Source organism: Canis lupus, chromosome 13 (genome assembly GCF_003254725.2).
Source record: "Canis lupus dingo isolate Sandy chromosome 13, ASM325472v2, whole genome shotgun sequence".
Classification (NCBI taxonomy): Eukaryota; Metazoa; Chordata; class Mammalia; order Carnivora; family Canidae; genus Canis; species Canis lupus.
The window spans coordinates 38,659,636-38,778,574 of record NC_064255.1 but is presented as its reverse complement, the minus strand read 5'-3'; the positions used below and the strand labels follow the sequence as shown (position 1 = coordinate 38,778,574).

At 54.1% G+C, this 118,939-nt stretch overlaps 5 protein-coding genes and 1 long non-coding RNA gene across 19 annotated transcripts; 3 read left to right on the top strand and 3 right to left on the bottom strand.

Annotated features, from left to right (window-relative positions):
* The first annotated feature begins 1,949 nt into the window (after positions 1-1,949).
* Positions 1,950-18,239, top strand: HYKK (hydroxylysine kinase). 6 transcript variants are annotated; one of them, XM_049092853.1, is made up of 6 exons: positions 1,966-2,058; positions 4,258-4,799; positions 5,145-5,497; positions 6,570-6,709; positions 9,179-9,362; positions 16,844-18,239. In XM_049092853.1, the coding sequence occupies exons 3-6, from the start codon at positions 5,152-5,154 to the stop codon at positions 17,302-17,304; spliced, it is 1,131 nt and encodes a 376-aa protein (XP_048948810.1). In that variant the 5' UTR covers positions 1,966-2,058; positions 4,258-4,799; positions 5,145-5,151; the 3' UTR covers positions 17,305-18,239. The 6 variants fall into 6 exon arrangements, with proteins under 6 accessions (XP_025306564.3, XP_025306569.3, XP_025306568.3 ...); XM_025450779.3 differs by lacking the exon at positions 4,258-4,799 and having other exon boundaries at positions 1,950-2,058; XM_025450784.3 differs by lacking the exon at positions 4,258-4,799 and having other exon boundaries at positions 1,950-2,058; positions 11,549-18,239.
* Positions 16,670-19,872, bottom strand: LOC112662228 (uncharacterized). The gene is made up of 2 exons (XR_003138270.3): positions 19,566-19,872; positions 16,670-17,577 (listed from the first exon to the last, which is right to left on the bottom strand). It is a non-coding gene; the product is annotated as an uncharacterized LOC112662228 (long non-coding RNA).
* A 1,616-nt stretch (positions 19,873-21,488) lies between these two features.
* PSMA4 (proteasome 20S subunit alpha 4) lies at positions 21,489-28,208 on the top strand. Of its 2 annotated transcripts, XM_025450802.3 has the most exons (9): positions 21,489-21,626; positions 23,286-23,311; positions 23,548-23,590; positions 23,964-24,126; positions 25,149-25,226; positions 25,520-25,608; positions 26,072-26,202; positions 26,707-26,830; positions 27,865-28,208. In XM_025450802.3, the coding sequence occupies exons 2-9, from the start codon at positions 23,309-23,311 to the stop codon at positions 28,017-28,019; spliced, it is 786 nt and encodes a 261-aa protein (XP_025306587.1). In that variant the 5' UTR covers positions 21,489-21,626; positions 23,286-23,308; the 3' UTR covers positions 28,020-28,208. The 2 variants fall into 2 exon arrangements, with proteins under 2 accessions (XP_025306587.1, XP_048948811.1); XM_049092854.1 differs by lacking the exon at positions 23,286-23,311 and having other exon boundaries at positions 21,500-21,626; positions 23,520-23,590.
* Positions 28,209-36,131: 7,923 nt separating this feature from the next.
* Positions 36,132-70,530, top strand: CHRNA5 (cholinergic receptor nicotinic alpha 5 subunit). 4 transcript variants are annotated; one of them, XM_035713935.2, is made up of 6 exons: positions 36,132-36,270; positions 60,885-61,036; positions 64,175-64,219; positions 65,436-65,545; positions 67,030-67,858; positions 70,089-70,530. In XM_035713935.2, the coding sequence occupies exons 3-6, from the start codon at positions 64,193-64,195 to the stop codon at positions 70,248-70,250; spliced, it is 1,128 nt and encodes a 375-aa protein (XP_035569828.1). In that variant the 5' UTR covers positions 36,132-36,270; positions 60,885-61,036; positions 64,175-64,192; the 3' UTR covers positions 70,251-70,530. The 4 variants fall into 4 exon arrangements, with proteins under 4 accessions (XP_035569828.1, XP_035569824.1, XP_025306554.1 ...); XM_035713931.2 differs by lacking the exon at positions 36,132-36,270 and adding an exon at positions 37,733-38,028 and having other exon boundaries at positions 67,030-67,731; XM_025450769.3 differs by lacking the exon at positions 36,132-36,270 and adding an exon at positions 37,735-38,028.
* CHRNA3 (cholinergic receptor nicotinic alpha 3 subunit) lies at positions 69,774-86,944 on the bottom strand. The gene is made up of 6 exons (XM_025450827.3): positions 86,808-86,944; positions 85,548-85,687; positions 85,405-85,449; positions 84,464-84,573; positions 79,528-80,539; positions 69,774-73,660 (listed from the first exon to the last, which is right to left on the bottom strand). The coding sequence occupies exons 1-6, from the start codon at positions 86,881-86,883 to the stop codon at positions 73,532-73,534; spliced, it is 1,512 nt and encodes a 503-aa protein (XP_025306612.1). The 5' UTR covers positions 86,884-86,944; the 3' UTR covers positions 69,774-73,531.
* Positions 86,945-88,041: 1,097 nt separating this feature from the next.
* Positions 88,042-103,132, bottom strand: CHRNB4 (cholinergic receptor nicotinic beta 4 subunit). 5 transcript variants are annotated; one of them, XR_004814102.2, is made up of 8 exons: positions 102,969-103,132; positions 98,552-98,700; positions 93,746-93,790; positions 93,537-93,646; positions 91,803-92,766; positions 89,858-89,874; positions 89,127-89,393; positions 88,042-88,480 (listed from the first exon to the last, which is right to left on the bottom strand). XR_004814102.2 is itself a non-coding variant. In XM_025450757.3 (7 exons), exons 1-7 carry the CDS (start codon positions 103,021-103,023, stop codon positions 89,214-89,216), a joined length of 1,569 nt encoding a protein of 522 aa, XP_025306542.1. In that variant the 5' UTR covers positions 103,024-103,132; the 3' UTR covers positions 89,097-89,213. The 5 variants fall into 5 exon arrangements, 3 of the variants coding, with proteins under 3 accessions (XP_025306542.1, XP_025306543.1, XP_025306544.1); XR_004814096.2 differs by having other exon boundaries at positions 88,043-88,480; positions 89,809-89,874; XM_025450757.3 differs by lacking the exon at positions 88,042-88,480 and having other exon boundaries at positions 89,097-89,393; positions 89,809-89,874.
* Between the last annotated feature and the right edge of the window lie 15,807 nt (positions 103,133-118,939).

Sequence of the window (118,939 nt, the reverse complement as noted above, 5' to 3'; positions counted from 1 at the left end):
TCGTGGGAACAGGGGAGTCCGCTCCATGCAAGTGTTGTTCCAGCGGGTTCTCGGGTCCGTGGAATCCCATTGCGACAGTTGAAAAGACTGTCCTGTCCCCAGGGCGGGACCCCTTGCACGGGGCAGAGCCAGCAGGCAGCATTCCATGAACAGCGGTGAGGTGGGTAGTGTCTGCTGTCTGAGCAGCCCCGTCCCCTCGGCTGAGGTCTGATGGTCTGACAGACTTCACACCACGCTGAAAATACTAACTACAATCGCCTCCCTGCAACAGCCCCGGTTCCGGTCTCCCCGGCATCCTCAAGCACCTGGCGCGCTGGCACACCTTGCAGATTCAGGAGGAGCTGGACCGGCCGCATGACCTGCTGCAGACCCCGTCGTGGAGGGTTTGTGATCCGGATGACAGCTCGGACGGAACTGGTCTGGCGCGCTCGGCTGTGTTACACGGGGGTGACTCTTTCCTGAGGAGGCAGGCTGGAGATGTGGGGTTTTCACATCTGCGTCCCGGTTCCGCGGGCTCACGGGGACTCCCTCCCCGAAGCACAGCTGCCAGGGCCTGGGCCTCCACCCTGAGCAGTGTGTAATCTAAAAATACCTGCCCTTTGTACCACTTTTCATGGCAGCCAAAATAAGCAATGAGAGTTTATTAAAATTTGGTAGATGTAGGGGTGGGGGGCCCTCAGGGGGTGGGGCCTGGTGCTCTTGATCTCAGGGTCCTGAGTTTACGCCCCGTTGGGTGTAGAGATGATTTAAAAAGAACATGAAAGGGCAGGTTACCAAATAGTCTTTCTAAAGGCGGCGGCGTGGGTGGAAAGGGGCCTCTCTGTCCCCATGTCCTGACCCCAGAAGAGCAGAAAGTGGAGAAGCAGACCCACCGCTGAGGCCAGGCCGGTGAGGAGCTGGGCGGGGACCAGCAAGCTGAGCACCCTGGGCCGGGAGTCAGATTTGGGTTGTGGGTCCCCTGAACTGCGCCGGTCAAGGCCCGCCTGACACCCTGAAGGGATTTCCAGAGAAGAGGGTCTCCCGTGGCCGCGAAAACCGGGCCCCGCTCCTTGGAGGTGAGAGCAGAGAGGAGACACTAATGGGGGAAGGAGCCCGGAAGGCAGAGGCTCGGGAACCTCCCAGGGACCAGGGCCGGGCCGTAGTGACCCCCGGGGGACGGGTGCTGCACCTGCAAGGGTGGGTGCGATACCTGCGGGGGGGTGGTGGTACCCACTGAGGGCAGGGTGCTGTACCTGCAGGGGGGTGTGCAGTACCTGCGGGGGGGGTGGATGCGGTACCCTGGGGGGTGGTACCCACTGAGGAGGGATGCTGTACCTGCAGGAGGGGTTGGCACCTGCGGGGGGGGGGGCAGCATCCTGGGGTGTGTGTGCGGCACCTGCAGGGGGTACCCTGCGGGGGGTGGTACCCACTGAGAAGGGGTGCTGCACCTGCAGGGGTGTGCGGTACTTGCGGGGGCGGAGGGTGGTACCTGCAGGTGTGTGCTGCACCTGCTGGGGGGGGGCACCCTCAGGGGGCGGGACGGGGGGCGCTGCGGCTTCCAGGGGGAGGGGCTCGGGCTCCGGCCCCGCCTCCCGCTCCCCCGTGCGCTGTGCCCGCGGGTCGGAGGAGCGCGTGGGCCCGCGGCGCTGGGAGGGCCGCTCCGGGAACCGCAGGCCCCGCGCATTCCCCGGACACCAGGCGGCCGGGTTGGGGGGGTGCGAAGGACCGACCCGCCGCAGGTGCCACTCAGAGCGGGGCGCCTGCCGAGTGGCTGCCCGTAGCGGGGCGGGGCCTCGGGGAGCCAATCAGAAGCAAGAGGTCCGATTACGTGCGAGGTACCCGGATTCCGAGTGGGGAGGCGGGGCCGGGCTGCGGAAAGCCAATCAGAGGCCGGAGCCCGCCGTCAGGGGCGGGTCGTCCGCGGGCCAGCCTCGCCCCTCAGCACTGAGCGCTGATTGGCGGCGGGGGACCGCGAGCGGCCAATCAGGAGTCGGGGCTCGCGGGGTCGGGCTGCGGGGGGCCGCGGCAGGATCGCGGGCGGCTGACAGCCGTGTCCTCGGAGGGCGCGACTCCCTGCGGGTGAGCGGGCGGGGAGCGGGGTGCGCGACAGCGCTGGGGGTGCCCGGGGGGGAGGGGTCCCGGGCTGCAGGCCCCCTGCACCCCGCCTCCCACTCTCCCCGGGGACCCTGGAGGGGGAGGGGTCCCGGGCTGCAGCCACCCCGCCCCGTGCACCCGCCTCCCACTCCCTGGGGACCCCGGGGGGGAGGGAAGGGTCCCGGGCTGCAGCCTCCGCCCCCGTGCACCCCGCCTCCCACTCTCCCCGGGGACCCCGGGGGGGGCCGTGGGTGGGGAGGGGTCCCGGGCTGCAGCCCCCCCGTGCACCCCGCCTCCCACTCTCCCTGGGGACCTTGGAGGGGGAGGAGTCCCGGGCTGCAACCCCCCCCTGCACCCTGCCTCCCACTCTCCTTGGGGACCCCAGCGGGGAGGGAAGGGTCCCGGGCTGCTGCACTCTCCTCCTTTTCCTGCCTCCTGGGTCTCCAGCCCCTCCACAGCCCTGTGCACCCCACCAGCCCCTTGCCCCAGCGGGAGGACCCTGAGCCCCCCGCCGCACCCTGTGGGGCCCAGGGCATGGCCCAGGGCAGGGGGCCGTGAGCAGGACGCCCCGAGGTGGAGGCCGCCCAGCCCCTGGAACATCTGGCAGGGAGGGGAAGCCACGGGTTGCCCGGAGTCCGCCCGGGACACCTGGCACGGAGCGGAGCGCAGTGTAAGGTCCAGGCCACCCGGGGTTGGGACAAAGGTTGTGGGATTCAGGCCCGGCTGTGGGCAGAACCCACTGCTCCCTGGGGGTCTCGGAGCAGCTCAGGAAGGCGCTGTTGGCTGCAAGTGTAGACCAGCTACGGCAGGATTTGAATCCTCCTCCCAGGCGTTTGGCTGATGGGAACCTCACAGACAAACGTATCTTTCTTTTATTTATTTACCTTCAGGAGCTGACTTGATCTGTGCCATTGTTTCATGATTTGAGGCCTTGTAGTCAAAGAAAAAAGGCAATTTTAAGCTCAGAAAGAGGAACTGTGGAAGCCCAGAAAGTTTTGGAGCTGATCTAGTCCGAGCGCAGGCCACCCGGGTTCCCACCACGTAAGGGAGCCGGGACCGAAAGGCGCTTCGGTTCTGCCAGCGCAGCTACTTTTTGGCATTCTGATTTTTTTTTCCTTATTGCAGCAAAATCCGCTTAACCAGCACCACTAGTTTTTATCGTACGAGCCTGTCTTGATGGCTCGACCTGCCACTTCTTCCGAGGCTCCGCAAGCCCCGTTCAAGGAGGGCCTGGGAGCGTTGTCTAGCCTGGAAGGGAGACTGGCTTCACACTGGCCTAAGGTTCCCTCTGTCTTTAAGGATTTTTATTTTTTTTATCTTTTTTTTATTTTTATTTTTATTTTTTAATTTTTAATTTTTTTTATTTTTATTTTTGTTTTTCTTTAAGGATTTATAACTGATACCAGACTCACAATTATCCTGACATCCTTAACACGTTAGGATTTGAAAAACTGCAAGTGCACTTCATCTTGGATTTAAAGCTCTCAAGTATTTTGAATTTAAAGTATTCTGAATCCTGGCCTCAGATCAGCTTGTAAATCTCCAGAAGGAATGTTAAATTTTTGTGCTAAGTCTTAAGGCCGAGTACAGTGTGATAGGATACTCTGGTTCCCAGAAGTGTCAGGTGCAGGGGTGACACCATTCAGCTTTGTCATGTCCTTAGTGAACAAAACTGGAAAGCAAATACTCTGCACGGCAAGTGAATGTGAGACGTGAGTGGCAGGAAGGCAGCACCTGCCACAGGTGCCAGAGCCACGGGGTGGGGGGGGGGGCTGCAGGCAGGCTGGGGGGCAAGTGGGGGAGGGGAGGGGCACTTTAGTCTGAGTTTCTTCTCCGGTCTGGAGGCCCCAGGCCACGGTCTTGGGGCTGGGGCAGGAAGGGCGTCCTTTGGGGGAGCCCCAGTGCGCCCCCCTGAACTGTATCCCCCTCTCCTTACTGGAGGGAGGCGAGCTTTGGCTTTCATAGATACGAGGTGATGAGGCATTAACGGGCACAGGTGATTAGGGGAGCTCCGAGACGGCCCTAAGACCCCACCCGCAACCCCTTGTCCTTGCCAGTGTCTCACAGCGGACTTTTTTTTTTAAGGTAAAATTTACGTGCAGTGAGATTCACAGATCCTAGGCTTAAGTTTTAAGGTTTCTTTGTTTTTGTTTTTTTTTAAGATTTTATGTATTTATGTGACAGAGAGCGAGAGAGAGCAGCAGCAGGGGGAGCAGGAGAGGGAGAAGCGGACCTCCTTGCTGAGCAGGAGCCCAGGACCCTGAGATCATGGCCTGAGCCCAAGGCAGGTGCCCAAAGGGCCAAGCCACCCAGGTGTCCCAGGTTTTAAGTTCTGACCCATGTATACATCCGTGTGAGCAAAGCGTAGTCAAGTCACAGACGTTTTCCTCCGGGAAGTTCCATCCTGCCACCTCCCTGCCCGAAGCAGTGGCGGCCCTGCTCACGGAGGAGCTGACCGTCGTTGAGATTCTGTGTCCCGCTGCGTCCCTTGAGCAGCTGTCCGCGTCGTGCCCTAAGTGCAACCTGCAGTCTGCGCGCCAGCCACACTTTTACCCTGGAAGCGTGCCCCATGAGCTGGCTGGTGAGGTTTTCAGCAGGACTCGTGGCTGGGGGAGGACGGCCACCGCGTCTGAATTTCTATTTTAGCCCCAAACCGAGGGTCTCGCGGTCCGAGGGTCGTGACCTCCCGTTCGGAGCCTCGAGAGCCGCGTCCTTCCTGTAACTTGGTGTGTCCCTGCGGGCGAGCGCTTCCCGTCTCCTGTGACGCGTCGGGGGGGGGGGGGGGGGGGGGCGTGGGCGAGGCGGTGCCCAGTGCTGGATCGCGTCGTCTGTGCGAGGCCCCTGGAATCAGCCCTTCGGCCTCGAGGCGAGCGTAGAGATGGCTCCTGCTATGAGGGGCTCACCTGCCCAGACCCCCACTTCTTTATCTCCTTTGCTGATTCAACTTGTTCAACTTTATGAGTGAAAATCAGTAAGAAGCAAGGGATCCGTGTGGAGCAACATTGTTGGTCTTAAGCAAGCGCACCTAGGGGAAACGGTGACATCCGCGCCCCTTCGGGTCTGTTCCGCAGAGACAGCATGTCGCGCGGGGACGCTCAGCCAGCCCGGGCCCTTGCCAAGCCCGCCTTCAGCGACCCGCAAGCCTCCGCGCTCGTGGAGTCGGTGTTTGGCCTCAAGGTTTCCCAGATCCGGCCGCTCCCTAGCTATGACGACCAGAACTTCCACGTGCGCGTGGCGGGAGCTGAGGGCGGCCCGGGCGGCCCCTGCGAGTATGTCCTCAAGATCAGCAACGCGGAGGCCAGCCGGACGCCGGAGCTGCTGCAGGTGCAGACGCACGCCCTGCTGTTCCTGAGAGCCGCGGGCCTCCCCACGGCCTCCGTGTGCCGCTCGAAGGGGGGCGGCCTCACCTCCCTCGTGTCCGCAGGTAAGACACCCCCCCGCCTTGCACCGCCAGCCTCGCTCCCCGCTGCATTCGGGGTCCCCCGAGAAAAGCACCTGGAACAGGTAGGGAACCGCAGGTGCGACCTAGGCCCTGCTCCTCTGGCGGGGGCAGCCAGACCACCAACCCGGACAGCGGGCTCCCATCCCCAAGTGCCTGGAGCCCGATCTCGTGTCGCTTCCCCGAGGACGGCCTTGGGGCGTCGCCTGGGGCCCAGGCCGGGTCCCGGGTCCTGAGATGGAGCTGCGAGTGGGTGCACGCCCGGTAGGGCGTCTGCGCCTCCCCCTCTGCCCCTCCGGCTTCTGGGGTCTGTCGCTTCCTCTCTCTAGTAAATCAATGTCAAAAAAAAAAAAAAAGGACTTGAATAATCACTAAAAGCACATGGGCTTAGGGAAACTCGTTTTCAAATATAAAATTAAGTCCTTTCTTTCGCGGGGCCGGCTGTGTATTTGGGGCCGCAGGGTAGAAGAAAGCCAGAGTCAGGAAGCAGGGGGTCGGACGGGGCTCTGTCCTTCCTGCGCGGGGGACGTGGGGCACAGCACCTGATGTCCTCACCGCTGCGAGTCCTCGTCTGCGCGACGTGGGCCTTTCACGTAAGTGCTGAGACTCCGAGATGAACTCGGCGGGCCGGGGAGCAATGCGGGGGCGTCCTGGAGCAGCTCGAGGCCTCGCTGTCCCGGGGTCCGCGCTCCCCGCCAGTGGCTGAGGGTCCTGAGGATGCTGTGTGGGCGCCTCCCCGGGCCCCGGGGGAGCCTCCAGGCCCGCGGCCCTCACCTCACAGTCCTTGAGGCTGAGCCTACGGGGGGCGGTCATGCCCCCTCCCAGGGCAGGCGGTAGGCATGCGAGCCGTGGGTGTCGGGCGTGCAGGTGTGCAGGTGTGCGGGCACTGGGTGTGCCTGTGCGTGTGGCCAGCCCCTGCCCTGCTCAGCCCTGCCACCTTCCTGCGGGGGCGCCCCCGGTCTGCGGCCCCCGCTGCGCTCGGCGGGCACAAGGACTAAGGCCGAGCGGCCTGTCGCCGTCCCGACCGCGGTTGACAGCATGTCCTTGCACCACCCAGATGGCGGCTCCCGTGTCACCAGCTATGTGGTGAGGCTGCTGACCTACCTCCCGGGGATCCCAGTGGCTGAGGTCCCCGTCGGCCCCCCGCTCCTGTACGAGATCGGAAGGCTGGCTGCCAACCTGGATGAGACGCTGGAGGTAGGACGGGGTCTTGGCTCCTGTACTAGGGCGTGGCTGTGCTTGGGGTGCATCCATCCCCCGTGACCGGTAAACCCGGGCTCAGACCAGGCCCTCCCGCGGGGTGTCGGGCAGGGGCTCGGGCCCGTGCGCGGACGTCAGGACAGAGGGGCTGCCGCCACACCTGTCGCAGCTGACCCGGTGTCTGTGCGGTCCTGGGGTTCCCGGGCCCCTGGGTGGCTGCCGACGGCCTGCCTCGACTGTCCCGTGTCCACCGCACCCCCGCGCCCCGCGTCCGCTCCCCATGGGGTCCACAGACAACCGCGGAACCTGCCGGTGCTCCTGGCTGCCCACCGGCCCTTACCCCGCCCGTCCCCATCCCCACCCCAATGGGCCGCCCTGTCTCCGGCGTCCGCACACCTGCCACTGCCCGAGGCCCCGGTACCCTCCGCGCTCACCGTGCGGCCCGTGGCTCGGGCGTCACCTGGCCTATGACCCGCCCCGATCCCTTCTCTCCCCCGCTGTGCATGGACCATCGCATGCTCCTCTTGCTACTTCTGGGCGCCCTGCGGGTTCCTGCGGGTGACGGGCTGCGCCCCTCGTTGGGGACGTCTGTCCCGGGAGCGGCGAGGAAGCTGCGGGGCTGAGGGCAGGGGCCCGGGCCTTCCATCCTGCGCCCTCCCCGGGCTCCCCGGGGCCACAGGCCTCTGCTCCTCCCACATCCTAGTTCATGGTGGGCCTGGGGGCTGCTGCGGCCCCGTGTGCGGCCGCTGGGGAAGCCGAGCTTGCAGGTGTGCAGGTGTGCGGCACCTGAGCTGCCCCGGTAGTGCCCAGAGCCTGGGCCTGCAATCTGCACCGAGCCCAGCTCCCTGCTGCGGGCACGGGCCCAGAACTTCCCTGGGGGCCGCGGCTCCATCGGGAGCCGGACGCGGGTGTTAGATTCTACTTTCTCTGCAAACGGAAGTAAGAGACACGCGTGGCAAAGCCTTCAGAGGCCCCGCCAGGGCCCAGTGACCACTTCATGCCCGTCCTACCCCGAAGGCCGGCGTCCGGCGTGTGCGCTGCTCTCGCGCCCTCCCCAGCCTTGACCTGAGCGGCCACGCGGGGCCGTGACAGGTGTGGAGGCCCGGCCCGGAGGCGCCTCTGCAGGGGGACGCGGGGGCCGGCGGGCCGCTGAGGGGAACGCCCTGCTGCTGCCCAGGCCCCCCAGGTCCCCGCTTGGGCCACGAGCCCCCTGCCGAGGTCCTCGGAGCAAGGCCGTGGGGGGGAGGGGGGGTCAGACTCCAGGGCTGCTCACTGATGTCAAAGTCAACGAGAGGAACACGTTTAAGGAAAGGGAACAAAATACAAAGCTCCAGAATCCGGCACACACGGCCGCCCACGAGCCCCACCGCCCGTCCCTGCGTTGCCACCGAGTGGGCCCTTCTCCCCTGAGCTCACCGGGTGCCTGCCGCGCTGGAGCCTCCTCCCGGGGCCACCCAGCGCCTCCGCGTCCGCGTCTGCACCCGTCCTGCCCTGACCTCGTCTCCCTTTCAAGCCATTTCGGCCTCCACAAACTGCGAGCGGTCAAAGTCTCCAGGACCTCGATGTTCTAGGCTTTTCCCAGAACTCTCATTTATTCAGCAAATATTGCTTGAGCAGCGTGTTTTGTGTACCGGGCACTGGCGGGGGCGCGGGGATACGGTAGTGCACGGAGAGCGGACACACCCCGGCCTCGCCGACCTTGCTGCTAGTGGTAGACGGGAGGGTGAGCTCCGGGGTGTACTGTGCGGGACGGAGGCCTCCCCTGGACCTCCGGGAGCCCACCCACAGCACAGCTGGCAGAAACCAAGGCCTGGCCTGCGGTGTAGGCAGGAGCATCCCAGGACGGGGAGCAGCAGGTGCAGGGGCCGTGAGATGGGGGGGCGGCAGGTGCAGAGGCGGTGAGGTGGGGAGGCAGCAGGGGAGCAGCAGGTGCAGGGGCCGTGAGGTTGGGGGAGCGGGAGGTGCAGAGGGCATGAGGTGGGGGGGGCAGTGGCGGGTGCAGGGGCTGTGAGGTGGGTGGGTGGGGGAGCAGCAGGTGCAGGGTTGGAGAGGTGGGGGCAGAGGAGTGGCAGGTGCAGGGGCCGTGAGATTGGAGGGCCTGCAAGTGCAGGGGCTGTGAGATCGGGGAGGGCGGCAGGTGGAGGGGCCATGAGGTGGGGGGAGCAGTGGCAGGTGCAGGGGCCGTGAGCAGCAGGTGCAGGGACAGAGAGGTGGGGGCGTGCTGGCACGTGCTCCTTCCGCGGGGAGGCCCAGGTGGCTGGAGGCGGCAAAGCAGGAGTAGGGGAGGCTGAGTCGGAGAGGGGCTGAGGGCCCGCGTGGGTCACGTGGGGAGAACGCGGCTCTTGCTGACCAGCCAGCCCCTGCCTTGGGGGCCAGGTGACACGGGGCTGTGCCCAGGGACTCCATGGGCTCTCCATGTGGTCGCTCCAACCGGCAGAGGCTAAGCATTCCTTGTCTTTGATTTAGAAATTCCATCACCCAAAGTTAAGTTGCCTTCATCGGGAGAACTTTATCTGGAATCTGAGAAATGTTCCTCTTCTGGAGAAACATGTGGACATCTTGGGCCAGGGCCAAAACCGCGAGCTTGTCGTCCGGGTCATTCAGCTCTTCAAGGATGAAGTCCTGACCAAACTGAAGCATTTTCGAGAATGTGAGTCTTCTCCCGATCGAGTGTTTTTCTTGACAAATTAAATTGTCAACTGTCAGAACATCAGAAAAGTGTGGAAGTACAAGGTAGCTTTACCACACCTTAAGATTTTGCCATGTTGCTCCTCCTGCTTTTTAAAGAACAGTATTTGTACTTTCCTTACAATTGCTGCACTCGAAGTCCTCTCTGACCTTTACTCGGTCACCTCCTCCCTCCCTACTGAATTTGCACATGTTCTAATATCGCTGTGATTTATGCTCATAGGTTATGTGCGTGCATGTTTTCCAGATTGATCCATTTAATATATGGTAGTTCCAGTTCACTTAGCTTATTTTTTTTTAAGATTTTAAGTATCTATTTGAGAGAGCAGGGGGAGGGGCAGAGGAGGAGGGAGACTCCCCGCCAAGCAGGGAGCCTGATGCGGGCCTCGATCCCAGGACCCCGGCAGACGCCCATAACTGCTGAATACTAACCACTGCAGAGCGCATGTGCACCACACCTGACTTGAACATACTGGACCTTCTTGGTCACTTATGTTAATAGAATTTAGGTTGGTCCTCGCTTCCCGGTGCTCCGTAGGGACCCAGCGCTCTCCGGGTGTAGGCGGCCTTTGGCAGGCAGCAGGCCCGTCCAAGGACACGAGGGCCGGTACCCAGCAGGCCGTGTGGGCTGCATGCTCCTCGGCTGCACACGGCCCGCGGGGCTCACGCAGCACGCGTCCGTCTCACGCTTCTGGAGGCTGCACACGGGAGGTCGAGGTGCCGGGGGTGGCCTTCCTTCCCTGGCTGCAGCCACCTTGTCCCTCCGGAGTCTCTTCTTGGGCCCCACGCTCGGGCTGGCCCTGACCCATTCCCTCCGGTAGGCCCAGCTCCCAGTGCGGGCGCTCAGGGGCGGGGGTCAGTGCACAGTGCCCCGGGGTGTAAGCATGCTGCAAGGCCACGGCACCCTGCCCACGAGCACCTCCGTCCCTGTGCTGTCGGCCGCCTGCACGTGGACCCGGCCAGCCCGGGAGGTCACGGCCCCGGGGTCCTCAGGGGCTCAGATGCTTCCAGCTCTCCTTTCAGGTGCGCCCTGCCTTTAACTTGTGATCCACACCGTTACCACCCGGTGCCCTCTCTGGGCTGCTGGCCCTGGACAGCACGAGGCCTGTGGCAGGACCGCGGGGCCCAGGACACGCTGCGCGCAGCTCCACCCGAGGACATCAGGCAGCTCCCAGAGAGCGGGGAGCCTCAGGCTAGCGCCCCGGAGGGTGCGGGAACTCCCGTCAACCTGACAGAGCTATCTCTCGCGGCGGCTCTACCACGATGTCCCTATCTGGGAAATGTCACTTGCATAGACTTAGGCAAAGGGGCCATTCGAGTCCTTTGTCACTTTTTCTACTGACAAAAGTAGATTTTTTTTTCTCATTGATTTTATTTTATTTTTTAAAGATTTTATTTATTTATTCATAGAGATGCAGAGAGAGAGTGAGAGGCAGAGACACAGGCAGAAGGAGAAGCAGGCTCCATGCAGAGAGCCTGACGTGGGACTCGATCCAGGGTCTCCAGGATCACGCCCCGGGCTGCAGGCGGCACTAAACCGCTGCGCCACCAGGGCTGCCCTGATTTTAGAAGTTCAGAGTATTTTCCGGATACAAATCCTTCTTTGGTTCGGTGCGTTGCAGATACTTTCCCCCATTCTGTGGCTTGCCTTCTCGCTCTCTTTATGATGCATTTTGACGAACAAGCCTCCATTTCTTGGCTTCAAATATATCAATTTTCTGTTCCATGGTTCGTGTTTCATGGCTTGTGTAGGAAATTTTCCCTACCTCGGGGTCACGAAAACATTCTCCTGTGTTATCTCACTACAGCGTTATCGTTTCTGCCTTTCATTATAGGTCTATAAACCATCTGGAATTTACGTATGGTGGGAATTTTTCCAGTGGCCAGTAACTTTTTCCCCGATGCGTATTAAAAGGCTCTCTTGGGATCCCTGGGTGGCGCAGCGGTTTGGCGCCTGCCTTTGGCCCAGGGCGCGATCCTGGAGACCCGGGATCGAATCCCACGTCGGGCTCCCGGTGCATGGAGCCTGCTTCTCCCTCTGCCTATGTCTCTGCCTCTCTCTCTCTCTCTCTCTCTCTCTGTGTGACTATCATAAATAAATAAAAAATAAATAAATAAAAGGCTCTCTTTTCTCCCTTTGCTTTGCAGAACCACCTCTGCTATCAATCAAATGCCCTGGGGCTCTCTATTCCATCCCCCTGTTCTGTTTGCCTCTCTCTGCTCCCGTACCGCGCTGCAGATCCCCTCGGCCAAGTGATGCTGCGGTAACAAGTAGCTCCCGGGACTGCAGTGGCAGAGACTTAGTTCTAGCTCAAGCTGCACGTCTACCGTGGACTGGCCAGGGTTCTGTTCTGTGCATTCTCTCACTTTGGGATCCACACGGATGGAACTTTCACCAACTAGAGTATTGCTGTCGTATGGAGAAAGAGAACGTGCGCACTGTATGCTGGCTCTTAAATCTCTGCCCTGAAGTGATGTCACTCCTGTTCATACGTCGAGGGCCAAAAAAAAGTCACATGGCCATATGCAGCTTTTTCAGGAACAGGGAAGTGCAACCCAGCATGTTCCTGGAAGGAGCACAACCGGAATGTTTGTGATTACCTCCAAAGATTACCGTGCTGTCTTAATTTTTTGACTTTTACGGTTTCATAGCTGATAGAATATGTCCTCCCACCTTTTTATTCTCTTCTAAGAGGGTCTTGACTGGTTTTTGTCCTTTACATTTTGATTACATATCAATTTTGGAGTCAGCATGTCACATTTTTAAAGAATTTTGTTGAGATTTTGGTTAGATTTGGATTCAATCTGATATATAAATTTGGAACATGGGTAGTATAGTATATTTATGTTATACTTAAAGATTTAGTACTCTAATCCACGAACATTCGTCTAGTTATACAGATCTGTGGATGTTGGTGATGGCATTTTTAGTCACCTTTTCTTTTTAAGTCTTTTTTTTTAATATTTATTTATCCATGAAAGACACAGAAAGAGAGAGACAGAGGGAGAGAGAGAGGCAGAGACACAGGCAGAGGGAGAAGCAGGCTCCAGGCAAGGAGCCCAACATGGGACTCAATCCCGGGTCTCCAGGATCTCGCCCTGGGCTGAAGGCGGCGCTAAACTGCTGCCTCCCCCCCCCCCCCCCCGGGGGGCTGCCCTAGTCGCCTTTTTATTGTTGATCTCTGTGGTAATGGGAGAGACGTCTTATCAGTGCTGCCCCGCAGAATGGTCCAGTATGGGCTTCTCTTCGACTACTGAGCACTTAAAGTGCGACTAGTGCAACTAAGGATCCGGATTTTCAATCTTATTTAATCTTAATGAATTTAAGTGGCAACATATGGTTAGTGGTTACAATATCGGACCAAGCCGCTTTTTTTTTTTTTAAAGATTTTATTTATTTGTTTATTCATGAGAGACAGAGAGGCAGAGACACAGGCAGAGGGAGAAGCAGGCTCCCTGCAGGGAGCCTGAGGCGGGACTCGATCCCGGGACCCTGGGGTCACGGCCTGAGCCGAAGGCCAACGTCCAACCACTGAGCCCCCCAGGTGTCCCCTGAGCTGCTTTATATGATTTCAGTACCTCCAAATTTGTTGAGATTTACTTGATAATTCAGCATTTGGTAAATTTAAAAAGCAGTCCGTGTTTGATGAAAAAGAAAGTTTACCCTGGGATTGTTGGGTGCCAAGTTATTTATAGGTCAGTAGGTGGGGTTTGTTATCATGTTGCTTAAATTCCGTAAACCACTGACATTTTTTTGCCTGCTTATTCTTTTTTTTTTTTTTTTTTTTAAATTTATTTATGATAGTCACACAGAGAGAGAGAGAGAGAGGCAGAGACATAGGCAGAGGGAGAAGCAGGCTCCATGCACTGGGAGCCCGACGTGGGATTCGATCCCGGGTCTCCAGGATCGCGCCCTGGGCCAAAGGCAGGCGCCAAACCGCTGCGCCACCCAGGGATCCCTTGCCTGCTTATTCTAACAATTATCGAGGAAAGTGTATTTTAAATCTCTCACTATGATTGTGGATTGTCTATACATGTATTTGTGTCAAATTGGGCTTTGTATACTTTCAGGCAATGTGCACGTAACATTAGATGGGTTACCTTACTAGCACACTGAAGCTCTGTTGATACAGTATTGCTCTGTATTTCTTCTAAATTTTTTGCCTTAAATATCTACTCCATCTGATGCTATATAGCTACACCATCTTATTTTGTACTCTTCATTTCTTTCTGTCTGTTCCAATTCTTTCTTTTGTTTTCCCCTCTTCTTTTGCCTTGTTTTTGAGGTAACTTTTTCCATTATAGTATTTTTTTTTCGGTCCAGAAGTTTGGAAACTATATGCTGTATTTCTACTCTGAGGGTGGTTACCCTAGAGATTCTCATGTGTGGCCCTAACTTATCAAAGTGTAATGTTACCCAAGACAACACAAGGACCTAAAGATACTTTAAGTACATTTATCGCTGTTCTGGCTTAGAAGCTGTTGTTTTAGTAAACTTTAAATCTGTATTTTTATTCTCCAAAAGACATTATTATTTTTGTTTCACAGCCACGTTTAGATTTACTCGTATATTGGTTGCATATATTCCAGCACCTCGGACTTTCAGCCCAGCATCATTTTTTTCCTGCCTGAAATATATCACTCAGAATCTCCGTAACGCAGTTCTCTGATGGTGAACGCTCTCTGATTTTGTCTGAAAATGTTTTTACTTTTCCCCTCATTCTTGAAGGGTATTTTCACACCCTATAGGACTTCGGGTTTCCGGGTTTTCAGACTGTCTCCTAGCTTCTCCATCCCTGCTAAGAGGTCAGCTGAGGTCTGCGGCTCCTCTCCAGACCACCTGCATTTTTCCCTTTGCGTTCTCGCATAGGATGTTCTCTTCTTCTTAATTGATTTTTTTTTTCTTAATATGCTTTCTCAAGTCTGTGTGAGGAATTGTCTTTCATCAGTTATGGGAAATTCTTGCCTAGCCCCATTCCCTTTCCTCCTTTTGGGCTCCAGTTAAGCTCATGTTTGGTCTTCTCACTGAATCTTCTGGGTCTTCCCATCTGTGTGTGCAGATTTTATTCTGTGCCCATGCTCCATTTTAGGTAATTTTCTCATGCGACCTCTAGTTTATTATTTTTTTATGTCTAATCTGTTATACCCACCCACTGCATTCTTAATTTCTTTCGTTATGTTTTCCAGCTTTAGAAGTACTTTTCTAATTAAAAATTTTTTTAATTATTTTTTTGTTTTAACTTCAGTATAGTTAACATGCAGTGTTATATTCGTTTCAGGTCCACACTCTAGGGACCCGCCCTTCCATGTAGTACTCTGTGCTCATCTCCGTAAATGCACCCTTTACTCCCTGTCACCTGATGCATAGTTCTTCCGGTAATTCTTCCAGAGTCATTGCCCTGTGTCCAGAGAACTTACCGTATGATCAGGTACCATGAGCAAGAGCCAAAAGAAACTAACTTGCGGGGCTCCAGGCTGGCTCAGTTGGTAGAGCCTGCAACTCTTGGGGTTGTCAGTTCAAGCCCCATGTTGGGCGTAGAGATTACTTTAAAATTTTTTTCTTAAAAAAAAAAAAAACTAACTCAAAACTGAATCAAAAACTTTGGTAACTACAGTGACTTGACATAAACGTATCGCACAGCCGCCTGGGGTTGCAGTTAGGTTCAAGACTCTGCTTTGGTCCTTCTGCCTCTGTGGGTTGGTAGTAGATTGGTCATCCTTTTACGAGTTTGGAAGGTCTGCCCACCACCGCTCCGCTTCAGGTGGTGAGGCCTCTCCCGCACCCAGCACCCAGCACCCAGCGGCAGGCAGCACGTCCAGCACCCGTCCTCCCAGGGGGAGGTGAAGCACCGCGGCTCTGGAGCGCAGGAAGGCAGGCCCGAGGCTGCATTCTTGCTCACTGCTTGGCTTTTCTATTGTTTCTTAGTATATGGATCTGGCTTTTGAGGCTGTCTGTACCTTTACTTTCGCTTTTTATTTCCATCTCTACTATGTTGTACACAGAAGGGTTATCAATGAATGAATTCACTCGGCCCTCTTGATCCGAATGCCTTCGCTTTCTTTCTCAAATCCAACGTTTGCCATGTTTTTCCCAGGCCTTAAATCACACTGTCATTTCTTGATGGGCCACTGGGCGTGTGAATAGAACCAATAAGATGCATGCATATATACAGATTACATTCACGAAGTAACGTATTTCATGGATTCTAAAATCCCAAGCAATTGCACAAGATGAACCATTACTTTATCTCTAAGGAAGGAAAAACATTGCCAGGGAAACGGTGACACGGCATCCGTCGTATAACGCATCCCAATTTCACAAATGTGTAGTTTAGGATCTGTGGTTTACAATAATGTTCGTTTCTACATGTGCTAAATCACGTAAGCACGCTTTACGCAATCCCAAGTCACACAGAAGAAATTGGCATTACACTCAGGTGAGTGTTTTGCACTATCACACACTAATCATAAAGCACATGCTCCATGCTCTCGGACACCCTTGTCTCTTCCTAATCCTTAATTAGGGTTTTAAATCAGAATGTCTCAGACTGTACCCGATGGAGGACAAGTATGGTTTTTTCCCCAACCCACGACAGTCTGCTGCGTGAGCCTACTGTTCATGACCAGTTCACAACTTCCTGTGTGAATTCGGTAACACCAAACTGGCCTGTACTCTGTTAATGAGATGTGTCCACTGATCACACTCTTAGATGACAACTTGCTGTAAAATTTTCTAAAACCCTCAATTTGTTTTTATCTCATATAGACTAGTAAGCATTTATGGAGCAGCACTGACCACAGACCCCCACTTTGTGTAGTACTCACTTGAGATTCCAGCATCTATTCTAGCAATCAAGAGACTGGAAAAATTCAGAATTACTTTATCATCAGAATTTTTTTTGACATCCCAGATTAAAATAAAGACATATCTGGCTCATTCTAGGACTCTTGGCTCTTTTTTTTAATTTTATTTTTAAATTTTTATTTTATTTTATGTAATCTCTACATCCAGCACAGGGCTCGAACTCACAACCCCAAGATCAAGAGTCGCATGCTTCACTGACTGAGCCAGCCGGGTGCCCCTTAGGACTCTTTGTTTCTTATAACAATATGAACATATGTATATTCTTTTTAAACATTTCTGGATCAGGGCAGTTCTGCCTCGCCCTTCACTCTGTTAGCAGTCAGAACCAGGTGTTTGCAACAACTACAACCTCCGTTGAATGGCCTTGTACCGATTAGAAACAAAAGCAAATACAACCACTGGAATTAACTTCTTTTTTCCCTTTCGGAGAAAATTATTTTATTGCAGGACAAATAGGGTTTGGCTCTACCTCGGACTGCTCATCACATCGGAGTGGCTGTGCCCAAGAAACAGGAAATGGGAAGACAATGAAGTGGGGAATTCAATGCTTTCACATGGCTTGGTTTTTCTTCTTTTAGGTCTCAATCATGGGGATCTTAATGACCATAACATCCTAGTGGAGTCCAGTAAGTCAGCCTGTGGAGATGCTGCATATCAAGTGTCTGGGATTTTAGACTTCGATGACATGAGCTACGGCTACTACGTGTTTGAAGCGGCCATTACCATCATGTACATGATGATTGAGAGCAAGAGTCCCATGCACGTGGGAGGTCACGTCCTGGCGGGGTTTGAGAGTGTCATCCCGCTGACGCCTGTGGAGAGGGGAGCTTTGTTTCTACTCGTGTGCAGTCGCTTTTGCCAGTCCCTGGTCATGGCGGCGTACTCTTGCCAGCTACACCCAGAGAATGAAGAGTATCTCATGATTACTGCAAAAACTGGGTGGAAGCACTTGCAGCAGTTGTTTGACCTGGGCCAGAGAGCTGTAGAGGAAATCTGGTTTGAAACTGCCAGGTCCTACACCTCCGGGCTCTCCATGTGACTGGAATTGCACAGCAGTGACCAGATCTGGTCCTACGAAGCACTTCCCTGCACGGTAAAGACGACCTGATGGAGGTGACCGGTGCACAGGAAACCACCAAGGACGTCAAGCACTCTCATGACCACTCTTCAGATTTAACAAAGGACCGCCTGAGCAAGCCTGTCTTTCTGGGGGTCCTGCTGGCCTTGTGGATAAAACACGCAGAGTGAGGTTTGCACTCAGATAAGCTCTCAAGGTCTATTCCAGCCCTGGAATCAATGACTGTTTTAAGCTCTGAAAGGAATACATATGTTTAGATAAATTCGCATATTTTAAATAATTGGGCGTAACACAGACACCCGTTAACACATCTCCACTTGTGGAGCCTTCTCCCATTGCTCCGTTTTCTAGGACCCCACAGTACTCTGTCTTCATGGATTATGATTGTAGCCTAAGGCTATTTGAGGGCAGAGACTAGTTCTGTCTCTCCTCTCTTTTTTGTTTTTTTAACACCCGATATACTGCTTTCCTCGTGGTTTCAAAAAGATATTTTGCATGCATAATTGCAAATTAATGTACGCTAAAAGAAAGGCATGTGAACACAAGGCACAGACTAAGATGTCTTAAGAGGAAGCAGACACAGTGCTGCTAAGAAAAAGTTCTAACTTGCTTGAGGCTGGAACGCTAGGGATGGAGGCTGGAAAATTCTGGGCCTGCTGGGGAGCCACGGAAGACATTCGGCACGGCCACCAGCTCCTGAGGTTTTCATAGTGATACTAAGAAAGTGCCTAAGCAGATCACTTAAAATTTGCTCTCATTTATGGCTCTTTTCATATGAATATGTGATGACCTGTAGCTCACCGTATACCAGACGTGAATCATACCACAGTTACCTTCACGGAGTTCTCGTCATGCCTCCCTTACTGTGATTTATTAAAGGGCTGTTTACTCACTCATGTGGGTTTATCTGTTCTCTAAGACGTCTCAAGTCTACAACCCTGGCCATTGTCTCTGGGTCTCTGCCTCTCTCTCTCTCATGAACAAATAAAATATTTTTTAAAAAAGATTTTATTTGTTCATGAGAGACACCGACACCTAGGCAGAGGGAGAAGCAGGCTCCCTGTGGGGAGCCCACCGCAGGACTTGATCCCAGGACCCCGGGGTCACGCCCTGGGCCAAAGGCAGGCGCTAAACCGCTGAGCCATCCCTGAAAGCAGGGATCCCCTCGCTTTCACCATTTATGAATAGCCATTGCTTCTCTGTCTCTGGAGTCGCCTCAGAAGAAATTCAGGTGTAGTTGATAGGGGTTTATTGTGAAAAACAAAAGACACTCCTCTCTCCCCCACCATTTGGGAAATTACAGGAGTTTTAGAGGCTTTGTGCCAGGACCAGGATGAAGACCAAATCTGTATTTCTTATTATATTATAATATCTTACTAAAGAATAGTATCTTATATGTTTATAGTGTTTTACGTGCATTATTTTTTTTAAGATTTATTTATTTATTTATTCATGAGAGATACAGAGAGAGAGGCAGAGACACAGGAGGAGGGAGAAGCAGGCTCCATGCCGGGAGCCCGACGCGGGACTCGATCCCAGATCCTGGGATCGCGCCTTGGGCCGAAGGCCGAAGGCAGGTGCTGAACCGCTGAGCCCCCCAGGGATCCCCTTTTACATGCGTTATGAGCACATCTGTGTTAGGATCAAATGAGATCACTTATGCTTCTGAAATTTAAGGTGTGGTATATATTTTTAAGATTTCATCATTTTTAAAAAAGTAATCTCTTAAACATGACGTTTAAACTTTACCCCAAGATCAAACTGAGCCAGCCAGGCACCCCACATTGTTTTTTTTTTAATCTAGTTTGACCATTCAGGAAATTGGGGACCAGAAAAATGACCCGAATCTTGGATTCCACTCCTAGACCATCATTCTTTCTCTTACACCGTGAAACTCGACAGATTCCCTTCTCACTTGCTCCCACTAACATGGGCTCTCCCTCCCTGAATTCCTAACGCAGACATTGGGGGCCACTATCTTGATGTTTAAACACCCACGGCCATGTGTTGATATTTAACCCCGTGTTTGTCCCTATCTCCAGGCTGTTGGTTCACGTAGTTTTAGACTCTGGGGGCACAGGGGCACCTGGCCATCTTAGTGGTAGGACCTGGGATTCCTGATCTTGGGGTTGTGAGCTGGAGCCCCACGTTGGGTGTAGAGATTACTAAAAACAAATTAGAAAAAAATACCTCTTTGGCGTCATCAATTGACTACTACGTACCTCCCGCTGTCTTCAGGACTTGTTTGCATGCCGGCTGCTTATACACCCTCAGGACACTGCTGGATTGAATGGGTTTGCACAAGTGCCCAGCACTGTCCTTCCCACCGTCGAGGAGAAAACCCACTTCCAGATTTGGGGATCGGTACCGAGCGCCCAGCACCCTCTGCTCTTGCAAGGATCCCTTTCTGCGCAGGTGCCCCTCCCTCCACACTGCAGAGCATCCCTTCCTGCTGCTCTTACTCTTAGGGGCAGGTACGCACTCGAGCTAGGGGGATCACGGGGGGGGGGGGGGGGGGGGCAAATTAACATGAACCTTGGTGGCCGAAGCCTCAATCATTACGGTCTCCGGGATCCTGCAGGTTGGCAGGCAGCACTGGGCCCGCTGGTCGCCCCCCACGAGGGCCCGGGCCTCTGCTGGGAAGACACACGAAGGGACAGTGGGTGGCTGGGGGATGCGCTGACTGCGACTGGACTGCCCGGCACCAAGTCACGCCCAGGCCTGGCAGGTGATGCTGGGGCCTCGTTGGGCAGGTGGCAGGACACCTGTCCCTGTTCTAGGAACCACCGTCCCAAGGGGACAAGACAGAAATCTGTCCTCTGCGACCGACCGCTGGAAGCCTTAGGAGGTCACTTCTGCGGTCACAGGTGCAGCCAGACTCGAGGTGGGGCCTCCGGCCGGGAGGGGGACCCTGAGATGAGAGAGGATCAGCCTCTGGTGCCTTCACACCCCGGAATCTGCAGGAAAAAGAACACTTGGCAGAGGAGCCCCCACATGCTTCCCTCCGTCCTTCCTTCCCGCTTTTCACTCTCTGCTGCGCTGGCCTCTGCTCCCCTGTCCCTCCCTGTCCCTCCCATCCCCTCCCCTCCGGCTTAGCTGGCCCTGGTCTCCCTCAGCTTGCACGGGGACTCAGGGGGGGGGATGCTCGAGACTCCCGAAGTCAGGCTTGGGCCTGAGGACGCCCTTGGAGCGACCCGCAAGGGTGGGGGCCTGGGGGGGGGTGTGACCCGCGGAGCTGGGGGCCTGGGGCAGTGTGACCCGCGGGCTGGGGGCCTGGGGGGGGGGGTGTGACCCGCGGGGCCGGGGGGGCCTGGAGGGCGTGACCCGCGGGGCTGGGGGCCTGGAGGGCGTGACCCGCGGGGCTGGGGGCCTGGGGGGGCGTGACCCGCGGGGCTGGGGGCCTGGGGGGGCGTGACCCGCGGGGCTGGGGGCCTGGGGGCGTGACCCGCGGGGCTGGGGGTCTGGGGGGGCGTGACCCGCGGGGCTGGGGGCGGGGTCGGGTGACCCGCGGGGCTGGGGGCCTGGGGGGGCGTGACCCGCGGGGCTGGGGTCCTGAGGGGGCGTGACCCGCGGGGCTGGGGGCGGGGGGCGGGTGACCCGTGGGGCTGGGGGCCTGGGGGGGTGACCCGCGGGCTGGGGGCCTGGGGGGGTGACCCGCGGGGCTGAGGACCTGGGGGGGTGACCCGCGGGGCTGAGGGCCCTCACGCCATGACCCGGGGCGGGTCCTGGGCCGTGTTCGGGGCTCACCCCGAGCGCGCGGGAGGCGGGAGGCGGGAGGCGGGAGGCCGGGGGCCGGGGGCGGGGGGCAGGCAGGGCGTCCGCACCGCCTCCGAGGTCCCCCAGGAGGGAGGACGCTCAGCGCCTGCGCAGAGCTCCTGCCTCGCCGCCCAGGACCACAGACCGCGCTGCCGCCCAGGGATCCGCGAGGCAGGAGCGGCGGGCGGCTCGCGGAGTGGGCGGAGGGGGCGGCGCGGGCGGCGGGGCGGGCGGGGGCGCCGGGCCGCTGGGACCCCCACGGCACGCGGACGGCTGCCCAGCACAGCGACTGCGGCACAGGCGGAGGCCCGGGTCCGCGTGCTGGGGGAGCTCCGCCCCGCCCCCGGCCCCGCCCCCGGCCCCGCCCCCGCCGCCCGACTTCCGGGTCCGCGCTGGCCCCGCCCCCGTGCCCTGCGCACGCGCGGGCGCCATATTTGCAGCGGCTGCTCGGCGTCGGAAGTATCGGCGAGGTTTCTTCCGCGAGGAGCGTGTCGGCGTCGGTCTGTCCTCTTACGTGTGTCCCGCAGGTGAGCCTCTGCCCCCGGGCGCCCGCGGAAGCTTGGCCACCCTCCCTCTGGGCAGGTCGTGAGCGTCGTGGCAGCCGGCTCGGCCTGCAGCCGCCGCCAGGGCGCCCGGGGTGCGTGACTCTGCACCGGCAGGCGGGCCGCCCTGGGGTCGGCGGAGGGGGCAGGGCTTGTGGGCGGGGCTTGGGGCCGGTGCGCGCGTCGGGTCGGGGGAGCCGGGGGCGGGGCCGGGCTGGGGTCAGGGGGCGGGGCCGGGCCGGGGGCCCGGGTCGTGGTCGGCAGGTGGGCTGGGGTTCACGTGGGAGGACCCGCACCCTGCAGGTGCCCGGCGCCCTGACCTTCCCCCTGCCTGTTGCAACAGCTCCCTAACCGCTTACCTGCAGTCTCTGCGGCCGCAGGTGATGTCAGTGCCCACCTGCCCCTGTAGCTCTCGGGCCCACGGTCTTCCTGTGGAGCCCCAGTGCACGAGACAGAAGATTCGCGGTGTTGACCTGCGCCGGCCGGTCCCTCCGGGTTGGGTCTGGGCTTGGGTCTGCCGGCCGGCCCCTCCGGGTTGGATCGCCAGCTGATCTCTCCAGTCTTCATTTCTGACATTGTGGGATTTTTAGGAAAATGAGCTTTGCAGTCCGCAGTTGGCATCTCTGCTAAATCACGCTGAGCCCAGCCGCAGCGTTTCTTTAGCGGGAGCAGTAATGACCCTAACACAGCCGATCTTACCTCTAGGTTGGGACCCCGTCACTCTGGGAAAGCCTCAGCCCATTAACGTGGCATTCAGGGCTCTGGGGGCATCTGTACCCTTGCCTAGCTCCCCAGCTTCTTCGGATTTTTTTTAGCTTTAGCATTTTGTCTCTGGCCTGCTGAGCTGTCCTGTCTCGGTACCCTGTGAGCAGGCTTTCTCCCCTACCCGGGCTGCGCCCCGCTTCTCCCTTCCCTGCTCTTCCTCTTAAGGCCTGATGGTTCTCAGCCTCACCCATCTCTAATTTGAACTCATTTTCTATTTCTCAAAATACACTTTCTTGACTTTTTTTTTTAAAAGATTTTACTTATTCATGAGAGACACAGTGAGAGGGAGAAGCAGGCTCCCTGTGGAGAACCCAACACAGAACTCGATCCCAGGACCCCAGGATCACAACCTGAGCCAAAGGCAGACACTCAACCACGGAACCACCCAGGCGCCCCCTTAGTTTTTTGTTTTTTGTTTTTTTTTAAGATTTATTTATTTATTAGGGAGAGCATGCATGCACGAGTGGGGAGGAGGGGCAGAGGAAGAGAGAGAGTTCCAAGCGGACTCCACGCCCAGTTGGAGCCTGACGGGGGGCTGGATCCCGGGACCCTGCAATCATGACCTGAATCCAAGTCAGACGCCCAACCCACTGTGCCGCCGAGGCGCCTCCGCCTTCTTGATTTTTCCCCATCCCTCTTTCACTGTACCCCTAGCACCTCTGTTTCCACATTGCTTTATAATTGTCTGTCTGGCTCCCTCACCTGAATACCAGAGGGTGTTCAGCAGGAAGCTCTGCGGGAACGGGATCCGGGTTCCCCGTGTTGGTGTGAAGGCAGTGAACAAAATGTTTTTTTTTTTTTTTTTTTTTTTTTTTAAGTCAGAAAATGCTCCTTAATTGTAAGTTTCATTTTAATAATGATCTTATTCTCTTTTTACAGGAATCCTGTAAAGCTCAGAAAACATGGTGAGTGATACACATGCCAGTAAGCTGTTGCCTGATAAATCTTATTGTTTGTATCTGTAGATGTGCATGAGAAAATTGGAATGGAAGGGAAAGGGGCTGGGATGGTGTCCTCTTCCTTATGCGTTTCCTCCCACACACTGAGCTTTGCCTGCCAGGTTGTTTTATGAGGTGGTTAGTGGACTTGCAGGAGCCTACTTCTGGTGGATAGGAATCACTTCCATATTTTTCCTTTGCAGTCTCGAAGATATGACTCCAGGACCACCATATTTTCTCCAGAAGGTAAAATGGAAATTGTTTAAGATATTTCAAATAAAAAGATTTCTTTAGAATTTGACCGGGGTGGGGGGGGTAATCTATAGACTTTATCAAAAATTTTATTAAGTAATCTCTACAGTCCGCATAAGGCCGCGACCCTGAGATCAGGAATCACATGCTTCACTGAGCCAGCCAAGCGCCCCTGCCTACAAACTTTCCTTTTAAATCCTTGCTAAGTTGTTCGTTCTTCTTGTACTTTGGACTAATTGCGATCACCTGGTTGGTCGCATGCTTCCTAGAAGGGTGAAAGCGGGACTCCTGTCCGTGGCCTGCCGGTGTTGGCACTGCTTCCCTTAGGAGCGCTGCTGCTTGGTGACTCACTGCTTGTGTCTTGTAGGTCGCTTGTACCAAGTTGAGTATGCCATGGAAGCCATTGGACATGCAGGCACCTGCTTGGGAATCCTAGCAAACGATGGTGTTCTGCTTGCAGCAGAAAGACGCAACATCCACAAGCTTCTTGATGAAGTCTTTTTTTCTGAAAAAATTTATAAACTGAATGAGTAAGTGAGATCTTAGGGAAGGGAGTATAAAATGTCTCACTTACATAAGTGCCATTGTACGTATTTCGGGAGGGCTATTCCATGACATGGTACAATTGAACAGTTTGTGTTTATCTCTGGGGATTTTGCTTTTAATTTATTGTTAAAACCTCTTTGGGGCCCAGGAACCACATGTTTCTCTTTTTAAGTACAGAACGAAGCACTCAGTGGAGGCCCCACATCGTGAAGTGACAGGAGCCCAGGCTGGTCGTCACTCAGATCTGGGTTGATTTAGAAGCTGTGTGATTCTACGCTGCTTGTTTAACTTCTCTGGGTCTCAGCTAGAGTAGTCATGGCAGTTTGAACCATAATGAATATAAACTCGCACAGTGGCCTGTGGCAGGCTTCAGAGCCTTGTTCAGAATGGCTACTCAGGAATTCTGTGGAGTTCTGCTGACTCTTCCCAAACGCCAGGCCTCCCCGAGGTCGGGGAACAGTGTAGCCAACCCTGTACACCCGGGGACGTTTGTTCCAGTCAGCGGTGCAGGACCTTGCAGCTGGCACGGGCCCTTCCTGGGAGGCTCATTCCAAGGGGTGCTGTCTGTGCACAGTGCCACTGTCTCCTGGCTCGCTGGGGTGACCCCTTGGGATCCCTGGTCCCGGCCTCGTCCTGGCTGCCAGGCAGACTCATAGAACACCCTTCCTGCAGGTCCCTCCCCTTCACCCCCATCACGCTGGGCTCAGATACTGGAGGACGTGGAGCAGCCTGTCTTCCCATCTGTTGACAAGTCTTGGGCTCACTTTAGCTGCTTTAGTGCTTGTCTCTTGCCTGTGCCCAGGGTGGTAATGAGAAATACATCTGTTGAAGAATTTGTGGGAGCCTTTATTTTTCATGTGGAATGACATCAAGTTGAAAGTCTGTCATCGTGAAGCTCCTGTGGAGCATCGTGGTGCATTTGTGACAATGCACTTGTACCTTAGTGCTTGTGAACACCTGTGGCAGACCTCTCCCTGCTTACAGATACGTCTGTCCTCTCCTCCAGGGACATGGCTTGCAGCGTGGCGGGCATAACTTCTGATGCTAACGTTCTCACGAATGAACTGAGGCTCATTGCTCAAAGGTACGGTCGTAAATAGCAAGATACATAAATGAGTGAGTTTCCATGTTTCTGAGGAGAACTGTGAAGATCTAAATCATTTAAAAAGTCTATTCATTGAAAATTAAAGTTTTTTTAAACCAAAGCTATAAAACCTTAAGGGTATTAGGCTGTGGCTACACTCTCCCCGCCTTTTCAAATTACAGGTGACAGTGGAGTTGTCCCTGTGGCATAGATCTCTTTCAGAGGGTATTTTGCTTAGGGGGTGTCTGTGTTTTAGAGAAAAGTCTATTAAAATGCCAATTTCTTTATTATAGGTATTTATTACAGTATCAGGAACCAATCCCTTGTGAGCAGTTGGTCACAGCACTGTGTGATATCAAACAAGCCTATACACAGTTTGGAGGTACTGAATTTTTTGAACATTGTATTCCAAAAAGTTAAACCACCTTATGAATCATAACCTTTTTGAGATAATAAAAAGAAATTGAAAATGAAATGAGAAAATACTTCACATAAATCCCTGCTTCACCAATTTACTGGCTTCCACTATGTAGATTGTCCTATGTTTTATTAATAGATGCTGGAAGGCCATAATGCCATTTTCAAATCTGGAAACAAATTGCATTTTACATAATAATGAAATTCAGCACTGGTCCTCTGTGTCTTTATTCTCTTTCTTGGCTGCGTCCAAATCCTAGAGACAAAAGTGGAATTTTGGCTGGAGCTTAGCTGTGGCGTTCAGAAAACGAAGCAGTTTATGAATGCTTAACTTCACAGAGGACGCTTTGGTCCTGCTCGTGGGCTCAGGTAACCATAGTGATACGGGATTCAGATGGCTGATACGTTGTTTGTCGTTGCTGTTAAAGGAAAACGTCCCTTTGGTGTTTCATTGCTTTACATCGGCTGGGACAAGCACTATGGCTTTCAGCTCTATCAGAGTGACCCTAGTGGGAATTATGGAGGATGGAAAGCCACGTGCATCGGAAACAATAGTGCTGTGAGTATTTTGGGGGTTGCTATAAAATCTGCCAAAAGATCTAGTAACCCCCATAATTTTGAAGTAGCCATGAGTATAAACTGTTCTAGAATAGCTGCCGCACCCTTACTGTGATGTGAAAACATTGGATTTCTGTTGGTAACGAAGTCACAGGCACTGCTAATACTACTGGGACTTACTGTCTACGTTTATAAAGGAACTTTAATAAAGGAAGTGCTGATTTTCAGTGGGAAGTTTTGGAAATGGGATGTAATTATTTTTTACATCCTAGTTCTCAGACCCTTTGACTTATGTGATGGGCCCCTTGCAGGCCTGGGGAGGTCAGGTTACAGATCCCGTTCATAGAGCGACAACCCCCTTGTCATCCCATCTGCCCTCCCTGCCCTTAGAAGTGTGGGTATTGGTTACAGTGCCCACGGTGGTTCAGCCATTATTATTCTGACCCATCCATGTTCTAGAAATTTAAAGGAAACTCTTTTTTTTATTCTCCTTTATGTTTCATAGGCAGCGGTGTCGATGTTAAAACAAGACTACAAAGAAGGAGAAATGACTCTGAAGTCCGCACTTGCTTTAGCTATCAAAGTCCTAAACAAGACCATGGATGTGAGTAAACTCTCGGCTGAAAAAGGTAATTGGTGTCCACTCCTCCCTTTGGCTCACTTGAGTGAGAGAGCGATTGAGTGGCCTTAACCTATTCCTGAGGGAGGATGCGCGGGCTCGTGGGGTCCTGGGCCTGACCGTAAGCCCATACTACCCTCTGAGCGCAAGGACTTAGGCCAGAGTCTTCTCGGTGCTCACTGACCTGTTTGAAGCAGATACTTTTAGTATGTAACTGACCAGCTCCTCGGCCGCCTGGTGTGTGTGTGTGTGTGTTTGCATACGATGGTGATGGTGTACTTCATCCAGAGACGACCTTTGCAGGAGTCGTGATGTTCTCTGTTCTTTTGAATCCACTGGTCTCTTATGTTATCCCATGTTTGCAGTTTTAAATACTTTATTTAGCGTAAGTCATGTGATCGTATAAAACAGTATTTCTAAATAAGGATTTTTCAAAAATTGTGGTAAATTAATAGATTGATTCAGTTTAGCATAATTAAGCTCCTGGTGTCCTTAGAAAATGCAGTCTACTTGCGGACTGCCCTCTGTGGTTTCTCCTGCTCAAAAATCCCTCCTTTGGTATCAGTTTACTTTTCTTGCCTTTGGTCCTGGAAAGATCTTTTTATACCTATGTTTTGAAGAGTTTTCAATGGTCCGTGAACAATGAATGTGATTACGGGTTAGCGACTCTGACTGTACCTCCAGGGGCTCCAACAGGGACGTGGAGGTGCCTTCTGGTCATCGCAGCTAATGGCCGGCCAGCTAGAGCCAGTGGTTGGTGACAGTGGCAAAGGGCGAGTGGGAAGGTTGCGGGGGGTGAGGAGGACACTTAGGAGAGTCGACAGGAACGTCACAGGATGGAAGGTGCTCTGTCGCTGTCAGGACACGTGAGAGCTCCCACAGGAGTACTTGTGCGAGAGTATGCGTGAGCGTACGTGTGCGAGCCTCCCCCCCCCACCCCCCCGCGTGTCCCCGGGAGCAGCGGCACAGCTGGCAGCGGGCGCCTGGGCTGGGGAGCCGTTGGCAAGGTGCCCGCCCATAACGTAGGCTTGCACTCACTTGCAGTGGAGATTGCCACCCTGACAAGAGAGAACGGGAAGACGGTCATCAGGGTCCTGAAGCAGAAGGAAGTGGAGCAGCTGATCAAGAACCACGAGGAGGAAGAAGCGAAAGCGGAGCGAGAGAAGAAAGAAAAAGAGCAGAAAGAGAAGGAGAAATAGGAGGAGAACCCTGGGCTCTGGCGGCTCCGGGGCCGTGTGCCCGCTGCCCGGCCTCCCTCGCCCGGTGGGCAGACTGGGGCGGGCACCAGCGCAGGCCTGCCGTCTCTGTCCGGTTGAGTCTTGTAGTGACGCTCGGTCGTAGTGGACGCGCTCGTCCCTCCCTGTGTTGGTAATAAAACTTGGAAAGAACGGCCATGGTGAAGGGGGGCGTCTGGGGCAGGAGCCATGACTGTCGTGAGGGGGCCCTGCTTACGGGGGGTCCCACAGGGTCAAGTGCAGGGACGCAGGATCCTCCCCGTCCTGGTGCTGCCGGCCGGTGGCGGCCACGGGGTTCATACCAGACATGAGCACGTCTGTGAGTTGTTGGCAGAGTGTGAGGCGACTCGGGAAACCCCGTGTGGCCACCAGCCGGCGTCCGAGGCTGTGCCCTGACCCCATATGTCCCTGTCACATCTGTGTGCACGGCCTGCCCCCTGGGTTCTGCCCCTCTGCTCAGGTGGGCTCATGGGGCGGTCAGGCCGAGACCCCCACTCCGAGCTCAGGGGCCCTTCCTCAGGCTGCAGGGGCCCCGGGCAGCTCTGTCTGCAGGGACTGGTCTGAGCAGGGGGGGTGGGGGGGCGAGGGCCAGGCCGGAGGAAGAGTGGAACCAGGGAGGACAGCAGAGGAGCTATGACGAGAGGGCGCTCACTGCTCACATGCCGTCCACCACCACCGGGTGCCCTGACCCCGTGCCGGGGAGCCCCCTGCCCCCCGCAGCCCGGCCATGGGTGCTGTGCAGCCCCCCGGGTGCTTGTCAGCCCTGCGGACACACGAGGACCACGCGGAGCTCGTGAGACATCCGGGGCGGCTCCCCCACGGCTGCCGGTCCTGCCTCGGTGTTCTCTGGCCCGTCTGATGTATGCCTTCTAAATCCAAGGACCCCATCACTGTGGGCAGCTGGCCGTGGCCGCCCCGGGGACCGTGTCATCCCCAGGAACGGGCAGGTGCTGCACAGCTCTCGGTGGGAGGGCCAGGTTGGCCTCGGTAGTGCCCATGAGCGGGCTCGGATCACCCAGTCCGTACATGACCTGTTCTGTGTTCTGTGTGTGATGGATGTTGATCCGTTAATCTCATGGCCGACCCTGGACGCGCCAGCTTCTCCAGTGCCCAGCGTCCCCCCTCTCCTGTTGGGTAGCACGGCCTTGCCCTCATGGACTGTGACGGCAGGGTCAGCAAAGCACAGTGATGTGACAAATTGGCACAAACAGGCCGAGAAAAGGAGCTGAAGCAGGCAGATCCCCAGGTGGCTCAGGTGTCACAGCTGCGTCTACACATCCACCGTGACCACGAGGGCGCTGTCCGCGGGTGTGGACATGGGTGGCCAGCCAGCCTGCAGGTGCAGGAGGGAGACGGAGAAGGGAGCTAGTACGTCCACGGGCCTCGCTGGCCCCACCATCGGCCAGCGCGGTCTCACGCCTGGTCTCCCCCCAGTCCGCCCACAGCACAGCAGCCAGAGGGAGCACCCCAGGGGAGGCCGGCCCTGCTGTCGCCCTGCTCCGTGGATGCCACTCCCCCCACACTGGCCTCCCAGGCCCGGCCCTGGCCGCCTGCATGCTGAGGGAGGGAGGACGGCTTGTTCCTTCTCACAGCCCACCTCCCATCCCCCTGCCTTGACAGCCCTTCCCTGGTCTCTACCCTGTGGCTCCTCCTCCAAGCCGCCCTCCCCACCGCACGCTTACCCTCCGTCTGCACCACTGGGCGCAGACTTCCAGGGCAGGGACTGGAGCCCCGACCCAGCATCAGCAACGGAAACGGGCCTGCCCCAGGCTTCACGTATTGAGGAGTGAGTAAATGGCCCTGGTCTGCTGGAGCCACGACCTCAGGTACCCCCTTTCCTCCCAGGTCAGTACCACTGGTGGGTTTCCTATATTCCGACCCCCCCGCCAGCCCCCGTCAGCATTTTCCTGAAGTTACAACAACCGCAGGGGCTGTGGGGGATGAGAGCCTCGTGCATTTTAACCACATCTGGAGCAAGTATTCAGATTCCCCCTAATGATGGAAAAATCTCAACATATCTTTATCCTAGATTTATTAATTTTTAAAAAAAGATTTTTAATGTATTTATTTGAGAGAGCACACGGGGGGAAGCCGCAGAGGGAGAGGGAGAAGCAGACTCACTGCCGAGCAGGGAGCCCGACACGGGACTCGATCCCGGGACCCTGAGATCGTGGCCTGAGCTGAAGGCAGACACTTAACCCCCTGAGCCACCCAGATGGCTTAAGACATTATTTTTAAGTCAGCTCTCCACCCCACGGGGGCCTTGAATTCCCCCCCAGATAAGCATCATGCAGTCCACTAAGCCAGTGGGTCCCGCTCACCCTTTTACTAAAATGACTTCACGCTGTGGGAAAAGTGAGGGGTGGGGCCCCTCTACCTGGTTCCTCCTGGCGGCGAGGGCCCAGGTGAGCTCCGACCAACGGCCGCGATCTCCGCCCAGGGCCACCTGCTCACCTGCTCAGCGGCCTGGATGTAGAACACGGCCCTTCCTCTAGCGCCGGGTGCGGCAGGAGCATGGGGGTGGGGAGGCGCACTGCTTTAAACCTTGAGTTGATGTCATTTGGGGGGGAGTTTTAAAAACTGAACCATGGGGGAGAAATCCTGTGTTCCGGTGTATGATTTACTCCAGACTTTTTTCATCAGAAAATAAGCAAGACTCGAGTTTCTCCAGTCTAGCACTTTGAAAGGTCAGTGGAAGCACTTGTGTTAACTGCAAAAATATTCCACGTTCTGAAAAAATATCAAAGTAGATTGATTTCTGTTCCTTTTTACCACGTTCCTGGTAATTTTAGGTGTAAGATCTGTCCTCAGGTTAACGTGCAGCTGTGCAGGCGGGAGGGCTGTAGTCAGCTCCTTGCTGACGTGCAAGCGCTGCGCCCGCCGTGGCCAGCTGCCTGAGCCTGGGCCGGGGCAAGGGCCGAGGGCCAGTGCTGTGAGCGCGGGAGTGTACACCGGGCGGCCCAGCCGCTTTGCAGGTCTGTGGTCTCTGCCCCGTGCAGTGCAGAAGACACGGAGGGTTTTTTTTTTTTTCTTTTAATGATTTTGTTTGAGAGCCAGCACGAGCAGGGGAAGGGATGGAGGGAGAAGCAGACTCCCCGCTGAGCATGGAGCCCCACGCGGGACTCGATCCCACAGCCCTGAGGCCATGACCTGAGCCAAGGTCAAGAGACCCCCAGGCACCCCAGGTCTGAGTGAATGAGAGAAACAAGTCCAGGAGCTGGAGCAGGTGGGAAGAGCCAGGTGGGGGCTGCAGCGATGGGAGGAAGGGGAAGGAGCAGGAGAGCAGGACCAGGGCCTCCACCCAGGTCGGCATGACGTCTGCTATCCTCCGTTCTGTGCTGGTGGGAAGAGCCCCGTAGAGTGCACGGCCCCCAGGAGGGGACCCACGTCAGACTGCGTGTTCCCCTTTTCCTTCCAGATGGTCTTCATCTGCATCCGTTCTCCGTCTGCCCATCTCCTTGCCCACCTTCCTGCAACCGCGCTTAGAGCAGCCACGTAGGAGGCCTTGGCACCCGTGTCCAAGCCTCCTCGTGTCAGCATCACACGTACCGAGATACTCCCCACGCCAAAGTACATAAACATCCTATACAGAGACCCTAGCTTGAAAGGATCCGTGCACCGTGATATTTATAGCAGCATTTTCAACAATAGCCAAACTGGAAGCAGCCCAATAAAGCTGTGATTTGTATACACCATGGGGTGTTACTCAGCCGTCAAAAATAAGGACATCTTTCCCTTGAAATGTCAGGGAAGGAGCTGGGGAGTATTATGCCGAGTGAAGTAAGTCGGAAAAAGACAGATGCCACATGGTTTCACTCGTATGTGGAATTCAAGATACAAAATAAGCAAAACTGAGAACCCGAGAAACAGACTGAACGCAGAGAACACCATCCTGGTCACCAGGGAGGAGGTGACGTGGGGGGAACAGGTGACGGGGAGGAAGGAGGGCACCTGCCCTACCGAGCACCGGGCGGCGTAGGGACGTGCATCACACTGAATGTAATGTCACTGGAAAAAATATAAAAATAATATGCCTGGCATGTATTTTTTTAAAGTATTTAAATTAATGCGACTTTAATTCTGTCTTTCAGACTAGTTTTCTTGAATGAATTCAGAATTAGATAAAATGAAGTCGTTACTTCCTTATTTTAGTGACCGCTTTGCCGATACATGATTACGTACCATGCAGTGCGCCTGTTCAGAGCACACGGTTCGGCGGTTATGGTTTGCTCACGCGGCTGCGCAGCCAACACCCCGGCTTCAGAGCGTTGCCATCACCCAAACCAACCCTGCGCCCCTTCGCCCACGCCAAGCCTCCCAGCCTCCAGGGCTCCCTTTCCTGCAGGTTTGCCCCTGGGGACACGTGGGGAGCTGCAGTGCCTGCACCTGCAGCCTGGCGTTGCCCGTCACCCTAGTGCGTGCCGGCAGCCCACGGCCTCCTGGACCAGAAAGCGCCAGGAAGCCTTTGGTTGCAGAGTAACGCCGCGTTGTGATCTGAGAGCACCGGTCGCTCACGGGTTGGTGGCACGAGGGTGGTTTCCGTTGGGGGCTGTTGTGAGCGGCGCTGCTACGTGTCCCGTACTGCGTGGACTCAGGCTCTCACTTCCCTTGGGTGTGTGCCCGTGGAATCGCTGGGTCCTAACTTGGTTTATTTCTAATCCACCTTTGTGCCAGACGTCCATATCAGTGATTCAGATTTTAAAGAGTCTACTCTCCCGTGTTCTCCTAAGAGCCCAGCATAAGTGGAACCCGGACTGACTCCTGAGGGCACGTGGACTTGTGTGTTACCGCTGAAGCAGGTCTCATGGTTGGAAGGGACTTTTGATTCCCTTCGTGTCTTCGGGAAGACTGTCGGGAGCCTTGCTGCTAACCCTGGGAGGCCAGGCTGCGCCTTTGATTCTGCATCCAGAGCCTTATGTAAGAACATTCTCTGAAAACTCTGAATCCTACAGAGTGGGAGACTCCTGGGTAAATTGTCTCCTGAATCCTGAGCAATCCAGTAACTTCCTTTTTCTGATGATGAAGCAGCGTGTGCTCACTTTGGAAAACACACAACAGGTTAAATAAACATCGCCCGCGATCTTGCTCCGAGTCCGCCGGGGACCCCCCCCCCCCAATGGCTGAGGAGGGCTCCGCGCGGATTGGGTGCGTCACGGGCCATCTGTTTAAAAAGTTTTAAAGAAGAAACTAATGTTACATTTTCTCCTCGTTTTCCAAAAATATCCTGAAGCCGTAGAAAGCCCTCTCTCTCCAGGACAGAGCGGAAACCATCACCCTTGGAGCAGACGGCGTGGGCTTCTCCCTTGCGGCCTCTCGCGGGCGGTGACCTTACAGAGTATGGGTTGCAGCCCCTCTGCCTTCCTCACCAGGCTCTCTCTGCCTCCTAGCTCAGCCCCCCATCACTTCCGACTTCCCTCCCCAAGAATTCCTAGCGAATTCTGAAACTACCTTGTTTATTTTGTGCCTTCCTCCCTCGCAGTGAGTTCCCTGAAAGCAGGGACATTTCTGTCTTGTCACCTTCCCCCTCCGAGAACTGGGCCTGTGGCCGGAAGGGACAGTGAGAATCGAACTCCTGTTTATTTGACATCCAAGACCAAAGGCTAGGAGCTTCCCGCTGTGCCGCCATTGCTGTGCACGGGAGGGGGGTGCTGGGGGGGCGGGGGGGTTCAGTTGTGCATCCCACGCCAGCAGGCAAGTTCAGCTCTGGTTCACGGATGGCAAGAAGGTCACATGGAATCAAGGACCAAGATCTCCTTTGGCACGCAGGTGGCTTCGTGCATTCTTTAGCTTTCAAAAACCTGAAAACACCTGCAATTCTTCAGGCGCGTTCTAGAAGAGCAAGGAAAGAGTGCATCTCAGGTGAGACAGATGTAGAACTGGACGTTACCAAATGATTTCCAATTTTCAGAGACTTGGATCAGGTGGCCTAGATTAGGTTCAAGATAATCAATTTTCTGGACAATCAATGCCATATATTACTCTAACCCTCAGAGGGAACTTTTTTGTATTGCTGGAAGATCTCCTCTGGTTTTGCTTCTTGTCCATATAAAACACTCAACATCAATTAGTATTGCACAGGAACTGAAGCTGGATGAGAACCCTTGCTAAGTCAATTAGACTGGATAATTAGAGCAGATTCCCAAACGTATGAAAGAAACAGCTCCAGTTTGGTTCCATTTAGCCCTCCCTTCCTTAGAAGCTTTATACGCCAGTGTACAAATTACAAATGGAAGTGAAATATACTTAATTTTGAATTTTTTGTATGCGTTTGAGTTTCAGAATTTCATCATATCCCTTGATTGGAGTGGGAATAATCTGGAACAATTAAATTGGCAATCATTTAATCAAATTCTAAGATGGCAGTTCTGCTTGGTGTGCAGCCACGTATTTCTGGAGCATCTGTGGTCTGTACCTGCAGGATAATCTGTCCTTTGAACTTACTTTTGATGTATGTAGCAGTATCTATAAATATCTCTCAGTTCCAGAATAGAAAGTGAGTGACGTGCTGGTTTTATGTTTGATAAGAATACTTAAATTATACCTTTTGCACAGAACATTTACAATTTAATGTCTTGCAGATATTAAAACACAGGCATAAATTTCTTTTGTAAATTTATACTAGTGTGCCATCTATGAAGAAGAGGTCACTTAATGCAATAAATATTTATATATAAATATTGTTGTGTTCACTTAGTACAAATGTTGAGCTTTTACATATTAAGTAATTGCAAATCTGAAAAAATCCATGTCTTTTTTTACTGTAGAAATTCCTGTTTTAGCAGCTTTACTGAGATAGCACTGACATAAAAATAGTGTCTAAGATGCACAACTTGATGTTTAATACATGTGCACGTTGTGACATCACTACACTCAAGATAATTAACATACATAGAACTTCCGTGTAACTACCACTGTGTGCATTAAGATTTAAATAAGATCTCTCCTTTTGAATTATTTGTTTTAACAGAAAAACTCTTTCACAAGGATTCATCACTCCCAGGTGTAAAATCTTTGGACATTTAGGGGCATGGGTCATTGCACTGCACTTTTAAGTGGAAAAACGGTATCTTTATTTGTAACCAGAGCTGATATTTGTCCAGGATACGTGATAACTTGCTCTGTAGCGAATTGCCATTTCCTTGTTCACTTGTGTTTTTCTCTTGGTAATTGGGTCTGTGACCTTGCGGTATATATATGCTATTATTAAAGTCCAGTGAGACAGCTCACTTATATATATGGTTTATATTTTTGTGATATGATTTTATGCACTACTACTTAGCTATTACAATCTAGTAAAAATATGGCCAATTAATTTTCTTTCTTAAAGCTTTGTACATTAAAATATGTCTGCCCTTTTACATTTTGATTACAGTCATTGAAAAATAGCCCTTAAAAAGGACCTTTTATTCTTATACTATTTCTTTTGAAGGACTGAATTTTAATACCCTATCAATACTTGCTTTTTTTTTTTTTTTTTTTGCTTTAATCTGTGAAAACGCATGTAATTTCAGCAGTGAAGTTGACAGCATCCATTTTTATCTTTAATTAACTTTTCAGTTTGGCTTTCCTCTTAAAGGCTCACAGCAGAATTTATCACCAAACTACAATGGAAATGCTGAATGGGAGATTCGAGAATCCGCCTGGCTCTGCATTTAGCTCAGTTGACCCCATTATGAGAAAGGAAGTGAACAACGTGGGTATGCGAGAGGATTCATTCGGCCAGTAGGCGCGGAGGACAGGCACCAGCTGCCCTCGCTGGAGGGTCCCGCGAGGGAGCAGGTGGGAGAACAATCGCCCCCTAAAGGGGAAGGCTGCCACCTACCCCCCCGCCCTGTGGCTGAGCCTCCGCGGGCTTCCTCCTCTGCCTTCGGGTTTTAAGGCCGCACTTAAATAAGACGAATCAGAGGGGGAGACTCTTAACTCTGGGGAAGGAACAGGGGGCCGCAGGGGGGTGGGACGGCGAGTGGGGTGGGCTTGGAGGAGGGCCGTGATGGGAGGGGCGCGGGGTGTCCTGTGCAGCTGACCAATCATTCAATTAACAATACACTAGATGTTAATTATATGATTTTAAGTTAGGAAAGGACAAGAAGAGTGGTGGGCCCGGCCCCCTGCCCGCTCGCCAGCTCGGGACGTCGGCGGCCCGGGCCTGCCCGGCGCTCGCTTCCTCCTCCCGGGAGCCCTCCGAGCATCTGCCGTGACCGCGCAGCGCGCCCAGGTGAGGAGCGCAGGCGAGGCCGCCCCCTCGGGAGCCGGGAGCCGGGAGCCCGGAGCCTGCGCTGGGGGAGGCTGTGGGCCGCTGGGGTGGTTACAGACGCGCCGCGCTGGGGGCAGGGCCAGGTGCCCGCGCGGACACGGGCTGCGGACACGGGCTGCTCGGTCCCAGGAAGCAGTGACGGGGCGGGGGGAGCGGGGACCCGGGGCGGGGGGCGGGCCCGGAGGTGTCGGGAAGCCCGGGAGGCCCCTGGGGGGGGACGGGGTGGCCACGGCTGGGGCCCGGGGGCGCGGCCGCCCTGCGCTTCGGGGCACCTGCTGGCGGTGCCGCCGCGGGTCCCGCGAGTGTCCACCGCCCGCGGGCCGCACTGAGGTCCCTGGGGTGTTGGCCTGGATTGTAGGTGCCCCCGCAAGCGGCCCCGGCGGCCCTGCCCCCGCTGCGCCGCTGTCCTCGGGGGGCGCCCGGGGCGCGGGTGCAGGAGCCGCCGTCCTGCTGGCGGGGGCGGAGGCCAGAGGCTCGAGGCCCGGGAGCCGCGCACGTCAAGCAGCCGCCAGCCCGCGCCCCTCCAGCCCCCGTCCCTGCCCGGATGCACGCGGACCGCCGCGCCTCGGGTCTGCACCCGGCTTCGGAGCGGGGAGGCGGGGCTGCGCGCTCTGCGGGGCGGGGGGGGCGGGGCGGGCTGCGGACGAGCCTGCCGCTCTGCCCCGCGCTCCCAGCTAACCCGCTGTGCTCCTTCGGGCCCACGGAGCTTCCTCCTAACGAGGAACAGAGGCCGTGACGCCGTCGGCCCGTGGCGGGGGGGCCGCTCCTTACGGAGGTCACGGGGGGCACACGGGGTGGCGGGGGCGGCTGTGGGTCGGTGCTGAGGCCGCTGCATGTCCTCCGTCGGGCTCCGGAAGGAGGGTCCGGGCTGCACCCCCAGCTCCCACGTGTGGCTTCAGGGACGGGGAGCGGGCGGGAGGCGAGCTCCCTGCCACGTTCTTGGGGGCCAGTTCTCGTGCGGACGCGGAAAAAACCTCCTCCCGTCCGTCCGCACCCCCGGCGCTGAGCGCGGCGCGGATGTTCATAGGGACCGTGGTGGTCAGGGCGGACGGGGACCCGCCCAGGCAGCCGGAGGCCAGCAAGGCGGGCGGCCGGGCGCCCGGGGCCTGGTGCTGCCGGGATTGGCCGTCGGGCCGCGGGCTTGGGGCCGGGGGCGGGGCCACTCGGGGGCGGGGCCACTCGGGGGGCGGGGCCACTCGGGGGCGGGGCCACTCGGGGGCGGGGCCACTCGGGGGCGGGGCCACTCGGGGGCGGGGCCACTCGGGGGGCGGGGCAAAGGGGCTTTAGCGCTAAGGTCGCTTCTAAACAGCGAGGCCCAAGGCGGGCGGGAAGGTGGGGGCGTGGCTACGCGCCGGCGGGGCGGGGCCGGGGCGGGGCCTGGGGCGGGGGCGGGGCCAGGCGCGAGCCTCCCCGCCCGCTGGGAGCCGGCGGGAACCTGTGGGCCGAGGTGGCAGCGCCCGCAGCAGCCCGCAGCAGCCCGCGGCAGCGTCCGTCCCGCGTGGGCTTCCCCGTCCCGGCCCCGTCCGTCTGGAGCCACCTTCCTTCCCGCGCGGCCGCCGTGAGCCCCCGCCTGTTTTCCCGCGCGGGGCCGGGCGATGTCGGCGCGGGGGTACGGGCCGGGGGTCCTCGGCCTCGGGCCCAGCCCGCTGCGCCTCCTCCTCCTCCTCCAGCTGGTCGCGGGGCGCTGGGGCCCGGCCGGCGCGGGGGTCGCGCCTGGAGGTGAGGCTGGGCGGCGGGGCAGCCCCTGCGTTCGCCCTCGGAGTACCGGGCGGGGTGCGGGGCGGCGGGGGGCGCATACAGGGCAGGGGAGGGGGGCACGGGCGGCCGGGGGCGCGGGCGGGTCAGGGAGCGGGGTCACGGGGGAGGCGCAGAGAGGTCAGGGGGCGCGGGGCAGCCGGGGTCGCCGGCGGGTCAGGGAGCGGGTGGGGGTGGGGCGCAGCGGGCGCAGAGAGGTCACGGGGTGCGGGGCAGCCAGGGTCGCGGGCGGGTCAGGGAGCGGGGCGGGGGAGGGCGGGGGGGGGTGCAACCAGGTCAGGGGCCGGTGTGGGGGGCGTCGGGGGCGCGGGGCAGCCGGGGTCGCGGGCGGGTCAGGGAGCGGGATCACGGGGGTGGGGAGGGTGCAGACAGGTCAGGGGGTGCGGAGCGGCCGGGCGGCCCCGGAGGCTGGTGTTGGGCCCCAGCTCGGGTTCGCAGGGAACGCGGGGCGCAGAGGCAGCCGTTCAGTACGGGGTCCGGGGCGGAGCGAGGTTGCGGCGGTGAGTTCGGCGGCCACGGGGGTCGCTACTGCGGCCCCGCCGCCCTGGGACCCGCGGGGAGGCCGCGTGGACCCCGCCGCAGCTCCGAGGTCCCGGGCGTAGGCACCCAGCGGGGCGGCCCCGTGTGGGCGCAGGACCTACGGGGCTGAGACTGCGCGTGGGGACCTTGGGGAGCCTCCGGGCCGGGTGGGGAGCGCCCTGCATCCCCAGCTCCCGGCTCCGCAGCCGGCCTTTCAGCCTCCAGGCGGGCGCCGAGGTGTTTTGCGCAGGAATAGAAAGAACAGAAGAAAATGCTCAGTGGGCCTCACTTCCCAGGGCTTTAGGAAATATCATAGTTGCTCCCCTCAGCGTCTTGGGGAGAAATGCTACCATTTCTGGAGCAGCTGTGACAGGTGAAGGTGAGAGCCGAAGTTTCCAGCAGAACTTCAGCCTCCGTGGGTGAAGTTTCCTAGAGAGGAGACATGTTCAGGTGTGGGAAGAATCTCCCCCGCCTCCCCTTAAGCTTTGTCAACAACGATTTCTGACTCCAGAAGCGATGATCTTGACACTAGAGTTGTTTATTGCCGGGCGCACTGCGGAAGGAGCCCCGAGGGAAATCACCGGAAGGTGACTTCGACATTTAGAGAAAGTCCTGTGCTGAGCATGTCCCGGTCATAACCAGAGGAAAGGACTGATGCTCGGGACCCCACGAACCTGGGTTCGGGGGACTCCGGGGCGTCATCTTCACCTGGACAAGTGTGTTGGTCGGCTTCCGTTGCAGCACTGGGGTTACCTGAGTCCTCTCCAGAATTAGGTAGTGAAATGCCAGGTGCCGAGCCAGACAGTCTAGAGAGCCATCGTTTCCTGCACCTTTTGCTGAAAGTGGAGCTTTTCTCCTGTTTTAATACAGAACATTGTACTCAAGCTGTGAATGGGGTCCGCAACCTACGACCCCGCGTGGTGCTGGGCGCTGTCCAGGCCGATCCATCTCCTTTCTGACCCACGCTACTTAGCAAGTACCTCTCAATAACATCACGTTCTATTACGTTTATGTTTTCTCTTTGTCCCACGTGAGCTCCTTAAGAACTGGGATTTTTTTTTTTTTCAGTTTTAATTTCAGTATAGCGAGGAGCCCCATAGATGTTGCAGAGGGATGGACCGGGCAGTAAGCTCTCTCTGTACGTTACTTTGCTCATCCGTAGAATGAGGGTTCGTTAATGGCTCCCCACTCCAGCTCTAAAACTTCCAAGAGTCTGTGTGCTCTTAGTGATTGTTTGGAGAACAAAGTGATGTTAAATGGATGATGGAATGCACACTTGCTCCTAAATGGTGATGGGATTTGTGGGGTGGCTTACAGTACTGTCTGGAGACCTGCCACTAATTGCCGTTTCCTTGGGCATTAGCTTGACCTCGCTTTATTTCTCCCTCTTTAAAATGAGAGGGTGGCGGTAGATGTTTAGGTCCCATCAGCCAAAATCTACATTTTGCTATTTTCATATTTACCTTAGAATTTCAATAATCACTGTTTCTTTTTTTTAATTTTTAAAAATATTTTATTTATTCATTCATGAGAGACACATACAGAGAGAGAGAGGCAGAGACCCAGAACCTGACGTGGGACTTGATCCCAGGTCCCCAGGACCACACCCTGGACTAAAGGCGGCACCAAACCGCTGAGCCACCCGGGCTGCCCCGTAATCACTGTTTCTTACGGTTTTCTGTGAACCAATCCTCAGGAAACCAAAAGTCTAGTCTGCCAACAGCCGTACGTTCATGGGTGATGGAAAATTGCAGAATTTGAAAAGTGGCTCAAGAGGCAATTTTGTCTGTATTGTATTAGTGGGGCACTGGGCTGGCTCAGCCGGGAGAGCATGTGATTCTTGATCTCAAGGTCATGAATTCGAGCCCCACCGTTGGCGTGTAGAGATTACTAAAAATAAAGTAAGAATTAAAAAAAAAAAGAATAATTAGTACATTAAGATAATACAAGCCTTTTTAACCAATCTGACCATGACTGGGACAGTGATTTATGTCATCACTCAGTTATATTTCTTAGCTATGTGACATTTTAAGTGGTTGAAACTTTATTTTTAGTATATATAGTAATAGATCTATCATTAAAAGGGAACTAAAATAACTATTTATGGAAAGTGAGAGCTGTGAAAGATTTTTTTCTCTTCACCTTTAATTATTTTCATTTTCATTCACATTTGCAGAAGCTAACAGGAATACCCCCATGGTGGCTGTCATCTCTGCTTTTGTGATGACATTGAGAAGAATCTCTAGGTGCCTCAGTTCCTCAGGCAAACCTCTCACATTATTTGAAATGGAACATTATTTTGGTTTCCTTGCAAATACTAAATATGCTCTATGAGCTAGGCTGTGAGCACCTGGCAGGTAGGGTTCTTGGGTGCATTTCCTGATGCACCTGACTTAATGTAGACTATCAATGGCACTTTGAAAGGTTCCCAGTCATTTATTTGTCAGAATAAGGTTTTTTTTTCAACCTATAATCTACAAATTAGATCTAGCAAGTAATTTTTTGTAATTAGGATATGAATTTTTAGTACAGTAATTTCAGTACAGAACATTTTTCTTCTAATACTATTATTCTTCTCCCTTAAGAATTGGAATTAATTTTTTCAGATGTAATTTTAAGTTTAATATTAAATAAGCATGTCTTGACAGTATGAGTTGGCAAATATTGGGATAGTTTTTGATAAAAGTTTATGACTTGTTTGTTTAGAAGTCTAAACAGACTCTCCAGAACACCAGAGGTATAGTTTTATAATGACAGGAGGATAGAAGAGATTATTTCAATGATCCCTTTCTGCTAAAATTTTAATCTAAATGGTCTGTTTCCATTTTGGGGAAGCGGGATATTGTTTCTACTAACTGAGTTTAATTCAGAAACCTTATGCTTTCTTCTTAAGTAGATTTATAAAGTAAAGCCTTTTACTAGTAAAGAGAGCAATTAAATATGAATATTTGAATCTGACAAAAAGGACAGCATGACACTCTTTTTTTTTTTTTTGAGGCGTGTAATGTAATATGCTTTGACAGTCACATAAATATCTGCACCGAAGTGTGATAGGGCCTTTAATTAGAAACCTGCCAGGCATAACAGTCACAGAGGAAAGTGTGCTCAGTTTTCTACCAAACATTCCCTCCACCTGTGGGCCTGAGAGCCGTGGTTCTCGCTCACGGAGACGGGGTGCCCTGTAGTCCTGCCGGGGCTGCTTATGTGCCCACTTTCACGGACCGTGGAGCCTGGAGCGTGGGTACGCACACTCTGCGTTGCTACTTCCATACTATTACCTCTCGTTTTTCCCTTTTGAAAAGGATATTCTTCTGCTAGCAGGAATTTACGTGTTTAATGCAAAGAGGAATGCACACACTCCTATAGCAGTACGAGTGAGTGCCGGCTGCCACGCTAACCATGGGATGTTACTGCGTCCAGAGTTTTCTGTCTGCGTGTCTGCTTCTTTGCTACGTGCGGGCTTTCTAGTAGTGTCAGATTCAGAAAATTATGGCCAAGACCCGTGTCAGGGAGCTTACCACCAATGTTTCTTCCAAGAGTTACATGGTTTTGGATCTTATGTTCAAGTCTTTAAACCATTTTGAGTTTATTTTGTGCGTGGTGTGAGAAAGTGGCGTGGTTTCATTCTTCTGCCTGTGGCTGTCCGTTTTCCTGACACCATTTATTATTTCCTGACACCGTTTACCTGATGCCTGTCCTTTCCTCCTTGGGTATTCTTGGCTCCTTTGTCATCAATTCGCTGACCGTAGAAGCGTGGGTTTATTTCTGAGCTCTCTACTCTGGTCCCGGATCCATGGGTCTGGTTTCGTGCCAGGACTGTACTGTTTTAGTGACTATAGATTTGCGACATGGTTTGGAACCAGGGAACAGGATAACCTCCAGCTTAGTTCTTCTTTCTCAAGGTTGTGTTGGCTCTTCTGAGTTTTTATGGTTCTGAACAAAGTTTAGGATTATTTGTTCTGTTTTCTTGAAAAATAACATTGGGATATTGATAGGGATTGCATTGAATCTGCAGATTATTTGGGGGTAGTATGGACATTTTAACAATATTTTTTAAATCCTGAGCATCTTTCTATTTATATCTCTTATTTTCAATTTCTTTTTTTTTTAAACTTTTTAAAAAAATTTATTCATGAGAGAGAGAGGCAGAGACACAGGCAGAGGGAGAAGCAGGCTCCATGCAGGGAGCCCAATGTGGGACTCGATCCTGGGACCCCAGGATCACACCCTGGGCTGAAGGGAGATGCTCAACCACTGAGCCACCCGGGCGTCCCAATTTCTTTAATGTCTTGGAGTTCTCGATATACAGGTGTCTCATCCCCTTGGTCAAATTCATTCTTAGGTATTTATTTCAATGCAATTGTAAATGCGGCTTTTAAAAAACCTTCTTGATGGGATCCCTGGGTGGCGCAGCGGTTTGGCGCCTGCCTTTGGCCCAGGGCGCGATCCTGGAGACCCGGGATCGAATCCCACGTCGGGCTCCCGGTGCATGGAGCCTGCTTCTCCCTCTGCCTGTGTCTCTGCCTCTCTCTCTCTCTGTGAGACTATCATAAATAAATAAAAAAAAAATTAAAAACAAAAAAAAACCTTCTTGGGATCCCTGGGTGGCACAGCGGTTTAGCGCCTGCCTTTGGCCCAGGGCACGATCCTGGAGACCCAGGATCGAATCCCACGTCAGGCTCCCGGTGCATGGAGCCTGCTTCTCCCTCTGCCTCTCTCTCTCTCTCTCTCTCTCTCTCTCCCCCTCACTGTGTGCCTATCATAAGTAAATTAAAAAAAAAAACACCTTCTCTTCCCGATGGTTTACTATTAGTATATAGAAATGCAGCAGGTTTTTTGTGTGTTGATTTGGTATCCTGCAGCTTTACTGATTTTGTTTATTCTTACAATATTTTTGGTGGAGTGTTTCAAGTTTCTTTTTTTGTTTAAGATTTTATTTATTTATTCATGATAGACACAGAGAGAGAGAGGCAGAGACACAGGCAGAGAGAGAAGCAGGCTCCATACACCGGGAGCCCGACGTGGGATTCGATCCCGGGTCTCCAGGATCGCGCCCTGGGTCAAAGGCAGGCGCTAAACCGCTGCGCCACCCAGGGATCCCTGTTTCAAGTTTCTATATGTAACATTATGTCATCTGGAAGTAGTGACATTTTTACTTCTTTACCGATATAGATACCTTTTATTTCTTATTCCTGCTTCACTGCTCTGGCTAGGACTCCGGTCTGTGTTGGATAAAAGTGGTAAGAGTGGGCATCCCTGTCTGTCCCTGGCCTGAGGAACGGCTCTCAGCTTCTCACCGTTGATTGTGCTCTTAGCCGTGGGCCGTACGGCCTTTACTATGCTGAGGCAGATTTCCTCGGTGTCCACTTTGTTACGAGGCTTTATCGTGAGTGGATATTAAAGTTGGTCAAGTGCTTTTCTGCATCTATTGCGAGGATCCTATGATTTTTATCCTTCATTTTGTTAATTGGTGTATCACACAGACTGGTTTGTGGATTTTAAAGCATCCTTGTGTCCCTGGGAGAAATCCCCCCTCGATCGCGTTGAATGACCCTTTTGGTGTGTTGATTTGGTTTGCTAATATATAGTTGAGGATTATTGCATCTGTGTTGATCAGGGATAGTAGCCCGTAATTCTCTTTTCTGTGGCATCCTTGTGTGGTTTTGGTTTCAGGGTAATGCTGGCTTCGTAGAATGAGTTTGAACATGTTTCTTCCTCTTCTATTTTTTTTGTCAGAACTTGAGAGTTTGAGATGAATTGATAATAATTCTTTGAATGTTCAGTAGAATTCACCAGTGAATCCATCTGGATTTTTCTTTTCTGTGAAATTTTTAATTACTGATTCAATCTCCTTACTAGTTATCAGTCTGTTCAGCTTTTCTGTTTCACCATGATTCAGTCTTGGTAGATTGTATGTTCCTGGGAATTTATGTGTTCTAGGTTGTCCAATTTGTTGGGATATAACTATTTGCAGGAGTCATTTATGGTCCTTTCTCTTTCTGTGGTATCATTTGTAACATTTCCTGTTTCATTTCTGATTTTCTTTATTTGGGTCCTCTCTTTTTTTTTTTTTTTTTGATGACTCTAGCTAAAGAGTGTCAATTTTATTTATCTTTTAGAAAATCAGCTCTTAGTTTCATTGATCTTTACTTCATTTTTCAGTCTCTATTTCATTTATTTCTTTAATCTTCATTATCTCCTACCCTCTAACTTTAGGATTTGTTCATCTTTTCCTGGTTCCTTGAGATTGTTTATTTGAGACTTGTTTCTTGAGGTAGACATTTATAGCTATGAACTTCCCTCTTAAAGCTGTTTTTGCTGCATCCCACAAATTTTAGTATTTATATTTCCATTTTCATTTCTCTCAGGGCATTTTTAAAATTTCTCTTTTGATTGCTTCTTCAATCCATTAGCTGTTTGATAGTATGCTGTTTATTTATTTTTTTTTTTAATTTTTTTTTTTAATTTTATTTATTTATGATAGTCACATAGAGAGAGAGAGAGAGAGAGGCAGAGACATAGGCAGAGGGAGAAGCAGGCTCCATGCCCCGGAAGCCCGACGTGGGATTCGATCCCGGGTCTCCAGGATCGCGCCCTGGGCCAAAGGCAGGCGCTAAACCGCTGCGCCACCCAGGGATCCCTATAGTATGCTGTTTAAACTCCACATATTTGTGAATTTTTCAGTTTTACTCATTGATTAATTTCTAGTTTCATGCTGTTGTGATCAGAAAATATACTTGACATGATTTTAATCCTCTTAAATTTATTAAAACTTCATTTGTGGCCTACCATATGATCTATCCTGGAAACTATTCCATGTGCATTTGAAAAAATATATATATATTCTGTTGCTTTGGATGGCATGTTCTATACATACGTAGGTCTATCTGGTTTAATGTGTCCTTTAATACTGACATTTCCTTGTTGATTTTCTGTCTAGATGATCTATCCATTTATGTAAATGAGGTATTAAAATCCCTTACTCTCATTGCATTGCTATCTATTTCTCTTTTTAGATCTGTTAATATTTGCTTTATATATGTAGGTCCTCCCAAGTTGGATGAATAAATATTAACAAATATTGCATCCCTTTTTTAGATTGTCCCCTTTATCATTATATAACAGCCATATTTGTGTTTTTAAAAATTTTCATTTACTTTTTAAAGTATATTGTATGCCCAGTGTGGGGCTCGAACTCAAAACCCCAAGATCAATAGCTGCGTGCTCCACCCACAGAGACAGCCAGGCACCCCTACAGTCTTTGTTTCAGGCTGATAAAAGTATAGGGGCTCCAAGATGGGTTTTTTTTTTAAGATTTTATTTATTCATTCATGAGAGACACAGAGAGAGAGAGGCAGAGACACAGGCAGAGGGAGAAGCAGGCTCCATGCAGGGAGCCCAATGCGGGACTCGATTCCGGGTCTCTGGGATCACGTCCTGGACCAAAGGTGGCGCTAAACCACTGAGCCACCCGGGCTGCCCTGCTCCAAGTTTTCTTGGCTTCCATTTCCATGGGGTCTTTTCCATCCCTTCACTTTCAGTCTGTATGTCCTTACATCTAAAGGGAGTCTCTCATAGGCAATATATAGATTGGTCTTTTTTTTTTTTATTTTTTATGATAGTCACACAGAGAGAGAGAGAGAGAGGCAGAGACATAGGCAGAGGGAGAAGCAGGCTCCATGCACCGGGAGCCCGATGTGGGATTCGATCCCGGGTCTCCAGATCGCGCCCTGGGCCAAAGGCAGGCGCTAAACCGCTATGCCACCCAGGGATCCCGGTCTTTTTTTTTTTTATAATCCATTCAGCCACTCAGTGTTTTGATTAGAGAATTTAATCCATTTATATTTAAAGTAGTCATTGATAGGTATATGCTAATTGCCATGTTGTTAATTGCTTACTAATTGTTTTTGTCGTTCCTCTCCTTTCTTGTTCTCTTCTTTTTGTGGTTTGGTGATTTTCTTTAGTGGTATATTTATATTCCTTTCTCTTTATCTTTTTTGTATTTATAAAAGGTTATTGCTTTGTGGTTACCATGAGGCTTACATATAGCAATTTATGTCTTTAACAGTCTATTTTAAATTGATAACAACTTAAATTTGATCCCATTAAAAAATTCAACAGTTTTATTCTTTCTCTGGCCCATGTTTTATGTGTTTGATGTCACATTCTGCATTTTAAAAATCTTTGGTATTCCTTAACTAATTACTATAAACATAGTTATTTTTTTTACTACTTTGGTCTTTTAGCTTTCATACTAGCTTTGTAAGGAGTTATATATATTTTCCTTTCTAATGAGATTTATTCTTTCATATATTTTCTTGTTATTAATTAGTGCTCTTTCTTTTCAGCTTGAAGAAATCCCTTTAGTATTTTTTTGTAAGGCTGGTATTGTGGTCATGAACTCTTTTGCTTCTCAGGAAAACCATTTATTTCTCTTTCAGTTCTGAATGATAACTCTCCTGGGTGGAGTATTCTTGGTTGGAAATTTTTCCCTTTCAGCACTTTGTGGTTTTTTTTGTTTTGTTTTGTTTTTGTGATAGTCATACAGAGAGAGAGAGAGGCCGAGACATAGGCAGAGGGAGAATCAGGCTCCATGCACCGGGAGCCCGACGTGGGATTCGATCCCGGGTCTCCAGGATCTCGCCCTGGGCCAAAGGCAGGCGCCAAACCGCTGCGCCACCCAGGGATCCCTCTTTCAGCACTTTGAATATATCATACCACTGCCTTCTGACCTGTAAAAATTTCTGCTGAAAAATCTGCTGATAGCCTTATGGGGTTCACTTGTATATAGGTTGTTTTCTCTTGCTGCTTTCAATATTTTATCCTTATTTTTAACTTCTGACATTTGAATTATAATGTATCTTGGTGTGGATCTCTTTGAGTCCTATTTGGGACTCTCTGGGATTCCTAGGTCAGGATATATGCTTCCTTCCCCAGGTTAGGGAAATGTTCCACCTTATTTATTTATTTAAAGATCTTTTTATTTATTCGAGAGAGAGATCCCAGGACCCAAGATGGTGACTTGAGCTGAAGTCAGATGCTTAACTGACTGAGCCACCCAGGCACCCCTCTCTCTCTCTTTCTCTGTTCTTCCTGAGATCCCTGTGATGTGAGTGTTAGTCCATCCGATGTTGTCCCGTAGGCCTCTTACGTATCTTCACTTTTAAAAATTCTTTTTTCTTTCTGCTGCTCTGTTTGGGTGAGTTCCACTGTCTTGTCTTCAAGTTGACTGATCCTCCCTTCTCCTTCCTCTAATCAGTGTTGAACTTCTAACTGTATCTTTCAGTTCAGTTATTGTATTCTTCACTCTGTGACTTCTGTTTGGTACCTTCATGTATTTTCTAAATCTTTGTTGAAGTTCTTGCCGTGTTCATTCATTCTTCTCCCCAGTCTAGTGAGCATCTTTACAACCATGACTTTGAACTCTTTATCAAGTAAATTATCTTCATTTCATGAAGGTTTTTTTCTAGGCTTTTATCTTGTTCTTTCAGTTGGAACACACTTCTCTCTTTCTTCATTTAGTTTGAGTCTCTTTTTTATAGATCATTCATTCATTCATTCATTCGAGGCACAGAGACAGGGGTAGAAACACAGGCAGAGGGAGAAGCAGGCTCCATGCAGGGAGCCCTAGCTTGACTCTCCGTGTTGGTGTCTGTAGTTGAACAAACACCTGTCCTAGTCTTGAAGGAGGGGCCTGTGTAGAAGGTGAACCTTGTCATTCAACCCTGCCCAGTTCTTTGTTGGCTCTCAAACCTTTGTGCATGTCCAAGCAGCCTGTTATTTATATATATATATATATATTTTTTTTTTAGAATTTTTCTTTTTAAGATTTTTTATTTATTTATTCATGAGAGACACACAGAGAGAGGCAGAGACACAGGCGGAGGGAAAAGCAGGCTCCACGCAGGGAGCCGGATGCGGGTCTCGATCCCGGGACCCCGGGGTCACATCCTGGGCCCAAGGCGGGCGCTCAACCTCTGAGCCACCCAGACGTCCCAGCCTGTTATATTTTTAATAGCTTCCAGTAGGTGAAGATGTTCCAAGACCTGTCAGTCTACCTAAGGGAGGATATTAGTACCTGGATTCAGGGTGTTTGGTAGCTAGACCCTCAGGTAGCAGCTTTATTCATTCACTCATTCATTTAAAGTAGGCTCTATGCCCAGCATGGGGCTGGAACTCACAAGCACAGGTCAGGAGTCACACAGTCTACTGATTGAGCCAGCCAGGTGCCCCCAGGTGGCAGCTTTTAAAAGTCTGCTAACATAGGGGCCCCTGGGTGGTGTAGTCCGTTGAGCATCTTTCTGACTCTTGCTTTCAACTCAGGTCGTGATCTTGGCATCATGAGATTGGGCCCTGCATTGGGCTCTAGGCTGGGCAGGGAATCTGCTTGAGAGTCTCTCTTCCTCTTCCTCTGCCCCTCCCTCACTCCTGCTCACTCTCTAAAATAAATAAATCTTAAAATAAATAAATAAATAAATAAAAGCATGCTAATATGTAGAGTTGTGTGGGACCGCAAGAGCGAACCCTAGTGGCCAGGTGACCTGGCAGTTATCCACTGGGGGGCAGCTGCAAAGCCTAAGCTCCCAACAAGTATATAAAGGCTTTCCTGAGCGATGCTGGCAGTTGGAGCAAGGCAGGAGGAGAGCACCAACGTGGTGTCCACAGCTTGTGTTGGCTGGGATCCCCCACAGTCCACTGGATTTATGCTAACCCTGAAGCCTGCCCTTGAGGGCAAAGATCCAGAGGAGTTAGAGAGCGCCTTCACAGAAAGACCAGCTGGGGGTGTGTGTCTGTCTGTCTCAGTCTGCTGTCTGGGCCATGCCCGGGGGTGGTGCCCTCCAGGAACTGGTTCTTCAATTGCCAGTCCCAGGGGACCCAGGAGAGCGGCACCCTCCACCCCTCCCCCAGCCATCTCCTGAGCCATATGGTCAAGGGGCATTCTCTGGGCAGCAGCTGCAGACACGGGCACCAGATGTAAAAAACAGGACACTAGTCATTTGTAAAGCCTCCTTCCAGGAGACCCTGGTCCTCCAGAGCGTGACAGGGAGAGAGCAAGCAGTGTCTACTCTCTGGGGGTCCAGAAAAGTTCACAGTCAGCCCCTGGATGAGAGTTTAATTAGAAATGTGCCCATCAGGCCAGAGCCACGATGGTTAGCTAGTAGGCCTCCTCCACAGAGACTGAGCTCCTGGTGCCTTGCCCCTTGCTGTGCCCTGGGGACGGAGGCTGTTTGTGAGCTCTTTCTCCAGTGCACACGGTCCTGTGGGACCCACCAGCACAAGCCCCACTGGCCGCCAGTGACCAGTGGTGAAGAGACGTCCCTTGTCAGCAGCTGCGAAAGTCAGGGCGACAGACAGGGGTGCAAGCCCCTTTTTGGGTGGCACCAGTTGTTGCAGTCCCATGGGACCAGGAGTCAGGTAGTCAAGGAGCATCCCCTGCCGGGCGCCACAGAAGTCAGGGGACCAGACGCATGTGCAGGCATGAGTACTGGTGCTCTGATGGCCACAGAGGTGACCTGAGTGGTGCCCGTCCCGGGGCTGTGGCCATGGCCTCCAGGTGTGGGGGACTCAGGCCAAAGTCTGCGTCTGGAGACGCCCCTTCACTTTGGCCGGCTGGTGAGTTGCGGGCCTGAGAGCCATCTTCCAGCTTCTCATGGCCTCTCGGGCCCGGGACGTGAGCCCTCTTGGTCCTCAAAGTTGGATGTTAGGGCTCATTTCTCACTTGCAGGTCTTAAACGTTAAGGTGCCCGGCGGTGTGGGTTTTGAATCCCTGGCTCCTTGGGGGGCGGGCCTGGGTTTTGAGTTTTCTCTTAGTTATGGGTTGCCCTGCAGGGTGCGGCTTATGGCGTCCTGCCTGCTTTAAGGTGGTGGTCTCCCCAGTGTCTGATGTGTAGTCACACTCAGCAGCCATCTGGGTTACTTAGGAGGAGCTTGTCCCGTGTGTGGTTATAGACCCAGTATGTCTGCGGGAGGAGGTGAGTCAGGAGCCCCTACGTACATCACTGTCTTGAACCTGAACCTCACAGTATGGACTTTGGATATTTTATTTTATTTTTTTTACTTTATGATCAACAGCATATATGTAGAATCAGGCAAAGCTTTTTTTTCTCTAAGTCAGGGTCTCTCAACCCCTGATATTGGAGCTGGAAAATTCCTTGTTACATGAAGCTTCCTGCGTGTTGTAAATTGTTTGGCAGCATGTCTGGCCTCTAGCCACGATGCCCGTGGCACCCACCAAAAAATGTCTCCAGATACAGTCTGATGGGCCTTAAGGGACAGAATTGGTCTCACCCCTGCCCCTGGAGAGTCATTGCGGTAAGTCTTGCGGACTATGGCTTCCAGGTGGTGTGGGCTGCAATCTGCAGGGGGTGGCGAGGCCCCAGATGCTGGTTCCACAGGCTGGAGGCAGGGCCGAGCACCCCTAAGGTGCTCAGGGGACGCGGGTGCCGCTGGCTGGAGCTCCACATGACCAGCACACCTGTAGACGTCTTCCCATTCCTATCAATTGGGCGGATTTTCGGGAGAATCCAATGGCAATGATTATGGAAATGGTGAATTTGAGTGAACTGTAGCCCATCAATGTAAGACCAGTAGAAACTAAGAAAACGAGCTCTGTCCTCCCTCCTCACACTCCGCTGCCGTCCTTCGAGCCCTCCGTGCTCACTCGGACAACTCTAAGGGGGGGCGTGTGCAACAGCCTCACCACGGTCACCCAGACCATAGCAAAGGGCGGCAATGGCACGTGCCACCGCGCGTCCTGACCTAGGGTGCTATCGACGTACCAGCTGCCGCGGGCTGTGCGGCCGACTCAGACGGCGGGCCCTGGGCATACCTGGGCTGATTCTCACCCTGTCTCCTCTGTGTCCGATGTCTCCTCTCCTTGAGGACTATTGACCGGACCTAAATTTAACACTGTCTAAGGTCATTGTCTTACTGCAGGTGTTCCAAGAGTCCAGGAAATATGTTAAGTCAGGTTTACTAAAGCGTATCAGTTACAGAGAAGCTTTATCCCATAATGCTGTTGTAAGAATCAATAGAAGGTGTGATGAAAATCCCGAAGTGAAAAAAATCCTCCACATTTCATCCTTAATTCTTAAAATAATGACTGGTACGCATACTTATCTGTTGTGTTGTGGCAGTTGGATACAGAACACATTTCTCCTCATTTGCAAAAGAATTATGTTCAGTGCTTGATCTTGCTATTGCTTAAACCAACCAACCTAGAATTCCTGCAAAGAAGATTGTTTTTTTTTTTTAAAAAAAAAAGGAATAGAAGTCATTTTTTTAAAAAATAAAACAAGGAGACTTAGAAAAGTGAATTAACTGCCCCAATAATGCCTTGAACCGTGCACTGGGGGCATAGTATTATATAATACATTGTATGTACTCGTACAAGCCTCTTTAGGGGCATTCCCTTATTTCCTTCTTGTGGCAGCCAGTGAAGGAGGAGGGGGGCTATTGGCAGTACCCAGCAAAATTTAAAACGTGTATACCTTTGACTCAGCAGTTCTAAGAAGTCGGTGCCACGGGAATCCTTATATAAGTGTGGGAAAATAGATGTATAAGGATGCTAACACGGCATTTTCCTCATTGTAGCATGGTTAGAAATAACCCAGAATTGAAGACTGTGTGAATGCCCATTGATGGGGAAAAGCTTAAATCACGATAGACTCAGAACACAGCCCTCTCTGCAGCTCGTGGAGGAGTGGGGACAGAGAGGCTCGGACTGACGTGTACTCCGGGATGAAAACAGAGGCCCCAGAGCTTGAGAAGAGCAAAACGTTTGCTCCTTGTGCATGTGTGTGTAAAAGTGTCTGCACATCACACCTCACAGTGGTTACCCTTGCAGGAAGGGAGGCGGGGAGGAGGACAGATGCTACTCGATGAGTTCTTCCGGATTGAATCTTGGCAATGCTCATGTAGTATTTAGTTACTTTGTAATTAAAGTTTTATTTTGAGAAAAAGCAGAAGTGAACCTGGGTCCTAGCTCTACCTGTGCTACTTAGGTTGGACCAGTGGTTCTCACCCGAGTAGTTTTGCAACACCCTTCCCCACTCAGCCCCCTCTCAGCCCCCAGGACCTTTGCAACAGCTGGAGGCATTTCCGGGTGTTACACTGTGGGGAGGGAGTGTGTAGCAGGTAGAGGCCAGGGAGGCCACCGGCCCCATCAGGCGCAGTTTTGTACGGATGCCCTTTGATGACTCGCCCTCTCTGCCCCGTGCCTCGGGCACCACTCCAGGCCCTGGGGGCTTGGGCTTCAACATGAACTCTAGGGGGACACAGACATCCACACTATGACACGTGTCATTTTCTATTTATTACAATAGTTCTCGAAAGCAAAGCAAGTGGCGGGTAAATCCGTCTCCAGATGTGGGGATGTCACACCTACGCCCAGGAAGGACGGCGAAACCATGGGTCTTTGGAAATCGGATTTCACCCGGCCCGTGATCTGCTCCCCGTGGCCCGGGCTTATTCCACCGTGAGACTCCACCCAGGAGTCCAGCCCTGAAAGCACTTGTTTTCCGAAGACAGTTGGCCTCTCTGGTTATTTTCTTGAATAAAGAGAAAACTTGGGCAGCCCAGGTGGCCCAGCGGTTCAGCGCCACCTTCGGCCCAGGCCGTGACTCCGGGGTCCTGGGATCGAGCCCCGTGGCGGGCTCCCTGCGTGGAGCCTGCTTCTCCCCCCGCCTGTGCCCTCCCCCTGCTCACGCTCACTCGCTCCCTCAGATAAACAAACTGTCCCACGTCTGCCCTCCCTGTCCCTGTCCCCGTCGCCACACGCTGCTTTCCACGTCTGTGACTTTACTCTAGACACCTCGTGTTCGCAGAATCAAGCAGTGTTTGCCCTTCATTGACTCACGCGTTTCACCGAGCGTGACCACAGCCTCCAGACTCTGTAGCGGGTGCCGAGTGACGGTCAGGGGGTGTGTGGCCCACACTGGCCCCTCCACCTGCAGGTGGACATTGGGTTGCTTCCATCCCTTGGCTCTCGTGCATGATGCTGCTGCGCACACGGCTGTGCAAATACGCTCCTCAACACCCTGCTTTCAGTTCTTTGGAAGATATGCCCGGAAGGGGGATTTGCGGACAATCCCGTAACTCTGTCTTTAATGTTTTGAGAAACCTCCACACTATTTTCCACAATCCTGCGTCATTTCACCTTCCCACGAAAGGGCGCGAGGGGTCCAGCCTCCCCATTCTCTCCAACACATTTGTTTTGTTTTGTTTTGTTAAGTGACAGTAGCTATCCTAATGGGTGTGGGTGACACTTTGTGATTTTGATTTGCATTTGTCTCATGATCAGTGACGATGATCTTCTCACTGCTTGTTGGCCATTTTATTTATTTTATTTTTTTTAAGATTTATTTATTGATTTATTCATGATAGAGAGAGAGAGAAAGAGAGAGAGAGGCAGAGACCCAGGCAGAGGGAGAAGCAGGCTCCATGCAGGGAGCCCGACGCGGGACTCGATCCCGGGACCCAGGATCACGCCCTGGGCCGAAGGCGGCGCTAAACTGCTGAGTGCCTGGATGAGTCAGGATTTAAGCGCCTGCAGAGTCGTCTCCTTTCAGTCGCTAGGACCTCAGACCTCCTGAGTGAGAGGAGAGAGGACTGGCCTGGATGGCAGGTTCTGCTAACTGGTACTTACCCCAAACAGGTGGAATCAGTTGATGCAGAAAAACCCAGGCTTTGACGACTCTTCTGTCTTCAGACCTGGTGACAGGTCAGCCCCTGGTGGGCAGATGACAGCCTTTCAGACTGTAGCCTCTTCCCTTATGAAGGACATCTGCACGTTTGCTGTCAAGGTGGCAAAAATGTGTCGTGACCTTTAGCCCTCCTGTGCTGCCCCGGCCCTTCGGGCTGATGTAGCAAAATGCAGCAGACAGGCGGCCCTGCGGCTGTGACCCAGGGAGGAGGCTGTGGTCACTGGCGGGGGGGCCCCGCATGGACGCTCCCCCCCCACCCCAGGCACCGTTCGCCCTCTCTGCCCCGTGCCTCGGGCACCACTCCAGGCCCTGGGGGCTTGGGCTTCAACATGAACTCTAGGGGGACACAGACCTCCACACTATGACACGTGTCATTTTCTATTTATTACAATAGTTCTCGAAAGCAGGCTGCCTAATGTAAAACTAGGGGGAGGGGAAGGGGGTGAGCGGCTGGCGGGGGTGTGCTGGGCGTGGAGGGATGAATGGGCCGGGCGTGTGACACACGCTCCCACACACCCAGGGATCCTGTGACGCCAGGGGTGACGCAGGGGGAGTGCAGGCTCTGGACTTCGGGTAGCAACGATGCGACGGTGTAGGCTCATCAGCTGCCCCAGGTGTCCCCCCACTCTGCTGGGGGATGTCCTCACGGGCAGGGCGGACATGGAAATCTCTTTACCTTCCCCCCAAACTTGCCATGAACCTTGAACTGTTCTGTAAGATAATCTCTGAAAAGCAGTTTTTAAATTATTTTTTATGATCACAATAGGTCTCGTTAACATCCTTTACCATACATGCTCACAGTTTTTCTTCTTTTAAAAACATTTTTTTCCTTCCGATGAGAACTTTCAGGGTCAACTTCCCTTTTTTTTTTTTTTTTTAAGACTTTATTCATTCATGAGAGAGAGAGAGAGAGAGAGGCAGAGACTCAGGCAGAGGGAGGAGCAGGCCCCGTGCAGGGAGCCCGACGTGGGACTCGATCACGGGACCCCGGGGTCTCGGCCTGGGCTGAGCCACCCGGGCTGCCCTCGAGGTCCACTTTCTTAGCAACCTTCAAATATGCAACACGGTATTGTCACCAGGCTGTGTATTACGTCACTGTGACATTTATTTTATGACTAAACTTTGTACTTCTTGATCCCCTTTACCCACTTTGTTCACCCATCACCCCCTTGCCTCTGTCAACCACCAAGCTGTTCTCGGCATTTGTGAGCTTTTTAAAATAGATATTCCATTTAAGTGACATTGTACGCCATCCACCTTTGACTTATTTCCTTTGGTACAATTCCCTCGGGGTCCTGGTGAGTGGGGCTCGCTTGCAGGTCCCTGAGATTATGATTTGAGCCAAAACCGAGAGTCAGACACTTAACCGACTGAGCCACCCAGATACCTCTTATTTCTTATTCCTGCTTCACTGCTCTGGCTAGGACTCCGGTCTGTGTTGGATAAAAGTGGTGAGAGTGGGCATCCCTGTCTGTCCCTGGCCTGAGGAACGGCTCTCAGCTTCTCACCGTTGATTGTGCTCTTAGCCGTGGGCCGTACGGCCTTTACTATGCTGAGGCAGATTTCCTCGGTGTCCACTTTGTTACGAGGCTTTATCGTGAGTGGATATTGAAGTTGGTCAAGTGCTTTTCTGCATCCTCTATTGCGAGGATCCTATGATTTTTATCCTTCATTTTGTTAACTGGTGTATCACACAGACTGGTTTGTGGATTTTTTTTTAAAGATTTTATTTATTTATTCATAGAGATGCAGAGAAAGAGAGAGAGAGAGGCAGAGACACAGGCAGAGGGAGAAGCAGGCTCCATGCAGAGAGCCTGACGTGGGACTTGATCCGGGGTTTCCAGATCACACCCTGGGCTGCAGGCAGCGCTAATCCGCTGCACCACCGGGGCTGCCCTGATTTGTGGATTTTAAAGCATCCTTGCGTCCCTGGGAGAAATCCCCCCTCGATCACGTTGAATGACCCTTTTGGTGTGTTGATTTGGTTTGCTAATATATAGTTGAGAATTATTGCATCTGTGTTGATCAGGGATAGTAGCCCGTAATTCTCTTTTCTGTGAATTCTCTTTTTAATCCTTGTGTGGTTTTGGTTTCAGGGTAATGCCGGCCTCGTAGAATGAGTTTGAACGTGTTTTTTCCTCCTCTATATTTTGGAAGAATTTGAGAAGGATTGATATTAATTCTTCTTTGAATGTTTGATAGAATTCATCAGTATTTTTTTGGGGGGGTGGGAAAGGAATGAAGTCTTTTTTTTTTCTTTTTTTTTAAGATTTTATTTATTTACTTGAGACAGAGGGAGACGCAGACTCACTGCTGAGCAGGGAGCCCAGTGCTGTACCCAATCCCAGGACCTCGAGACCACGGCCTGAGCAGAAGGCAGGCACTTCAGTGACTGAGCCACCCAGGCACCCACAAGAGGAATGAGGTCTTAATTTAAAAAATAGACCATTACTAGGAAAGGTATAAAACATTACAAAGAAATAAGGAAAATAAATGCACTGGCATTGCACACATAGTTTTTTATCTTTGTTATTTTCCAAGGAAATGTTGTGGTATAATTTTTCTGAAGGTCATATCTACATGTTTGTCACGTTTTCTCAGCTCTGATCAGTGCTGTGTTGTCCACGTACCTGCTCGCCTTAGCTCAGTTGTGAAGACGTCTTCCTTTTGGTCACAGATTATCAAGATGTCATTTATGCACCAGACAACTCACCTATTTAAAGTACATGATCCAGTGATTTTTAGTATATTTAGGCTAGTGTGACTGTCACCAAAATTGATGTTTGAACATTATCTCCACCCCCCCACCCCCAGCCCCTACCAGGCAACCACCAATCTACTTTTCTGCATCTCTTGATTTGCCTTTTCTGGATAGTTCATGTAGGTGGAATCATAATTTACAGTCTTTGTGACTGGCTTCTTTTACTTAGCATAATATTTAAAAGGTACATCCATGTTCTAGCATGCGTCATTAATTCATTTTATTTTTTTTTAAGATTTTATTTATTTATTCATGAGAGACACACAGAGAGAAGAGAGAGGCAGAGACACAGGCAGAGGGAGAAGGACCCCATGCAGGGAGCCTGACGTGGGACTCGATCCCGGGACCCCAGGATCAGGCCCTGGGCTGAAGGAAGGCGCTAAACTGCTGAGCCACCCAGGGATCCCCTCATTAATTCATTTTAATGACAAAATAATATTCCATTGGGTATTCCACATTTCATCTATCCATTTATCATTTAATAGGCATCTGGGTTGTTTCCACCTTTTAGCTATTATGAAAAATGCCGCTGTGAATGTTCATGTGCAAGTTTTGGGTGGACAGCTGTTTTCATCTCTCTTGGGTATGTACTGAGAGTAGAATTGCTAGGTCTATCGTAACCCTATAGTTAACTTTTTAAGGGACTATTAAATGTTTTCCAAAGCAATCACACCATGTTACACTCCTACCAGGAGTGTACAAGGGTCCCAATTTCTCCACATCCTTCTCAACAATTGTTATCTCTGTTTTCAATCATAACCATTGTATTGGGTGTGAAACGATAACTCACTGTAGGTTTTTTTTTAATATTTATTTATTTATTTATTTATTTATTTATTTATTTATTTACTGTTTCTATACCCAATATGAGACTTGAACTCATGACCCCAAGATCAAGAGTCGCCGCTCCATCAACTGAGCCGGCCAGGCACCCCTCATTATAGCTTTGATCGGCATTTTTCTGATGGGTAAAGGGGTTGAATATCTTTTCAGACACTTACTGGCTGTTCTTTGGAGAAAGGTCTGTTCAGATCAGTAACCCATTTGAAAATTGGGTTGTTGTATCTTTTTATCATTGATTTGTAATAGTTTTTTATATAGTCTTGGTACACACCCCTTATCAGATAAATGATCTACAAATATTTTCTCCCAGGTCCCTCTTTTTAAGTCAGGACAGAAAACTAAAATGTATTAAAGTGACTGTTGTGATCAGCATTATACTTAGGACTGTAGAGGTGCCAAAGTATAGAAATTATTTCTACCTTTTAGGGCATTGATTTCTTTGGAGACCCAAGACTTACGTGACATAACTGGAAAAGAACACAGAGCAGTATATGTCAAATAATATACGATCTTGGTGAAAAATAGTATGAAAAATAAATGCCCTGGGATTCCAAGGAACTGAGGTTGAAAGTAATTGATTTAAATTATTTATTTTGAGTGGAAATAAATGAGCAAATGTTAACTGTGCAGAACAACTTTTTGAAAAGCATATTCAAGTTTGAATTCAGTTTCTATCGAACTTAGTAGCACCACGTGCACTGTGTCGATCTTTCCTGCTGGACTGTGTTTATCCCTGTGTGCCCGGTACTGGGCACAGTGCCTAGTATGAGGCACTTGTCCAAGAAACATTTGTTGAATGAGTGAGCAAAAATTAGTATGGGCTGGAGCTGTCAGGGAGTGTGACACTAATTAAGCACTTTGATAAAGTCTCAGGATGGAAAATGTTCACATGAGAGGTGTAAGAGGTGGAGCGGAGCCCTGGGGGCCCTTCAGAGCTCTGCCACTAACCAGCCCTATGGCATGGCATCTCCCATCACGTATCCTCCTCTCCTTTAAGCATTCTGAGCTTAAATTTAAGCTTATGAGCAGCATAAACTTAAAAAGATTTAGAACCGGCTAAAAATCCTCTACCTAGAATTTGCATGATTAAGGTTTTGTGTTAAAACATCACTGACATTAGCACTCACTATTTCCATAAAATTGTGTTGAGGAAATAGTATTTCTAATATTGGATATACTAGGAAGATATTTTTGAGGCTGCATCTTAAGGATTGTCGTTAGAGGGAATGTTAGAATTAATTTGTCAATGTATTATTTATACCCCACCTACTTTCTTTCAAACAGGATTCGAGGTGGCGAATCAAGCTAGCATCTTTTTCCCTAAGGCAAAAGGTTCTTAGATGCTATTAAAATGCATTTTATTTGTCATTTTTATCTTTCAAACAACCTCAAACTTTTGGTGTTTCAGAGGCTATAAAAATTTTAAGCAGGAGTAGGAGAGGAGAGAGTAATGCTATTGAATTAACGGCTCTTAAACATTAAAACAAACGACTCAAAAAAATAAATAAATAAAACGAATGACTCTCCAGTGCATAACATTCCAGTTGAATTGGAATCTCTCCAACGCTGTGCATTTTCACATAAGGAGTCTTTTATGGGAAGCAGGTTCAAGGTCTATGGTATTTACAGATTAAATCGAGTTTCCTAACTCACCAGGGGAGCCAGAGAGGAGTGTGCTGCACTCTTGACGGGTGGACGGGACAGGGGCGCCGGGGCGGGCTTCCTCCCGCTGGAACACGGTCTAATAAAGACACGAGGTCTTGGGAAAGCGCTGGTTTTCTGTCAGGTTGGAGAAGGCCCCTCGTGCCTGCAGAGTCCTGCGTGCGTCCCTCATCATAAATAAGCCAGCAATGTTTTGGTTCAAGTAAATGCTTTTTCTTTGTAAAATCGGGAGTCCTGGTAAACGTCAGGCTTGACTTTCACTCATTTCAGACCCTTGACAGGGACTCGGAGCACGTAACACTGAAAACTCTCGTTTGTTCAGAGGCTTAATCCAACTTGGCAGAAGAACAAACATAACGGTGACCAGGGAATCTAACCGCTCCGCGGCCATGGCATCTAGAATATAAAAAATTCTGTTTCTCTCTCTCTCTCTTTTTTTTTTTAATTTTTATTTATTTATGATAGTCACACACAGATAGAGAGAGAGAGGCAGAGACACAGGCAGAGGGAGAAGCAGGCTCCATGCACCGGGAGCCCGACGCGGGACTCGATCCCGGGTCTCCAGGATCGCGCCCTGGGCCAAAGGCAGGCGCCAAACCGCTGCGCCACCCAGGGATCCCTGTTTCTCTCTCTCTTTTAAGTGTCAGGCCCTAAGGTAACTGTCTGCAAACATATAGCCAACAAAGGTATGACATCTGAATAATTCATCCAGTGCTTATATGTTTGTATAGCAAAGTCATGTAAATGAAAATTTGTTAATTTTACATTTACAGTTGATGTAAATGCACCTCAAAGTCTCTGTTTTCTAGGTTTGGAATTTTTCCCCAAGCAACCCCTCGAGCCCTGGCAACTTATTTAAAAGCTTTTGTTAGAATATTCTGTATAAAGTACTGAGTGTTTCCTAAGGAACATAGCATATTTCCATATGAGTAATCGGATTTTACTAAGAGATATATCCAAGCCACAGTGTCCCTTATTGATCATAAACATTTGTATCAATATTTTATTGTAAAGGCTCTATTAATAGCCTAAATATGGGCAGCCTGGGTGGCTCAGTGGTTTAGTGCCACCTTCGGCCCAGGGTGTGATCCTGGGGTCCCGGGATCAAGTCCTGCGTCGGGCTCCCTGCATAGAGCCTGCTTCTCCCTCTGCCTGGGTCTCTGCCTCTCTTTGTGCATCTCTGTGTCTCTCATGGATAAATAAATAAAAATAAAATCTTAAAAAAATAGCCTAAATAATAGGTTGATTCCTATAAAGCCGAACATTTTTTAAAGCATAGGTATTTAGTGGGCGAGAAGCTAATACACTAACTTTGAAAAATCTTTATGCAGGATTGGCTGAACCATCCTTGGTGGCAAAACACGAAGACAGTTTGTTTAAGGATTTGTTTCAAGACTACGAAAGATGGGTTCGTCCCGTGGAACACCTGAATGACAAAATAAAAATAAAGTTTGGCCTTGCACTATCTCAGCTAGTGGATGTGGTAAGTGTGCCAGGCATCACATGCTGCATTTCAGAGGTTCCGGGGGCGCCGTGGGCCCGGGGTGGGGGGCAGCGAGGGTTTCCAGGGGGCCGGGCAGGGAGGAGTGATTGCCGCAGGCACCGGGATGCACTGTTTGCATGACATTGAGGAGTTTACAAATAAATCACTGATCTGGTAATTATTGTAGGTTTATTTTGAATAAGGTCAAAGATAGGAAACATTTTATATGGAAGCTTCTCATTACATTTTTTTAAAAATATGATTTTAAAAAGTCAACATTTTAAAGAGGAAAGAGTCCAAGAGTAGAGTTGTATATTGTTAGGACAAAAAGCGTCTTGGCCCGTCAGCGTTTCAGTCTCACGCCTCAGACACGTCCGAGGCTCTGCCGCGTGGCGCCCACCAGGGAGCGTGGGTTCCCTCGCGACAAGTTCTCGCCGTCCTGAGACCCTTCTCGAACCCAGAGCTCGTGCCAACGTCGACATTAGTTTCTCCTTGTTCTGATCACGGCAGTCACTAGCCCTTTCCCTGATGTGTCCCCAGAGCCCACAGTGACGGCGACGGTTAGAGACGAGCCTTTATTTCCTAATTAGAGAAGCAGTGAGGATGTTTGTAGAGAGCTCTGGGTTCGAGAAGGCTCTCGGGAAAGTACAAACGACTACAAATAAGGGAATAAAGACTGTGTTTCCACCCCCTGGAGATGACCCATGGTGACATTTTGCTGTATTTCTTGCCAGTTGTTTGTGTGTAACTTTTCAAATTGGGATATTAATTTTGACACAATGAAGCCTTTTTTCCCCTCTTGTTTTTTGTTCCCTTACAATTTTAAAAACAGTCTTAAGGGATACCTGGGTGGCGCAGCGGTTTGGCGCCTGCCTTTGGCCCAGGGCATGATCCTGGAGACCTGGGATCGAATCCCACGTCGGGCTCCCGGTGCATGGAGCCTGCTTCTCCCTCTGCCTATGTCTCTGCCTCTCTCTCTCTCTCTGTGACTATCATAAATAAATAAAAATTAATAAAAACAGTCTTAATTCCACTGTGGGCACGCGGTGTCCTATTGGCCTCAGGTGCCCGGTCTAGTGGTCAACACCGCCCAGCACCCATTTCTCTCCTCTTGTCACATTAAGAGCGTTGCCTGCCTCGTTCCATAATCTTCATACATAAATATAATTTTAATGTCTATCCGACGTTCCGTTTATGACTTATTTAAATATTCTATTGTTGGCAGAAGTTAATTCCCATTATTTCCTTTTATAAATGACGAGTGTATTTGTATTATTAATGACAAATGCCTGAATTTGGTGGCTGCTGACTTTACCGTCAGGTCACAAAACCATCGCCCTGCGCCCCCCCCACTCCCCCCTTCACCCAGTGGCTTCTCTGCCAACGGCGCCGTGTCCTGGGGACAGCCCTGCATTTGTACTTCTGGGTTGTGTCCCATCGTACGTGGTGCTGACACGTAACAGATGCTTGGGACCTGAGGTCTCCTTGCGTCGGGCTGTGCCCCACATTTGGGGCCAGTTGTGAACTTAGGCATCACTCCTTTATCTGTGTTCCCATGGAGGACACGGGTGCCGACTGGGTCCTAGCCTCTGGTGCACAATTTGTGTGCGTTCACATTTTTCTGGGGAAAAGGTCTATCGTTTTCATTAGATTCTCAAAGCTGACCTGCTGCCTTGTGGCATCATGGGTAAGAGGTTTACCAGAACTTTCCCCGTTATTCATGACTGCATTTAGGGCTTTAGCCCCGGGGGTATGCTGCGCAGTCGGCACTCACTCTGATGCTGTGTGACTTTGGGGCAGACAGTAGGGCCGCTGCTGTGGGGCTTAAGCTCAGGAGCTTGCCATTCTAACCGGTTCCCACCAGCCGGGGCGGTTCCACACATTCCCCCCCTGGGCTGGTTCCTCTATCTGTGTGATGAAGGAACTGCACTAGATAAAATCTCCAGGTCATTTCCTTTTATTTTTAATTAAAACAATTTTTCTTAAAGATTTTATTTATCCATTCATGAGAGACACACACAGAGAGGCAGAGACACGGGCAGAGGGAGACGCAGGCTCCCCTCCAGGAGCCCGATGCGGACTCGATCCCCGGACCCCGGGGTCACGCCCTGAGCCGGACGCAGATGCTCGACCGCTGAGCCACCCCGGGGGTCCCCCCAGGTCCTCTCCAAGGACAGGTGACCTTTGGAACCATCGTGAAAGAGTGACGCCCACGCTGCACTCCCCAGATTGTTCCCGAGTTGGACTTCAGGGCCTCTGTCCTCTGCCCGCTCCTCTCCTGGGCCGCCCACCTGCTATGGAAGGCGTCCCGCCAGGCCCTGGGCCGTCTGAAGCCCTATCCTCCCTCCCAGCCTATGGGTTGCGCCCACTGCTGTGCATGTCCCCACCCGGTGTTCCGTCCTGCCAGTGGGTGTCTGTGGTTGGCACCCGGCGATCACCTGGTCTTGTACTGGTCCCACTGGCTCCGTGGTATTTCAGGGAAAATGACGGAAGTGATGTCACTTTAATTAGGCCTCGAAAGCTCAGTGACAAGCCGGTCTCAGCAAAGCTCCATCCGGGAGGTGTGAGCAGCAAGTGGCTGAGACCCCAGCTCGCCAGGAAAGTGGCCGTGCAAGCGCAGGGCAGTGACCTCAGCTCGGCCAAGGTCAGCGATGCGGCCCTGTGCTCGGCGGGGCACAGAACACTGCAGGGTTCCAGCCTGGGGACACGCGGGAACGGGTGTGACTCCGGCCCCTTCCCCCATTTCGCCTCTTCTGCAATCACCGCGTGTGTCGTAGTTCACGGCGATTCACAACTCGCTGTCCGCTTCTTCCTTCGAGTGCCAAGTGCGCGGTGACGCTGTGCTTGTTCCTTAGACCATGTCTCGGGTTTGAGGACGTAGAGTAGCTGAGTCCCTGAACGTTCCATCCAAGATGCCAGCGTGTCCTGCAGGGCAGTTTATCTGAAATACAGAGCATGTTGAAAGGAAAATGTGAAATTAGGCTGGAAAAGTGATGCTGCTTTTCCAGAGACCTGCATCGATGAGCAGGATGTAGGTACGGTGTGGATGGGGGTGTGTGCAGGAAACTGAAAATCCTTATTTAAAGCATCACTGTTTCTGTACTTGAAATCAGCCTTATTTAAATTTTTGTTTTACAGGATGAGAAAAATCAGTTAATGACAACAAACGTCTGGTTGAAGCAGGTGTGTATAAAATTCAAAAGGTCACCCGCGCGGTCACTGGTGCTGCGACTGTAGGATTTTCAGAAACACAAGCAGGTGGTCTGGCGGACGGACAGGATGCCAGAGGCTCTCGTATCCGACCAGGGAGTCCTGGGGTGGCTGCTGTCCTGCAGGCGCTGTTTCCCGGGCAGAAGTCCTGGCCCCCGGGAATGTCTGTCTCGTGGGGGAAAGGAGCTAGGAGGCTGTGTTGTACCTTAACGCTGACAAGCTCGGAGGAAAGCTCACTGGGAGCGAGGGCGAGGTAGTGTCAGAGATGTACTTTTAACCAGCACAGTTGGGGAGAGCATCACTCAGAAGGTAATGTCTGAGCAAGGAGAAGAATGAGCCATGCGAGTATCTCAGGGAGAAGCGATCCAGGCAGAGAGGGGCCAGCAAGTGCAAAGGCCCTGCGGCTGCCGTGCGCCTGGTGTGTTGAAGGAGGAGCAAGCAGGCCAGTGTGGGTAGAGGTGAGTCAACTGTGGGGAGGTCAGAGAAGCAGGGGGAGGCCCCCGGTTTAGCAAGCACCTGGGCCGCTGCCAGGATTGTGGCGCTTACTTGGAGTGAGACGGAAACAGGCAATCAATTATTCTTACGCACGTAGTCCCTTTTGTAAGAAGGGCTCCTTTTTCCTCTGGGCCATCGGACCTCTGTACTCAGGTGCTGCTGTGTCCTTCCCTTTGCTCTTCCTTTATCAGCCCTAAGTTAATACCCACTACTGGTTCCCCGACCCTAACTCCCAAAAGGCACACCCCCTTTTGTGGGGGTGCGTCTTCGCATGATCACAGAATGTCCCTGTGTGGAGGCTGGACAGGTGTTCACCTCTGTGGAGGGTGTGATGAGTCCCGTTCCCCTGGCATGGACCCGTCCAGCCAAGGACACTGCAGCCGGCTCTTCCGTGGCCAGGCCAGAGCCCTGGGTGTGTCCTCGGGGGGAGGGGAGCAGGTGACACGGCTGTGAGCACCCCCCCACCGCCCCCACCACGGTCCTCATCTGTGTCTCCCAGCACCAAGGCTGCAGACACTGGAGGGGGGCTGTGCTTCCACACTCAACAAAGACACGGAGCTGAGTTTTCTCTAGGGCGAGTAGAGATGCTTTTATGTCTGGAATTTCTGGATTTGGCAAAAAGCATAGTTTCTACTATGCTTCACGGTCGATGTCATTGCAATCGGCAGCTGAGGCTGTCGTGTTTGTTCTGAAGGAGTGGACGGACGTGAAACTGAGATGGCGCCCTGGTGACTACGGAGGAATAAAAGTGATACGCGTCCCTTCTGACTCCCTCTGGACCCCAGACATCGTTTTGTTTGATAAGTAAGTCATATTCCAAATTCCGCTTTATGCTTTTAGAGGAAAACTGTATTTCTATTAGGCACTAGTGATTCTTCCTTTCGAAAACCGTCCAGCTGTAAGATCAAATGACTTGATCTTATGTGTTTTGCGAACCTGCAAATAGGGTCTGTGGATCCTCACCCCCCTTTTGAGGTGTTCTTTTGTCCTTTGATTTTTAAAACTTGTGAACCATCTGGAAAGCGCAGAACAGTGTATGGAAGTTGGGGGGTGTCACCCCTAATCAGTCCCGTTATCCCAGCCCTTGGGGTTGTTACCCCATCCCAGTTCCTGGCCGTGTGCTTTATTGGATTCCCATTGCTATTGTGAAAATAATGTTTTTGAGGGATGAGGAACAGGAGAGGGAGGGTGTTGTGCCCTTGTCCAAGATCACACAGTTGCATGTGGCGGGGTGGGGTTTACACGGGCAGCCTGGCATCTCTGTTCAGCCTCCTACTTAACAGACCAAATATTGGGCAGATTACCTTCCAGATTTGGGGATACTTAAAAAAATAGTTGAGGTCACACTTTATGTTTAAATGTGCTTCTAATTTTGCTTAAATACTGTATTGTAATTATCCAGTGACGGGGGGTGTGCACTCATCTTTATAGGTGTCCTACCCATGTCTATTTTCAGGATGGTTTTTAACTTGGAGAACAGATAATTCTGGGATCGAGTTTCAGTTTTTCTAGGATCACCCCAGAGCAAATCTGGGAATTTGTGCTTACCCTAAAGCACTTTGGAGTATTTGCAAGAACGCACTTGGCATGAAGACAGAGCAAATGCTGTGTAGAAATATTCATCTCTAAATACCGTTTCCCTGCACACTTCTCCGTATGTTAAGAGGCAAGAGGCTGTAAGGTCATAGAGGACATAGTTTCCCAGAGCATCACCTTACTCCAGGCCCCTGAAGACACTTTTGCATAAACATGAGTCTAGCAAAAGCCACATGAGTTTTAGGATAAACAATATTTCAAAGAAATCTTGTGTCGGTAGACTTCCCCAGAACATGAGTTCGCGGGGCAGCGGGGCTTAGAGGCACGGCTGAGCACTGATGCTCTTCCCTGCCCAGGCAGCAAGCACCCAGTATTTGTTGGCGGGGAATAGCGCCGTGTGGGGCGTCGAGGCACGTGGACTCAGCAGCTGGCTGCTATCCTATTGTTCAAATAGCCGAACTATGTTTTGTGAGTAAAGGGAAATCTTTCGGCCTCTAAAATCTCATGGTCCTGTGAAGTACAGGTGTGATCATCAGTCATGGGGTCCATGTGGAAGGAGTCCAGGTCTAGGAGGGTTGTCTATTTAGGGAAGACGGCCGTGAGACAGGGTCCCCTACGTGCAGCGGGTGTATCTCCTGCATCACAACCTACAGAGCATCTCATTGGCTGGGCTCCCCCCCACCCCCCAGCCTGTGATGGGCCTGCCAGGGCTCCCCGGTCTCTGTGCTGTCACGTGCGTGTGTTTATTTCAGTGCCGACGGCCGTTTTGAAGGAACCAGCACGAAAGCGGTGGTCAGGTACGACGGCACAGTCACCTGGACGCCCCCCGCGAACTACAAGAGCTCCTGTACCATAGATGTCACGTTTTTCCCATTTGATGTCCAAAACTGCTCCATGAAGTTTGGTTCCTGGACTTACGACGGATCACAGGTCGATATCATCTTGGAGGACCAAGACGTGGACAAGAGAGACTTTTTCGACAACGGAGAATGGGAGATTGTCAGCGCCACCGGGAGCAGAGGGAATAGGACGGACAGCGCCTGCTGGTACCCGTATGTCACGTACTCGTTTGTGATCAAGCGTCTGCCTCTCTTCTACACCTTGTTCCTCATCATACCCTGCATCGGGCTCTCGTTTTTAACAGTGCTGGTCTTCTACCTCCCTTCCAACGAGGGCGAGAAGATCTGCCTCTGCACGTCAGTCCTGGTCTCTCTGACTGTCTTCCTGCTGGTGATCGAGGAGATCATACCCTCATCTTCCAAAGTGATCCCCCTGATCGGAGAGTACCTGGTGTTCACCATGATTTTCGTGACTCTGTCCATCATGGTAACCGTCTTCGCCATCAACATCCACCACCGTTCCTCCTCGACGCATGACGCCATGGCACCCTGGGTGCGCAAGATCTTTCTCCACAAGCTCCCCAAGGTGCTCTGCATGAGAAGCCACGCAGACAGGTACTTCGCCCAGGCGGGGACCGGGGGCGCGGGGAGCCCGGGGGCTCCGAGAAACACGTTGGAAGCCGCGCTTGATTCGATCCGCTACATCACCAGGCACGTCAGGAAGGAGAACGACGTCCGTGAGGTCTGTGACACGTGGTGCTTACGGATGCTCGTGCGCCTGCAAGGCCGGGGAGCTGGTGGCTCGGGTCGAGGGTGGGGGTGCGGCCTGCTGCCGGCGGAGAGCTTGGCCTCGTCACCCGCGGGGGCGTCCCCAGGCCTCGCTTCCCAGGTCCCCCAGCTGCTCCTACCGTGTAGAGGAGTAACAATCCCGCCGTGGTCTTGCGGGGTTGCTTTCACTTACCTACCTTGTGTCTGAGTCTGTGCCAATCCGGAGGTACAACTTGGCACGATCATTTATCACAAGTTATTTTTTAATGAGTGAGCCTCGTGTAGGCTTTATAAACATCACCGAGATATTTTTTTTCTAGAATATGTCTTTTTGTTGTTCATTTACAAGAGAATGTCAGTGAAATTAAAAGCAGTCAGGTATTCTCGGTGTCATCTATCATATGTCAAAGTGTTCATGTGAAGGTTAGTAACAGCGCTTAAGAGTATGCTTAATTTGCTTAAAAATAAAAATTCACATAAAACTTTATTAGGGAAAGATAACTCATTGACTTCTTATTTAAGATTTAAAATATAAAAAAAAGATTTAAAATATAAGAATTGAACATGAATACATTCTACTAATGTAATTAGATTTTCTTTCAAAATGTCAAATTTCAGTCTTGTCACTATTCTTTCTCTTGTGTAATTTTTTGAAGCTATGAACCTAGTGTTTTTTTTTTTGTTTTTTTTTTATGATAGTCACAGAGAGAGAGAGAGAGAGAGAGAGAGAGGCAGAGACACAGAGGGAGAAGCAGGCTCCATGCACCGGGAGCCTGACGTGGGATTCGATCCTGGGTCTCCAGGATCACGCCCTGGGCCAAAGGCAGGTGCCAAACCGCTGTGCCACCCAGGGATCCCAAACCTAGTGTTTTTATAATTGAATCTGTTTTGAATATTCCCATGAAAATTATCTGAATTCTCATTTCTGAAGCCTTTTTTAAATGGAAAAATTTGTAGCAGGTGTGGGAAGCATCAAAGCAAATCTGGTAAAATCACAGCCCTCCCCTAGAAGGAACATATAGACATATATTTCTGAAAACCTTTTAATGCTTGTGGACTTACAAAGTTTCTATTTCATGGTAGTATGATTAGTTTATGAGGTCTGAAGCGATCGATGGAGACTTAAAACATATAGGTGTTAGTTGAATAATGATTTGGATTGAGATGGGATTTTTTTTTTTTTAAAGATTTTATTTATTCATGAGAGACACAGAGAGAGCAAGAGGCAGAGACACAGGCAGAGGGAGAAGCAGGCTCCATGCAGGGAGCCCAACACGGGACTCGATCCCAGGTCTCCAGGATCACGCCCCGGGCCGAAGGCAGGCGCCAAACCACTGAGCCACGCAGGGATCCCCTGAGATGGGATTTAATGAATGTCTATAAAGTGTTATTATGCATAAGGGCCAGGGCCCATCCCCCTGGAGCCAGTAAATAGATTTTATTTTCAGGGAAAGTAGAGTGTTTACAGCCCCCTGAAGTCCACATTATCCCACAACTGGGGGGCGGAGCTCCCGTGGGGGACCTCCTGCTTCACAAAGGCAGGGGTGAGGGCAGTCCCTGGAGCTCAGGGGCTGGTCTGTCTGCCCTTCCCTTGAGGTCGCTCACAACTGCGGAGCTCGCTTCCTGCTCAGGCTGCAAAATGAGGGATGAAGTGAGGTCCAGGCCGGCAGATCTGAATTCATGAGTTTAGATTAAAATGACCCCCAGGGAATCCAAAACTAAATAATGCAGGTTGTGGGGTGGGGAAGAAGATTAACCGCTAATAGTTATTATTCCGAACCAACTTTTAATTTGGCTTGAAATTAATTAGGTTCAGGCTGGATTCTCTTTGAAAACTAAAATAAGTACACAGCGGTGGGCAAGAACAAATAACAGAAATAACTATATAATAAGAATCAAAGAGATTTTAGTTTATTATAAAATAAGTAGTATATTCCTGATTTTTATTAAAAATCTATCAAAATATGCCACTTGTAATCTATGACAAATCCAAGTGTGAATTAATAGACTGCGTGGCATGTCTGAAAGCTTGTGGAGTCCCTGCCGGGAAGTGTGTCCTCGAGCTGAGCGCAGGGTTCTTCACTGCTGCGAAGTGGAAACTCATCTCGCCTCTAACCTCGTGTGTAGTATCTTAGGGTAATCGCGCAATTTTAAATCATGTATTTAATGTATGTGTGGTTTTTTTTTTTCTTTTTTTGCAACAGGTCGTTGAAGATTGGAAATTCATAGCGCAGGTGCTTGATCGGATGTTTCTGTGGACTTTTCTTCTGGTTTCAGTGGTTGGATCTCTTGGGCTTTTCGTCCCTGTTATTTATAAGTGGGCAAACATCATAGTCCCGGTTCACATTGGAGATGCAAATAAGTGATGCTTCCCAAGGGGCCGTAGTTACCAAAGGCATACGTAGCTGTGGACACTATAAAGTTAGAAAATGTAAATTGTGCCTAAAATTGGATGGCAGCCTTAGCAGAGTAACAGTTGCTAACATAGGTTTATCTTAATAGACTGTCCACTGGAACATTTTACCTGCATGACTGAAGCACTTGCTGACTCCACATCTGGTCCAAAAATAGCAGGAGAGTATATGAACTGTGCTAGTGAGAAAATCACATGTGGATCATGGCAAATAACACCCTTTGTAATCAAAAGTGAAGCTCATCTTTTGATTGTGTCAGAAAACTCCGGTTGCATTTGGAGATTGATTTCAGAGCTTTTCCTGCGTTTGGTAAAGGTACACATTTTAAGTCTCTGTCCTGTATCCGTGGGGAGCGGCCGGCCTTCGGCGTGGGTTCTGCTGCTGTGCTCAGTAAGCGAGCTACGTGGTTTGATCACGACTTAATGTGATGCTGAGTTTCTATGACTGACATTTTCAAAAATGGGAATTCCTTTAAGGCTTACTTTTTTCCTTAGCTGCTCCAACTGAACAATTATTGTATTATTTTTGTAGCTTGCTGTCCATTACAAAATCATACAATAGACAACCCCTGTGGACATGTGCTAATACCTCCTTAACATTAATTCCAAGCCCTTTGTCTACATTTTCCACAATTAATCATCTTCTGTATAAATTGTAGCATTTCTGTATTCTTCATCTTAGAACAGTCCTCTGCAATTAAGTGAATCCCAGTTTTAAAACTTAAAAAAAGAAAAGTCTATGGATACTATCAAATTGTACTGTGAAGAAGCCATCCTCCGAGATGAAAGGTGGTTTCTAGGTGGTAGAAGCACCTCGCTACACGTGGGATTCCGTGGTCCCAACAGTAGCAGCGCTAGAGCCTTCCGGTTGCGAGGGCCTGCAGAGGTCACGGCCTCGGCCTCTCACTGCGTCACCGTCCTCAGGACGGACGGTCCGTCCCAGGCGAAGGAGCCAGACTCTGCATCTCGGTGGCGCGAGCCGCTGGGCCGGGGAGAGCACAGATGAAAGCGCTGCTGCCTCTGACGCAGCTCCTAGCTCCGGAGAGAACCAGTGCCTTCTGTCTAGTGGTAGCCGTCTGGGGGCGAGCCAACGCGGGAAGGCAGAGGCGGGCCTCCTCCCTGTGTTCGATCCCAGGCACACGCTCATGGTCATTTCACAAGTGATCGTTCGGTTTGAGGAGTGTGAATGCCCGGTAGCTATCTATCCCTGGTGCCTCCTCAGTCCGCGGTACTGTTATTTAAGGTTCTGTAAGGAAACACATTTTACAGAAATCTCCCTCTGACCTCCTGAAACACAAGTCACAGCCGCCTGCATTTCGTCAGTTTTATTTCTGCAGCCAAAGCATCAGAATGACTGAGGGGGAGATCGAGCTGGTCTCCGCAAAGCCCCCCTCCTCGTGGCGCCTGCTCACCCGCCGCCTGCAGCACACAAGGCTCCACGGCAGCGGTTCTCGATCTGGCAGTTTTGCCCTCCAGGGGACACCTGGGTTTTGGAGACATTTTTGGTTGCCCGACCGGCAGGGGACCGGAGCCGTGTCACTGGCGTCTAGCGGGCACAGGCCGGGGGGCCTGAAGGTCCCACGATGTACAGGACAGTCCTTCGAGCGCCGCACTATCTGGCAGAAACACCGGTGCAGCCCAGGCCGGGAACTGCTGGCCAGGGCGTTGCCGGCCGTGACTGCGACGCCAGGCCAGCTCCTCACACGCAGGACCCAGGGCCGATGCGGGCTAGGGGCGCAGGCTCCGTGGTGGGGCGCGGCGGACCGGGGTGCTGGGGTCCCGGAGGCAGCGGGCGGGGTGTTGCTGAAATAGTCCCGAACTTCGAGGAGATTGCAGCTACCCAAGAAAACCCTCGGGAAACCTGTGATACTGACCCAAACAGAGGCTCGCATTTCTGAACAAGTTTTCCTGTTCAGTTAGGCCTCAACCACTCACTACAAACACGGAAACGGTTTTCTTATTTAGGCCACTTTTACATATTCTGTAGTAGAGCATACTACTTAACATTGCAGAAAAACTGTATTTTGACATTTCTTTACCAAAAAGGCTGCTTAAATTTTCATTCATCTATAATAAATACGCTTGACGTTTTTCCTGCATGAATCCTTTTTGATAAAATCAAGACAACTGGATAAATAAGCAAACCTTGAAATGCCACAAACAATGCTGGTAGCTTGATGATAGGAGATGGGAGAAAGCCAATAAAACTCTTGGAAGAAAACAGGAGAAATTCTTTACAACACTTGAGTTGGCAGTGATTTCTTGGATGTGACACAAAAGAGCACAGGTGACAAAAAACTGACAAACTGGAATTAATGAAAATTTAAGATTTTGTGCATCAGAAGACACTCCACAGGGTGAAAAGACAACCCACAGAGTGAGAGAAAATATTTACAAACCACATGTCTGATAGGAGGATAGCATCTGGAATAATTAGAGAACTCCTAAAACTTAACAAAATAACCCAAACAGCTCAGTTGAGAAATGAAAAAGGGCCCGAACAGACGACATCTCTCCAAAGAAGATGACACACAGCCCACAGGCACGGGAGAGGATGCTCAGCGTGACTCATCATCACGTAAATGCAAATCAAAACCGCAGGGAGGTGTCGGCTGTTATCAGGGAACCAGTGCTGCTGCGGATGCGGATGCGGGGACCGAGCCCTCGGGGAGTGCGACATGGTGCAGCCACGGTGCAAAACAGGAGGCTGTTTAACTTTAACTTCCGCAAAAAGTTAAAAATAGGGTTACTGCGGGAGCCAATCCACGGCTGGGCACGGACCCCAGAGAACGGAAGGCAGGGCCTCCAGCACGTCCCTGTCCGGCCGGTTCACAGCAGCACGACTGGTGGCAGCCGCACTGCGGAGCCGCCCAAGTGGCCCTCGAAGCCGCTACACACGCAGGAGCGTCCTCAGCCTTGGAGACAAGGACGTCTGACACCTGCTGCGACACGGCGGAGCCTTGAGGACATTCTGATCCATGAAATAGGCTGGTCACAGAAGGACAGACCCTGCGCGTTGGCTCGTGTGGGGCAAGGTAGGCGAGGTCCTACAAGCCGAGCACCTGGGCGCGGGGGTGGGGGTGGGGGGACTGCGTGGCAGCGCCACGGTGTGTCCCACCAGGACCTGCGCGCCCAGAGAGGATGAAGATGGCAACAGCCGCGGATCCGTGCACTTCCCCACGGGAGAGCCGCCCATCCCCCCCACGAGAACGGCCCCCGGCAAGCGCTGGGCGCTCAGGCGTCGTCCCTGGCCAGCAGGGGTTGCAGAAACAGCCCCGCGGTGCCCAGAATGCACACCAGGATGAAAACCCACAGAAAAATGCGGTCGATGACCATGGCAACATACTTCCAGTCGTCCTGGATCTGAAAAACAGAAATAAACGCTGTGAAAGAGGAAAAAATAAAGCACGACAGGAAGGCAGAGTGAACAGGGTTTCGGTACTGAGCATCGGATACACACGCGGCAGCAGAGCCGCCCTGCCGCCAACACGCGAGAAACCTCGGGTCCTAGTGGGGTCTGAGGAGCGCCACCATCCTCACGTTTCTCCTCGTGCGCTGCGAGAAACACGTGTAAACTATTCACGGCTACTCTGCTGGGATCAGCGAGTTCCCAGCGCACTCAGCTGGCCCAACGGGTAGAGCCACATAGGGCCTGTGGCTCCTGATTTCGGGGTTGTGAGTTCAAGCCCCACATTGGATATAGGGCTTTCTGTAAAAAAAAAAAAAAAAAACCTACAAATTTCTTAACATATATAATCTATTTTTTTTCTTTCTTTTAAAAAATATTTTATTTCTTAGAGAGCACAAACAGCAGGGAGGGGCAGAGGGAGAGGGAGAAGCAGAGTCCCCACTAGGCAGGGAGCCCAATGCAGGACTAGATCCCAGGACCCCGAGATCACGACCTGAGCCGAGGGCAGATGCTTCACCAACAGAGCTCCCCAGGTGCCCCATACATTATTTTTTTCTAACCTGATTTCTAATTCATAAGGCTAATAAAGGCAGTTATTGACTTGTGCCCCTGTGGGAGGACTCCTGGACCTCGTGAGAGTAGCTGAAACAACCCACCCGTCATTTACCACCGCTTCCAGGTACTGTTCTTACCCAGTTTTAGTTACTAATTTCCTCTGAGCATCTGTTTCCATATAAAAGAAGCATAGTGGGGCAAGGCCATCTTTGTCATCCCCACGGCCCCTCCCCAGGTCCAAGCAAGCGAAGATCCTCTTCCCCTGTGAGGCCAAAGTATCACAGAATTCTGCGCAGTGATCGGAGAGGCTGAGAATCAGAAATAATTGCTGACAATAAAGTAAGAGATGGAAGAAAGCAGGACTAATAGCATATAACGCAGCTTTGGTTCAGGCTTGAAATAGGAAGGAGCATTGTGTGTTAATTATACTCCTAGACAACTCAGAAAGCAAGGAAACTATAATTGAATTGAAAAAGAGAGAACCCATGAATCAACTGATTTTGAAGAAATAATCACATAATAAAGAGGCAGCATGTGATTTAGTAATTTAATTAAGTGCAGTGAAATGGGGCCGGGAGACAGGAGACAAGCGTTTTCTTATGAGCTGAAGTAGATGCGGGCCCCTGCAGACAGCCTCAGCTAAAATTAGACTTGTAATGCCATGTTTGCCAGGTAGTCCATTCGAATTCCTGAGACTGTGGCTTGTAAGTGCCGCAGACGCACAATAGACCCTGTGATCCCGCCCCGCTGCGCTGCCAGCTACGCCCCGGTGGCTGCAGGCAGAGGGTGAAGCAGACACTGATTTCAATCCTAGTGTCTGAGAAATTGTGACCTCTCGTCACCTCGATTTGTCTGTAAAATGCAGGTACGAACAGAACTCAGCGTCCTCTATCCTGCACCCTCCCTTCCCACGACCCTCAGTTTCTTTCCCGCGATTAAGACCCTCTCGTGGTTTGTCTGCCTCTCTGATTTTATTTTTCCTTCCCTTCCCCTATGTTCCTCTGTTTTGCTTCTTAAATTCCACATATGAATCAAACCATAATTCTCTTTCTGACTTATTTCGCTCAGCATGATACCCTCTAGTTCCATCCACAGCGTTGCAAATGGCAAGAGCCCATTCTTCCGATGGCTGAGTCATGCCCCATCTACACTGCATCTGTATCCGTCCACCTGTCGGAGGCCATCTCAGCTCCCCCCACAGGCTGGCTCTCGTGGACACTGCTGCCGAGGCGCCCCCTCGGATCACCGCATCTGCGTCTACAGGGTAAATCCCCAGTAGCGCAGTTGCTGGGTCGCACGGGAGCTCTGTATTCGATGAGCCACCGACGTCTGAAGCTAATGCACTCTGTGTTAATTCGTTGACTTTAGATAGTAAAAACCAGCAGTGCTCGCTGGGCGGTGAGTGAGAAGACGTGCTGGCACGTGGCACCATGACGATGCCTCAGGATCGCCACGCTGATAGACCACCTTTCTCTGACTACGGATCCTCCTCTAACAGCAGTTTGCGGACCGCACCCGGTGCCCGTGAGCACAAGCTGCACCAAGAGCCGGCTGCGAACTAACTTGTAGTCTAGCTGCTAGAGTCTTGGAGGCATGATGATACGGGCCGTTTTCTGGAAACTTTGGAACTAATGATAACAGAGAAGCATCAGGCAAGATGCTGAACTAGCACAAGATCTTGGCTGGTTCTCTCAGCCTGGCCCTGGAACATTCCAGAAGCAAGAGGAGCCTTGTGTGCTGGGGGCTGGCCGCTCCCGGCCAGGTGGGGCCTCCCGAGGGTGGGCTGGGGACAGCTTTGGACTGTGCTCTTCTCACCCCCCATGCCTTGCATCTTTGCAGCCTGTCCACACCCCGCCCAGAGGGGCAGGTGCACGGATGACACTGTGGCGGAGGCGAAACGTCAGGAGGCCAAGCCGTCCCTTGAGCAACAAGGTCACCCGGCGGGAAGGAGGCACCTCTGAAGGGCCCTGGTCTAGTCTGAGGCCACGTGGGCCTTCTGGAGCCTCCCCAAACACAACCCAGCAAGGATGGCTGAACCCCCAGGAGAAGTGACTTTACCGGGCCTCCGACACAAACTACCAGTTGAAAGGAAATTCACGCGACAGGTTAAGGATTTAAATAAAACCTGAGACCCGCGGAGATGACAAAGTATTAGAAACACAAAGTAGAATAAACAGGGTCACGGCACCAAATCAGACAAGTCAAGGAAAAGTCTGAAAACATAGGACAGCCAGTAGGAGGGACCGGCGAGGAGGGTGGGGGGGGCAGGTAGGGGAGGGGTGAGGGGAGGGGGCAGGAGGGACCTGCGAGGAGGGTGAGGGCGGGGGCGGGGAGGCAGGGCTGGGCGGAGGCTTCAGGCTCCATCGCGATGGGGGGGGTGGGGGGGGGGTGGGGAGCAGCCTTGTCGTGGTTTTCAAGTAAAAGAATGTCAAGTCTAGACTTTAGTCTCCAGCTGAGCCCTTACAAATGAGTGTTTCAGGCCTCGAAGCACGTGGTCCCTGAATGCTCAGCCGCGGTCCCGGAGAGGTCGGCACAGGGGTGCGGGGGGGGGGGGGGGGGGGCTGGGGGGTGGCGCAGGGGTGCGGGGAGGGGTGCGGGGGGCGGAGAGGGCGGCGCAGGGGTCGGGGGAGCGCGCTGAGGGCGCCTGGCGGGCCGGGGGCGGGCGCAGGTGCCTCGCGGGGCCGGGGGGCCCAGCAGTGAGGACTCCGGCTCCGGACCCGGTTCAGACTCGGCGGCGCAGAGCAGGAACCAGGCGGGAAGGAAGAATCCGCGGGGGGAGGGCAGGGGGCGACCTGCGGGCCCCGCGGCACCGGCACCGATGGGCGACCCGCGCCTCCCCCAGCAGCAGGCGGGCGGTGGCGGGACCAAGAGCCCCGGACACCCCTGCGCAGGCCGGCGCGCACCTCTCCGACCGCAAGGACGGCTCCACCGCTGGAGCTTCCCCGGAGCCCCCCGGAGCCCCCACCCCGAGCTGCCCCCGGAGCCCCCCCCAGGCCCCTGCTGGAGCCCCCATTGGAGCCCCCTCCGTCCCCGGAGCCGCCCCTGGAGCTGCCCCCGGAGCCCCCCTTCCCCTGGAGCCCCCACCAGCCCCCTGCAGGCCCCTGCTGGAGCCCCCATTGGAGCCCCCCCCCCCCGCCAGAGCTGCCCCTTGAGCTGCCCCCAGAGCCCCCCGAACCCCCCCAGCTGCCCCCGGAGCCCCCTGGAGCTGCTGTTTCCCGGACCATCCACCAAGAGCGTGTCCAGGGGGCCCCAACCCTGAGGGTTGATACAACCAAGCTCCTTACTGAGGAGACCAAGTGCGAACCCGCGGTGACCCCAAAAGCAGCCGCGGGGGGGGGGGGGCGCACAGTCGTGCTCCAGCCTTGCAGTGAGGTTCTGGGGACCACAGGCCCTGGACAGGAAGTCTCCCAGGGAGCTGGCACCCACCACCTGCGGGCTCTGTGCGGCTGCACAGATTCCTGCTATTTCTGGAAGGACGGCGCCCCCCGGGGGACCCCCTGCTGCCAGTTTGCCGCTGACCTATCTTCCCGGCATCTCAGCAGCGGCTTCCCTTCTAGTGTCACTTTTACCAAGTGTCCTCCACTGCGGGAGCCCAGGGTGCAGCTCCCGACCCACGGCCACACACCTGCATCCTTCCTAAGCTTCTGGCTTGCTTGGGGCCTGGTGGGCGGGCAGGGCAGGGCAGGGTGCAGCGCCCGCAAGCGCCATGAGCCTCGGAGAGGTCTCAGGACCTCGCACTGGGCTCCACCGCTTGCTCCCACGGAAGTTAAACGTGTGCGGGCCTTGTTGGCCAGACTGCGGGGCTGTGATAGTCACCGCAGCACTCGTGGGTGGGGTGCGGGGACAGGCGGCTCCTCATGCCCCCACTTGCACACCGGCCAGAGCGGGCAGGGAGGGGCTGTCATCCAGGCCCATTGGGGCTAATCACCCACCCGAGCTTCGGACCCCGAGGTCTGGCAATGAGCTCTTTGCTACTAAGCAACTTAAGGCAGAGCCAATTCATTTTAAAGCAGAGCTTCTTAGAAAATTAGGATTCTGATAACCTCGTGGGGAAACAGAGGGGTCAGGAGGAGCCGGACGTATAATATTAGTAGAAAACCTCCCTCCTAGTACTTGACGTTGGTTTCCGTGTAAGATCTGTGGAGATACAAGTTCACCCAATTAAAGACAATGAGCAGGAGAGTGTGAGGGGATGCCTCACGAAAGAAAGTACACAGACGGCCAGTAAGGGTCTGAAAAAGTCACTACTCAGCAGGGAGAAGCCAACTGGAACAGCAAGGAGGCACCAGCTCACAGGTGTTGGGGTCGGGGTGTGCGGTCCCGGTGCTCTCAGACAATCCGGGGCTGGGTACCTGCTGGCCCCGCACCCGGAAACCTCGCAGTATCCCCGAGGTTAAAGGTATCTCTCCGAAGCCCTCGGCCACCCCACTGCTCACGTATGTCCAAGGAACACGAATGTAGATGTTCAGCAGGGCACACGGGTAGGAACACGGACGGCGCCTTTCCTCACAATAGCCCCAAACCAGAAGGGCCAAGTGCAGCAGCTGCGGGATGAAGCGGCAGCACGCGGCCCAGCCCGGCTGTGGACGTTACACAACAGGAACAACCAGGACAAACCTCAAAGACCTTTTGCTGAAGGAAGGAGGTCAGACGCGGGAGGATGTGTGCTGTGCAATTCCATTTATATAAGGTCCAAGGAAGGTAACCAGAGTCCAGGGGGTCGGGATCGGTCATGGTGGGGGGTCACGGGGAAGGGGCACTGGAACCACCCCCACGTCCTTACTCAGCTCAGGGTGACAGGTGTGTACACATAACACAAAAGAGGCGTGTACTTGGGGCGCTGGGGGCTCAGTCAGTGAAGCGGGTGCCTTCGGCTCAGGTCAGGGCCTCGGGGTCCTGGGGTCGAGCCCCGTGCGGGGAATTTGCTCCTCCCCCGCCTCTCCCCCCCCACCCCCTTGTTGCGCTCACTCTGTCTCTCATGCCCTCTGCTAGACAAGACAAGAGGCATACAGCCAATGCCTAAGGGGGGGCAAACAGAATTGGAAAGTGACACCTGGGACGCGGCTGCCCAGGGCTGGGGAGGAGGCTAGTCCAGCGCCCTTTTCCGGCTCCTCTGCAACCGGGTCCCGCTAGGCCTGGGCGGGGCCGCACTGCCCGCAGGGATGCAGCACATGCAGGGACAGCTCCCTGGACAGGGCAGCCCGCTGGGCCCCGGCTCTAACGTCACCCACGCCAAGCGTCTGCCGAGGGGAGTAACACATCTTACCTCTTTGGCGTCGTTTTGTGCTTTCATGTTCTCGGCGATATACTTGACGCTCTGGATGGCTTCTTTGATTTCCGGTGACAGGGCCGAGAGGGATAGCGCGGCACTGATGGACTCAGAACTGGAGCTCCTGGGGAGGTTGGCGCTGAAGTTGGAGATTTTTATCCTGCGGTGGCGGCAGTGGCTGCATGCGCCGTCCTGGCAGGCGCAGCCTTCCTTGCAGCCTCTGGTCTCGGCGCGGCGGAAGCAGTTCAGGGTGGAGAGCTCTGCGTGGTACGAGGGCCTGGGCTTCTGGGCGTGGCCGTCGCTGCCTGCCGGACGGGTCATGAACATGACCCTGGGAAGCAAGTGCAGGAAGATGGTCTTCACCCACGTGGGCATCGTGTGCGTGGTCGGGGTTCTGTAATGCACGTTGAGCACGAAGACCGTGATGACGATGGACAGCGTGACGAAGATCATGGTGAAAAGCAGGTACTCGCCGATGAGCGGGATGACCAGCGAGGTGGAGGGGATGGTCTCGGTGATGACCAGGAGAAACACGGTCAGGGACAGCAGCACGGAGATGCAGAGCGTCACCTTCTCGCCGCAGTCGGACGGCAGGTAGAAGACGAGCACGGTGAGGAAGGAGATGAGCAGGCAGGGGATGATGAGGTTGATGGTGTAGAAGAGCGGCAGGCGGCGGATGTAGAGCGAGTACGTGATGTCGGGGTAGATCTCCTCGCAGCAGTTGTACTTGATGTCGTGCTTGTAGCCGGGGGCCTTGATGATGGCCCACTCGCCGCTCTCCCAGTAGTCCTTGAGGTTCATGGAGGAGCCGATGAGGACCAGGTCGATTTTGGCCTTGTCGTAGGACCAGGAGCCGAACTTCATGGTGCAATTTTGGTAATCAAATGGAAAGTAGGTCACGTCGATCTTGCACGAGCTCTTAAAGATGGCGGGAGGAATCCAAGTCACCTCCCCCGTGTACTTGAGGAGAGCTTTGGTCTTGTCATCCACCTGGAAGTCCCCGACAGCACTGCGGAGACACATGCCATTACCACTGCTGCCCCGGGCCAGCTTCTCATACAGCCCGCGGCAGGTGCAAGGTGCCACCTGTAAAGCTGCCCCATGGGAGAGCTCACCCTGTGCGTGCTCGCCACCCCGCCACCCACTCCCGGGCACCTCCCTGCGCCCTCCAAGACTCCGATGTTTACTGGGACTCCCAAGTGCCATAAAGGGTCTGCTTCCCCTACAAGCACCTGGGGGGATGTCGTCCTTGAGGCAGGAGACCTTGGGGATATTTGCCCCTTCTGCCGTGGCTTAGACCTCGGACCTGGTCAACACCTCATTCGGGCTCCGGCAGGCACCTCCCGTGTGCACACGGGCGTGTGAGGCCAGGCTGTGGGGCCCACTCCCCGCCGGTGTGACCCTGCTCTGCCCACCCCCACCCCCCACACCCCAGGGCTCCTCTGGGTCAACAATCACGGTTTCTGATTCTTTGTCTTTCAAATCCTGCACTAGGGCTCCTCTGCCTTCCAGGTCCGGAGCTGCCCCCACTTCCTCCCCTGTCTACACAGAGCCCGACCGACCGAGTCGCAGGGACAGGGCAGTGGGCCCTGCAGGGGGACCCCAGGGCCCCGCACTCCGCATCAAGCCCCGCAGAGGGACCCACCCCGTCCACCTCGGGAGCTAGAAGGAGGACAACGGGCGTTTTGGGAGAGCCAAGCGCTCCGTGTCCCTTAGCCGGACCGCGTGAGACAGAGGGACGCGTCCTGCCAGTCCCCGCCTCCATCTCCGGAGCCTTGGTGGCCCCCGTGAAGACCCCAAGGCTCCGCCTCTGCTCCCTGCCGTGCGGTGCCCGCTTTCTTATGCCATTCCTCCCAGCTCTGGCTCCACGAGCCGCCGGTGCCAGCCTCATCCTCCCGAAGGACCCCCGAGGCCTGCTTGGGGCCGAGAGGAGCCCCGGAGGACAGAGGCCCCAGGGCAACCTCCTGCGGAGCCCAGGCTCAACGAAACCCATGGCCTCGGGCCCCCATCCTAGGGGCGAAGCAGCCACCCTGTCCCTGGGGCTACGGCCACCCCAGGGTGGACGGCAGAGGGGCTGCGGCCGAGACTGGCCCAGAGTCCAAACCACTGGCTCCCAGGCCCGCTCCAGTCCAGCGCCCGCATCCTCCTGGAGGGGAAGCCAGCATGGGACCCCGGGGGTCCCACCCAGAATTGGCGGCGGAGCCTCGACCCCGCGGGGCCTGGGGCCCAAGTGAGGGGTTGCAAAACCACCTGTGCGCCCAAAGGCCAAACACCAGGGATCAGTGTGCCTGGGGGTTGGTGTCCGTTTCTGCTTGTTTCCGGGGATCCGGACCCGAAGGCCTGTCTGCCGGGCGGCAGCGTGCACTCTGGCCTCCGCCACTAGCAAGCAGGGGAGACCAAGGCCTCGGCGGCACAGCAGCGGCCAGACAGGGACTGAAAAGAATGACCTGAAAATAAATGGCCTCTGCCTCGGGGTGTCCGGAGCCAGCGGGCAGCAAGAGACGGGGTGGGAGGGGTCCGGGTGCCCTGCGAGGGGAAGAGGAGGCGGGTGGGTGCGCGACCCCGAGGGCTTGCTCTAGGGGAGCCTGAGCTTCGCGGGGGGAAGGGCATCGAGCCGTGTGGACACTGTCTCCGAATTCCCTGCAGTGGGAAGACAGGCAGCAGGAGGACAAAGGAAAGCCCCCTGACCACGTCCCCAAAGTCAGGTCATCGCAACCCCAGCAGCTTCAGAGTAGGAGTGTGGGGACCGGAGCGAGCGCGGGGGCCTGCCTGCAACCGTGGGGGGCCGGCCGGGTGGGGGACAGGGAGGTCCTGCGTCCCCAGGCCCCAGACACAGAATCCACCTGTGTAGAAGCCTTGGGAGGGGGAACAGTGAGATGGGGCCACAGCTTCCGGCCTGCAGAGAAGCGAGAAGGTGGTGGGGTGCACAGAGGGCCTGCGGGCAAGGCCCCCGGGGCCGCTGCGGGCTCGAGGTCTCCCCCAAACTCCCTCCTCGGAGCACAGAGACCCACCTCCGAGAAAAATGCTGCTTAGGGTAGGACCCCGGTTAAACGGAGTCGGAAACGGGTTGAGAAGAGAAAGAAGATGTTCACAGGCTAGAGGAGCAGCACGGCAGCCGTGCCCACCCAGGCCCCCCCCCCCCCACGGCCCAGAGGTTCCCAGGCGTCCACAACGTTCAGCAAAGGCCACGTCTGCGCAGGAGCGTCGGCGGGGCTGCGGTGCGAGAGGCGTGCACGCGCGAAGCTCCAAGCCCCAAGCGGAAGCCCGCGCCCGGGGGTAGCCCCAGAGCAGGCGGGTAACCTGATTTACAGGCTGAGGCCACTAAGCCACGAGTGGGAGCCCACGGAGCGGCCAAGCAGAGGCTAAGCGCGTGGCTGGAGCGCAGCAGGTGAATCGAGACTCGGCGGCTGGGGAAAGAATCAGGGAGAGAAACAAAACCACCCCAGAAGCAAAGCCCGAAAGCAGCAAGACGCCATGGCGCGCACGGCCGCGGGCACCCAGGGAGGGGACAACCGTCTACACGGAGCAGGAACGAGAGCCCAAGAGAAGAATCGAGACACCGCCGGAGAAGTTCAGGGTGCGAGCACAAGGGCCCGAGAGGAAGACCAGCGCAGCGGAACAGATCTGTCCCGGGACCGAGGAAACAGCTTGTCGCGTGGCCGGGGCAGGGCTCGGGCGAGGGAAGCCGCATGTCCGGGACGGTCCTGCTGCGCTGCGTGGCCCCGGCGAGCCTGTCGGTGTCCCTTCCCCTCGAAGGGCCACCCAACTTCACCCGAGCACACAGATTTTCACAGCGACACCTCGTACCCGAAGACAGGGTCAGCGTTTCAGAGATGTTCATGGAAGCCGGGGCTCGGCCATGGGTTTATGTCCCCTGCCTGGTACCACAGGGGCTGCTGTGAGTCGTGAGCTCGTCACCGTTTGTGCCCGTGTGTCCTCTGAGGGTGCCGTGGCCCCGGGCACGTCCCGTGCATGGCCATGCAGTGAACCCAAGCTCTAACTGGGAGGCAGGAGCTGCTGGGTCCCTCTCAGGAGACTCCCTGTGCCCTCTGCTCCTCGCCACACCCCACCTGCAGTGTCTCCCCGAGGCCCAGCTTTGTTAGGCTCATACCCTGATGCCCCCCGGCTGTTCGCCCACGGCTGCCAGCAAGGAAGCAGCTCTAACATTCAAATTATGACATTAGAATTTTTGCACATTTTCTTGATTCTAGCTTAGTTAGCAACGGTTCCCCACGCCGCAGCCACCTCCCCCGCGGCCCCTGGGTCAGGAGGCTGCTGGGGCTGCTCCTGTGCTGCAGACCAGCAGGGCCTCTTGTGTCCCAGTTGTGTGGAGACTCCATCTACAAACACAAGTTGTATGAAAGAAGCCTCGATGAGCGATGCTTTTCCTTGGAAAACCAGTAAAAACACCCAAGCCGAACCACGGCCCTCTGTGGAGTGGCGCAAGACCCTTCTTTTAGCCAGCGACTAGAAAGTGGGATTCGGCCGGAAATATACCTTCAGTCCTAATGGTTGCGACATATTTAGCGTCTGCTAATCCTGCACAAAGAACCTGAACTCAGAACATGTTTGCCCACGACGCAGCTTAGCTGTGGACACGGCCAGGTGCTCAGGCTGGTTTTGGAGGTGCCACGGTGGGCAGGCTGGGACCCACAGAGGAAGAGCCTACAAGACGCGGGGCACCAGAGGCAGGGGTGTGGGGCTCTCTGTGGTCCTGGCCTTCGGGGCCCATCGGCCCTGGTGGGGGCCCTGGTGGCCGGCTCCCCACCCCGGCCGCACCCTGGGACACTGCCCTCCCGGGTGTGGCAGGCGGCAGGAGTCAGGGTGTGTATCTCCGGCACCGGGCATACAGTAGGTGCTCAGTAAATCCCTGCGGCACTCATCCAGGCAGCCGCCCTGGAAAGGGCCCAGGCCGAGGGCCGCCAGCACTCACTTGTTGTACAGCACAATGTCTGGCTTCCAGATCTTCTGCGCAGGGACGCGCATGAACTCCGCCCCATCGTAGTCCGCGGGGTTCCACTTCAGCTTGTAGTCGTTCCAGATCTGCAGAGAGGCGGCAGGGGCAGGGGAGCAGGGGGCAGGGCCCACACAGTCTCCTCCCTCTGCGGGGGCCCCATCTCCGTGGTGCGGATGCGGGGGTTGGGGGGACAGCTCGGGCTGAGTGTGCCAGCCACCTCCAGGGCAAGCGGCACGGATCACCAGGGTCTTGTAGCCGCTGTGGGCGCAGGCCGGCCGGTCTGTGCCTGAGTGCCCGCGGTTTACACGCCCGAGTGGCTCTCCAGGGCGGCTGGGCACATGTCCCCCCAGTCCCGAGGACAGGCGCTAACCTCCTTGGGGTTAAGCAGCCTGGTGTGGGAGGGGTTCTGGGGAAGGAGCCGTGAACCCGCTGGGGCCCGACAAGGGACGGGGCAAAGGCTGGGGGTGGCAGGCGCAGTGGGGGGGCACTGCACCCTCCTGGCCGCGACCGTTGCAGGAGTCCAGGGAGGCACTGGTCAAGGTGCGGACAGAGCCCCCAGGGGTGGGGCAAGTGGGGGGCCGGTTTCTCGGCCTCGCTCTGACAGGGGAGCCCGGAGCCCCTGCCCCCACGCTACCAAAGGAGCTGACAGCATCTGATTCTACGAACAACGGTTCCTGCACGAAGGGGAGGAGATGGCGGGGGACAGCAGCGCAGGTCTGTGCCCGTCTGCTGTGTGTGGAGGTCTCTCCCTCCAGGCGGCACCGGGGTCTTGAGGGCCCGGCCAGGGGGACCACGCAGCAGTGCAGGGACCCCAGCCCAGGGGGCCCCCCCGCAGGGCCAGTCGCCGGTCCTCCCGGTGGCGCAGCAGGTGCAGCGGTCACCATTAGAGGCAGCAGCGCGCCAGGCCCCTCACTCACTTGTTTCAGCCACAGGTTGGTCTCCATGATCTGGTTTACTTCGTCCTGGAGGAGGCGACAGCGACCGTGACTACAGACCTAGGCGGCTGGGGAAGGCTCCGCGGAGGACCACACCCCACGGCCGCGCCCAGCTCTGCACTCACCACCTTCACCAGCTGAGACATGGACACCTCGAACTGGATGATGACCGGTTCCGATACGTTGGCCACGGGCCGGATGATCTCGTTGTAATCCTCGAACAGCCGCTCAAACAGGCGGTGCTCAGCCTCGGAGGCCAGGGCCCCTGAGGGAAGCAGCCGTCACCCTTCCCTGGCCAGGGACACCACCCACCACGGTCTCACCACGGGCCTGTGGAGCTCCAAACTTCAGACGAGGCCCACTCCCCCCGAGTTACAGAGAAGGAAACTGAGGCCCATGAGACAGCCGGGGTCACACATCCAGGGGGAGACCGTGGTCACAAGCCTGGGCTGGAAGGTGGGTAGATCTGGTGCAAACCCTGCCCGGCTGCCTGGAGGCTGCGTAAGCTTGGAACTTGTTTCTTTACCTGTGAGCATCCATCGCCTCTGTCCACTCGGTGGGCTGCTAGTGGGGGGTCCGGGGTGAGAGCCAGCACTCCCCTCACCTGCTACGCAGCCCAGGTATGGCCACCACTTCCAGGAAGCACCATGGCCAGTCCATGCCCAGGGCTCGGTCCCCCGCTGTTGGAGCCCCACCCCGGTGCCGCCGCCCCTCCAGCCTGCCCAGCACCCTGCAGGGGGTTGGCCCCCAGCCCTCTAAGAAGCTGGGCGTCTCCGTGGCTCCGTGATCTGGGAGTGGGACCCCGGGTCCTGCTGGATCTTTTTCCGGCCTCATCAAAGACCTGACCGCCCCCCAGAGGGGGATGGAGGGGTGGGGGGTGGGGTGGGGAGGCCACCCCTTGGTTGCTAAGCGCCTGCCAGTCAGCTGCCTGCCTTCCCACTTGCAGGTCGGAGGGCAGGATCCCTGGGAAGGCTAAGCCAGCTTGCCTCACTTGGAATGGTCTTGCCTGCTGTGCCCCCAAACAGTGGGGTCCTCAGCCGCGAGGGGCAGGAGGTCCCCCGACACGTCCCCCTTCAGCCCTGCCCAGGCGGTGTCAGCCAGCCCCTGGCGCCGGGGCCCTCCTCCTGCCCGGGCTCCTCTCCCACCCGCAGGGGGCGGGCGTGGGGGGCGCGGCCCCAGGATCGCAGCGATGGCCCCTCCCGTAGGTGGCAGCGGCCTCCTCTCCCGCCATCCCCGGCCTCAGTTTCCCCATCTGTTGGTAGCACGAGCGCGTGGGCTGGATGCGCAGTGGAACCGACGCCCGGGGCGCCCACTCCGTAACCCCCGCGCCTCTGGGTGGAGGGGTGGCCGTAGGGGAAACGGGGGCCCCCCGCCCTCGCCCCTACCTGGCGGCAGCAGCACCAGCAGCAGCAGCAGCGGCGGGAGCAGCGGGACCCCGGCTCTGCGCGGGTGGCCGCCCATGCTCCCCGCAGAGTCCCGGGTGGCTCCGGCGCAGCCCGAGGAGAGCCGGACGGTGGGGGGGAGGGGCTGGGGCGGGGCGCGGAGCTGGGGCGCGGGGTGCAGAGCTGGGGCGCGGAGCTGGGGCGCGGGGTGCAGAGCCGGGGCGCGGGGTGCAGAGCCGGACGGTGGGGGGGCGCGGGGCGCGATGCTGGGGCGCGGGGCTGGATGCGGGGCCCGATGATGGGGCGCGAGCCGGACGCCAAGACGCGGGGCGCGGAGCTGGGGCGGAGCTGGGGCGCGGGGTGCAGAGCCAGACGGTGGGGGGATGGCGCGATGCCGGGGCGCGGAACTGGGGCGCGGAGCTGGGGCGCGGGGCTGGTGCTCGAGCCGTCCGCTGGCCCCTCCCGCGGGTGTGCGCGGAGGCTCGGCTGCTGCGCGCGGCGGCGGCGGAGGCGGGGCGTGCGGGGCTGCCCGGCCTCCCTCCCGCGGTGGAGCCCCCCCCCACCCCGAGCGCCGGCGGGGGGAGGGCCGCGGGGCGCAGGAGAGGCAGGGACACGCCCTCCAAGCGGGGCTCGGTCCGGCGCCTTAAGGACGCGCGAGGTCTCGCCGGCGGGTACTGCGATGCCTCGCGCGGTCCTGCTGCGGGGGCGCGGCTGGGGCCGGGGGACGCCCCCCGTGCGCAGCCGCTGGTACCGCTGGGGATGGAGGAGGGGCTGCGGGCCCCGGGCTGTTTGAAGGGCTCCTCGTTAAGGAGTGAAGAGAACGAAAGACCTGAGGCTGCGAGGTGCAGCCCGGGAGGCTCCTGGCTTCCGCGCCCCCCACCCGCGGCGGGGGCACCTGCGACTCAGGCCTCTCTGTTATTCCCAGGATGGGTTGCTTTAAACCCAAACCAAAGGAGACCTTTTGCAGGACTCAGTAAATGCCAGAATTGGGGCCAATCTCTCGGGCCCCTTGTAGCGCGTTCTCATTATCGAGGTAAAAACCCCCTAGATTTGAAAAATATTGCAACTCAGGTATGCAACCAAGAACTTGTATCCAGAAGATATAAAGTACCCTGAACACTCAGAAGTAAGAGTAGATAGATATGAGGGTTTTGTTGGGGGTGAGGCAAGTGTTCTGAAACTGGATTATGGTGATAAATTTACTAAAACTCCTTGAATTATATATTTTAAAAGGGCAGATTTTATACTGTATATGTCACACCTTAATAAAGTCGTTTTTAAAATCTCAACAGTAAGAAAACTAAACCCAATTTTAAAAATGAGCAAAAGAGTTAAACACACAGTTTACGAAAGAGGGCATGTATGCACAGGCAAAAAAAGTAAAAAAAAAAAAAACAAAAAAAAGTAGGAAAAAAAAGTCACGTGAAAAGATGTTCAGTAGCATTAGCCACCAGGGAAACGCCTGTTAAAAGCTGGCTGATACTCCACTTCACATCCACTGCGACAGCTCGAATCAGTAGACACCAACTGCAGACAGATGCCGAGGGCCGCTGCCTCTCACGCTGTGCGGGTGGGGATGCAGGATGCTGTGGCCTCCAGGGGCCCGGTGCCACGGTGGCTCAGAAGTTAAAGCACATTCCCCACAGAACCCAGCGATCACACTCCTGGGTGTTCATCTAGACGAATGAAAACTCTTGTTGACACAAAATCTCATACGTGTGGAGATTTTACAGCAGCTCTGTTCATAGTTTCTGAGAACCGGTAAGTACATAACTGTGGATCAGCGTTCACGGGACGTTGGGTTGGTACGTGCATGTGATGACACGGGGGCGTCTCAGAGGCCTGCGCTGAGGGACAAAAGCCACCCCCTCTCCAGCGGGGACACACTGTGTGATTCATTGGAATGCTGTTCTTGTAAAGGCCAAACCCTAGTGCTGGTTGGAGGGACCAGCAGGGATGGAGCCATCTGAGTGACCGCGCTCTCCTGTGTCCTGATGACACACATCAAGTTAATGTGGAGAGAGCACTACGTAAAAGTCAACTTTACTATGTAATTTAAAATATGCAATTCAGTGCTCCTGTATTGCACAAGTATTTTAACGACCCATCATGTGCCAGGTGCTGGGCGCCACGGGTGTATTGACCCATCAGACCATCTGTAGGGACACCGGGAACCCCACCTTGCTCCAAAGCAGCATGTGACCAGGGCTGGGGAGTGCACGGGAGAGGGTCATTCTCACAGGAGGGGCGCAGGACAGGACCTGAGCCTGAAGAAGGAACAGGAGTCGTTCATTCATTCATTCAGTCAGTCATTCAACAAACCTTTATTAAACACCTGCTGGGTGCTGAGCTCGGGCCTATGCCCTGGGGTGCCGCCAGCACGAAGGACAGTTCCTGCTGTCTCAGAGCTCACACTCTAGTGGGTGCAACGTGGAACGACACAGCAGCACTGAGAACTTGAGGTGCCCAGGAGGGCCGAGGAAGGCCTCTTGGGGAGGGGACGTGGGAGCAGACAATGGACCACAGCCAGGGCGCAGCTCCCGGGCAGACGGTCGGGGCAGCAGGTACAGCAAATGCACAGGCTTTGAGCTGGAAGAATCCAGAAGTGTGTTGGGGTCTGAGAGGAGTCCTGTGGGCTGGTGGGCGGGGGAGTGGAGAGCGATGGGGTGACAGCTGGGCCGGGCTAGGGGCAGGATTCCTGGCACACAGGGGTGCGGCTCTGATGCCCGGCGTACTCCCTGCTGCAGGGAGGGGTTCTGCTGGGTTCCCCGGGGCTTTCAGAGACGACAGCTGGGGCTTCCATCCTGTCCCCTGACTGGTGGTTCGCGCGCGGTGATGTACTTAGGGCCTCCTCAGCCATCGCTCAGAAGGAAGCAGCAAACTGCCCAGTTGGCTGCTCACGCCACCTCCCCCCCGCCCCCCTGGGGGCCTAGGGCCCGTCCGAGGGGGTGTGGGTCTGGAAGAGGGGCGGCAGGAAGAGCCCCACAGTGCCCAGCACACATACGACCACAAACACCCAGAGGAACAGGCGGTCCACCACCATGGCCACGTACTTCCAGTCCTCCACGACCTGCGGGCAGACAGAGGGCCCATTACGGGTGCCGGGACCTCCCCGCTCCCCTTCCTTCCCGGAGGGGGACCCTCACTGTTGGGGCTGGGACCCCCCGGCCCTCACCTGGCCAGCACCCCAAGCCCTGCAGCCCTGCAGGCCCCGGGGTGCTGGGCCGTCCAGGAAGGGTTATTAAGGCCGTGCTGTGACCTAGAGCCACTCGCTGGCCTGGGAATGCGAGGCCCCTTCCCTTATTTATTTTTTTACGATTGATTTATTTATGATAGACACAGAGAGAGAAAGACAGAGAGAGACCCAGGCAGAGGGAGAAGCAGGCTCCATGCAGGAGCCCGACACGGGACTCGATCCCAGAACCCCAGGGTCACGCCCTGGGCCAAGGGCAGGCGCCAAACCGCTGAGCCCCCGGGGATCCCCGGCCCCTTCCCTTATTTTCAGGCCCAGCCCCCTCCCTGGGCCGGCTCTACCCAAAGGAGGATCTGGGGCGCACCCCGCGCCTGGGGACAGGACGCCTGGAAGCCGCTGCTGAAACCGCTGCCCCGGTGCCTGGTCCCCAACCGGCTCCGCTCCTCCGGCCGCGGGGCAGCCTCCCGGTGCCGCGCCCTCACCGGCCTGACCCCATCCCCGGGCCGCTGTGGGCTGTGCGCTGGGGACGGGCTGAGCCGGGGTCCCCGCGCCCATGGCCCCGCGGGAGTGGCCCGAGCAGGACTCACAGGACGCGGCGGCGGCGGCGGCGGCGGCTGGCCCGGGACTCTGGGCGGACCCGGTGACGTCAGCGGCCCCGTTGGTCTGGGCTCCCCGGAACCGCCCCGCCCCCGCCCCGCCCCCGCCGCGCCCCTCCCCGGCCCCTCCCCGGCCCTTCGCCCCCCGCCCCTCCCCCGTCCCTCCCCGCTCGCCCCGCCCTGCGCCCCCCGCCCCGCCCCGCCCCTTCTCCCTCCCTCCCCTCCTCCCCCCTTCCCCAGACCTCCCCCCTCCCCTCCCCCATGCCCCTCTCCCTCCATCCCCTCCCCCCCCCCCCCCGCCCCCTTGCGGCCTCTCCCTGCTCCTGGGGTTTCGCTCCCACAGCCCTGATTTCCGACCACTGTTTGGGGCTGTGCGTGGGGCGCCCCGTATGCGGCTGCTGGCAGCGGGCGTGGAAGCGGGTCCCGGACCCTGCGGGGGTCGCCAGAGGGAGGCCAGCATCCCCTGCCCGGGCCGCAGATGTCATTTGTCCTGGGGAGGTAAACTCGACCTGTCTTCAAGACTCTGGGGCAGCCCGGGGGGGGGGGGGGGGGGGGGGGGGGGGGGGGGCCCAAGGGCGTGACCCCAGGGTCACAAGATCGAGCCCCGCCTCTGGCTCCCTGCATGGAGCCTGCTTCTCTCTCTGCCCAGTCAGTGTCTCTCTGTCTCTCTGTGTCTCTCATGAATAAATAAACAAAAAATCTTCCAAAAAAATGTAATCGTCTTCCGTTCGGCATTATGACCCTGGACGCAGCGTCGTTGGGCCCGGTGGCTCTGACCCCCGTCGCCGGGGCCACCTGTGTGGCTGCCCCACGGGCAGGTGAGGGCGGGAGCAGATGCCCACCCTGGTCCCCCAGGCTGGGGCACCTTCCAGTCCCACGGCCCTGCTCTGCCCTCCTCTGCCCCCTGCTCCTCATGGGGTCTCCCAAGGACCCAGCCCCCAGAGCCCAGTACTCGGGGGCTGCCGGCCCTTCCCAGTCTCTCCCTGCCTCCTCCCTGGACTTCCTGAGGTCACCCACACTGAACCACCTTGGCCCAGGCCCTCACCTCAGGGGCTGCTTTTGGGGGACCCCAAAACAAACAGGGATCCTCGCTCCTTCCTTCCCCTTCCCCGACGCAGGAAGCCACACGCTCGGTCCAGCAGTGGGTCCCCTGCTGCAGCTGGGGGCCCCGGGCAGGGGCTGTGGGAAGTGGGGCTGGGCCGGACTTACGCTCTGGTCTCGGTCGTCACTCTGCATGTGCCGGGCGATGAAGCTGACGCCCTCTAAGGCCTCCTGCACGTCCCACCGGAACCTCCCGGAAGCCCTCAGCCGGAGGTCACAGGCCGTGGACCCCACGCCAGAGCCCGAGCCCGCTGGGGACTTGGGGGCCACAGGCGTGGGGTTCACAGGGTACACGGGGCTCCCATAGGGCTGGGGGGCGGCGGCCTCGGTCCTGCTGGGCTGCGGCTGGCCAGGCGGGGGGGCCCTCGAGGGGCTGCTGTCTGGGCGCTTCATGAAGAGGAAGGTGGGCAGCTTATGCAGGAAGCAGCGCCGGACCCAGGGCGCCATGGTGTGGGTGCTGGGCGAGCGGTGGTGCACGTTGAGCACACAGACGCTCGTGACGATGGAGAAGGTGACCAGCACCATGGTGAACATGAGGTACTTGCCGATGAGCGGCACGTCCAGGGACGTGGGCGGCACGATCTTGGAGATGAGCAGCAGGAAGACGGTGAGCGCCAGCAGCACGGAGATGCACAGCGTCATCTTCTCACCGCAGTCAGACGGCAGGTAGAAGACCAGGATGGCCAGCGAGGTGATGAGCAGGCAGGGGATGATGAGGTTGATGGTGTAGAAGAGCGGCTTGCGCCGCAGGATGAAGTCGTACGTCACGTCCACGTAGCTGGGGTCCTGCGGGTTCACCGTCCTGCGCCCAGGCAGCGCCACAATGTCCCACTCGCCGCTGGGGGTGAAGTCGTCCATGCTGGCCGTGGGTGACTTGAGCACCATGTCGATCTCCGTGTGGTCGTAGGTCCAGGAACGGAACTTGAGGGTGCAGTTCTGCTGGTCGAAGGGGAAGTGCTTGACCTCGATCTTGCAGGCGCTCTTGTAGATGGCGGGCGGCAGCCACAGGATGCTGCCGTTGGAGCGCACCACCACGTTGGTGTAGAGAGACACCTCGTAGGTCCCGTCAGCGCTGGGGTGCGAGAGGAGCGTGGTGAGCACGCCGGCCAGCCCGTAGGCCTGCCCCGCGGTCGCCGTTCCGGCCCCGCTGCCCTCACGGGACAGCAGAGGTCACGGCCCTGGGGTTTAGTAGCATCCCTGTCCGACAGGTGGGGATACTGAGAAGGTAAGTGACGTCTTCAGGGTCAGAAAATGAGGAAGAAGCACACCTAGAACCCGAACCCAGGCCTGGTGTGCACAGACCTCACGCTTGTTTCACATGCTGCTGGTGACACTGAGCCCACAAGGCTCTCCAGGCCCCTCGGCCGACCCGAGAGACTGTGCTGCCAATGCCCAGCATCGACACGGTGAGGGCCAGCCAGCCAGGAGGCGGGACGGAACGAGCCCTGAACGTAGCCAACATGCTGGCCCTGGTCCCAGCTGTGCCTGAGGAGCCAGGGCGACCCCCGCCCCCCGGCCTCCACTTCCCCACCCATGTGGCGGTTGCTGGCGCTGCCTTCTTCTAATTCCTCCTGCAGCCTCACCGCCCAGCGCGGCTCGGTGAGTGAGGCGCAGGTGAGGCCCAGGGCTGGTGTAGGGACCGAGGACCCCCCCGAGGCTGGGCCTACTGCCCCGGCACCCCCCACCTCTATCTGCTGCCCCAGCACCCCCTCACCTCCTCCACCTGCTGCCCTCCACCTCCTCCTGCTGCCCCGGCCCCCCCCACCTCCTCCGCCTGCTGCCCCGGCCCCCCACCTCCTCTACCTGCTGCCCCCCACCTTCTCCGCCAGCCCCGCCCCTCACTTGTTGTAAAGCACGATGTCAGGCAGCCAGATGCGCTTGGCGGGGATCCTCAGGATGTTGACGCCCTCGTAGCGGGAGCTGTTCCAGGCCAGGCGGTAGTCGGTCCACTCCTGCGCACACGGGCCGAGGCCCTGTCATTCCGAGGTCACCGCCACCAAGGGGCGGGCCAGAGGACATGCCCCCCCGCTGCGGATCCTGCGTGCACTTACCTGTTTCAGCCAGACGTTGGTGGTCATGATCTGTTCGCGCTCATTCTGGGGAGGGAAACAGGGAGGTGAGGGGGGAGGAAGGAGAGGGCGCCGAGCTCCGCCAGGTGGCCAGCCGCTGCCCACCGATGCTGGGACGGCTCGGTCGGATCCCACCCCCAGCGTGTGGGCCACAGCTCGTGACCCCGCCGGACCAATGCTGCGCTGGCTCGGGCCCCGTGATGACTCCACAAGCCAGACGCCGGGGCCTCTGACCCGGAGTCCTGAAGACGCTGCCCGCCGCGCCGCAGCTTTGTCTGCTTCAGCCCGGCTGCCTGGGCGGCCAGCAGCATCTGCCCCGGCCCCCAGCACCCCCAAACCCAGACCATCTGCCTCCTCCCCCGCCCCACCCAGTCTTCCTCCTTGCTCCCCATCTTCCTTTTCCCACCCTGTCTTCCTCCTTGCCCCTCCATCTTCCTCCTTGTCCCGCAGTCTTCCTCCTCCCCCAGGCTGTCTCAGCAGCCAGGGTGAACTTCCCCAAAGGCTGTTCTCATCTTCTCAGACTATGCAGCTCTGCTGAAACCCCCTCCTTCCCCGTCCACCCAAAGTAAAAGCCAAAGTCCTGCTCACCACGGACATGGCCCTACACCGGCTGCCCCCTCCGCCCTCCCCATGGGCTCCAGACGGCACACACTCCAGCGCCCTCCCACGTGCGCTCCTTTCTTTGCTCCTCCCTTTCCACATGCTATTCCCTCCTTCTGGAAATCCAGGCAGCTGACATCCTCACATTGTCTTGTACTAATTATTTAGGCCATTTACATTTAATTTAGTTACTGGTTTTATTTGAGTTTAAACCTACAGTCTGTTTTCTACACCATCCCTTTCCTCTCCTTTCTTGCTATGTTTTAGTTATTTTGTCATTCCATTTTCTGTGCATAGCAACAGGACTCTTCTTTAGTTGCTACCCTGGTGACTATAATACGCATGTATCTGATGTGTTAGAGTCTAATATAAATGAGTAGCTGTATTGCTTCCAGAACAGGGCAAGGATGTCAAACATTTTAGCACCCTCTGTCCCCTCCTGAAGCAGGCTAGTGCTGTCATTATTTAATTCTACATGTGATTAAAACCTCATGAGTTACTATTGTTTTATACAGTCGATTTAACTTAAATTCACCCATACATTGACCCTTTCTGCTGTGCTTCACTCTTTCCTACGTTTCAATGTTTCCATCTGGGATTGTTTTCCTTATGATTAAAGAAGATCCTTTAGTATTTGCTCGTCTTGTGTTAAATTCTTTTTGGCCTAAAAACATCTTTATTTGACCTTTATTTTTGAAATATATTTTCACTGGTTGTCTACCTTCTAGGCTTGCAGTTTTGTCCTTGTGGGACTTTATTTTTTTTTAATATTTTATTTATTTATTCATGAAGACACACAGAGAGAGAGAGGCAGAGACATAGGCAGAGGGAGAAGCAGGCTCCACGCAAGGGGCCTGATGGGGGACTCGATCCCGGGACGCCAAGATCACGCCCTGAGCCAGAGGCAGGCGCCAAACTGCTGAGCCACCCAGATCCCCTCTTGTGGGACTTTAAAGTGTCATTCAGCTCCTTGGCTTCCATGTTCAGCTGTCAGTATTATGGTCGCCCCTACCTCGCCCCCACCCTCCCACCATCACCACGGTTAAGATTGTCTCTTTGCCTTTCGTTGTAAGGAGTTGCCAAGGTGAGCCTGAGTATGATTTTGTGTTTATCCCTCAGAGGGTTCATAGAGACTCTTGAATCTGTATTTTCATGTCTTTGGTCAGGTTTGGAAAGTTCTGCCAGTATCACTCACACACTGCTTCTGTTTGATTGTTTCTCCTTCCCTGGAACTCCCAGGACCCAGGATAGAGATGACCTTTTCTTCATGTACTATATTATAGTCTTTTCTGCATCCTTTACCTGGTTATTTGTCTAGATATTTTCTATTGACCTCTCTTCCAGTGCATTAACCTTCTCTTCTGCTATGACCCATCTGCTATTAACCCCATCCAGTAAATTTTAAATTCTCCATCATTATAAATTCCTTGAATGTACAGATGGCTGTTATTTTCCTTTTAGGAAAATTTATTCAGAAAAATTTATTATTAATTGTCTTCATTATTTATTTTTAATAGTGGTAAAATGCACGTAACATAAAATTTGCCCCATTATTGGGAATTGCTTTAAAATCTTTGTCGGGGGATCCCTGGGTGGTGCAGCGGTTTGGCACCTGCCTTTGGCCCAGGGCGCAATCCTGGAGACCCGGGATCGAATCCCACGTCGGGCTCCCGGTGCATGGAGCCTGCTTCTCCCTCTGCCTGTGTCTCTGCCTCTCTCTCTCTCTCTCTCTGTGTGTGTGTGTGTGACTATCATAAATAAATAAAAATTAAAAAAAAAATAAAATCTTTGTCGGATCAATCCAATATCTGAATCATCTGTGCATCTGTTTCCATTGTCTTCTTTTTTCTCTCGGTCTTTTCTCATTTCATCTTGCCTTATTGTGTGCCTAGTAAGCTTCATATGCCTCCAGGGAGTACTGACTTTGGCTTAATGGCAGACAGTTAGAGGAGAAGCAGATCCCCTTCATCTAGTCTGTATCTGAGCTGGTTCAAAGCATGCTTAGTTGTTTTGAGAGCTGGTCTATTTTTGATCCATTTTTACTTTTATAGGTGGTCTTTTCAGTGTCTCCGCATCTCGTGGGGCTGAAATGCTGGTATGTGCCCCCAGCCTTGGAGGAGCACCAGATATTCAGCTGGGCTTCCAGCCTCGTGGCCACCACGCTGTACTCAGCTTCTTAGCCCCTTGGGCTTTTACTGTGTACCTGTCATCACATGTGGGGAAAAGCACCACAGACCAAAGGGTCACATCCCGGAACCTGGTACCCTCAAGACCTGGCTGCATTCTCCAAGACTGTCAAACAGATTTGTGCAGGGAGAGGCATTTTTATACAGCTTTTCTAGTTGTTCTTATGGAAAAGTTAGTCTGCAGCAACCTACTCTGCCTTTACCAAATGCTGAATGCCTTTATCTTTCTTTAAAAACATTTCTTTAAGTTGCAGTAAAGTTTACATACAGTAAAATGCATAGGTCTTAAGTGAGCAATTGGGTCAGTTTGAGCAAACATATTACATGGCCACCTGCGTTCCAGATACATCACTTGTGATGTTCTCACCCACAGTGCCTGCTGAACGCACTGAGGACACCAGCTCAAAACCTGGCCGCCCCAGGGAGCACCGTGAGGGCCTGCTGCCACGCCCAGCACGCACTCCTTGCTTTCTCCCTAGAAGCTTCCATCTTTAAACTAGTCTTGCCCATAACCCTCCCTCCTTGAAAACCAGACCCTGGAATACAGAAGAAGCAGCTCCTAGAACTGAAGAACTGAACACCTAGTCTCCACTCTGCTTTCAGGGTGATCACAGCTCACAGTGCAGGGCTGGAGGTTGGGTGCCCTCCTCCTTCTGGTAACTTCTGTTGCCTCACAGGGCCCACAGAGGAGGCCTGGCAGGGGCAGCCTCCGCCTGCAAGTGTGCCCGGGGCCACCTGCCTATTTCCCCTCACCCGGGCGGCAGCTGCAGAGAGGCAGCTGGCTCACCCCATTAAGCACAAAGCCTCTGGCTGGACCGTAACATCCGCCATCAGCCTGGGCCTGGCTTGGCCTGAATTCCCTATTCTTTCCAGTGGGGCTCAGAGGGCATTCCTCCCTCCCCCATCCTCTGGCTGTGCTTCCTCTCAGGGGCCTTCCCCCCAGCCCTCTGCAGGGCAGTGGTTTGGGGGGGCGGGAGAGAAGCCAGCCACCTGCCCCAGGAGGCTCAGCCCCACTGTTTGCCTCCCTCCCCGTGACCCACACGATGCCTGCAACATGCCCCTCAGAGCCACTCCTGGGGCAGGTTCCAGCCCTGTAGATGGGATGGAAAGGGCCATGGCTCCTCTGGACGTGTCGGCTCAGAGACAAGGAGGGGAGAAGGGGAGCTCCCGGGATCTCCGCACCCCTGTCCCCACCCCACGCCCCTGCTTGTGAACTCTGCAACCTGGGCCCCCTTTCCACACCCTCGCTCACTGGTCCCGTCCCCACATGGCTCGGGGAGGAGGCCTGTGGGCTGCCCCCCCCCAGGGGTCATTCCCTTCACATCCTCTCTGTTAACAAAGCCACGACCCCCACGGACTTCTCGTCCCATCTCCAGCCTCCTTGCTGTGTCTCCCTACGTCACAGCTGCTGTGGCTAAGGTGGGGCCAGGACCCCAGGGCTCCCTACAGGGCAGCCCTCTGGGACGCTTGTCCTCCTAGTCGACATGGGACCCCGGGAAGGATTTGCCAGCTCCTGCCACAGACATTGTCGTGCGAGGATGTCACATTTGGAGCTGTGGCCACCATCCTACGACCGTGGTGGGAACCAGAATCACGTGCAGCCCCGTAGCACCCCAACACCACCGACCATCACGGACCCTGCTGGCCTGCTCTCGTGGCCTCGTTCTTACTGTTTTAGCCACTGGTGCTCAGATGTTCTCAGACTTGAAGTCAAAGCATTTTAATTGATACCGAGATCCCAGATTAGCAGGTGGCTCCAAACTGGGACCAGTGTGCCGGGGGCGGGCAGATGTGCAGTGCAAGGGGAGAGCCCGAGCGGAGCCTGTGCTCCCGGGAGGAAAGAGGCACCGCACAGGGGCCTCGGGCCTCACGACTTCGGCAGACTCCTTAGTTCCTGCACAAGGAAGAGGAGCGGCCGAGGATCTGGCCTCGCCTGAAGCATGGGCAAAGCCGCGGGCCCCAGCCGTGCACCACGACGCCGTGGGGGCCGGCCTGCACCTACCACGCTGATGAGCTGCGCCAGCGAGAGCTGCAGCTGGATGGAGATGAGCTGGGCCGAGCTGGTGGCCGGCCGGATCAGGTTGTTGTAGCGGGTTCTGTTTAGAAGGTCGTCGACCAGCTTCTCCTCTGCGTTGGCCACGCGGCAGTCCCCTGGGAAAACGGGCGCAGTCAGGCGGCGGGGCCCCATCGCGCCAGCACGGGCCGGGAAGAGACTGCAGGCCGCCGCGGGCGCCGAGGCAGAGCTTGGCTCTCTTCCCTGGTGCCGCCTCCTCTTCCCCCCTGCCCTCTGCGGGAGGGCAGCCCACACCCCGACGGTTGGTCCAGGACGGGGGCCGCAGGTGTGCTCCGTATCCCAAGTCCATCCATCCGGCCTCCCTCTCCCGCTCTTCCTGTAGCCCCCCTGCCACGTCCCAGCCCGACTCTGACGCTGCCACCACGTGCCACTCAGGGGGACAGGGGTCATGGAGCAGTCCCCCAGCCAGGGCTTTCCCAGCCTGCAGCCCCGATGCGCCAGCTCGGCATCCAAAGACCCTTGCCTCTGGCACCAGCCAGCCCTCACTGTCCCCCAACCCCTGCCCTAGCCTTGCCCTGCCACGGTTCGCTCTTACTTCCAAGTGAGGCCACTCTTTCCTCGGCCAGCACTGCCCCCAGGCCACCGACCGTCACGTGTCCGTCCTGTGCCAGGCACCATGGTATGTGCCAGAGACGAGAGCAGGCAAAGCACCAGAATGATCCTGCTGGGGGTTTGCGGTGCGTGTCAGCGAGCGGGGTGCATGCTGGTGCTTCCACATGAGAATGGGACTGACCATGGCAAAGGTTTTGGAGTTAAGACTTCCAGAGTGAAGGTGCCTTTGAGACCTGGGTGCCAGGGTCCCGCCGGCCATTGACTCTGGTCTGGGCGGACAGGAGAGGTGTGGCTCCTGCCTGAAGCCTGGTCTGCGCCCTCGGTGCCCACGGCCCTGGATCTCTTGCCCAGTGGTACGTGGCTCTTTGCCCCATGTGTCCTTCACTAGTCTGGGACTGAAGGTGAGCTCGGGCCTTGGTCCTGTTTACCCTGGTGCCAGCTAAGGGCAGAGCTGGGGGCGGTGCCTCAGAGGGAGACTCTGAGGAAGGTCAAGGGCACTAGAGCCCGGAGCCCAGCAACAGGGAAAAGGAGATGCGCAGAGGAAGTAGCCAGGGGCAGGAGAGCAGCTGCGGCCAGAGTGGGGACCAGGAGGGGGCAGGGTGCCCAGGGGACTGGGTCTCATCCCGTGGGAAGCTCACCACCAGCCGCCTTCCCTGAAGTGCCAGGGCCCTGCTTTTTGCCCAACCCTTTCCCTGGGTGGGGCCAGAGGGCCGGGCCGAGATTGCCAGCTCAGCCAGGCCGAGGTGGGCTCCTGGGTGGGTGCAGGGCTGGACATGCGGCTGCAGAGCCGCCACTCAGCCTCCGCCTGCACTTTCCAACTCGCTGCCTATCTGGAGCAGATGCAATATTTAGTGCCTTGTGAAAGATGCTCCCGGGTGCACCTGCTGCCCACTGTCCCTCCCCCAGGCTGCCTGGGGCTGTCCAGAGGGGTCTTCTGGATGCTTGGCCTAGATTCTGAGCTCTGCCTCTGCTCCACTGGACCCTCCCAGAGGCCAGCTGTTTGAATACCCCGAAGCCCGTCTGCAGCCCCAGGCTAAAGCTGGTCCCTCCCACAGCCTGTTCTGTGTGTGTATGTGGGCTGACCTGTCATTTCAGAAAGCATGTCCCTATCACTTGCCAGGCCCCTCTGGCCTTTCTGAGGTGTGTCTGGGTCAGAATCTGCAGCTCCTGGTCCTGTAGGACAGGGAGAGGCTGGGACCCACGTCTCTGTAGCCCCAGGAGGCTGGTCCACTGGGTTCCTGACAGGCCAGGGCTGCTCTGCAGGCTCCGCATGCTGATCTTTGGGGCTGCCCTGCTTCTTGGGCACTTGGCCGGCCTGAGGGTCCATTCCCCATCCTGGGGACGGGCTGTGAGCTCCAGAGTTGGCGGTTCTGAAAACCTCAGATTTTCTTGCCTGTTCCCCGTTTCTCATCCAGGGAAACTAAGACAAAGACCTGAGGAACCCCAGCCAGTGAGAGCCAAAGTGGTCTCAGAGCCACCCGCAGGGAGGGGCCCCCCAGACCCCGGTGCCTCTGTCCTTGTCCTGCCCTCAAAGGGAGACCATGTTGGTGACCCAGCCCAGCGTGTGTTCCTGCCTTCGCAGGTTTCACTTGTACGTGTGCCTGTGTAGGCGGGGGTGGAAGGGTGGACGACCAGCAGGCTGACCCACAGGAGCTGGGATGCACTCCCATCTCCACCAAAAAGGCAGCCGGAGCCCAGAACAACACTTATGTGTTGCTTTCTGCCTGCTGGGTTCAAAAGACAAGAGACGGGCCTCTCACCCCTGCACAAGTGTGGTGCAGAATGAGTGGAAGCCTCCTTCCTGGGTGCCTCTGGGGGTCACACCTCAGCACATGGGTCCACACGGCAACAGAGAGGCCACCACTAGGGGTCAGTCATGACTCAGTGGCTCTGGGGAGTTGTGTCTGTCCTTCCTAGGCCTTTTCTGAACAAACAGCCCCGCCCCCTGCCCCTGCAGAAAGGGATTAACAATCTGGGAGGAAGCCATAACCTGAATCCTCAACTGTGTTAAGTGTGTGTCAAAAAAGCATAATCTTAAAACCTAATATTAGAAAAATGAAAAAGCATCTATTGTTTTGGAATACAAACTACAGAAGCTAAAGATCAACAGAATCTCCTGGCAAGGCGGCATCCAGGAAGCAGAGTGATTTTCAGCTTGGGTGTGTCCTTAACTGAGAAAAGGATCGGGAGATTTGTATTTATTAAAAGGCAGCTCTGGATTTTAAAAAAAAACAAGGTTGGAGTTTTTACTTTTTACAAAAAGCTCACGACATATTATGAGTAGCATCTCCAGTCACGTGTAAGAATCACCTGGATGCAGGTTCCCAGGCTCTATTTCCAGAGCTCCCGATCCCGTGAGGCCAGAGTGGGGCCCAGGAACCTGTGCTGGGCCATCCTGGCCCGAGCTTAAGAAACACTGCACCAGACTCACATCTGAGTCCCAAGGATGTAGGCAGGGCATGTCCCTTCTACAGAACAGATGGGGATTCTGAGGCCCGGAGAGGCGACAAGAGTGGCACAGGGTCGCCCAGCAAGTGGTGACAGGCCCAGACACATTCATTGGGTGCAGACGCCACGTTGGTGACAGCTTCACTGCCCCGGAGGAACTTGTATGTCCTCTCACTCCGGCCTCCTGCACCCCTAGTGGGGTGTCCCGTCCAGGGAAGCTGTGTCCTGGTCTTCCTGGCCAGCCAGGGCTCAGAGGGCAAGCTCGGGGCAGACCGCAGGGGCTGAAAGAGTCCTTGGACTCTGGGGGATCCTGAAACCCAGTGAAGGCGACCTCACCACGCCGGGACTCAGCCTGGGAAGGGCCATGGGGTCTCCCGTCCAGGTGTCAGAGGCCCGGCTCCACTGCGCCGGCCGGCCCTCGCCCGTCTGTCCAAGCCAGCGCAGCCCCAAGAGTGGGGGGCCCGAAGCAGCGGTGTCCGGAGAGTGTGTTTCTTGGGAGACCCGCCCCCAACTGCAAGCATTCTGGGTCGGCGATCTGGGCAAGCCCCTCCCGTCCCGGCTGGGTTTCTGGATTCCCCGGCAGCCTGGGGGCCCCTCTCCAAGGCGGGGCAGCGGGGTGAGCTCCCTGGCGTCTACACCGGGCCGCCGCGGAGCCTGTGGGCGCCTGGAGTCCGCGTCCCGCACCCCGATGCATCGCAGCCCGGGCTGAACTCACAGGTCCTCGCGGGGAGGCGGTGGGGCAGGTGCGCGGGGAGGCGGTCGGGGACAGGTGCGCGGGGAGGTGGTCGGGGCAGGTGCACGGGGAGGCGGTCCGGGCAGGTGCGCGGGGAGGCTGTCCGGGCAGGTGCGCCGGGAGGCGGTAGGGCAGGTGCGCGGGGAGGCGGTGGGGCAGGTGCGCGGGGAGGCGGTCGGGGACAGGTGCGTGGGGAGGTGGTCGGGGCAGGTGCACGGGGAGGCGGTCCGGGCAGGTGCGCGGGGAGGCTGTCCGGGCAGGTGCGCCGGGAGGCGGTAGGGCAGGTGCGCGGGGAGGCGGTGGGGCAGGTGCGCGGGGAGGCGGTCGGGCAGGTGCGCCGGGAGGTGGTCCGGCAAGTGCGCGGGGAGGCGGTGGGGCAGGTGCGCGGCGAGGCGGTCGGGCAAGTGCGCGGGGAGCACGGCCAGCCCCCACCCCACACCTCGGACCCCCCAGGCCCCGGCCGGGCTCGCCTCGCCCAAGACCCCGTCCGGCCGGGACAGACTCGGGCCCCTCCCCGGGCGGGCACCCGCCCCGCCCTCCCGCCTCCCACCTGTGGCGGCAGCTGCTGCGCGGGGGATCGGGCGCGCCCCTCGGCTCCCGAAGAGAACTCACCGCGCCGGCAAAAAGCCACCAGGGACAGAAGGACCAGGGGTTGCGCGCTCCTCATGGCGGGCGGGGCGGAGGGGCAGCTGCGGCTAGGCCGGCCGCCGGGTCACCCCGCGGGCCGCGACCGGCGAGAGGCAGCGCAGGTGCCCGCCCCGGAGTCCGGACCCGGCGCTAGGACCCGGCGGGCGGCGGCGGGCCCGGGAGGGCGGCAGCGGGGAGCCCCGCCCACTCGGAAGGGGCGCGGCGGGGCGGGGCGGGCTCCGGCACCCGTGGCCGCGGGCGGTGGCTCCAACCTGCTTCCCCCTGCTGCTCCCGCTGCCCTCGTCGCCCCGGCTCCCCCGCCCGCCCCCCTGCTCCCCCTTACCCCGCTCCGGGCCCGCCCCGCTGCCTCGCTGCCTCATGGGAGCCCCGGGGACGCAGGCAGGGTCCCTGCCCTGTTCGGCACGCGCTTGTGCCCCACGGAGGGTCCTGCCCTGGGGTCCGCCCAGGAAATGGGGGTCGCCGGTGCAGGAGCGAGGGGCTTGGCTGCGGACAGGGGGCGAGGGGGTGCTTAGGGAAAGTGTGGGGCCTTGGGGAGGGCGAAGTAGCTCAGGGTCCGCGACCCGGCCTGGGGAACGGGAAACCCTCCTCTCCCCTTCCCGCCTTGGCCTCCCCACCTGGGCTGACCTGAGGCAGCTCAGGTGACTTAGGGAGCTCGCAGCCCCTCCTCCAGCCAGGTGGTCCTCGCCCGGTGTTGGGATCAGTGCCTTTTCCCTGAGGGTTGGGGACTTGCCCTGTGAGGCAGCAGCACCAGGGCAGCCCTACTGGGGACTTGGCCAGAGCTGGTGCCTCAGTCCAGGATCAAAGGGCCTCCTCCCACATGTCCTCCCCGGGGTGGCCCTCCCCCTGCTGGCCCAAACAGTAAATAGGTGAAATATATAGAGTAAATTAAAAAGTCAATGCCAGGCTGAAAAATAAGGTCTCTGTGAATCAAAATCAGAAAAGAAATAGTGAGTAATGGGAGTGCTGAAGCCTGGAGCCCACTGGGCTCGGGAAGTCAAAGGCAGCAGCAGGTTCTTTGGGATGGAGGAGGACTAAGACCAAGACTCTGGACAGGACGCTGGGCGTGTGCATGCTCCTCAGTCCCTGGAAGGAAGCTGGGAGGGGAAGCCTGCTGCTGATCTGTTGTCTGAAGTCCTGGTTTTATAGAATGTTTATAGGATGTGTGTTTTCCCTGATATACTACAGGATGGGAGCTTAAAACCTAGAAGCAGCTGCAAAGCTATAAATTGTGAGCAAAGATGAGAAGCCACAGGATGGCTCCAGTGTCCCTTGGAATGTCCCCATCACCTTCTGAGCATGTCCCTCACTTTCTGGCACAGGCATAGGCTATTCTGAAGGGATATCATAATCTCTTATGGCCAGGCTGGAGGCGAGGGGCAGCTCCGGGGAGGCACAGCTGCCTGGGAGTTTAGCCCTTCAGTGCTGCCCGCCTCAGTGGTCCCACTTGGATAGCTTCTGGGACGGGGCTCTGGGCCGAGGCCCTGCCGCGGAGCGCACCATCCACTCCCTGCACTGAATCCCTGCGCCTGTAGCTCGTGCCGGTCTGCTCTTCCCCAGCTGCCCCCGGACACTTGCTCCAGTCGGGCTGAGTGGGAGCACGGGGCCAGCCATTCCCTGCCCCTCTCTGCCCTTGACAGCTCCAAGCCTGGCTACGTCGGCCCTCTTAGTGGGACTGTCTGTTAGAAGGGAAGCCTGCCCCTTCCCGTCCGGAAGGGCCCCCAGGACCGGATAGTGTCGGCGACCCTCCTTTCTTAGGGCAGGTGCGGGGAAGCCACGATGTGCCAGACCTGTGGTCGGTTCTCCCCTTTTGTCCTCACAAGGATTGTTGCCCCATCCTACAGCCAGCTAAGGGGGGAGCTTGGGGAGGCTGGTGTTTGACCCCAGGATGACCAGGCCCGAGGCCCGGGCCCCTCCCCGCACTTGCCCACAGCTGGGCTGAGAGGTGGAGCCACGATCTCCAGCCCCGTCTGGCTTCTGTCGTCCCTGGGCCGGACTCTGGCCCTGCAGTGTCTGCGTCCTTCTTCCCGCACCTGCTCCTCTCCGGCGGGCACAGCTCAGCTCCCCGTGCTCATCAGCGTGTGGGCTCTGCAGCTGGGGCCGCGGGACACAGGCCAGGCCTGGGGACGCACGCTCAGACTCGACACCTTACATGTGCAGCCACCCGACCTGAGGGCTGTGAGACAGAGGACTGCCCCCCCCCCCAACCCCACCCGGGCATTCCCAGGGCTCTCTCTCCACGTGGCCTGGTGCTCCAGCAGGGCCTGCTGCTCACATGACACCTGGCGCCCTGTCACGGTGCGGGTGGGGATGAGCTTTCTGTGTCATCCCTCCGGGCCCAAGACTGTGGGGTCCCCCTCCCGCCTGGCCACTCACTCCCTTTGCCCGCGTGGAGGGCTGTCCTGAGCACTGCGTGAGGGTGCGGGTGAAGCACAGCGACTGGCACTCCGTGGGTGCCGGGAAGATGCCCCGGGAGCAGCGAGGCGCCGGAAAGGTGCGGAACTTTTGGTCGGACTGGTTTGGTTGAGGTCCCGTATGGCCGCCTGGTCACTGTGGGGGGCCTCGCGGGGCTGGCCGGGGGCTCAGTGCCTTCTCCCTCGTCGTGTCTCCCGTAGGGTCTGCAGGCACGTGGTTGGTGATGGGTAGTGGGCCCTCCTTCCACGGGGCAGGGCGGTGCTGCCTTCTGCTTCTCCAGCCCCCGGGGGGGTCTCAGGAAGTTGGATTCTCCCAACCAGCCCACGGTGTGGGCCGCGTTGTCCTGAAGGCCGGCTCCATCCTTCCAGTTCATCACAGGCGTCCAGGCAGGGAAAGATATCTTACTCTACACGTGCTTCGGGGAAGCCACCGCCTTTGGGCTGGCTTGGGGGGTCCCATCCCGTGCCCTGAAGGACGTGAGCGGCTTGGCTATCTGCGTGCCACCGTGGCCCCCCGCCCTGTGCCCCTCGGGGGCCTCGTGGAGACCGCAGCTGCAGCAGGGACGGGCCAGGGCAGGTCTGCTGCTGAGGACGCAGATGTCGTCATTCCCTGCAGTGGCTGCTGCCCTTCCAGTCCCGTGTCACCCGTGTGAGGTCCTGGAATGCAGAAGATGCGACACACGTGTGAGCGAACCCTGCATGGCCAGCAGCGACCCAGCTCCTCAGTCTACGTCCTGTTACCCTGTGTGTGTGGAGGGGGAGAAGCAGGCCTGGGGGCGTGATGGAGCCGCAGGTTACCCCACCGGACGCCCCCACCAGGCCAGGAAAGATGGGTGTGCTGAGTACAGATTCCATTTCCTTTTCTTCCCAACTAATGGTCCTTAAGTGCTTCCTGCCTGCCGAGCACTGGTCACTGGACGGACGAGGCGGGATGAAGCTCTTAATGTCCCCCTAAGAGCGGGCATGGTTGGCGTGGACGGGACTTCTCCAGGCGCTGGCCCCGGCCAGGTCTCAGTCATTTAGGGCAGCCGTCCAGGCACGCAGGTGCTCGGGGCCCTGCATCCAACTGGAGCCGGTGTCCGGGAAGCTGCGTTCAGGCCAGCGCGCTGGGCGGACGCGGAGAGCAGCCGGCAGGACTCCGGGGCCCAGCCTGCCCGGCGCTCCCTGACGGCAAGCACTCACCGAGCACTTGCGGCGTCTCCATTGCTGCTCTGAGGCTTCGGGGCCTAGTGAGCAACAGAATGACAGACATTCCTGTTCCTGTCTGTGCCGGGCTGCGGGTCGGGGAGCGCGGGAAGAAACGAGGACGGTCCCTGACTGTGGCCGGAGGTCTGAGGCTCGAGGAGTGACAAGAGGGGCCTCCTGCTACGGCGACACTCGACACTCGGATGACCCGGAGGAGATGCACCCCCTCTGTGGAGCTCTAGGGGACAGGCCTGCAGGCCACGGGGCTAGGATGCGCCCCCCTCCACGTACAGAGGTGTGGACAGGTCACCTGCGTCTGATGTGAACCGGGGGAGCAGGACGCGGGTCACTGAGGGCCTCGCCGTCCAGCAGGAGGGTTCACAGGGGGCAGGGACGTGGGGGTTCAGCGGCCTGCTTGGCTGCGGGGCCACCACGCACACAGAGGGCCGAGTGGCAGGGGGGCAGCCGGTAGGAGGCTCGTGGTAGCGGCCGCTGGGGTGGCAGCAGCTTGGGCCTGAGGGCAGACAAACGTCCAGCCGCTGCCAGAGGCATTGCTGGGGGTGGAGGCTGGACGTTTGGGGGGGCAGTGAGGGGCGGGGGGCCGGTGAGGCAGGGAGGGCCAGGGATGGCTACTGGGCGAGAGCTTGGGCCCCGGGGGATGGTGTCCCCCCACTGTCACACTCACCGACGGACTCGTCCTTTCACGGGGCCTCCTCTCTGGCCTGTGAAGGCTGCAGGTCACCATCAGGACCAGGGATCTCGCCCCCGCCACCCCACCCGGAGCGACCCGAAAACTCGCCGGCAGGTTCCAGCAGCACGAGGCCACCGTGCTCAGGGACGCCCACCCTGGAGAGCCGGCCACAGAGTCCCTGGTGTCCCCCCAGAACCTCTGCCTCCCCGGGCGGTCACTGTAGGAAGCTCCCAGTTACAAATCCCCCCTCTCCCCCGCGGACACGTGGACGGTCCACGCCCCAGAACCCCTTCCCCGCCCTGCGTGCTGTGCTCCGGGAACGCAGACGTTCCAGAAACTACCTCCTTCCCCTCCGGGCCCCGTGGGCACCTCCAAGGGCACCATGATGTCCCTTCGCACAGGGAGGCACCGGTGAGCAAACCTGGTCTCTGCTGGAACCCTGTCTTGTCCCCCGGCCCCTGCGAAGGCCTAGGCGCCTCAGCAGGGGGCATCGGACTGGGCCCCCTCCCCCTTGCGTGGTCGGCACTGAAGAGTCTCTTCTTACCACCCTCACTGCCGCCCGCCTCGTGCTGGAACCACCTGGCACCTGCTCGGAGAGCGTGCTGACCCCGTGTGACCCAAGGCGTCCAGCGTGCTGCGTTCTGTCACGTTCCTGGGTGATGCGGATGCTGCTGACCAGCGGCCCCCGGGCAGCGGGGGCGGACGGGTGGGCAGAAAGGAGTGGCGGGGCCGAAGGCCACCGGCTGCCACTCTGTCTGGGAGTCACTGTCCCCGTGCAGGTTCTGCTGTCTCCTCTACTCGCGATGTTAGAGACCTTTCTCAGTCTGTCTCCGCCCCGCTCCAGCCATCGGTGTTCCTGTCCCGTCCAGGGAGCGCAGCCCCCAGTCAGGACCCCAGGGTCCTGGCAGGTAGGCTCCCACCCTCTCCCCGCAGCCTCACGGGCCAGGATGGGGCCAGGTGTGTCCAGCCTGCAGCTGCTCGTCGCTTGGGGCTGAGCAGATGGCATGTAGGGAGAGCTGAGGACAGGCCCTGCCCACGTTCTAGAACTCTGGCCTGGCCCCCAGGGCACCGGGGTTAGTGAAGACAGAGGGGCGGCCTCCTCCTAACGGGCCTTTCAAGGCCTGGGGCGCGGACCCCCTTTGACCTTTTAGCCAGGCTCTCACGTGAGGCCTCAGAGTCAGAGAGAGAGTGATGGCCGTGAGTGGGACGTTATCTTCGCGTTAATTTGTGAGTTCCAGTCAGCAGGCGCTCCACCACTGAGCCACCCAGAGGTCCCTAATCCTTTTGTTTTTAATTAAATTCCAATATAGTTGACATGCAGTATAATATTAGCTTCGGTGTAGAACTTAGTGATTCGGCACTTCCCTACATCACCCAGTGCTCGGCACAAGTGCCCTCCTTCACCCCTGTCACCTGTTCCCTCCCCCTCCCACCCTCTTTCCCTCTGATAACCCTCAGTTTCTTCTCTGTAGTTGAGTCTGTTTCTTGATTTTCCTCTCTACCCCACCCCCGTGTTCGTTTATTTCTTAAATTTCACATACGAATGAAATTATACGGTATTTGTCCTTTTTGGACTAATTTCAATTAGCATAATTCTCTCTAGCTCCATCCTTCTTGTTGCAAATGGCAAGATTTCATTATTTTTGATGGCTCAGTAATATTCCTTTGGCTATATATAGACCACTTCTTCTTTACCACTCGCCAGGTGTTGGGCACCTGGGCTGTTTCCATACATTGGCTGTTGCTGCTGCTGCTGCTGCTGTAAACACCAGAGTGCACGTGCCCCTTAGAATCGGTACTTTTGGACTCTCTGGGTGAATACCCAGTAGTGCAATTGCTGGCTCATAGGGTAGCTCTATTTTTAACTTTTAAAATATTTTTTAGGGACACCTAGGTGGCTCAGCAGTTGGGCGTCTGCCTTCGGCCCAGGGCGCGATCCTGGAGTCACGGGATCGAGTCCCGCATCGGGCTCCCTGTGTGGACCCTGCTTCTCCCTCTGCCTGTGTCTCTGCCTCTCTCTCTTTCTCTGTGTCTCTCATGAATAAATAAATAAAATATTTTAAAAATAAAATATTTATTATTATTATATATATTTTTATATTTTTAACTTTTTGAGGAACCTCCACACTGTTCCGGCTTCACCAGATTTATTCTCAACAGTGCGAGAGTGTTGTCCTTTCTCCCCATCTTCACCAACATCTGTTTAATGTTTTGTTAATTTTAACCATTCTGACAGGTGTGAGGTGATATCTTGTTGTGGTTTTGATTTGTATTTCCCTGATGATGGGTCATGTTGAGTATTTGTTCATGTGTCTGTTGGCCATCTGGATGTCTTCTTTGGAAAAATATCTCTTTGTGTCTTCTGCCCATTTCTTAACTGGATTATTTGGTTTTTGGGTGTTGAGTTTGATAAATCCTTTACATATTTTAGAGACTAACCCTTCATCAGATATGTCTTTTGCAAATATCTTCTCCTATTTCATAGGCTGTCTTTTAGTTTTATTGAATGTTTCTTTTGCTGTGCAGAAGATTTTTATTTTGATGAGGTCCCAATAGTTTATTTTGCTTTTGTTGCCCTTGCCTTGGGAGACATAACTAGGAGGAAGTTACTATGGTCAATGTCAAAGAGGTTGCTGCCTGTGTTCTCTTCTAGGATTTTAATGGTTTATTGTCTCACATTTAAGTCTTTCATCCATTTTGAGTTGATCTTTGTGCCTGATGTAAGAAAGCGCTCCAGTTTCGTTCTCCCACGTGCGGCTGTCCAGTTTTCCCAACACCATTTATCAAAGGGAGTTTTTTCCATTGGGTAGTCTTCCTGCTGTGTTGGAGATTAGTTGGCTGTAGAGTTGAGGCCCCATTTCTGGGCTCTCTGTTCTGTTCCATTGATCTGGGCTGTTTATGTGCCAGGACCACACTGTCTTGGTGATCAGATACCTAATGCAGCCAGCAGTCTGGAATCATGATGCCTCTAGCTTTGCTTTTGTTTTTCAGAATTTTTTTTGGTTATTCGGGGTCTTTTCTGGTTTCATACAAATTTTAGGTTGGTTTGTTCCAGCTCTGTGAAAAAGGCTAGTAGTATTTTTAGGGATTGCACTGACTGGATTGCTTTGGGTAGTATAGACATTTTAAAAGTATTTGTTCTTCCAATCCATGAGCATGGCATGTTTTCCCATTTCTTTGTGTCTTCTTCAGTTTCTTTCATCAGTGTTTTATAGTTTTCAGATTGCATAAAACTGTTTTGGTTATGTTGATTTCTAGGTATCTTATGGTTTTTGGTGCAATGGTAAATGGGATTCATTCTTTGATTTCTTTTTTTGCTGCTTCATTATGGGTACATAAAAATGCAACAGATTTCTGTACATTGATTTTGTATCCCAAGACCTTACTGAATTCCTGTATCAGTTATAACAGTTTTTTTGGTGGAGTCTTTCAGGTTTTCTATATAGAGTATCATGGGATCTGCAAAGAGTGAGAGTTCGACTTCTTCCTTGCTAATTTGGATTCCTTTTATTTCATTGTGTGTGTGGTCTGATTGCTGAGGCTAGGACTTCCAATACTATGTTGAATGACAATGGTGGGAGTGGACATCCTTGTCCCTGATCTTAGGGGAAAGCTCTCAGTTTTTTTCCTATTGAGGATGATACTTGCTGTGGGCTTTTCAGAAATGGCCTTTATGATGTTGAGGTATGTTCCTTTATCCCTACTTTGTTGAGGGTTTATATCATGAATGGATGCTGTATTTTGTCAAAAATTTTTTGCACCTATTGACAGGATCATATGGTTCTTATCCTTTCTTTTATTAATATGGTGTATCATGTTGATTGATTTGTGAATATTGAACCACCCCTGCGACACAGGAATAAATCCCATTTGATCATGGTGAGTATTTCTTTTAATGTACTGTTGGATTCGATTTGCTGGTATCCTGTTGAAAATTTTTGCTTTCATGTTCATCAGAGATACTGGCCTGCAATTATCTTTTTAGTGGAGTCTTTGGTTTTGGCCTCAGGGTAATGGTGGTCTCATAAAATGAATTTGGAAGTTTCCCTGCCATTTCTAGTCTTTGAAATAGTTTGAAAAAATTAGGTATTATCTCTTCTTTAAATGTGTGGAATTCCCTGGGAAGCCATCTGGCTTGGACTTTTGTTTGTTGGGAGATTTTCAATTGCTGATTCAATTGCTTTGCTGGTTATAGGTCAGTTCAAATGTTCTGTTTCTTCCTGTTTGGGGACTTTGTTTCTAAGAATTTGTCTGTTTCTTCCATGTTGCCTAGTTTGTTGACATGTAATTTTTCATAATATTCTTTTCTTTCTTTCTTTCTTTCTTTCTTTCTTTCTTTCTTTCTTTCTTTCTTTTCTTTTCTTTTCTTTTTTTTTTTTTTGCATTTATATGGTGTTGGTTGTGATTTCTCCTCTTTCCTTTGTGATTTTTATCGATTTGGGGCTTTCTTTTCTTTTTGGTAAGTCTGGCTAGCGGTTTAGAGATTTTATTAATTCCTTTGAAGAAATAGCTTTTAGTTTTATTAGTCCATTCTATTGGGTTTTTTGTTTGTTTCTACATCACTTTTTTTCCTGCTCTAATCTTTATTATTCCCCTTCTTCTGATGGCTTTAGGTTATTTGCTGACCCTTTTCTAGCTCCTTTAGGTGGAAGGATAGGTTGTGTATTTGAGACTTTCCTTGCTTCTTGAGGAAGGCCTGTATTGCTATGTACTTACCTCTTAGGACCACCTTTGCAACAGCCCAAAGGTTTTGGACTTTTGTCTTTCATTTCTTTTCATTCATTTTCATGTATCTAAAATTTTTTTTCTATAATTTCCTGGTTGACCCATTCATTCTTTAGTAGGATGATTTTTAACCTCCATATATTTGTGGTCCATCTAAATTTTTTCTTCTGTTTGACTTCCAGTTTCATAACATTTTGGTCTGAGAATATGCATGATATGATCTCAATCTTTTTGTACCTGTTGAGGGCTATTTGTGGCCCATTATGTGATCTGTTCTGGAGAATGTTCCATGTACACTTGAAAGGAATGTATATTCTCCTGCTTTAGGATGAAGTGTTCTGTGTATATCTTTAAAGTCCATCTGGTTCATGTGTCATTCACTGTTTCCTTGTTGATCTTCTGCTTAGATGAACTGTCCATTGCTGTGAGTAGGGTGTTAAAGTCTCCTACTATTACTGTATTATTATCAACGAGTTTTCTTGAAGTTTGTTATTAACTTATTTATATATTTTGGTGCTCTCAAGTTAGGGGCATAAATGTTTACAATTGTTAGGTCTTCTTTATGGATAGACCCCTGAATTATGATATAGTGTCCTTCTTCTTCATCTCTTATTATAGTGTTTGGTTTAAAATCTAGTTCATCTAGTATAAGTATGGCCACTCTGGCTTTCTTTTCACTTCCAGTGTTTCTCCATCCTCCTCACTTTCAATCTGCATGTGTTTTTAGGTCTACAATGAGTCTCTTGTAGGCAGCATATGGATGGGTCTTGTTTTTTTTTACCCATTCTGATACCCTATGTCTTTTGATCGGAGCATTTAATCCATTCACTTTCAGAGTGATTATTGAAATACATGGATTTAGTGCCATTTTATTATTTGTTTTGTCATGGTTTCTGGAGATTTTCTCTGTTCCTTTCTAGTTATTGTCAGTTTTGGTCTTTCCTCTTTAATATTTTATGCAGGGCTGGTTTAGTGGTCACAAACTCCTTTATTTTTTTGTTTGTCCGGAAAAGTCTTTATCTCTCCTTCTATTCTGAATCACAGCCTTATAGGATAGTCCTCTTGGCTGTGGATTTTCCCCCTTCAGCATGGGGAATGCATCATGCCACTGTCTTCTGGCCTACCAAGTTTCTGTGGGAAGATCTGCAGGTAGCCTTATGGGTTTCCCTTTGTAAGTTAGGGACTTCTATAGTCTTGCTGCCTTTAGGATATTTTATTGATATATTTTGCAAATGTAACTGTAATATGTCTTTGTGTGGGCCTGTTTTTGTTGGTTTTGATGGGACTTCTCTGTCCCTGCTGGATTTGGATATGTGCTTCCTTCCCCAGGTTAGGAACCTTTTCAGCTATTATTTCCTCAAATAAATTTCCTGCCCCCTTTTCTCGTCTTCTAACTCCTATGATACAAATGTTATTATGGTTTTTTTTAAAGATTTTATTTATTCATGAGAGACATAGAGAGAGAGACAGAGACACAGGCAGAGACACAGGCAGAGGGAAAAGCAGGCTCCATGCAGGAAGCCCGATGTGGAACTCGATCCCGGGTCTCCAGGGTCAGGCCCTGGGCTGAAGGCGGCGCTAAACCGCTGAGCCACCCGGGCTGCCCTGTTATTATGTTTGATGGAGTCACAGTGTTCCCTAAGTCTTCTCTTGTGATCCATAATTATTTTTTTCTCTCCTCCATTCAATTTCCTTATTTTCCACTATTGTATCTTCTATAACACTGATGCACTCCTCTGATTCTTCTATCCAGTCTATTGCAAATATTAGTTATTGCATTTTTTCATTACTGAGTGGTTGTTTTTTAACTCTTTCATCTCTGCAGTAAGGTTCTCACCAATGTCTTCTTTTCTCAAACCCAGCAAGTGTCCTTATGATCGTTGCTTTAAATTCTTCATCAGGCACATTACTTATATCTGTTAGCTCTCTGGCCATGATTTGGTCTTGTTCTTTCATTTGAGATGAATTCCTCCATCTTGGGATTTTGTCTAAATCTCTGTCTTCTCTGTGTTAGAAAAGCCAGTTACGTCTCCTATTCCTGAGAGTGATAGTTTTATGAAGAAGAGGTCATGTAGTGTCCAGGCCCTGAATGTGTCCTCCTTTTAGAGCCTCAGGCTCCTCATACTCTCTCTAGCTTTTCTGCTGACAACGCTCCATCCCTCCTGCCTGCTTACTTCTGAGCTCAGATGCCCCTGTCTCAGAAGCCTTGCCTGGCCTCATTTTCCATGGCCTCCTTTGTGCTGTGCATTCCAGAAGTTGCAATTGTACATTAATTTATGCAACTGCTTTCTCTCTCTCTCTCTCTCTCCACCGCCTCAGGTCTCTAAGGGCCATGAGGCAGGACTGCGTCAGTTTTCATGCCATTGTCTACATGGAACATGACATACATAGGGCCTCAACGTGGCCAACCATGGCTCTGGGAAGTTCTTCGATAAGTCCTTCACCCTCAATTTTCTCTTCTCTCTTTCCAGAATGCCAAATGATTAGATATTGAACTTCTTGAATTATTCCTCTAAGTATTATCTCTCTTCTCATATATTTTTCTTTTGGACATTTTGTTCCACATTCTGGAGATTTCACCAGCTTCATTTTCCAAATCATCTATTAAAAATTTAATGGTGGCAAGTATATTTTTTAATTTAAAAAATATTCCTCTTGCATGTATACCCGTGTTCGTAACAGCATTATTCATGTTAGCAAAAAGGTAGAAATCACCCTGGTGTCCATCAATGGATAATGGCGCATGCATACAATGGAATATTTTTCAGCCTTAAAAAGGAAAGACATTCTGACACCTGCTACAACATGGATGAGTCTTGAAGAAATATGATAGAGAAATAAGCCAGTAACAAAAGGACAAATGCTATATGACTTGTATGAGATCCCTGGAGTCAATAAGTTCATGCAGCTGGTGGTGCCAGGGGAGGGGGAGCCTAGTGTTTGATGTGTGCAGAGTTGTGTTTTGCAAGCTGAAATTAGTTCTAGTGATGGATGGTGGTGATGATTATACAACAATATGAAAGTATTTAGTGCCACTGGACTGTGTACTTAGAAATGGTTAAAATGGTTAATTTTGTGTTATGTATTATGTATGTTTTACCACAATTTTTAAGTTATTTTTTTCTCTAATTATTCCCTTATTTCTCAACCCTCCCGTTTTTCCTAAGATGCAGTATTTTCTTGAACTTTCCTGAGGATACTAATTTCCTTTTTTTTTTTTTTTTTTTATTGTTCTTGTGATATTTGCTTCATTGCAGTGGTCTGGAACTAAGCCTACAATATCTCCAAGATATACCTGTATTCCTTTCCTTCTTTTTAAAGTTATTATCTTTCATTCTCTGCATTTTCTCTGAGGACTTCTTTGACTTTCTCCTTCATGTTGGAAGCTTTTGTCAAATGTGTGCGACTACCAGCCATCTTTTCGTATCTGAACAGGCCGACCTGGGGTTTAGTGTGTGTGGGCAGGGGGTAGAGTGAACAGACAGGAGCTGGTCGTTACACCAGGGAGCCCCAAAATGCTGGAATACAGGGCGCTTAGTCAGTGCTGATACCCTCTCTCTCCAGGCGGTTTTTTTCAATTATCTTTAGAGAGAAAGATCTGAATTTCTTCCTTAGCATAAGTGCCTGGCTGCCCTCACAAATTGGGGGGAAGTGGCATTAGCTCCACACTTGGAGCTTCATGGGCTCTGCGTGATGCAGCCTGGCTTCTCACTCTGCCCCCTGTGATGCTCATCTCCGAGGTTCTGCTTCTGGACTCCTGCTCCCAGTAATCTTCCCAAAGGCCCCCACTTCCCTTCATCTTCCAGAAGCATGCTGAGATCACTCGTCTCAGTCTGGCGCCTCTCGTCTTCTTTGCTGCTGCGGGTTTTAACCTCTTGGTCACTGATCCATCACCTGAATGAGGGAGCATGTGTAAAGTGACTTCTCAGTACCTGTCTTGAACTGGACCCTGCTCATCCAGTGGCCACAGGGTCGGGGTCCACACTAGTCTCAGCTTCGAACCCCTGAGTACCCCATCACCAGGCCACCCTGCGAGGACACTCTGCATACCACCTAGAATCCTCCTGTGGGCCTCTCCAGCCCCCCGCCTCCCACCCTCCATCTGCAGCTGCTGCCCCACCCGCCAGCCCCTGCTTCCCCAGGACACACTGCCGCAGCCAGAGTGACCTTCCAGAAAGTCCCAAGTGTGGTGCTTCCCTGTGTGAGCTCCTCGGTTGACCTTTAGAGGCAGCAGGATCAAATCTGTGCTTCTCAGCATGACATTCAAGGCCTTTGGTGAGCTGGACTCTGCCTGTGTCTCCAGGCTCCTCTCTTTGTAGCTTCTCGGTGAGCCTTCCCGGCCCCTCGGCCTTTTGTGCCTTCTGTTCCCAGATGGCTTAAATCCCTGTGCTGGGCAGAGCTACTTCTGCCCCTCTTGGCGCTTCCTTCCCTGTGGAGGGCCTCCCATCCACTCATGACCCACCTCCCTTTGAGTGCCCAGGGTCACCTCTCCTGGGGAGCCGTGGTGCCTGCCAGGCAGGGCTAGGCCCTGTCTCCCTTGGTTGCCTGTACACTTAGCGCGGCGCACACGGGCTTCTCTTCTTTTCCTCATGACTTTATAAACGACTCTGGAGGGAGGTTCCTGAGCCGTGGTTCTGGAAGTCCCCTAGTACATGGCATAGAATATCTGTGGACAGCGTCACCGTTTCCTAGGCCACCCCAGCACCCGCCCCCCAGACAGGGCCTACAGGGGCACAGGGCAGAGTGAGCTCAGGCTGCATGTGCTCCTTTCCACATAGCCCACAGTCCACCTCTTCGGGGCAGGCCAGGCATCTAAGCTCCGTCCCGGCTAGACCCGCAGCCCGTGCCATCCAGCACACAGCAGCCGTGCCTGTCCCTGGGCAGCCGGCAAGTCCCACACCCCCTCGGCTCCCCCTTCCCTTGTCCCTTCCCACACCCCCTTGTCTCCCTTGGAGACAGCCAAATGGACTGTCTCCCACAAGGACGTCTTTGTGACTTCCTCTGTGATCTGCAGAAGTACACACATACCTCGCAGAGCGGCATCGAGAACTCATTTCTGTGGACGGGTTACAAAGAAAACACCCTAAAGCCACACCAGGGTGCGTGTGGAGCAGCATGTCCCTGCGTGGGGTTTGCTGCTGGCTGAGCGAGGCACCATGAGGCGTAACAAGCAAACCAAACCCCACTATTTTCAAGGAAAAAATGGACAGTCCTTGTTGGCAGTGATAGAATCTGAGCTTTCAGGTGAAAATGAGAATTTTGGAAAACTCGTATCCACCTCTACAAGCTAAAATCTTTTCAAAACTTAAAGACTTTCTGTGATAATAAAGTGATTTTTGGAATATTGTATAATAAAATGTGTCAACATTTGAAAGATCTGTATAACTCAGGAAACCAATACTTAGCAAAGGACCAGTGTGTGATGTCACAAATCCATGAATGAACTAAAGATTCATTCAAAGCTGAGATAGACCGATGGATTTTAATGTAGGAGTTCCAGATTTTCATTAATGTGGTTTCAGATTCCATGTTGCAACTAACTTTTAAAAAGCTACAACTCGTTGATTTTTAGTACAGTATTTCAGAAGAATTCCCACAGTTATCTGACAAGATTATGAAAACATCCCTCCCTTTTCTTACTACAAATCCCTGAGGTCATCTTCTTTCCATCCACTCCAGCCCAAACACCACATTGCAGCAGATTAAATGTAGGACCAGAGAGGAGACTCCATGAGTCTTTAGTTCCAGCCAGACGTTAGGAGAGGTTTGCAAAGTGTAAACAATGCCATTCTTCTCATTACGCTTTTCTTACTTTGGAAAATGTTTGCATAAAAATATGTTATGTATTAACATACAGTGGTTTACCATTATCTTAAAATAAATTAATATTTGGGGGATCCCTGGATGGCTCAGCAGTTTAGCGCCACCTTCAGCCCAGGGCGTGACCCCGGAGACCAGGGATCCAGGCCAGTGTCAAGCTCCCCGCAGGGAGCCTGCTTCTCTCTCTGCCTGTGTCTCTGCCTCTCTCTCTCTCTCTCTCTGTTTCTCATGAATAAATAAATAAAATCTTTTAAAAAATTAATATTTTAAAATACTGGTTTTAGTATCTAAGATGGTAAATATCAATAGGTATATATTAGAAAGAAAATCTCTGGAATAGATCATTTTGCCCCAGCTTTATTGAGATTTAACTCATGTATAATATTGTGTAATTTTAAAGTGTACAGTGTGCTGATTTGATACATTTATTTATTACAAAATGATAATCACTATAGCATCGGCCAATAGATATCTCCATCCTGTCCCAGGTCTGTCCCCTGTTACCGGGTCTGTCTGTGGGGAGAACACTGAGAATCTACTGTCTTAGCAACACTGAGTACATGATGCAGTCATGGGATTCCTGAATCTTGTGCCAGGAGGTCTGTACCCTTTGCCCAACATCTGCCCTCGTCCCCCACCCCCGCCACTCCACCTGTTTCTCTGAGTTCTGCTTCTTTAGGTTCCATGGGTGAGATGCTTGCTAATTTTTAGCCTTGCTGCAGCCTGCCTGCCTTCCTGTGGAGGGACGGCTGCCCTGGGGTCTGTCCGAGTGGCATCTGGAGACGAGCTGTGGTTGGGGCGGTGGCTCCACCAGGCCCACCGTGGTGGGAGATCCAAGGCTCCCAGGCCCATCATCAGAGCAGGGGCAGCCCTATTCAGCTGGGGCCTGGGCCAGTCCTGGCAGGTTCAGACTCAGGACACATTTCATTACCTCCCACAGCCTTCCGCCAGTGCCCACACGGGAACGAGTCAGAGGGCATCTCTGGCAAAGTACCTGCCATCTCCTCCTCCTGTCCCAATGTTTTTCTCAGTCCACTTCCTTTTCCCGGCCTCGGACCAGATGCTGACAGAGCCTGTTTCCCTAAGGCAGTGTCCCCGTCCCC

Coding starts and splice junctions, on each gene's coding strand:
- HYKK (XM_025450779.3), top strand. CDS start 5,152: ATGTCGCGCGGGGACGCTCAGCCAGCCCGGGCCCTTGCCAAGCCCGCC. Junction 5,498..6,569: donor CACCTCCCTCGTGTCCGCAG/GTAAGACACCCC, acceptor TGCACCACCCAG/ATGGCGGCTCCCGTGTCACC. Junction 9,363..16,843: donor ACTGAAGCATTTTCGAGAAT/GTGAGTCTTCTC, acceptor TTCTTCTTTTAG/GTCTCAATCATGGGGATCTT.
- PSMA4 (XM_025450802.3), top strand. Junction 26,203..26,706: donor GCATCGGAAACAATAGTGCT/GTGAGTATTTTG, acceptor TATGTTTCATAG/GCAGCGGTGTCGATGTTAAA. Junction 26,831..27,864: donor TAAACTCTCGGCTGAAAAAG/GTAATTGGTGTC, acceptor ACTCACTTGCAG/TGGAGATTGCCACCCTGACA.
- CHRNA5 (XM_025450769.3), top strand. CDS start 37,905: ATGTCGGCGCGGGGGTACGGGCCGGGGGTCCTCGGCCTCGGGCCCAGC. Junction 64,220..65,435: donor CAAACGTCTGGTTGAAGCAG/GTGTGTATAAAA, acceptor TTTGTTCTGAAG/GAGTGGACGGACGTGAAACT. Junction 65,546..67,029: donor GACATCGTTTTGTTTGATAA/GTAAGTCATATT, acceptor TGTTTATTTCAG/TGCCGACGGCCGTTTTGAAG.
- CHRNA3 (XM_025450827.3), bottom strand. CDS start 86,883: ATGGGCGGCCACCCGCGCAGAGCCGGGGTCCCGCTGCTCCCGCCGCTG. Junction 85,688..86,807: donor GCTGGTGCTGCTGCCGCCAG/GTAGGGGCGAGG, acceptor TGCTTCCCTCAG/GGGCCCTGGCCTCCGAGGCT. Junction 73,661..79,527: donor CACAAAACGACGCCAAAGAG/GTAAGATGTGTT, acceptor TCTGTTTTTCAG/ATCCAGGACGACTGGAAGTA.
- CHRNB4 (XM_025450757.3), bottom strand. CDS start 103,023: ATGAGGAGCGCGCAACCCCTGGTCCTTCTGTCCCTGGTGGCTTTTTGC. Junction 92,767..93,536: donor GACATCGTGCTTTACAACAA/GTGAGGGGCGGG, acceptor CTCGCACCCCAG/CGCTGACGGGACCTACGAGG. Junction 89,394..89,808: donor TCCTCTGGGTGTTTGTGGTC/GTATGTGTGCTG, acceptor GGATTCTTCCAG/CTCAAAGCCTGTGCATTTGC.